At 47.1% G+C, this 143,616-nt stretch overlaps 4 protein-coding genes across 4 annotated transcripts in view; 2 read left to right on the forward strand and 2 right to left on the reverse strand.

Annotated features, from left to right (window-relative positions):
• Window positions 1-8,551: 8,551 nt before the first annotated feature.
• MARCHF9 (membrane associated ring-CH-type finger 9) lies at window positions 8,552-56,605 on the reverse strand. Its single transcript, XM_081898883.1, has 4 exons — window positions 55,807-56,605; window positions 23,685-23,840; window positions 21,916-22,108; window positions 8,552-9,535 (listed from the first exon to the last, which is right to left on the reverse strand). The coding sequence occupies exons 1-4, from the start codon at window positions 56,194-56,196 to the stop codon at window positions 9,207-9,209; spliced, it is 1,068 nt and encodes a 355-aa protein (XP_081755009.1). The 5' UTR covers window positions 56,197-56,605; the 3' UTR covers window positions 8,552-9,206.
• A 4-nt stretch (window positions 56,606-56,609) lies between these two features.
• Window positions 56,610-59,426, forward strand: LOC309362916 (uncharacterized protein). The gene is made up of 2 exons (XM_081898945.1): window positions 56,610-57,515; window positions 58,697-59,426. Exons 1-2 carry the CDS (start codon window positions 56,656-56,658, stop codon window positions 58,746-58,748), a joined length of 912 nt encoding a protein of 303 aa, XP_081755071.1. The 5' UTR covers window positions 56,610-56,655; the 3' UTR covers window positions 58,749-59,426.
• Window positions 59,427-100,258: 40,832 nt separating this feature from the next.
• Window positions 100,259-123,411, forward strand: CDK4 (cyclin dependent kinase 4; the record flags this gene model as incomplete). The annotated part of the gene is given in 9 exon segments (XM_081898877.1): window positions 100,259-100,333; window positions 100,335-100,411; window positions 104,248-104,487; window positions 110,154-110,289; window positions 110,783-110,950; window positions 112,121-112,230; window positions 117,752-117,802; window positions 120,230-120,365; window positions 122,476-123,411. Coding segments are annotated over 9 exon segments (1,086 nt in total). The 3' UTR covers window positions 122,569-123,411.
• A 2,267-nt stretch (window positions 123,412-125,678) lies between these two features.
• Window positions 125,679-143,616, reverse strand: part of TSPAN31 (tetraspanin 31) — a 26,125-nt gene continuing 8,187 nt past the window's right edge. Inside the window, exons 2-6 of the mRNA XM_081899019.1 lie at window positions 142,556-142,723; window positions 135,176-135,256; window positions 131,823-131,969; window positions 129,781-129,888; window positions 125,679-128,955 (exon numbers count right to left, since the gene is read on the reverse strand). Coding sequence (XP_081755145.1) covers window positions 128,881-128,955; window positions 129,781-129,888; window positions 131,823-131,969; window positions 135,176-135,256; window positions 142,556-142,723 — 579 coding nt within the window. The 3' untranslated portion in view covers window positions 125,679-128,880. The remainder of the gene's footprint in view (window positions 128,956-129,780; window positions 129,889-131,822; window positions 131,970-135,175; window positions 135,257-142,555; window positions 142,724-143,616) is intronic.

Raw genomic sequence — 143,616 nt, forward strand, 5'->3', positions numbered from 1 at the left:
ACTACATAGTCTAACCTCACGGTCATGAAGATGCTCAAATGTTTCTGAATTCAGCCTTGCAAATAACTCACAGGCATCCCCGTAATCCAGTTGCCCACATATGCCAAAGCTAGTGATCCATGGCTTAAAACAACTTTTGGAAAGATTCCATTACAGGGGATTTTTCCTACTCTTCACAAGCAACTAGGCAAATAGCTATTTATAAGTCGGCGCTACTGTGATGAAATGGATCACTCTTTCTTCGCGCATAGATAAAAGGCTAAATTTGTTTTACTTCCATGCTGCATGCCTGGAGAATAATTGCAGCTTGGGGCAGCACCCAGGAGTTGCACACTGAGAAATGGCCCCAATGTGTCACTCCCTCATATCTTTCTTCCGACAGCTCAAGCTCTCTCTCTTGATCCAGCAAAGCACCATGGCTCTCTGATGCCTCCATTCATCTGATGGGTTGTCAGTGGACACCGCTTTCCTATAGCAGGGATGGGGAAAGGGCAAAGGTTCTCTATCTCCATTGCATAGCACAGGAAAGTTCTGCTCAGCTCCATAGGCTCAACATTTACAAGTGCCCTCTGTGAGCATTTGGGAAAGGCCCGTCCTTCTGAGCATTCTCTCCTTCCTCGTAATACAGTGGTACCTCGGGTTACAGACGCTTCAGGTTACATACGCTACAGGTTACAGACTCCGCTAACCCAGAAATAGTACCTCGGGTTAAGAACTTTGCTTCAGGATGAGAACAGAAATCGTGCTCCAGCGGTGCGGCAGCAGCAGGAGGCCCCATTAGCTAAAGTGGTGCTTCAGGTTAAGAACAGTTTCAGGTTAAGAACAGACCACCAGAACAAATTAAGTTCTTAACCTGAGGTACCACTGTACTGGTGCATGTGTGCTGATGTTGATGTATATGTGCACATTTTGATACCCTCCTACTCTCCAGAGCTGTAGTCTGTCCTCCACCTGCTTCCTAACAACAGCCTCACCTGTCCTCCACCTGCTTCCTAACAACAGCCAGGACTGAGAACCACCTGGAAATTCCATCAGCTGTCTCTCAAAGCCACTTCCGACCTGGGGAGGAAGTGGTGTTGCGAGCTTCACGCACCGGGAGGCTGGCTTCCAGCCCCCGCGCGATCAGGGGAATCCTTGGGCCCTGTCATCCCCTGGCCAGCTAATCGGCTGTCTCAGGGGGTGTGGCTTGCCTCATTTAAGGAAAGCGCAGCCCGGGATCTCCCTTTTTGGTCGCTCAGCTACTTTGGTTACACTGGCCTCCTCCGAAGCCTATGGAGGTCAGGGCCTAAAGCACGCCCCCGAGTGGTGACCCCAGGGGAGTCCCTAGCTGATGTGCATCAGCAGGGCTGCCCCTGCTGGTGTTAACCCTTCCCGGTCTTCAAGCAAACAGGCTGAAGCCAGATAGTTGGATAGGACCAATGCCTAAGCCAATACCGCTCTTTACCTGTAACCAATAAAGTTGTGGCCAGTTTTAGCCCATTAACCTAATATAATTGTGTCACGTGTCTTTATTCCTACTGGTGGGAGGTGGGAACTCGCCACTCAACTAACCACATCCAGGAACAATAGAGGGCTTTAGCTCTGGATGGAAAACCACCACCACCACTACCTGAGATGTGGAACCTCCCAGATGTTGTTGGAATCCAACTCCTATCAGTCCCAGCCAGCATGGCCAGGGGTCAGGGATGATGGGAGTTGTAGCCCATAAGTATCTGGAAGACCACAGATTCCCCACCCTTGGCCCAAGAAACAAAAGAAGAAAAACTGATTGACCTGAGCACAGAAGGGTCCCATTTGGTGCAGAGTCAAGCCACAATCAGGGAAACCCAGGTTCAAATTCCCACTTGGTGGTGAGGTTCTCTGGGCCACACACACACATGCACACACATTCTTTCCCACCTTATCCTACCTCATATGGTCATTGTGAGAATAAGATGGAGGAACACAACCTTAAGCTCCCTGGAGGAAAGGTGACAAGTGAATGTAAATAAATGCTTGTAAACTGAAAGGTAGGTCAAGAGTGGGGAACCCATAGCAGATGGTTTTGACTGCTGACCACACCTGCTGAGAATCTTATGTTCTGAATTAGAGAAAAGCTTCTCCCGGAGATGCTGCTCGATTTGAAGCATGGCTGCGGATTACAGACAGATTCGTGTATCAATAGTTCTGGGCTCATGGCAACATCAGTACAGTAATAGAAAGTCCTGATCTGTGCATGATTGGGCAGATTCGCTCTGCTTTAATTGGAGCCAAATCCTATTGTAAAACTACCCCCCCCCAAGGTGCTGAGAACAAACAAGACCCACACGAGGGAGCTGGTGTGGAAAGCAAAAAAAGCACGGCTGCCTCCTTCATCCTCTGCTGGCCTTCTCCCGCTGGAGCTTCCCTCTGCTACAGAAATACTGCCTCAGCAATTTCAGCCGCTCTTGTGTAGTGGTTTGTGCCTAGTGGGAGTATTGACCATTTGCTTCTGTCTGAGAGCTGTGGCTGGTCTGCTCCTCCTTCCTCCCAGCCAATCCTTTGTGGGGGCCTCAGATCATCATAGGCAGTTTGCAGGGCTCCATTGACATTTCTTAAAAGGGAAACGTTCAACACAGGTCAGTCTTTTTAAAGTTCTCTCTCCCCCTCGCTCTCTTTCTCTGTCGATCACAGTGCAGGAATTGAAGCAACGAGAATACTCCGGCTCAAAGGATTCCAAATGGTTGTGTAACAAAGGCAGAGCAATAGGGGCACCTGCCCCACAAGCCCTTGAAAAGGGTACAAAGCAGGCAAAAAAACAAAAAAGCCCAAGCAAGGTAACAACAGCGATTAAAATTGTGTTCGCTCCATGCCATGCTTCCCTTCCAGTTTGGAACCACTTGGCCAGAGGAAAGGCGAGGTCTCCGCTCACTCAGAGGCACCACTGCCACTTCTCATTGGCTCTGTGCTGCCAGCCTGCCACCGTAAAAAAGGTAAAGGACCCCTGGGTAGTTAAGTCTGGTCAAAGGCGACTATGGGGTTGCGGCACTCATCTCGCTTTCAGGCCGAGGGAGCCGGCGTTTGTCCACAGACAGCTTTCCGGGTCATGTGGCCAGCATGACTAAACCGCTACTGGTGCATGGAGGACCGTGATGAGTGCCAGAGTGCACGGAAACGCCGTTTACCTTCCCGCTGGAGTGGTACCAATTTATCTACTTGCACTGGCATGCTTTCAAACTGCTAGGTTGGCAGGAGCTGGGACCGAGCAATGGGAGCTCACCCCATCACGGGGATTTGAACCGCCAACCTTCCGATTATCAAGCCTGAGAGGCTCAGTGTTTTAGACCACAGCGCCACCCGCATCCCTCTACCACAGTAGAGCACATTCAGCCACCAAGCCAAGATGACCCAAACGCTGCTGATTCAACAGCAGTGGCATTGTTGCCATTGTTTCAGACAACAGCTTCTGGGGATGGGAAATGGGGGCTATCCCTCTGAGCAGGAGGAGATTGGGATTTCAGCAGCAGTGGCCGTAAAAGCTGTCAGCTGTCCATAACTCAGTACTGGTCACTGAGAGCAATGAAGAGATTGATTTTTCCTGAACTCCCCTCGGATCTTACCTGCCCCACCCAAGGGGTGGCCACTTCATTTGAGTGAGGCGCTTAGCAAAATACCCTCGTACGTTTCCCCTTCCGATGTCAGCCCTGTAATCTTACTGGGTGGCACCACAGCAGAAAGCAGCCGTGCTGCAATGAAGCTGGCATTTTGATTTCCAGGGTCCTGGAGCGACAGTACGTCCAGGGCAATGGGAAAAGTTAAAATGGCAGCTCTCAGACCTAGCAGCCTGGCATTTAATCAGGGCGAAAGGACTAGTTAAGAAGGCCTCTGGCAAGTATGTCAGGTGGGTCAGTGCTGGAGCACTGGGAATATCGCATGCTGGCCCCAATCCTGAGTCCAGGGGTGACTGTTGTTTGCTACTGTTGATTTTTTTACCTACTGCTTGAATTCCCCCCCCCCCTTTTAAAAATGTGTATGCTATAAGGCAGGGGTCAGCAAGCTTTTACAGCAGGGGGCCGGTCCACTGCCCCTTGGACCTTGTGGGGGGCCAGACTATATTCTGGGGAGGGGGGGAATGAACAAACTCCCATGCCCCACAAATAACCCAGAGATGCATTTTAAATAAAAGCACACATTCTACTCATGTAAAAACAGGCAGATTCCCAGACCGTCCGCGGGCCGGATTGAGAAGGAGATTGGGCTGCATCCGGCCCCTGGGCCTTAAGTTTGCCTACCCATGCTATAAGGTCTCATGATGGGGAATGTTGGACCGGGTGCTTACCCCCACGCTTCATGAAGGGGGTTTCTCTCATCTGATTTCTCTCCTCACAACTTCCCAAGAGGATTAATTCTACCTAGACCATCCCTCACACGCAATGATCTAGTCAACATGTTTATGCATTCACTGATGGTGTTTCTGCAAGATCCCTTGCTGTTTGGTTCCACTGCCTGTCTCCCCCTCCTCATCACCCACATTGAGCGAGACTTTTCCCTGATATCCTTAAAACCGAAATCGATGCTTTGGAAACTGCTGCCTGGGGCTACATAGACTCAACTGTTCCATGAACAAACATTTGCATTTGTTTCTGCAGAAGAGTGTCAAAATTCCAGAGGTTCCTACGGATACAGACTTCCTGAAGAAACCTATTGATAGCTACACAATAGTCAGAGATTAGGATCAGCAGCCATCTCCAGCTGTAATCTCTGTGTTGGCCCAATAAAAGATAGAAATTCACCTATTTTGTATTTCAGACTAGAGGACGAGATGTGTAAACCGCAGAGACTGTCCTGGGACTAAGAAAATTCACATCACATACACCATCCATTCCTATACTGCAAGGACCTGTATTTTGGGTCATTTTGTGGCTGCTTTCTGGCAGGTTTCAGAAAGTAAGTAGGGTTGTGGCTCTGGGATTGTGTTTATAAAGCAGAATGCCCACTCCTACTCCATTCTTCCATCGCCTAGGTATTTCTGTTGCATTGAGAACCCCCAGCCTAATATTTTATTCAGAAAAGAAACTCCACATTCCATACAGCCAGTCTTAACAATGTCGCAAAAATTTGCATAATATGCTTAATTTGCATAAATGCATTCCGGTTGCAGAATCTTCCTCTTAGTGGCGAATATTCTTTCAGGCGTGCAGATCGGGCTGGATGTTTAGGCTGCCTTTAAAATACTGTATATGCATGATATGCCAATGCAACTCAGAATCACACTCAGAAGAATCAAGTATGCAAGGTTTGCACCCGGGCATGTATTCACTTTGTACAATGGCTCCTAGGTTTTCATATCGTCAAGGCAGCTGTGAGATTCAGACACGCATACAGTAGAGCTCTCTTGGGACCATACAACTTCAGAATGCAGGGTGTTTCTGCTCTTAAACTGTATGGATGTGTCGGCACTTTTTTTTAAAAAAAGGAAACCCTCCCTGAATGTAAAATTCTAAGATATCAAGGAGGTTAGCCTGGAACTCCTCACTAATTTATTATTTCCCCACAAATAGAGTTTTTGACATTGAATGCTCCTTATGCAACCCCTACGTTTTGAAGTAGTACTATTTCAGTAGCTGTTTTTACTGAATATGCATATTGCCCCATTTTGATAGACGCAGAAGTGAGAACCACACGGGAATGGATACAGGGAAAGGCAAGGATTCTGGAAGTATGTTACAGCGAAAGAATGGCAGAGGTGCTGAACTAAGCTAGATCAGTGTTCCCCAACCCCCGGGCCGCGGCCCGGTGCCAGTCCGTGGATCAATCGGCACCGGGCCGCCTGAGGAACTTCAAATTATTTCACTGTGGTGGGCGGCCGAGGCGCAGAGCATTGCGCCCTCTCAAGCCTGCCCATTGTGTGACAATAGCGAATGAAAATTTGCTATTGTTACACTGATGCTCCTCCTGGCCAATCAGGGAGTGGGTCCTCCTGCATCCTGATTGGCCGAAAGGCAAACCTCACGCCATTGGCCGAGGAGGAGGCGCCACGGGAGGACTGAGGACTCGAGGTCGGAGACGCGGGGACTGAAGAGAAGCTGCCGTGAGGTAAGTGCACGGAGGAGGGGGACTCAGCTCAAAACAAGTGAGCCACGGAAAAATATCAAACATTTACCAGTCCACGGCGATAAAAAGGTTGGGGAGCACTGAGCTAGATGGCTGCTATATCCATAGCATGCAGGAACACATCTAGGGTGTTTGTTTTCCTTACTTGTTTAAAAGTGGGGGGGAGTCCTTACTGGGAAGGCAAAAGGTGGAGAGGCTTATCTCATCCCTCTGCAGTGTGACTGAAATGCCATCTGTCCCCCAGCTCACAAATATATGAGGGGCTAAGAGTCTTATGAAAAAGTTCCCTTTGACATTAAATTGGACTCTCCACTAGCTCCAGGCCATGCATACAAGATTGGCTTTTACCACTTCCAATCCCTGACCATCAAGAGCAACATGGCAGATCACCATGCAATTCCAGTTGCACTGGGGAGGGAAGAGATACCCTCCACTTTCTCCATGTCTGTAATTGAGTAAACAAAGCTAGATGTGTAGCTGTATACTACAGTATTTTTCAGTCTATAGGACACACTTTTCCCCCTCCAAAAGTTAAGGGGAAATGTTTGTGCATCCTATGGAGCGAATGCAGGCTCCTTGGCTTCAGCGAAAGCAACGCGAAGCCTCCAAGGCGCAGAGGGAGCGCTCCCTCCGTGCTCCAGAGGCTATGAAGAGGTGCGCACCAACCCCTCTCGCTGCGCTCCAAAGGCTTTGGGTTCCTTTTGCTTTTAGGCCGCAGCGGGAACTCGTGCTGCACTCTGAAGACTTTGGGTACCTTTTGCTGAAGCCGGGAGAGCAAGACTCTCCTGGCTTCAGCAGAGAGGGAGAGCTGTGCAGTGCCCCTTCAACAAAGCGGGAGGAGAAATGGAAGGGGATCTGTTTCTCCTGCCACTTCGCTGAAGGGGCGCTGAGCAGAGAGGGGGAGAATTTTTTTTCTTGCTCTCCCCCTCTAAAACAAGGTGCGTCCTATGGTTGGGTGCATCCTATAGAGGGAAAAATATGGTATGTACCTAGCAAACATCTAGCCTGGCCCTGATCACAGCAGCTACAGTAAAAGGGACACTGGTCAAGGCACACAAAGTTTCACTCTTCTTAACACCTCCAGCTTCTTCCAAATCTCCATTGGGTTTCTCCATAAACAAGACAGCAAACTTTCCTTCTGTAACCGTATGAACTTAAACACACACCCTTTTCAAAAAGCACAGAGCTGAACATTCCTAAATGCAACAGATCCCATGTTTGCACAGTGACTTGAGGAAACAAAACAACCTGCGTGTACAGAGCGTAAATTCCAAAATGTGGACATGTGATTGAAAATTCACTGGGAATTCTTACAGTGGATCATTTCAAGTTTCTCTTGAACCCTGCCCTGATGCAGTACAGGCAAGAAAGAGGTGAGAGATACCGTATTTTTCGCCCTATAAGACGCACCAGACCACAAGACGCACCTAGTTTTTGGAGGAGGAAAACAAGAAAAAAAATATTCTGAATCTCAGAAGCCAGAACAGCAAGAGGGATTGCTGTGCAGTGAAAGCAGCAATCCCTCTTGCTGTTCTGGCTTCTGGGATAGCTGCGCAGCCTGCATTCGCTCCATAAGACGCACACACATTTCCCTTACTTATTAGGAGGGGAAAAGTGAGTCTTATAGAGCAAAAAATACGGTAGTTGCCTGGGGCTGCCAAGGCTGCAGTCCTAGGCACGGGTTAGGGTAGGTGTGGTGGGGCAGAACAACGGAAGCGCCCTCCTAACGCCAGCTTACCTGGATGGGGCTGAGGTGGAGTAGAGCAGTAGCGAGGTCAGGGCCACACCGATGTGCCAGCAGAGCCAAACCAGCACTCGCACTGGTGCATCTGTGCCACCCTGAGCTTGCCACTGCCCTGCCCCAGGCCATGCAATGAAGTTGAAGTGACGCCAGTCAGCTCTGCCTCAACACACCAGTTGCTATTGTTAAGCGTGATCAGGAGCGAGCCCCAATGAAGAGGTGTACTTCCAAGTCAGCAAGCATAGGATTGGGCCATAAATGTGTTTGGGTCCTTAAAACCAAGGCAGCAATGGTCGTTCTTAAGGCTTGAGTTTCTTTCTTGCCAGAACCTTCCGTAAAAATAGGCCCTGTGGGTCTGCCATCAGCCCCTGCCAGCATGGCGAACGGTCAAGAATAACAGGAGTTGCAGTTCAGCAACATTTGTAGGGCCACAGATTCCCCATCCCTGTCCTAAAAGTTAACACAAGGGATCCCTTCACTGTATAAACATCCCCATCATCTCCACATGCCCACTATACGGCACATCGCACATACCCGGACCTGACTGGAACAGACTTTTTAAACGGAAAGTGAACAATGCAACTGAAGGACACCTTCGTGTATATAAACAATTCTTTATCCTTCCATTGTCAAAGAGAAGGAGAAAAGAAGAGGGGCAGAGGGAGGAAGAGAAAGAGATTTCCATGCATCAAATTAAAGATGAAATGCACAGGTAATATATCTTATTGCAAGATGCCATTTTGCTTTAAGAAACATGTTTATTGCACCATTATTATTTTGGAGGGATGGGTAAAAGTTCAGAACCTCTCTGGTTGGTGTCTCCCAGTCAGAGAGACCAATGGGATGGGTTTGGAAAGGCAGGATGGGTCTTCTGGCAGGATTTCCTTTGAAAGATGAGGTAAAAATGTTTTCAAATATCTGGATTGGTTGGCGCCAAGACTCGTTCAGAAGGAACCAGGCAGGGGCTGGTTGTTTTTGTGTGTGTGTTGTTGTTTTGATTTTAAAAAAATTAAATAAATAAATAAAAACCCCACCACACTTCCAAGGAGTTTAGTCATAACAAAGGATGGTTTTGGGGTTTGGGGGGGGGTTGTCTCTCCTTTCACCACAAGCTGGATGGAGAGAGAAAGAAAAAAAAATTCACATTGATGGGAGGGCAGGAAGGTGCAACCAAGTTGAGGCACTCCCCACGCACAACAAGGAAGAGGCGGGTGGGGTCTGCGGCGGCAAGACCACGGAACCAGGCAACCTCCTGCGTCGGACAGTATACAGCGTGCGGCCCGCCCCGTAAGGGCTCGGAATGGAGCCTGTGCGGAAGATGAAGGCATCAGCTTCTTCCTTCCATGGGAACCGTGGAGCCTCTCCCTCTTGACAAAGGCCCCGTAGGCTGTTATTATACCGTCGTGACCCTCATGACAACCTCGCGGCTGGAACTGGAGCCCCCGCGATGTTCGTTAGGCCGCAGGTGGCTGAGAATGTGCAGAATTGTATAACCACAGTGATGGTTCAAAATAGTCCTAACCCGCTGGCCCCGCTGGGAGGTCCTCTCACTCCCCGAGGAGGGGTTCGTCCGTGAATTCCGCCCTCCGGGCTTTGTGCTCCCGCCAATTGGTTCCCCTAGGTCCTTGGCTTTGTCGTAGTTCAGCACCTTCCACTGCTGGTTCACCGCTTGCCAACGCTTGAATATTCGATACACCGAGGAGCCTTCGTGGATAATCAAGCCTGTCGAAAGAAGGAAGGAAATATAAGATGGTTGCCTGGGTTCAGGGCTGGGGGAACTCTGAAAATAGGGTCCAATAAGGCACCTCAGTTTCTTTTAGCCTCTCATCATGTTGGCTTGATCTTTGACTCCTCACTCTCCTTTGTTCCCCATATTCAAGCATATCAGGGGTAACTGTGCCCCTGAAGGACCAGGAGCACAGCCTGGGAGTCATTCTGGACTCACAGCTGTCCATGGAGGTGCAGGTTAATTCTGTGTCCAGGGCAGCTGTCTACCAGCTCCACCTGGTACGCAGGTTGAGACCCTACCTACCCGCAGACTGTCTCGCCAGAGTGGTGCCTGCTCTAGTTATCTCCCGCTTGGGCTACTGCAATGCGCTCTACGTGAGGCTACCTTTGAAGGTAACCCGGAAACTGCAATTAATCCAGAATGCAGCAGCTAGACTGGTGACTGGGCCTGGCCGCTGGGACCACATGACACCGGTCCTGAGAGATCTGCATTGGCTCCCAATGTTTCTGAGCGCAATTCAAAGTGTTGGTGCTGGCCTTTAAAGCCCTAAACGGCCTCGGTCCTGTATACCTGAAGGAGCATCTCCACCCCCATCGTTCAGCCCGGACCCTGAGATCCAGTGCCGAGGGCCTTCTGGCGGTTCCCTCATTGCGAGAAGTGAGGTTACAGGAAACCAGACAGAGGGCCTTATCGGTAGTGGCACCCGCCCTGTGGAACGCCCTCCCTTCAGATGTGAAGGAAATAAGTAGATATCTTATCTTTAAAAGACATCTGAAGGCAGCCCTGTTTAGGGAAGTTTTTAATATTTAATGCTGTATTGTTTTTAACATTTGATTGGAAGCCGCCCAGAGTGGCTGGGGAAACTCAGCCAGATGGGCGGGGTATAAATAATAAATTATTATATTATTATTATCACAAAAAACAGCCCTTCCTTGTCTCTTCTGCTCTTCAGCAAAGACTCAAGAAACTCTGGCCCACACCCTGCTTTTCATCTTCTCTTGCAACCTTCTCCTCTCCACCCTTCTGTGGTTTTACCTACGTCCCTTCACTTTTATCAGGCACTCTGACAAACGCATTCGCCTCACTCCTTGCTCTGACCCATATCTCCTGAAATTGCTACGTTGGCTTCCAGTCTGCTTTGTGGTCGATCTCCTTGTTCATATCATCCCAGCAACAAATCCCTGCCCAAGTCCAAAGCCCCTCCACCACCACCAGTCACCGCTCTTGCTCCTGCAAGCAATTCCAGTTGCCTTTCTCCCTTGGTGCCCCATAAGCTTGGAACTGCCTCCCAGCACACGCCTGTGTGACCCCTCGCTCTCATGTGTACCAAATCCTTTCTCAATCTATCCCTTGGAGCCTTTGGCACAACCCAAGTTCTCTTGTTACACTTTAGGGCACAGTCCTAAGCTTGTCTACCCAGAAGTACCATATTTTTTGCTCCATAAGACACACTTTTTTCCTCCTAAAAAGTAAGGGGAAATGTCTGTGCATCTTATGGAGCGAATGCGTCGCCCCTGGAGCCGAATTGCCCAGGGGCAAAAAGCAGATCGTGCTTTTGTTTGTTTGTTTAGAAAGAGGGAAAGGGGGTGTTGTTTTTGTGCTTTTTGTTTGTTTGTTTGTTTAGAAAGAGGGAAAGGGGGTGTTGAAACAAAGCCGCTGATCAGCTGATCAGCAAGCGATCGGGAGGGGAGATAAGGGACTCTAGCAATAAAGGAGGCTGCCTGGAAGGGGGGAGATAAAAGCACATGGATCCTCAGGATGTTTGTACTGGGTCACCCCAAATTCACCATCAGATCACATAGCATGTCCATGGCTACAGCCTGCACCAAAAAATCACGCATCCATTGTTTCGTGGGGCCGCAATGGCACAAAAACGTGGTTACAAAGCACGGATCCACATGGATTCTCAGGATTTTTGCATTGGGCTACACCAAACTCACCATCAAATCACATATCATGTCTGTGGCCACAGCATGAACCACAAAAATCATACATCCACTGTTTCATTCAGAATATATTTTTTTCTTGTTTTCCTCCTCTAAAAACTTATGGAGTGCCCTAAACTAAAACTTATGGAGTGCCCTATGGAGTGAAAAATACAGTATGTCAATGGGGCTTCCTCACTGGTTAAGCAGGGTTAGGACTGCAGCCTAAGCCTCTAACCAAGGCCAAGCACATGCAATTGGAGTGATGGCACATTATTTTCCCCACTTGCCACTCCCCCCCTTTCTTCTATCAAACTTCAGATTGGATGCTCCTCAGGGCCTTCTTGGATCACACAGGTTGAGGGTACTACATAAGCAAATGAACAAATGAATACAGTGGTACCTTGGATCTCAAATGCCTTGGTACTCAAACAATTTGGAACCCAAACACTGCAAACCCGGAAGTGTACTGGTTTGCCAACTTTTTTCGGAAGCTGAACGTGCTCTGTTTTGAGTGTTACGCTTCCGTTTTGAGTGCCACACTTCCGTTTTGAGTGTTACACTGAGGTCTGTCTGTTTTTGCTATTTATTTTGCATTTTGTTTTTGCGGCTCTTTTTTTTTGTTACTGTGTGGAACCCAGTTCAGCTACTGATTGATTGATTGTGTGACTGCAGTACATTGTTTATTGCTTTCATTTCATGGATCAATGGTCTCGCTAGATAGTTAAATTGCTGTTCTAGGGGTTGTTTTCAAAAGTCTGGAATGGATTAATGCATTTTGCTTTACTTTCTGTGGGAAAATGCACTTGGTTTTGGAACGCTTTGGTTTTGGAACGGACTCCTAGAACGGATTAAGTTTGAGAACCAAGGTACCACTGTATATGAATGTTAAGAGGTGAGGTCTGAGTCCATCTGGATTGCACCTCGATCCATTTCCACCTCCAGCTTAGCCTGAGTTCGTCACTTTGCTACAAAGCACCCGTGTCACTGGAATAATTTCTCTGTGCATGCTCATGCGATTTCCAACACATATGCATATGGACGGGGGAGATACAGGTTCAAGTCTCTGCTCAGGAACAAAGCTTTCAGGGTGGCTTTGGGCAAGGTACCATCACTCAACCCAAATCCATTTCACAGGGCTGCTATACAAGAATAGACTGTGCCTTGCACAACCATTTACATGGCGAAGTAATTCTCTTTATAGCTAGTCCTCATGATTTGTGAAGAGATATTGGAAAAGTATCCATAGGGCACAGATCCTCTGTCTTGCAACACTTGTCACCTAGCTGTTTCTCCTGGCCTCTAGTTATTAAAGGTAAAGGGACCCCTGACTATTAGGTCCAGTCGTGGCCGACTCTGGGGTTGCGGCACTCATCTGGCTTTATTGGCCAAGGGAGCCGGCATACAGCTTCCGGGTCATGTGGCCAGCATGACTTAGCTGCTTCTGGCAAACCAGAGCAGAGCACAGAAATGCCGTTTACCTTCCCACCGGAGCGGTACCTATTTATCTACTTGCACTTTGACGTGCTTTCGAACTGCTAGATTGGCAGGAGCAGGGACCGAGCAATGGGAGCTCACCCTGTCGCGAGGATTCGAACTGCCGAGCTTCTGATCAGAAAGTCCTAGGCTCTGTGGTTTAACCCACAGCGCCACCCGCGTCCCTCCTCTAGTTATTAGGCCGCATCTTTTCCTACGCCCCAACCACCTACCCAAAATAAAACCTGCATATCGAGCCGTGTAAGTTAAGCATATTTGCATGCATTATATGGTTCTGCATGAATGTATTTCTTGAGCGTGGGGTGTTGAGCTTTCCTGGCAGTTCCCTGGGTAGATTTTGGATTAAGTTGTGTGCCGTTTTGCTCCTATTCCCTACCCAGATTAAAAAACAAAACAAAACATCAGCTTTCATTTTCCATTTTCATGGAACCCAGGCCAAGAATCAGTTTTAGCCTGGCATTTATGAACTAAGGGCAACAAAAGCTCAAGAAGACATAACTGCTTTATGCTACATACTCTCCCCCTCTCACCTCCTTCCCTTCTCTTTCTTTCCCATGTGCTGAAATTTAAATGTTAAGGCCCTTGGGGCAGGGACTTGTCTTTTGCTTACCGTATTTTTTGCTCTATAAGACTCACTTTTTCCCTCCTGAAAAGTAAGGGGAAATGTGTGTGCGTCTTATGGAGCGAATGCAGGCTGTGCAGCTATCCCAGGAGCCAGAACAGCAAGAGGGATTGCTGCTTTCACTGCGCAGCGATCCCTCTTGCTCTTCTGGCTTCTGAGATTCAGAATTTTTTCTTTTCTTGTTTTCCTCCTCCAAAAATTAGGTGCGTCTTGTGGTCTGGTGCGTCTTATAGAGCGAAAAATACGGTATATCACTCTGTGGCATAACATGTAGCATAGTCAGAAGTGTACCCAGGCTCCCTTGCACCCTTGGCAAGGAGATGTATCTGTGCCCACGTCCCTTGTGCCCTTTGCAGATGAGCCTATGCACCTTGCCCAGCCACCCAGAGCAGTGGAGGACTCCCCAAGGAGTGTGCGGACAGGCAGGTGAGCTCCGAGCCACTCCAAGCCAGAGCAGAGAGGTGCAATTTTTGCACCTTCCTGGGCCCCCACTCTTGGCAGAGGCCAACCCCTAGGTATGCCACTGGGCATAGTGGTTAGAGTATCAAATTAGAACCTGGAAGAAAACAGGGTTCAAATCCCCAGCTGGCCATGAAACTAACTGGGTGGTTTTGGGCAAGTCACTACAAATGTACAAATGATGGTGGCAGAGACATAATATTACATGTAAAAAGGACCCTTTTCTACCTATGATAATGCACAGGCCAGATTCTTGGTAACAAAAGGGTTTAAATGTATTATTTCATGACATGGAGACTGCCTTTACGGATCATGCAGACTCAAGAGAGTGAATAAACAAACATCTGGGAAATGTTGGTTTTGTGATTAAGCAAATATGAAATATATTTGGCGGGAGTGTGAAATACCGTATTTTTCGCACCATAGGACGCACCGGACAATCGGACGCACCTATAGGGTCGCTGGGGGCTTCTTTAGCCCCCCGCACGCTCTCCCGGCTGGAGAGGAGACATGCGGCTATGGCAGGAGCCTCTATAGCTGCGCGCCACCTCTCCAGCTGGGAGAGGGTCGCTGGGGGCTTCTTTAGCCCTGCACGCACCCTCCCAGCTGGAGAGATGGCGCACGGCTAAAGAAGCTCCTGCCATAGCCGCGCGTCACCTCTCCAGCCAGCAGAGGGTTGCGGGGCTATGCTGTCTTCGCTCCATAGGACGCACACACATTCCCCCTTCATTTTTGAAGGGGAAAAAGTGTGTCCTATGGTGCGAGAAATACGGTAATATGAAACCTTTAGAAATAGGTAAATATCATTATTTCGGAGATAATCAAGTACGTTCCACCTGTCTCCTCTTCTTTGGGGCATGCCAAAATATTATGTTAACGTCATGCTTAGGGAATTGGCATATAAAATAATTCCGCAAGACTGAATGTTGCGGGGAAACTTTTCCAAAATATTGAAACCTGGCTAAATCAGCATCACGAGTCTTTGTGAACTATGCATATCAATAAATTAGCAATGTTGATACAATTACAGCGGAATTGGTGCCCTCGAGTGTTGACCCCCATTAGCAAGGCCCTTGTGTGCTACAACATGCAACAGTCTCAGCCAGTCAGGCCCTTTGGCTGGGGTTAATGACAGCTATAGTCCCAAACATCAGGAAGGCGCAGAGTTTGGGAAGATTTATTTACAGGAATTTCTGAGGGATGCAGGGTGCATTCATTCCGTGTTTTGGAATAAGGTTGCGACGGAGCTTTGATAGATACTGTATTTTTCGCTCTATAGGACGCACCAGACCATAGGAGGGGGAGAACAGCCCCCCCCCAAAAAACAAGGCGCGTTCTGTGTGTTCAAGGTGCATTCACCCAAAGCCTCCGGAGCCCAGTGGAAGTGCTGCTATCCCCCACCGCCAGCCCCAAAGACCAGGTCGGGGAGCAGTGGAAAGGCGCTGCGCCACCTTCCCGCTGCCCCCCGAGCATGTGGAGCTGGCGGTGGGGGAAGCGCTGCTTTCCCCCACTGCCAGCCCCAAAGACCAAGTCGGGGAGCAGCGCAGAGGCGGCGCCCACCCTTCCCGCTGCCCCCGGAGCTTGTGGGGCTGGCGGTGGGGGCAAGCGCTTTAGCCTTGCCCCCACCTTCGTACAGCCTTCGTAGCCTCCGCAGGGCAGCGAGGTGAAAGCACCCTGCTGCCCTGCGGAGGCTTTGCGCAGCCGTCTGCAAGCTAGAACAGCGAGGCGGAGCACTGCGCAGCCTGCATTCGCTCTATAGGACGCACACACATTTCCCCTTAATTTTTGGAAGGGAAAAAGTGCATCCTATAGAGCGAAAAATACTGTAATTACATGTGTATAGATGGTGATGTGCCTGTAACGCCTTTTTTTTGTTTCCTTATTTCTGTATGTGTTGAAAAATAATCCCTCCCCCCTCCCGCAACATATTCTGGAACTCCAAGAGCACCAGCGAGTTATAAATACCATCTCCCAACTGGATGCCACCCAGTGACAATCAATTGTGCTCCCGCCTTCCTCTAACGTGGGTCATTACCATGCGACACGTGTCCCTGTTGAATCAATGGGAAATGGAAAAGTCATTCATTCATTTCCCAATGACAGCGCACCGCTCGCTTCCCACAAGGGGCCTAGCTGTTATCATTCTGTCTCGCCAGAGCTCATCCATCAGTGCCACAAACGCGGCTCGGCCTCTTTAGTGAATGTCATTGGCTTCCAATTAAAAAAGGCTTTCTCTCCCTTTGACGGTGCGCGGTGCTGGAGGTAAAATCTCTAGCCATCTGCTGAGGAGCCCAAAGGCAAAGGCAGCCACAGGGCGTACCGAGCCCTAATTATGCCGCCCACGCCTTCAACCACGCACGAGGCCATCGACAAAGGCAGGTGACACAAAAGCTGCCGGCAATCTTCTCATCAGGACACACCTTTGGAGAAAAGGGTAACTGCTGCCCACTGAACAGATTAAACATGCATCTAAATAATATCACGGGTGCCCAGGAGCACAGCGCTTGAACTATGGACCTTGGCTATGAGAACCTAGTGGCTATTAAGCTCAGTGGCAGAGTGCAAGGCTTTGCATGTCTACCAACTCCACCTGGTACGCAGGCTGAGACCCTACCTACCCATGGACTGCCTCACCAGAGTGGTGCATGCTCTAGTTATCTCCTGCTTGGACTACTGCAATGTGCTCTACGTGGGGCTACCTTTGAAGGTGACCTGGAATCTGCAATTAATCCAGAATGCGGCAGATAGACTGGTGACTGGGAGTGGCCGCTGGGAGCACATAACACCGGTCCTGAGAGATCTGCATTGGCTCCCAGTATGTTTCAGAGCACAATTCAAAGTGCTGGTGCTGACCTTTAAAGCCCTAAATAGCCTTGGTCCAGTATATCTGAAGGAGCGTCTCCACTCCCATCGTTCTACCTGGACACTGAGGTCCAGCGCCGAGGGCCTTCTGGCGGTTTCCTCATTGCGGGAAGCAAAGCTACAGGGAACCAGGCAGAGGGCCTTCTTGGTAGTGGCGCCCACCCTGTGGAACACCCTCCCATCAGATGTCAAAGAGATAAACAACTACCTGACATTCAGAAGACATCTTAAGGCAGCCCTGGTCAGGGAAGTTTTTAATGTATGACATATTAGTGTATTTTTGGTTTTTGTGGAAGCCGCCCAGAGTAGCTGGGTACAAATAAATTATTATTATTATTATTATTATTATTATTATTATTATTATTACTTCTCTCATGTCTTGCTTCTGAGCTTCAGTGGAAGAATCTGGGTTGGCACTGTGACAAACAGAATGGCAGACTAAAGTGGACCTTTGGTCTAAATCGGGCAGGCATCCTTCAATTTCCTTAGCTGCTCACAGCTTTTACTGGGGACAGATTGTGCATGAAAACCTGTAAAATTGGCGTGCTCTGATCGAGGTAGGCAGATTTAGGGGTTTTATGGCACTATGGCAACTAGGCCATATTGAGCCCAACACGGACGTCTGCTGTAAGCAGTTGTCTCCCATCTCTCCCATGCTGTTGAAGCATAAACTTTATTCTGTCAGCAATCAGGCTTCATTCCCAAGGTATTTTATGAACTATTTCAAAACACAAACACGCAAAACAAACATAAATCTGGCACTTGGATTAATATCTTCGCTCAGAAAGGAAGTCAGGTCCAAACGTCCAGAGATCACGGGAAGACACAATTAAATGAATGTGTGTGCACAGCGCCACTGAATGGTCTGGGACCATCTGATGCTGCAGCCAGCGAGGCCCTGGCCCAACCCCTGAATGGGTGGCTACAGGCAGCCCCACAGAACACCATAGATATTGACCGTATTTTTCGCTCTATAGGGTGCACCAGACCATAGGATGCACCTTGTTTTAGAGGGGGAGAACAGGAAAAAAAAATTCTCCCCCTCTCTGCGCAGCGCCGCTTCAGTGAAGCGGGAGGAGAAACGGAGCCCCTTCCATTTCTCCTCCCGCTTCGCTGAAGGGGCGCTGTACAGAGAGGGAAAACTGTGCAGCGCCTCTTCAGCGAAGCAAAGCCTGGAGAGCGAGAGGGATCAGTGTGCACCGACCCCTCTCGCTCTCCAGGCTTCAGGCGGCTATCCGCAAGCCTTCGGAGCGCAGCGGGAACTCCAGCTGCGCTCTGAAGGCTTGTGGATAGCTGCCTGAAGTCCCCGAAGCGCAGCGAGAGTTCCCACTGCGCTCCGGGGGCTTCAGGCAGCTTCAGCGAAAGCAATGCAAAGCCTCCGGAGCGTGGGGGGAGCTCTCCCTCTGCGCTTCAGAGACTTCGCGTTGCTATCGCTGAAGCCAAGGAGCCTGCATTCGCTCCATAAGACGCACACACATTCCCCCTTAATTTTTGGAGGGGGAAATGTGCGTCTTATAGAGCGAGAAATACGGTAAATGGATGCATGCACCACAAAATGAATGTGACTGTGCCTCCAAGTCTCTGGTTCTGAAAAGCTGTTTGCTCTGCTATGCATAGCCTTCGACACATCATCATTACAATGGGTTCAACTGAGTTCCCAATGTCGCCCCACCCAGGGGTTATTGCAGCATTATTTCTCTGCCCCCCCATCATGTTGAATATTAAAAGTACTGGAATTGTGTTATGTAAATCACCCAGGGATTTAGAGGGGGGTGATTGGCTTATTACACTTGATGTCACAATAGACAGCTTGGCACGCAAGAGGGGAAACAGAAGTGAGGGGGCAGATGGATCCAGAAGGCTGTGTTGAGGTTGAGAGTGGGGAAGAGGATGAGGCCTGGAAGGTTAGTAAACTACACTATGACATGCCAGCCTAGATGACAGGCGGCTCCTCCTTCCTCTGAGGATATTAGCTCCAAGGGTCACTACAGAAACACTGCATGAGTTAGAGGCCTGGGACTAATTTGTGTATTACGGCATTGGGCAATTGATATAATTTGTGTTACCACTTTGTGTGGTGTGCGTCAAAGTACAATTTGTTGGCTTACACCTTAACATTTCTTTCCCCTTTAAATTAAATCCTGCTATTGGCCCTTGAGCTACTTAATGGGTCTGGGCTTCTGCTGCCTCACGGTTTCAGATCCTTCAGCAATTTTTACCATCCCATTTTCAAGACTCATCTCTGTAGCCATGAGGCCTAGAAACCTTAAGAGAGGAGAGCTGGGTTTCTAAAGCCTGTGGCCTCCTGATGAAGGAATGGTTTTCCCAAACCGCAAACTGACTGTGCAGGCAGTTTGAAACTGCACCAAAATCCCTATTTTTCCATTAACTTGAGCTCTGAGTCAATGTATAAACAAAAACCCGGCACCAGTAGAACAGAGAAAGACACATCTGTACCTTATCTTATGTGCTGATCACAAAAGATGCACAGAGTCTGGAACAAGGCCAAAGCGTGTTCTCGGAGATGGCGACCTCTTCCTCCAAGATAAGAGTAAGAAGAGGAAGATCCTTTTATGGTCAGAAGTATAGGAAGGAATCCCCTTTTATGGTTAAGAATACCAGAGCAAGAACATATGTGATGTCAACCTGCGTACATGGGCTGACGTGGTCGGATTTATATGGGAAGGAGGGAGAGAGTGCCTGGCTTTTGTTAACGTTTCATTGCTGGCTGGTTTGTGTCTGTTAAGCCTGCGCAAAGAGCCAATTCCGACATTTTACCCATACAGATCTGTGGAGACCTACGTCTTACAACTTGCTGTCGTTTCCCCCTGTGTTCAGAGTGTGGGTGTGTTTTCTCTTTCCTGCTTCCAAATGATTCTCAGAAAATTCTGATAATTCCAGGCACCTTGGGATGTTTGTGTGTGTGGATAGGTGAGACGTTGCAATGTGCTGTAATCATTCTACGCTTTGACTGACCCTGCCACTTATAGTGGAAAGATGCAGGTCACTGGTAGCATCTCCTCTGCATGTAGGAAGTCCCAGATGCAATCTTTGGCATTTCCAGGCAGGGCTGGGAATGTCTCCTGTGTGAATCCCTGGAGAGCGACCGGAAGGCTGGGGATACAATTGTAGATTGGCCAATGGGCAGACTCATTATAAAGCCAGCTTCCTATGTTCCTGTTCTAGGAAAACAAATGGTTCCCATAGAAGCAGTGGCTAATTTCTAAAATAAAAGGTGCTGAGGCTAACTTCAGCAGGGAAGCCATACTTCCCTCCTCTCAGGTTTTTATCCTTATTCTCAGGCAGGGTGCAACTGGCCATCAGTGGCGAAAGCAAGGTACTCTGCAGAGGCTCAGAAACCACTCTTCAAAATATCATTACCAGGCATGGGGCTGGTCCCAGGCTCTGAATAAAGGTTCTTGGGCTGAGTTTGAAAATTCTGTGTCTAGAATGTATGTATACATTCATTGCCGTATACAGTGGTACCTCAGGTTACATACGCTTCAGGTTGCATACGCTTCAGGTTATAGACTCCGCTAACCCAGAAATAGTACCTTGGGTTAAGAACTTTGCTTCAGGATGAGAACAGAAATCGTGCTTCCGGCAGTGCAGCGGCAGCAGGAGGCCCCATTAGCTAAAGTGGTGCTTCAGGTTAAGAACAGTTTCAGGTTAAGAACGGACCTCCGGAACGAATTAAGTACTTAACCCGAGGTACCACTGTATAAACTATGCAAATTAAGCACACCTATATAGTTAGTTTTGTATATTTCCCCCTAGGGTAAAGGGACCCCTGACCATTAGGTCCTGTTGCAAACGACTCTGGGGTTGTGGTGGTCATCTCGCTTTACTGGCTGAGGGAGCCAGTGTACAGTTACGGGTCATACACCGTTTACCTTCCCGCCGGAGTGGTACCTATTTATCTACTTGCACTTTGTGCTTTCGAACTGCTAGGTTGGCAGGAGCAGGGACCAAGCAACAGGAGCTCACCCTGTTGCGGGGATTCGAACCGCCAACCTTCTGATTGGCCAGCCCTAGGCCAGGGGTAGGCAACCTAAGGCCCCTGGGCCGGATGCGGCCCAATCACCTTCTTAATCCGGCCTGCGGATGGTCCAGGAATCAGCATGTTTTTACATGAGTAGAGTGTGTGCTTTTATTTAAAATGCATCTCTGGGTTATTTGTGGGGCATAGGAATTCATTTATTTATTTTTTCAAAATATAGTCCGGTCCACCAGATGGTGTAAGGGACGGTGGACCAGCCCACGGCTGAAAAAGGAAGCTGACCCCTGCCTTAGGCTCTGTGGTTTATCCTACAGCGCCACCTGCACCCCATATTTCCTCCTAGCGAGGGGGAAATAGCAAAGCAAAGAACTGGAGCCCGCATCCTTCCCAAAGGAAATCTCAGTCAGCCCCTCCCACCTCTGCACCTGGAACCCAATGAGATATTGGTAACTATTTACCATCTCCGCATCCTTAAACTCTCCCTCTCTGTATATATGATTTACTTAGATTTTTGGGTTGACATATTCTGAACGCGATAACAATAGGCTTGCATGGTGTCCAGGAATTCAAACAGCTCTGCAATTTAAAAACGCCAGAGGGGCTGGGGAAGGTGGGTGAAAGAGATTTTAACACACGGTGGCTAATCGTTACAATCTCAAGCAAAAGTAGGATGCAAGAAAACTTGTCTACAGAGAACTGCTTTCTGACCTCAATAGAAGCACACATTCTCCATCCTAATCTCATTTCCTGTGTTACTGTGCTGCCAAGACTATTGCCAGGAGGCACTACTTCAGAACTGGCCTTTCCTAATAGTTAGAAATCTCCTGAAATCTACCATCAAATTCCTTTGCATCGAGTTCCACAAGGGAATCACAGAGCGGACGAAGCATTGATTTTCCTTTTCCCTGCATCCAGCAAGCTGCAGGGATCATGCTAGCGGAGAGAGCAAAACAGGGGGAAGCCTCCTGCTTGTTTTTCTAAGCAGCTTGGCTGGCTGGACTCACTCACCTATGCAGACGATGTCCATAAAGCCGTACATCCCATAGCAGATCTGGAAGAGCAGGTCCTGCCGCTGCCACTTGGCCGAGGGGCTGAGCGACGACCAGATGAGCCACGAGATGCTGGCGATGAGGAAGAGGGACCCCAGGATGATGGCTGCGATCTGTACCTTTTCGATCACCGTCAGGGAAATCGCCTGCCACTGGGGGCGGGGAGGAAAAACAGCACATGGGAGCGAATGCCGGCAGGGTGCTTTTGCCAAACGATGGGCAGAACAAGCCAAGACGGGATTTCCCCATGAGGCCGAGGGGTGCAGAATCTTAGGGTGTCGATGCACAACAAATGCAATACAGAGAGCTTGGGCATTGGCAAAAATCATTCTGCTACAAATATACAAATGTTTAGGGGAGTTTTTAATGTTTGATGTTTTAGTCTGTTTTTAATGTGTTGGGAGATGCCCAGAGTGGCTGGGGGAACCCAGCCCGATGGGCAGGGTATAAAAAACACATCATCATCATCATCGTCATTATTTATGACCCGTTCCAAGGGCTGTAGCCAGTGCTAGCCCTGTTCAGAACAGAACCACTGAAACTGATAGGCATGACTAACTTAGACCCATCAGTTTTGATGGGTCTACTCTGAGTAGGACTACTCCCCATGCTGCTGCTTCCCATGGCTTCTTTTCCACACCCTACGACAAAACCAGATAATGGGAATAGAACGGGGGGTGGGGGGCGGGATGCCACAGGATAGTGGTTTTTGGAATGTGCTGCAGGATATATCCTCAGGTTCCTTGAGAACTTACTAATCTCCTTACTGAGGAAGGCTTGAGAACGGCAGACAGGGTTCTCCAATGTGCAATCACAGGGGGCGCACTGAGTACCGTATTTTTCGCTCTATAAGACGCACCAGACCATATGACACACCTAGTTTTTAGAGGAGAAAAACAAGGAAAAAAATATTCTAAATCTCAGAAGCCGGAACAACAAGAGGGATCGTTGCGCAGCGAAAGCAGCGATCCCTCTTGCTGTTCTGGCTCCTGGGATAGCTGCGCAGCCTGCATTTGCTCCATAAGACGCACACACATTTCCCCTTACTATTTAGGAGGGGAAAAGTGAGTCTTATAGAGCAAAAAATACGGTACTTCCAAAGTCATATCCTCAGTTGGTGGAGCAATGCTGAAGCGCAATAAAGGCTTCACTAGGTGAAATGTGCACAGCACAACACAATGGGTGAGGAATTTATGGCCATCAGAATCTTTGTTGAGGTAGTTAAGACGGCTTGGCAGGCCTGTAAGTGTATGTGTGCTCACACACATGGACTTCATCTGCCATGCTTTGCTGTTGACTCCCCTCCTCCCTGCAACATGTGGCCTGCTGGTAAAAAAGTAATTCACCAACCAGGGTTTTAACAGACCCTCCAAGTGTTCCTACATTCCAGGGACAGTCCCAGTTTTACAGAAGCCGTCCCCGTTTCCGATTTGACCCCAGAATGTCCCGCTTTTCCTTAGAACGTCCCTATTTTCATTGGAGATATGTTGGAGGGTATGGAATTATATGACCCCCGAGCCAAGCAGATAAGTAGCTTTACAAAACATCAGAAGGCAGCCCTGCATAGGGAAGTTTGTAAAAAAATGTTTAACGTTTTATTGTATTTTTTTTATGTTCGAAGCCACCCAGAATGGCTGGGGCAGCCCAGTCAGGTGGACAGGGTATAAATAGTAAACTTTTCATCAGAGAAATGTTGTAGGGTATGGCTTTGGCCGTTTCGGTGCTTACCTGCAAGGGATTCTTTGTGCTAATGGCTAAGACCTGGTATTTGAAGTAGCACAGCTCACAGCTCCAAGAACCTCTCTCGCTGATCCAGCGAATCAGGCAGGGCTGGTGGGTGCAGCGGACGGACCCGTCGCAGCGACATGGGCTTAACAGCTCCCCCTGCAAGGAAAAAAGCATAGGAGAGTCAGGGAGGTCTTCGCTTATTGGCTACAGGCTTCCTGGACCCCGCTGCTGAGACTTCACGGAAGCTACCCATGCCTGTAGGAGTACCAATCATGACAAACCATCACAACCACCAAGAGGATTCTGGGCAACACCAGACATCTCTAAGTCTAGAGTCCATTAGGGACCCCTGACCATTAGGTCCAGTCGTGGCCGACTCTGGGATTGCGGTGCTCATCTCGCTTTATTGGCCAAGGGAGCCGGCGTACAGCTTCTGGGTCATGTGGCCAGCAGGACTAAGCCGCTTCTGACAAACCAGAACAGTGCACGGAAACACCGTTTACCTTCCTGCTGGAGTGGTACCTATTTATCTACTAGCACTTTGACGTGTTTTCGAACTGCTAGGTTGGCAGGAGCAGGGACCCAGCAACGGGAGCTCACCCCCTCGTGGGGATTCGAACCGCCGACCTTCTGATCGGCAAGTCCTAGGCTCTGCCGATCCATTAGATCTCCTCTATTTAAGAAACCACCACCGCCACACCACAGAAGCGAGCCTGGTTCATTAGTGCTACCTGCTTAATGTGCTGGCAAGGAGAGCAATTAGCATCAATATTTCAAGCTCGCTTGCAGGAAGTATTAATGATAGGTTAGGGAGATATGCCTGGACAAGGAAATTGCTGTGGATTCCTGTCAGGTGGGGGGTGGGCAGAGCAAGAGGTCACTACTGGGTCTCTGGCCACGTATCCCAAACAGCAGCAGAATCCCGTTGCTAAGAACACAACAACAAAGGAGGAAAGGGGCAGGCTGCAGAGAGAAAGCAAGCAAGCAGGGTAGCCAATGACTGGATTAGTCAATTGGTAAAGGAAATTAGGAGCAAGCTCTCAGCTGGATGGAGTGGCCCGTTGGTGCTTGGCATTACCTTAAACATGCGGGCTTAAGTTGCTAACTTTGAGATTGAAAGGAGGTAGGGAGTCATGTAGGGACGTGGGTGGCGCTGTGGGTTAAACCACAGAGCCTAGGACTTGCCGATCAGAAGGTCGGCGGTTCGAATCCCCGCGACGGGGTGAGCTCCCGTTGCTCGGTCCCTGCTCCTGCCAACCTAGTAGTTCAAAACAACATCAAAGTGCAAGTAGATAAATAGGTACCACTCTGGCAGGAAGGTAAACGGCGTTTCCGTGCGCTGCTCTGGTTCACCAGAAGCAGCTTAGTCATGCTGGCCACATGACCCGGAAGCTGTACGCCAGCTCCCTCGGCCAATAAAGCGAGATGAGCGCCGCAACCCCAGAGTTGGCCACGACTGGACCTAATGGTCAGGGGTCCCATTACCTTAAGTAGGGAGTCATGTGGCTCAAGGCTGGTTTTCCACAGAGAATGACCTGCCCAGCCCAAAAATGGAAAATGAGCGAGGTCCCAACTAAGAAGAATGGCAACTTAAGCTGATGGAATATTCGCTGCTTGCGGAAACATAGAACAAGAAGAACATATGTTTAGAGAAGATTGGAAAGTGTTTATTGAATATAAGGGGGGAAATTGTGTACACTCAAAAACGTGGGCAGCATATTCAACAGTGTAAATACGTTTTGATGGATGTAATAATGGAATACTGAGTGGTTTAGTTTATGTAAAGCATGCAGGGATTTTGTGATATGCAAAATGAACCATGGAAAGAGAAGAAGATATTTTAAGGGTGTTTAAACGAGTATTCTAAATTGTGAAACAGAAAATGTAGTAAAAATTATATACAGTATATACAAAAGTGAATGACGTGCCCCCAATAGCTGTCGGAGGGTGGGGCTTGGCAAAAACCTGGCACTTGGCCCAAATAAAGAGCAAGACAAGGACCCACACCAGGGCCCCACACAGCTGCTTTCCCTTCCAATTTAAGTGGCAAGCTTAACAGAGGCCGAGCCACAGTGGGCCAGCCCAGTAGCCCATCTATTCCAGTATCCTGTTCTCCCGGTGGTTGACCAGAAGGCCACAAAGAGCAGAACATGAGCACAACAGCACCCTCCCTATATCTGTGTCGTTTGGCCCTAGCTCGGAGGGCCAGTGGGCAGAGGGTGAGCTTTGTATATGGGAGTTCTGCTTCCCCTGTAGAGGCACTCTCCCCCCCCCCCACATTAGCTAACAGAAGCGGTCCTCGAATTCTGATGTTGACTCTTGTTTGCATGGGTGGAGGATACAGAGGGGCGAACATGTATAAAAACTAGCCTACTGTAAGGTAAAGGTAAAGGGACCCCTGACCATTAGGTCCAGTCGTGGCCGACTCTGGGGTTGCGGCGCTCATCTCGCTTTATTGGCCGAGGGAGCTGGCGTACAGCTTCTGGGTCATGTGGCCAGCACGACTAAGCCGCTTCTGGTGAACCAGAGCAGCACATGGAAACGCCGTTTACCTTCCCGCTGGAGTGGTACCTATTTATCTACTTGCACTTTGACATGCTTTCGAACTGGGCAGAAGGAGGGACCAAGCAACTGGAGCTCACCCCGTCGCGAGGAATCAAACTGCCGACCTTCTGATCGGCAAGTCCTAGGCTCTGTGGTATAACCCACAGCATCACCCATGTCCCAGCCTACTGTACAAAAGGTAAAAATTACATTCGTGACTAGGGCTGGGCGATATTTGGTTTTCAACATTGTGATATATCACCAGCTAAACATTGTGATATGCTGATCTATCACAATGCCTGAAGTAAGGATGGAGCTATGTAGAGGCAACTGGTTGGCTTCGCAGTTTTTCTCAGATTGTGATTTTTGCATAACCCACCCACAATGATTTGTGATGTATTGCGTGGTCAAAAATGGTGAAACCGCTATCATGATGTGGACTTCAAACCAGTTTTGGAGGATAATCAGTATGTCACCTAGCCCTATTAAGTGACCCTCCCACCTACTTTTGCCCCTGCCCACCAGTGCCATGTGGCCCTCAAAAGGTTCCCTAGAAGGGAATGTGGCCCTTAGGCTGAGAAAAAGTTCCCCAACCCCTGATCTAGCACAGTAACAATAAGCAAGAGAATGAAACAGAAAGATAAGCAAAATTAGAAGAACGTTTCAAAGTTTACGTCAGACCTTTGAGTGGCACAAAACTATTGGGAAGGAAAGTGGCTTTGAATAATTCAATTATGTCCCTATTGTTACAGTCGTGGGCCTCTGCAGAATTATTAAAAATCCAGCCTTCTATTTTCAGTCATTTAAGCAGGAAGATGGGACAAGACAGGAGAAGATTTAAAAAGAGGTAAAGGAGATGGGGGTGAGTTTGTGCACAAGGAGTTAAGAGTGATGGTTCATGGCAGGTGCTGCTATGCTCAAAGCACACCAGAAAGTAACAGGTTAAAAAACACATTGAGTTTTCATGAAATCCTCATGAAACTATACATCATGGTAACATTGCAAAGCCTTTTTTCTTGTGTATAGATGCTAGGTAAAGGTGAAGGTAAAGGTAAAGGTACCCCTGACTGTTAGGTCCAGTTGCGGACGACTCTGGGGTTGCACGCTCATCTTGCTTTACAGGCTGAGGGAGCCAGCATCACTAAGCCACTTCTGGCAAACCAGATCAGCGCACGGAAACGCTGTTTACCTTCCCGCCAGAGCGGTACCTATTTATCTACTTGCACTTTGACGTGCTTTCGAACTGCTAAGTTGGCAGGAGCTGGGACCAAGCAATGGGAGCTCACCCCGTCACGGGGATTCGAACCACCGACCTTCTGATCGGCAAGCCCTAGGCTCTGTGGTTTAGACTGAGGCAAGGAAGAAGGGCTACCCCTATGTTATCCATATAATCAGTTATCAGTAACCAATATATTCATATATGCTCACACATAATCAGGGTTTGCAGTATTTTATAATCCATTTTGAATCAAAGGAAAGCTGTGCCTTAGCTAACTGCATACTACTTGAAACAACAAAATTAGGAGCCAACCTTTCCCCTACAAACATCCGTGTACCCTGGACAAGGGGAAGACGTGAATCAGAGATTCTGGTACAAAATCCCCTCAGATACAGGCTAAATTGATCCACAGAACAGGAAGAGCAAAACCACAAAATCTCCCAACTCCCTGTCCTGTCATAACTAGGGGAGAGGTTAGACAGAGCGTCACTGCAAGCATCGGAAAGCAGAACTAGAACTCTGAGCTTGACCAGTGCTTGACCAGGAGCTGGTAGCATGGCAAGAAGCTTGCTAATTGGCTAATTTTCGCTGACAATATCGTGACTGCCTCATGGTTGTCTCATGATCTATGATTTGCTGTGATCTGCTCAGGTATAAGACCTCTGGATTTCTGTCAATCGGGGTCCCAGTTCCTTTTGGAAGAGATTCCAAACTGGGTCCTTATTGCCTGGCAATAAACTTCACCTTCTTATTCTCCATTGCTGAGTCTGCCTGATCCTTATTTAACACCAAGCAAGTACTTGCTTGCGTTCATGTGCTTCAAGACCACAGTTGGCTATGGCTTCCCACCATGCCTACCACAATGCAACATGTAATATAATACAAATTCCCAGTCTGGATCCTGGGCACTGCTTGCACCTTAAGTTCAGCAAGTATCTGCCCCTGTTGTCTGAGGCTCAGAGGACAGTTCTGACATCCAGGGCTTTCTCCATAATGGTACCTTTCTCTTGGAAACTCCTTGCCAAAGGAAGCCCATCACAGAAGTTTGCTCCTAAATTTTAGCCACTGTATTAGGAAGGTTATTGGCAAGGATGAAGGGGTGAAGGATGAAGGGGTGGCACATCTGTCAATCTACATGCAAGTTTTGCACCGTTTCCCAGTGTTCTATGCAAAGAAAGCCTAACACATGGACCAGCTCAAAGCAGCCTTAGGAAAATCACCATTACTCAACAGAGCCTGCTTTCTACTGCTTTGTGCTCTACACAATACATTTGTCCTGGAGACTGATCCCTATTCTAAGTCTGCATTGCAACTTTGCTCAGGCCACATGGGCACTCATTTCTGATCTTCAAACCACCACCAAAAACATAGAGAGAGGCGGCACAGTCCTTTTCATGCAATCCTGTTGTACCCACATGATTTCTTCATTGTTTCCGGTGGGGAACCTTCAGCCCATGGGCCAGTCTTGGGCTACTAGGGTTCCAATCTGACCTGCTCAGCCATTTTTGTGAAAGTGCCCCAGCTGTCAATCAGGTGACACCAACCTGATGGCAGCTGATGGCTCGGTTCAATGGGTACAGCCAACCTCTGCTTGATTCAGCTGCTCATGCCAGTTTCCCAGAGGCAACTAGAGCGCACAGCCAATCCCTACAGAAAGCATGATGAACATGAACACACACACACCCCTCACACAACACCTGATATGTGAGATGGTTCAATCCTCAGTGTTTGCTAAACGCAAATAAAGCAAACATGCTGTGCAGGGGTTGCTAACACTGTGTCTTCCAGATGTTGCTGGACTCCAACTCCCATCAGCCCCGGTCAGCAAGGGATGATGGGAGCTGGGAAACCAACGGCAGAGGGCACCATGTTATAAATCAAAATCTTGTTCTGAGCAGTGGGAAAGGGGCAGCAGGGTAACTGAGTAGACATTCTCCATCGTTCTGCCCGGACACTGAGGTCCAGCGCCAAGGGCCTTCTGGCAGTTCTCTCGCTGCAAAGAGCCACGTTACAGGGAACCAGGCAGAGGGTCTTCTCGGTAGTGGCACCCGCCCTGTGGAACTCCCTCCCACCAGATGTCAAAGAGAAAAATAACTACCAAACTTTTAGAAGACATCTGAAGGCAGCCCTGTTTAGGGAAGCTTTTAATGTTTAATAGGTTATTGTATTTTAGTGTTCTGTTGGAAGCTGCCGAGAGTGGCTGGGGAAACCCAGCCAGATGGGCGGGGTATAAATAATAAAAAATATATTATTATTATTACCTTGATATCATGGGATGCTGCTCTCTTGGCTGCCAGAAAGTGATGCTGGTGATCTAGCAAAGAATATGGGCAACAAAGGACTCCTCTCACTAGGTGATTTTAACAGTGCACCCCCCCCCCGAGGGAGGGGGGGCTCCCTCTGTGCAGTTGCTTATTTCTACACCCTCCCAGGTTCTAGGGCTAGATTCTTTTTAAACAAAGGACTAGAAAAGAGAAAAATGGACCCTCCCCACGCCCAGGTGGTGCAGCTGCTATGTGCCACTGTGCTCACAGCCTGGGTTGACTGAAGCACAATGCAGAATCAAATTGGAGGATGGGGGGGGGACAGACAGAGTTCCTAAATTGGGTCACTGTATCCAACAAAGGGAAAACAGGAGGGGTGTCTGGCTTTCCTCCTTAATCCGCTGCACACTTAGCTTCTCTGCCCTCCTTGCAACCCAGCCACCCGCCCCCCTCTCCACAGAACCATGGCTGCAGTTTAGGGCATGCTTAAGCAAGGCCGGAAGCAGCAGGCTGGGGTGGCCATTTGGAGGATGTAATTAACTGAGATTGGGGGGGCGAGGAGAGAGAGAGAGAAGGGTAGCAAGGCTGCAGGAAGCCGTACACAAGGAGTGGGTTGTGGCTCTGAAGTCACAGGAGAGACACGTCTCCCATTGTTCTAGGAAGGGGGAGGAATATAGCTGTCAACTTTCAGATTTGAAAAGAAGGGATCAGCAGCCTCAATAATAATAATAATAATAATAATAATAATAATAATAATTTTTATTTATATCCCACCCTCCCCAGCCGAAGCCGGGCTCAGGGCGGCTAACAACAATAAAATAATACAACATTCTAAAATCATTTCATTATAAAATTAATTCAAATCAAATTGATGGCAACCATTGGGCTAGAGTTCTGTGAAGATTGCCAAAGGAGGGAGTCAGGCTGTGCCCTGGCCAAAGGCCTGGTGGAACAGCTCTGTCTTGCAGGCCCTGCGGAAAGATGTCAAGTCCTTCAGGGCCCTAGTCTCTTGGGACAGAGCGTTCCACCAGATCGGGGCCACAGCCGAAAAAGCCCTGGCTCTAGTTGAGGCCAGCGTAACCTCTCTGTGGCCTGGGACCCCCAAGATGTTTTTGTTTGAAGACCGTAAGGTCCTATGTGGGACATACCAGGAGAGACGGTCCCGTAGGTATGAGGGTCCTAGGCCATATAGGGCTTTAAAGGTTAAAACCAGCACCTTAATCCTGATCCTGTACTCCACCAGGAGCCAGTGCAGCTGGTATAGCACCGGGTGAATGTGATCTTACAGAGAGGACCCTGTAAGGAGTCTCGCCGCGGCATTCTGCACCCGCTGGAGTTTCTGGGTCAGTCTCAAGGGCAGCCCCACATAGAGCGAGTTAACAATAATCCAGTCTGGAGGTGCTCAGCAGCCTCACCTGTCCTAGGGAGCCTCAAAAATAAGGGATCAGCAGCCTCACCTATCCCGGGGACAGTCTATGGGATATCTAACAATCTGGGGTAGCAGTGGGAAACGGCGCTGGAATAAGGGAATTTCCCGCAAAAAAAGGGAAGGTTGACAGCTATGGGGAGGAAGCAGGCTCTACTAACAGAGGCATTTGATGTTGCCCACAGCCTCCCACCTCCCGACATTCCCTGGACTTTATTTGTGGATACCATGGATGGGAGCACCCATCACATTCCAGAGAAGCCTTCACTTCAAAAGACAAGAACAGGTTGCTAGTCCTTATGGATGAGATGACAAGCTTTGACAGGTGAAGGAAGTGTCGGTGATAGGCCAGAAGAGAGAATGTGGGAGGAGCCTCCAGTGAAAATAACAACAACCCTGTAGCAAGGGGACCAGTTTCAATGGGGGTGCTGTCACCAATTCTCTGTTCCCTGCACCCCCCGGGGCCAGAGGGTGGAAGATGAAACTGCAGGCAGGTTGACAAGAGGACTGCCCACAAATCCTCTTGGTTCTGGGATGCAAGTGATTCCAAGAGCCAGTTCCCTGGCATGAGCTGCTATAAAGCTTTCAGGTCCGTAGCATGCAGGCCTGACTTGTCACTAAGATGGTCAGGTTGTGTCTGAACTTCACAAGATGGAACACACACACACACACACACACACACACCTTCCATCACATACCTATACAGTGGCACCTCAGGTTAAGTATTTAATTCGTTCTTAACCTGAAACTGTTCTTAACCTGAAGCACCACTTTAGCTAATGGAGCCTCCTGCTGCTGCCGCACCGCCGGAGCCCGATTTCCATTCTTATCCTGAAGCAAAGTTCTTAACCCAAGGTACTATTTCTGGGTTAGCGGAGTGTGTAACCTGAAGCGTATGTAACCTGAAGCATATGTAACCTGAGGTACCACTGTAGTATCTCTGGGTAAGAGTTAGTCTTGACCCCTTTTCTCTAACCACATGTTTTCTACAGGCAGTGAATGTCTTCTTCCTGGAGATCTTGGTGCCTTCTGCTTCAAAAACATGTGTCCTGCTACAGAATTATGACCCTTTCCTTCATACGTTCAGCTTTAATGGTAATATGTTTTACAATGGCTTTTTAAAAGGGGGGGGGGAGAAATGATACGAGCCAACAATATTGAGCATTGCTATATTCTTGAGGCTCGGGGTGGTGGCGGAATGCAGATCTTCCTGACTATAACGCACTATGAAGATACAAAAGAAACTAAACATTAGGAAGAACTTCCTGACAGTAAGAGGTGTTCGACAGTGGAATTTGCTGCCAAGGAGTGTGGTGGAGTCTCCTTCTTTGGAGGTCTTTAAGCAGAGGCTTGACAACCATATGTCAGGAGTGCTCTGATGGTGTTTCCTGCTTGGCAGGGGGTTGGACTCGATGGCCCTTGTGGTCTCTTCCAACTCTATGATTCTAAAAGAAACTCACATTTCTCACAGCAAAGGCTGAGTTGTCTTGTTTTGCGCTTAACCTTCCCCCCCCCCACCAAGCAATGGAGAAAACTCAAGGCTGCCTTTGCGCCAAATGTTTCCTTTAGAGGAGGAGAGCAACTTATGGTGCCTCCATAGGTTGGGCAGTTATTCTAGGGGCACAGGCGCAAGCACACAGGCAGGCATTGATAAGGACACAAGGAGAGCCCAGCTGTATCACGCAAAAGTTCCCATCTCTTTTTTTTAGTTTTTATTGTTAAAATAATTCAGCATTAATACACACATATTGCAAATATACAAGCATACAAGCATACATTTTATACAATCCTTAAAAATATTCAAACATACTGCATTTTTCGCCCGATAGGACGCACTTTTCCCCCTCCAAAAATGAAGGGGAAATCTGTGTGCGTCCTATGGGGTGAATGCAGGCTTTTGCTGAAGCTTGGAGAACGAGAGGGGTCGGTGCGCACCGACCCCTCTCGCTCTCCAGGCTTCAGGAAGCTATCAGCAAGCCTTGGGAACTCCGCGGGAGTTCCCGCCGGGCTCCCTAGGCTGCGGATAGCAGTCTGCTGCACGGAGCGCAGGGCGCGCTGAAGCAGAGCGCCCCGCGCTTCGGGCAGACATCCGCGGCTGGGGGGGGAAATAATTTTTCCCCCTTTATTTCCCCCCCCAAAAAACCTAGGTGCGTCCTATGGGCCGGTGCGTCCTATAGGGCGAAAAATACGGTACCTGCACTCAATCCCACAGATAATTCCTTTTCCCACCACCCCTCACCCTTTGTGTTAGACTTCCAATCTACTGAATTGCAATTTCTTTCCACTTCTATTACTTTCTTTCACACACCTTTAACCTAATTTCATGCTCCTTTTTCTATTACACATTGTAATCCATCTTATTTAGTATTTCAGTATTTAAAAAACGGAACTTGTTTATTCTAACAGGAGTTCTGATTTTTCGATATGGTTTTGCAAGTATCCTTCCAGTCCCTGTCTATCTTCTCTTTTGATATCCTTCCAATTTCTCCCATTGTTTTAGATATATTTGGAGTATTGGAGCAAAAGTTCCCATCTAATTCCAGCATTCTGTTTACACACTGCCCACCCAGATTATTCCTGCAAGGCCCACCACAAGGATATGGGCGCAATAGCACATGGGAACTGGTATTCACATTGCTGCTGGTACTGGAAGTAGCAAACAGCCATCCTGACTAGCTGCCGATAGTCTTGTCCTTATTGCCTATTCCAGTAAACAGGGCTAGAAACTTGGGTGCAGAAAAAAAGGTGCCCAATAGCACCTTAAATCTAGGTTGTGGTTGCCACAACTGAATGTCTTTTCACCAGGGGCTTGTACTAAAAGACAAGGTCTCTTCCAATGCTACAAATCTATGATTCTGTTGCTTAACTCCTACAACAATTCCCTTGTCCCAGTACAAGAAAAAACCCCACAAACAGTGGAACTGGAAATGGTATTAACAATATGGAGGTTATTAACAGTAGACTAAGACAGAGGTTTTTGAACTGTGGTTGCCAACCTGGCTGGCGCTCAGAAATTTCCAGGTAGTTGCAGTTGCCAAATGCACCTGGCTAATTTCAAACAGGGCAGCGAAACATAAAAAGTAAAAGGTAAAGGGACCCCTGACCATTAGGTCCAGTTGTGGCCGACTCTGGGGTTGCGGCGCTCATCTCGCTTTATTGGCCGAGGGAGCCGGCATACAGCTTTCGGGTCATGTGGTCAGCATGACTAAGCCGCTTCTGGCGAACCAGAGCAGCGCACGGAAATGCCATTTACCTTCACACCGGAGCGGTACCTATTTATCTACTTGCACTTGGACGTGCTTTCGAACTGCTAGGTTGGCAGGAGCAGGGACCGAGCAACGGGAGCTCACCCCATCGCGGGGATTCGAACCACCGACCTTCTGATCGGCAAGTCCTAGGCTCTGTGGTTTAACCCACATATGTATGTATAATTTTTATTACGTTTTCCATTTCTACATCTGAAAATAAACAGTTTACATACTGTTAAATATCCAACGACATCCCACCTTCTCTTTCCTTGTTTCGTTTTCTTAATCTTTCATTCCTGCATATTTTGCTATAACTATATTAATCAGTTATCCACTTTTACATCACTCAGGCGTTAATTACACTGTTGACTTTATCTTAATGCTGCCAGCGTTTTCAGCTGTGTACAGCTATTTTCCATATACTCAATAAATATTTTCCAGTCTTCTTTGAATGTGTGTTCTTCTTGCTCTTTTATTCTATATGTTAAACCTGCAGGATCTTCATATTCTGCCATCTTAACTTGGCAGTCCTCTTTGCCTGGGACCTCCCTCACTTTCCATTTTTGGGCTAACAAAACTCGGGCTGCCGTTGTTGCATAAATAAATGAATTTTGTTGACACTTAAGAGATTTCAGTCGGGATTATTCCCAACAAAAAAGACTCCAGTCTTTTGGGGAAAGGTATTTGTTTTAAACATTCAACTCTTTATAGATCATTTCCCAATATTCTTTTACCTTTTTACAAGGCCAACAACATACGGAAAAACGTTCCCTTCATTTCTTTACATTTCCAACACGCATCTGATTCTGCTCTATACATCTTAGCCAACCTACTCGGAGTTAAATACCACCTATGTATCAATTTCATATAATTCTCCGGTCAGCTATTACTATCCACTGCCTGCTGTCAATGACCAGGCCAGGCCAAATGTTAGGAAAGGGCGGTTAACTTGACTCACAACAGCAAATTCAGATCTTCCGCGTGAGAAGTACTATTTCACAGAACACTCGCTTTTCAATTAGTTCTAACCAGGCCATAGGGAACAGGAAATAAAGATTTCTCCCTTTCCCCCAAACATATATGGATCTGAGCTTTAAAATAACAACAACAGCCATGTAATCAGCAGGCAGTGGCTGTCGATGGAGAAAATGTTAGTCTGTGATGCATTCATTACAATACGAAAGAGCCATCAATTGTTCATCTAAATCAATTCTCCGCTGTATGATTATTACCATGTGATAACCACATTGCTTGGCTTCTCTTGATTTTAGATGACGTAGGACCTTCTGGTATAATGGGGTCTGTTTCACACTACAGGAAAAATACTGGGTATTAGAAAAAGGAGAATGCAAAGAAGCTGAACGAATTCTCTACATCTGTCTCCACTGTGGAAGAAGTAGGGCAGATTCCGATGGCTGAACTAAGTTCCATAGGTAAGGAGTCAGAGGAACTGAGATAAACAGGGGTGACAAGAGACAAGTTTGAAGTCTTATTGACAAGTTTAAAAGGTAAAGGGACCCCTGACCATTAGGTCCAGTCGTGACCGACTCTGGGGTTGCGGCGCTCATCTCGCTTTATTGGCCGAGGGAGCCGGCATACAGCTTCCGGGTCATGTGTCCAGCATGACTAAGCCGCTTCTGGCAAACCAGAGCAGCGCACGGAAATGCTGTTGACCTTCCCGCCAGAGCGGTACCTATTTATCTACTTGCACTTTCACGTGCTTTCGAACTGCTAGGTTGGCAGGAGCAGGGACCGAGCAACAGGAGCTCACCCCGTCGCGGGGATTCAAACTGCCAACCTTCTGATCGGCAAGTCCTAGGCTCTGTGATTTAACCCACAGCACCACCCACGTCTCATTGACAAGTTTAAAAAGGACAAATCAATAGGACTGTATGGCATCCGTCTGAGAGTTCGTAAAAGAAGTGAAATTGCTGATCTTTTAACAGAAAGGTATAACTTGTCCCGAAGAACAATCTCCATAACAAAGGACAGGGAAATGATTAACATAACACCAATTGTGAAAAAGGGATGGAGGTGGGATCTGGGAAATTTCAGGTCAGTTCTAGGAAAACTGGTAGAAAGCATTATTAAAGGTAGAAGTGCCAAGTGTATAGAAGAACAAGTCTTGCTGAGCAGAAAACAGCATGGCTTCCGCAAGGGTAAGACTTTAAGGTGCTTCGTAAAGGTAAAGAGACCCCTGACCATTAGGTCCAGTCGTGACCAACTCTGGGGTTGCAGCGCTCATCTCGCTTTATTGGCCGAGGGAGCCGGCATACAGCTTCTGGGTCATGTGGCCAGCATGACTAAGCCGCTTCTGGCGAACCAGAGCAGCACACGGAAACGCCGTTTACCTTCCCACCGGAGCGGTACCTATTTATCTACTTGCATTTTGATGTGCTTTCGAACTGCTAGGTTGGCAGGAGCAGGGACCGAGCAATGGGAGCTCACCCCGTCGCGGGATTCAAACCGCCGACCTTCTGATCGGCAAGCCCTAGGCTCTGTGGTTTAACCCACAGCGCCACCCGCATCTTCTAGGCGCTTCTAGGTGGATATTTATTGTGGGATGAGTGTTCCTCATGCATGCCAAGTTCTTGCAGTAGCATCAAAATGACAGTCCCTATTCCTGTCCCTAACCCCCACCCTCCATTTAATCCAGATTCACTCTTTCTGGGGGAAATCCAGTAACTTTAAAAACAAACAAACAACTGGTGCCAACAACCTGTTTGTGATAGTTGAATGAACCAGTTATAATATTAAGCCCCCTCTGAAAACACCCCAACTAGCCTTTTAAAGCTCTTTCAAAGTGTCAAATGTGGGTGGGAGGGAGAAAGGTGTGTGAATACAGTAGCCCCTGTATACTCAAGACTTTCAGTAAGCTTTCAATAAAGTCATAGTATCATAGCATTGAGGGACAAGGGTGGAGCTGTGGGTTAAACCACAGAGCCTAGGACTTGCCGATCAGGTGGTCGGCGGTTTGAATCCCCAAGATGTGGTGAGCTCCCATTGCTCGGTCCCACCTAGGTCCAACCTAGCAGCTCAAAAGCACGTCAAAGTGCAAGTAGATAAATAGGAATCGCTCCAGCGGGAAGGTAAACGGCGTTTCTGTGTGCTGCTCTGGTTCGCCAGAAGCGGCTTATACACGCTGGCCACATGACCCGGAAGCTGTACACCGGCTCCCTCGGCCAATAAAGCGAGATGAGTGACGCAACCCCAGAGTCAGCCACGACTGGACCTAATGGTCAGGGGTCCCTTTACCTTTACCTTATCATAGCATTGTAAAGCTGGAAGGGACCAAAGGGTCATCTAGTCCAACCCCCTGCAAGGCAAGTCTCTTGCAAAGACTTCTGAGTACGCTTAGCAGTCATGATATAAGAGAGCAGGTCCTCTTTTGGATCAGTAACTGGGTAAAGAACAGGAAGCAACCCATAAAGAACCTGGGTAAAGAACAGGAAGCAACCCAGTATGTTTCCGAGCACAATTCAAAGTGTTGGTGCTGACCTTTAAAGCCCTAAATGGCCTCGGTCCAGTATACCTGAAGGAGCGTCTCCACCCGCATCATTCTGCCCGGACGCTGAGGTCCAGCGCCGAGGGCTTTCTGGCAGTTCCCTCATTGCGAGAAGCAAAGCTACAGGGAACCAGGCAGAGGGCCTTCTCGGTAGTGGCGCCCACCCTGTGGAACGCCCTTCCAGCAGATGTCAAAGCGATAAACAACTACCTGACATTCAGAAGACATCTTAAGGCAGCCCTGTTCAGGGAAGTTTTTAACGTGTGATTTTACTGTATTTTTGGTTTTTATGGAAGCCGCCCACAGTGGCTGGGGAGGCCCAGCCAGATGGGCGGGGTATAAATAATAAATTATTATTATTATTATTATTATTATTATTATTATTATTATTATTATTAGATTAAACTGACATTTCCTACAATGGAAGGAGGCAAGAAATGTGTGTCTATGTCCCTCTGCTAAGTGTTGAATGCTGGAAGGTTCAGGATGGACAAAAGGACCGCTTCGTTCAGCACACAGTTCAACTATGGAATTCAAAATGTACTCATGGCCACCAACCGAGACGGCTTAAAAAAGGATTTAGCTGAATTCATGGAGGATTTCTTTATTTAACAAAAGGTCTATGATCGCTTGATTGCAATAAAACCTCTAAGTGGCTGGCAAAAAGAGTAAGACATTAAAATTATCCATAAAAGACAGTTAAAAACAGGATTTTAAATTAAAGTAGTATAAGGGGTATCAAAGGCAGATTTCTATGATGGCCACGTGTCACCTCCAGCAGCAGATGGGAGGGCGTCTCTATATTCAGTTGTACCTTGGTTGTCGAACGGGTTAGTTGCTGAACAAATTGGCTCCCAAGCACCGCAAACCCAGAAGTGAGTGTTCCGGTTTGCGAACGTTTTTTGGAAGCTGGACATGCAACGCGGCTTCGATGGTTTCCGACCGAGTGCCTTTGTTTTTGAACTGTTCTGGGAGTCGAACGGACTCCCAGAACGGGTTAAGTTTAACAACCAAGGTACCACTGTACTAGTTTCTAGCTGTCGCAAGGGGACAGGAGGGCAGTTGCAGTCAGATCTTCCTTGTCCCTGTGAGAAAGCTACAGGGAACCAGGCAGAGGGCCTTCTTGGTAGTGGCGCCCGCCCTGTGGAACGCCCTCCCATCAGATGTCAAAGCGATAAACAACTACCTGACATTCAGAAGACATCTTAAGGCAGCCCTGTTCAGGGAAGTTTTTAACGTGTGATATTTTAGTGTATTTTTGGTTTCTGTGGAAGTCGCCCAGAGTGGCTTGGGAAACCCAGCCAGATGGGCGGGGTACAAATAAATTATGATGATGATGATGATGATGATGATGATGATGATGATGATGGGCTTTTGGTCTGATCCAGCACAGCTCTCACAGGTCATTTCCACCGCTCTTCTGCTTATTAGCTTTCTTTCTGAAGATCAGCATACCTGCGCATTCCCACACAACTCCCTCTCTCCATCGAGTGCCAAACGGCATTCATCCTCTTCCCCTCCGCAGGAAGCCCCGAAACCTCACAGCCCTCCTCTGAACCCATTGCTGCATGCAACAGTGTCTCTTCCCTGAAAAGGTGTGCTGGGGACTCATCTGCCAGCTCAGGCCAGGAATATACCATTGGCTCGGCCGGCTATTGTAATCGGCAATTTCACGGCTGGCTAATTCCCTTTGTTGCTGCCTTGCTTACACTCACTCGCGCACTCTCTCTCTCTCTCACACACACACACACACACACACACAAAACTCACCCGCAGAGCTGCAGGGCTGCCGATAGCACATGGGATGTGGGAGGCAACAGTGGAAACATTTCAGGGGCTCGCAGCATGGCGCATAGACCTGCTGGCTCTGTTCAGTTCCGCTCCTCACCTCAAACTACCTGCTGCTGTTGCCGCCACACATAGGGCGAAAGGGAGCTTGATCTAAGGCCTATCTAGACTGCTGATGTCGCTCTGGAGCAGCTAATTTGCATGGGGAAGGTACCAGTTTCCACCCCTGGCACCTCCAAGTTGGCCCAGGAAAGGCCCTCCTTTCTGCACCCACTTACTTGATACCACTCTCTCTCTCTCCCTGGGCAATAGGGTGGCTAGGATCAGGCCAAGAAAGAAAGTGTGGGACAGCAAGCAGGGGCTGCTCCCTGCCACTGTTATAAAATTTTAGGGTGCAAACACACGCTCCGCAGAAAAACAACCCTTCAGAATTTAGGAAATATGCCCTGAGAAAATCACACTTTATTTTAGCACACAGAACAATCCCAAATGCTATCTTGGCTCTCCAAATGACTCTTAAATATTCCCTCTGCAGAAGGAAATCTCTAGGGGAAACCTTTCCCAATCATTCTTCCGTTTACAAATCCTTCAATTCCTGTCTTCAAGGCATATTTTGTGTGTGAATCGGGTAGGTCTGTGACCTGGATTCAAGAACTAAGGCATTTACTATCTCAAAGGAACGTCCAGATTGGCCAGGTAATTTTCAGTCAGCAAGCATTATCTTGACAAACAGGAGACAAGCCGCACTCTCAAATTTCTGTTGTAGACCGCCTCTTTCTGTGAAATACATATGGTGCTTTTTGAGTGGTCTCGGCTAAGGGGCTGGGCAATATCAAAAGTTTTTGAAGGTTCTTGAACACCTTTGTTCTGGGTCCTCACCTCCTCACAAAGAGTGGGGGTGGGGACTCTGTTGCAACAGGAAAATTAATATATTCCTTGCTTTCCTTCTACTAGTTCCTGCCTCCAGCCATTGTCCTCTGACCAGTCATGGACTTAGGGGACCCAGAGTCCTTTGGGGAGCTGGGCTGCAAAAGTGAACCCCATTTTAATTTTTTTACAACTTCCAAAGAGCAGCTACAGAGAAGAGGGGCCCACCCACACAAGGGAGCCCAAACCCACCAATGGGTCCTCTTGCCAATTCTGGTGTTTGTGGTGTCTTGATGGCAGCTAGACATGGATTGGTATTAGTGCGCCCTTTTGAGGTGCTGGATCTCGACAGCTATGCAGTTTGCACCAACTAAATGCCAGCCCTGGGATGCGGGTGGCGCTGTGGGTTAAACCAAAGAGCCTAGGACTTGCCAATCAGATGGTCGGCGGTTCGAATCCCCGTGACGGGGTGAGCTCCCGTTGCTCGGTCCAAGCTCCTGCCAACCTATCAGCTTGAAAGCATGTCAAAGTGTAAGTAGATAAATAGGTACCGCTCCGGTGGGAAGGTAAACGGCATTTCCGTGCGGTGCTCTGGTTCGCCAGAAGCAGCTTAGTCATGCTGGCCACATGACCCGGAAGCTGTACGCCGGCTCCCTCGGCCAATAAAGCGAGATGAGTGCCGCAACACCAGAGTCGGTCACAACTGGACCTAATGGTCAGGGGTCCCTTTACCTTTACTTTTTTGAATGCCAGCCCTGTCTGGCCAACCAGGAGGGCTCATAACCTCTGCCAATCTCAGGCCTAAAAGTTGCATGCTTCCTGCATAACTGAAGAGGGCTCAGGAACCCGAGCCACATGCAAGATCTAAGGTAGCTTTGCTGTGCTCAGTCCCAGTTCAAAACTGCCATGATGGCTCATCAATACTATGAATTAACGCCCCCAACAAGACGCCATTTTCCCATGCTACTAAGCTCTCTCCAGATGTTACAACAACCACACTGCCAACAGCAGGAACTCCAGATCAGTTTGGGCACTGGGCAGGGTGTCAGTCATGACAGGAGGGGAAATTGCCATGTATGGATTCAGAGGCACAGGAATGCCCATTTTCCTCCCTTTCGTTTTGCTTCTCTTGCAGAGAAGAGGAGGATCAAAAAGTTATCTGTGGCCCACAAGCCCTGACTGCTTGAAATCCTGCCCGGTTCCTCTTCTGGCTTCTGAAATTTCACTTGGCGTTGCACAAACACACAAACACGTGCACACAGCACTGCCAAGGCCATTAATTAATTAAATGTAGAAACAATACAGTAAATAAAAAATCACTCTGCACCCAGACTTCTAAGGCACAGCTTTAAGATCCAGGGACATTTAAAAAATAAGTTCTCAGGATGCTGAATTCTGCGCCCAGCAAAATGACTCATTCCCTGCAATGAGTCTATTGTCTGCAAAACTTCTGTTGACTCTCGTCTATGCAAGCCAGTTTTCCACTTGAATGGCGTAACTGCAGAACAAATAAACACCGTTCTCCCTAGGATGGCACTGAGTTCTGTGGCATTCTTTAAGCGAGCAATGTGCTTTGGGTGTGTGGGGTGTGAGAAAGTTGATCAGGAACTACCAGTGATTTGCAGTAGGGTTCTATCTCTCAACAACAAGACAACCAATGCCACCTATATTAAAGGTAAAGGTAAAGGTACCCCTGCCCGTACGGGCCAGTCTTGTCAGACTCTGGGGTTGTGCGCCCATCTCACTTAAGAGGCCAGGGGCCAGCGCTGTCCGGAGACACTTCCGGGTCACGTGGCCAGCGTGACATCGCTGCTCTGGCGAGCCAGAGCCGCACACGGAAACGCCGTTTACCTTCCTGCTGGTAAGCGGTCCCTATTTATCTACTTGCACCCGGAGGTGCTTTCGAACTGCTAGGTTGGCAGGTGCTAGGACCGAGCAGTGGGAGCGCACCCCACCGCAGGGATTCGAACCGCCGACCTTTCGATCGGCAAGTCCTAGGCGCTGAGGCTTTAACCCACAGCGCCACCTGCGTCCCTGCCACCTATATTAGGCTGCTGAAATAGCTAGCCAGGAGTGGATTTCTGTGTGAAAAGCGAATTGCATTGGGTGTCCAAAGGCCAGCACCCTGTTCACGTGTCAATAGTGGTGGTGCATAAATGCCAGTGTGCTAGCACTGCACACAAATCACTGGTGGACTTGCATGCCCCATTAAATGTGGCCGGTGTCTGAAATTAGCCAGGCGCTAGCCGCATTTTGCACCGAGCTATTGACCACTTGTAACCAAGTGAATATGCTGGGCTCCAGTATGGGGATCATTGGATCTTGACTGTTTTCACACACTAATGCCCCACCTGGTAAAATTCTATCCGTTATGTTTTATCTGCACATTCAGAATTAATTTCTGGAACCAAAATAATTTTTCTGTGCAGCCTGAGCAGGAGCAGTGAGCAACGTTCTAGTTAATGGTCATAGCTTGTCTTCACTCACCCCACCCCACTGCCCTGCTCACAGTTGTGAAGAATATCCTGACGGTATGAATGGCTTGACTGTGTCACCATTAAGAAAAAGAGGTCGGAATAGGCCAATAGATATATGGACGGTCCCTGGATGAATTGACTTTTCTTCTTTAAGTTTTCAAAGTTCTTAACCTAGCTCAAAGGTTGTCATCTGAACCAGCCAGATGTTTAACTGATAATCGCATCCATCATTTGAAAAATAAGACCTTAGAGCTGTCTTGCCCCAAAATGGCAGCTAGACATTCCATTTGGGCAACTGTAACTTTGGTTTAAGGAGCCATTTGGTGCCTACCTTATATATCTGGAGTTTTTAACACTGCCCACTCCCCCATCATACTGATACAGGTTGGGCGACAACTGCAACACAGCAATAATGTGGGACTGTGGGGCAGGTTAGCCCCAGATGCGGAAGGTTCCCTCTCCCCCTGTTGTGTGCTTTTTCAACAGCAACTACACCATAGTGACAGTGCAGAATCAGACCACTGTTTTTGGACCACTCGACAGCAAGGCCTCACCAAGACTTTGAGTAGCAGTACGCATACAACTTTAAGGCTGTCAGTCCCTCAGGCAAAGAACTGTCACTTCAATGTTCTGTACAACTTCTGGCAAACTGTTGGCACTAAATACATGTTAAATGGTAGTAAAGCAAGCCCTCGCGCAGAGGTTGTAGTTATGTCCTCCAAGCAACAGTAGACGTTGTGGGTCGGCCATTTTGGTTCTCCAGACAGGAAAAGCCAAGAGGTTTTGGGAGCCCTGTTCTTAAGGCAATGCTGTCTTTTTGCCCACCAGGTCCACCCCCAATTGTCTATCGATCTGCAAACGGAATGACATACCCTCCAACATCTCTCTGATGAAAATAGGGACATCCCTTTCCACAATGATAATTTTACTATTTATACCCCAACCATCCTACTGGGCTGCCCCAGCCACTCTGGGCAGATTCCAACATATATAAAAACATAATAAAACATTGAAGAACTTCCCTATACAGGATTACTTTCAGACGGCTTGGGGGGCAGATACCTCCATACCCTCCAACATTTCTCCAATGGAAATAAGGACATCCTAAGGAAAAGTGGGACATTCCAGGATCAAATCAGAATCTGGGAAGGCTTCTCTAAATCAGGGGCACCCCTGGAAAATAGGGATACTTGGAGGGTCTGGAATTACCAGCCACCAGACTAAAAGAAAATAGAACAGAAGGTTTGGATTTAAGCTGCCAGAGTGCCACTTGACTAGGCAAGGTAAAGGGACCCCTGACCATTAGGTCCAGTCGCGGATGACTCTGGGGTTGCGGCGCTCATCTCGCTTTATTGGCGTACAGCTTCCGGGGCATGTGGCCAGCATGACTAAGCTGCTTCTGGCGAACCAGAGCAGTGCACGGAAACGCCATTTACCTTCCCGCCGGAGCGGTACCTATTTATCTACTTGCACTTTGACGTGTTTTTGAACTGCTAGGTGAGCAGAAGCAGGGACTGAGCAACGGGAGCTCACCCCGTCACGGGGATTCAAACCACCGACCTTCTGATCGGCAAACCCTAGGCTCTGTGGTTTAACCCACAGCGCCACCCGCGTCCCTGTCACTTGACTACTTGGCCTAAAATCCAAATATTCCACTGGCTTGTGGATCAACTGGGTTTCAACCCTCCCTGGGAATGGGTTTTTATTTTCCCTACTGCTGCCCCTTTGCGACGACTTATTTCTACGCCACCATCTGGCTATAAAAATCCACTTCCTGGCTGAAAAAGCCACCTCTCATCCCAAGATGGCTAGGGATATGGGAAGCTGCCATCCCGTTCAGTTCTGTCTACACTGATCGGCTGGGGCTCTCCAGGGTTTCAGACATGGGTAATTCTTCCCTGGGTCAGGGGAAACTTGGACCCAGAATCCTTTCCCCAAATACACAAATACCAAGTACACCAATGCAGAATTTGAGCTAATCATTTGCATATAATTAATATACAGGAAGAGGAAGGAGAATTAACATTGCAAATCTTCTCAGTATTTACCCTGAGACACTGGGGTACTCAGGTTCACAACGAAACTATGGAAATAGGAGCACTGGTCCATTGATCTTTTTGTAAGCACTTCTTGGGCTTGAATGCAGGAAAAATGATTTTGTATTTATTGTTGCACGATGTTTTATTGATTTATTTTTTTTGAAAAAAAAATATTGTGAGCCACTTCCTGATGAAAGGAATGTGGGACATGAATTATTAAAAATAAAAATAAAATTTAATACATTCAACTCCAGGTTGGGCAAAAGCCTTTGGAGTGGCAGTGGGACATTAATATGTATTCATTTCATCATTATTAATATTCCCTCAATTAACACTTGCCTCCAGGCGTTCCCTAACTCAGTTGCTCAACACTGCCAGCTTTCAGAACAAGTTCAGCCAGGACTGCTCCAGGAGGAAAAGGTGAATGCATAGGTCTTCCCCATAAGCAATGAAATTGTGGGCTCTGGCAATGCAAAGCAGGAAGTGACATCAGAACGATGGGACAGAGAGAACCCTTGTCTGGATTCTTCAAGAGCTAATCTTTCATCATCTTAAAAAGTAGAGACATCACCTTGCTGACAAAGGTCCGTATAGTCAAAGCTATGGTTTTCCCAGTAGTGATGTATGGAAGTGAGAGCTGGACTATAAAGAAGGCTGATCGCCAAAGAATTGATGCTTCTGAATTCTGGTGCTGGAGGAGACTCTTGAGAGTCCCATGGACTGCAAGAAGATCAAACCTATCCATTCTGGAGGAAATCAGCCCTGAGTGCTCACTGGAAGGACAGATCCTGAAGCTGAGGCTCCAATACTTTGGCTACCTCATGAGAAGAGAAGACTCCCTGGGAAAGACCCTGATGTTGGGAAAGATGGAGGGCACAAGGAGAAGGGGACAGAGGACGAGATGGTGGGACAGTGTTCTCGAAGCTACCAGCATGAGTTTGACCAAGCTGCGGGAGGCAGTGGAAGACAGGAGTGCCTGGCGTGCTCTGGTCCATGGGGTCACGAAGAGTCGGACTGAACAACTAAACAACAACAAAACAGTTTCTAATACCGCTCTACTCCACTGGCGGCATCCCAGAAACGCGGGTGCTGGTTACATGGCACTCTGCACCTGCTCAAAGGCATGGCCTCCTTTTTCCGAGGTGGAACCCAGGCAGCCAGAATGTACACTGATTCCGCTTTAGCCTTGCCTGCTGATTGGCTAGCCAAACCTCCCACAGGGACAGCTCTGCGTGGGATGGAAAACGTTTTGCCCGCTGCCCCGAAGCCGGGATGGTAAGTCAAGCCTACAATTAAAGTGACATCTCAGTGTGCATTGTGCCTCACCAATGACTCATTCCTCCGCTGGACGCCACTCCCTGCAAAGCTTCTGGGGACTGTAGCCTATGGAAGCCAGTGAACGGAGGAAAAGGTCTCCCTTTGGCCACGCAGCTGCTCTGCACATCACCGGCTGGGCCAAAATGCCTAGATCCAAGTCCTACCCTCCGCCAACAAGCCTCAACAGCAGAAAAAAGTTATTTGAATAGCCTGCATGAAATAATATTAATTTTAAAAACTGCAAAGCAATTGGGAGGATGGAATGCTGGGTGCACACTTGTTTGAGTTGGATAACGTAAACATTTAAATATTTCAACAGTGTTTGAAAAGGTAAGGAATGCATAGCAGCGTGTGAGCTTTTACATTTTTTATTTATTCGTTATAAAACAAATCCCCTAGGCGTTGTATATAGACCCCCCCAAAAAAAATCAGAATAAAAATGTAATCATAAAGCCATACTTCCATAAAAACACAAAAAACTTGAGAAGCAACCACATTAAAAAACCAACAGCAGCAGCAGCAGCAACACAACATATGATGAACAGCGCAAAACTAAAAAAAAGCCACCAGACACTAAAACCACCAACTACACCAGAGGGACTTAAAGGCAAATTGTAAAAGGCCTGGACAACATCAGACAAGTCTTAACTTGATGCTGCAAAGATAGCAATGCAGGCGCCAGGCGAGTTTCATTAGGGAGAGCATTCCAAAACTGGGATCCCACCTATTAAAGAGGCCCCGAATTACCAGCATAGTAGGTTACTTCCATTTCAGCCTTCAGTCTGCTGTGGAAGCACCTTAATATTCCTTATCAATAATTTGTGCGTCACAGTAAAGCAACAGGTCATGATTTAAGTCGGCAACCTGGGCAACTCTGCTCCATCCCTCAAGTGCACGGAGGAAACAAACCACAGCCCTTGACTAAGTGTCCTGTCCAAACCATAGCTGTCCATGTTTCCCTTTTTTTAAAGGGAAATTCCCTTACTGTATTACGAATAGGATTCCTCGCAAGAAAAGGGAAAAGTTGACAGCTATGTGTCCAAACTAGTGCTTGTGGTTTCTTTCACCGCAACAAGCCCCGGCTACAGATCATGGTTTGCTTGTCACGTGACAGTGAATTCCATACACTAATAACCACTATCGAGAAGTATCTGTAGGCATTAAGTTGCTCAGTGTCTAATTGGCTCTGCAAAATGGCAGCAGTAGAAAGCTTGCTGACATCTCCCACCTAACCGCTTGGGCACTCTGAAGATTCGATTCTGGCACCCAAACATCCAAAACATGGTTTCAACCCATCCCTACTTCCAAAAAGCAGAGCCCATGAGACTTGAAACTTGGCTTTTTGTTGCATTCCAGAGAGACTTTTCTCTTCTATACGCACTACAGAAGAAAACATCAGACACTAAATCCAGACTTCCAAGGCCCAGCTGGAATCTCTGTTTATATGTGAGGCTGATGAGTCAGGAGGAAAATGACAGTCGACTCTATGTTGGTAACGGGTAGCCCAGGTGTGGGAAATCTTTGTCCCTGAACTACAACACCCATCGTCCCCAGCAAGCATGACCAGCAACCACAGATTCCCCACACTTGGGGTAGCCACCACAACCAGGATGTGGTCTTGGTCTACATGCCTATATGTTTCCTAGACCTTTCTGCAAAAATGCAGAATATAAGTGCAATAAATAAATAAATGGATCCAATGATGTTCGTTGTTGCCATCATGGTTCTGATTTCTAGCCTAAACCCATAATCTAGTCAGGCATGCTTAGAGGGCCGGATTTATGATCTAAATCTATTTGCTATCCATTTTGGGGTGTGTTATATCTTGTACTCACAGCTTTCTTGCCCCCTTTTGATCTATCTGTAGAAAATGCTCTTACGCATCCTCTCTCAGACACAACATATTCACATTTAATCTTTCCTCACGAGGGAAATTGTTTGTTCCTCTAATCGTTCTTGTCGCTCTTCTCCGAAACTCTTCCGACTCAAAGCCTGAAGAAAACAACACTTCCCAATGCCAGGCTGGGAGACATGGGTTCAAATCATTCCGACCTACTGCAGGATAATGTCAAATAGCTCAGAGCTGCTCAGTCGGTTGAGCATGAGACTCTTAATCGCAGTGTTGTGGGTCTGAGCCCTACTTTGGTCAAAAGATTCCTGCATTGCAGGGAGCTGACCTAGATGACCCTTCTGGTCCCTTCCAGCTCTATGATTAAATGATTCTAAGGTGGCAGACATTAGATCTTGCAACTGGATAGGCACAGTGGAAACTACTGTCACTAAGGCCTGCCTGACCCAGAACATTTTATAGTCCTTTCAGGTGAAAGAACCAATGGCAAGTGAGAGTAGGCAGGTCACACCACGGCACAGAACTACTGTATTTTTCGCTCCAAAAGACGCACCCGACCATAAGAGGCACCCAGTTTTAAGAGGAGGAAAACAAGCTATTCTGAATCAAATGTTGTTGAAGAGGCTTTGTGCGGCTATCCCGGAAGCTAGAACAGCAAGAGGGATTGCTGCGCAGCTTGCATTCGCTCCATAAGATGCATACACATGCCCCCTTACTTTTTGGGAGGGGAAAGGTGCATCTTATAGAGCGAAAAATACAGTATTTCATTATCCAGAGAACCCTCTTACCTGCAGACTGAGAGTGGCTTGCTATGTGGGGTAGTTGTGGAAACCCCGAAGATTCCCTATCCGAGCCTTAGGACAGGAATGGAGAGCCTGTGGACTCCAGATCTTGTTGGATTCCAGATCCTATCAGCCCCAGGCGGCAGTTGCTAAACAGTCCCTAATTCATTCATAATATTCCTAAATAATCAGATGCTATACAAAACTTAAGGACGTGGGTGCCGCTGTGATCTAAAACACTGAGCCTAGGGCTTGCCGATTGGAAGATTGGCGGTTCAAATCCCTGCGACAGGGTGAGCTCCCGTTGCTCGGTCCCAACTCCTGCCAACCTAGCAGTTTGAAGTGCAAGTAGATAAATAGGTACCACTCCGGCAAAAAGGTAAACGCCGTTGCTCTGAAGCGGCTTAGTCATGCTGGCCACATGACCAGGAAAAACTGTCTGCGGACAAACGTCGGCTCCCTCGGCCAGTAAAGCAAGATGAGCGCCACAACCCCAGAGTTGTTCACGACTGGACTTAACTGTCAGGGGTCCTTTATACAAAACTTAAGCACTTTGTTTTGCAGGTCAGCCCAGCTAGCTAAGGTCCCAGCCTTCCCAGGTTGTATCCTCTGAACTTTGCAGCAAGGAATATTCATTTGTTCATTCGTAAGCATCAAGTTCCAATTAATTTTCCCACAATCCTGCCACTTGCTGTTCAGAATACATGCTCTCCTTCTGGCCCTCCCATGAAGCCAGGAACCCTTTCCTATTTCAGGCTGCTGTCCTGAGCCAATCACAGTCAATTCGATAGTTCAGGGCAGGCCTTTCAACCTTTAATTTATCCTCATTGTTAAGCGGAGTGCTTTTTCATACATTATGCAGAGGGAAACCTAGGTCGGTCACCGAGTGTGCACTCAGCAGGGAGCCCGCAGCCCATCGCAGGTCCGACTAGCATGCCTCCACAATATGCATGTTTGCAGAAGACCTGCTTGTTGCAGCTGCATGCATTCGTACACAAACATACATCTAAACAATGCAATATGCCATGGGTAGACAAACTAAGGCCCGGGGGCCGGATCTGGCCCAATCGCCTTCTAAATCCGCTCCACAGACGGTCTGGGAATCAGCGTATTTTTACATGAGTAGAATGTGTCCTTTTATTTAAAATGCATCTCTGGGGTATTTGTGGGGCCTGCCTGGTGTTTTACATGAGTAGAATGTGTGCTTTTATTTAAAATGCATCTCTGGGTTATTTGTGGGGCATAGGAATTCGCCCATTTTTTTTTCTTCCAAAATATAGTCTGGCCCCCGCAAGGTCTGAGGGACAGTGGACCGGCCCCCTGCTGAAAAAGTTTGCTGACCCCTGCAGTATGTGACACGGCCCCAGTAGGCACCACCCTAAGGCATAGAGAGGTAGACTGAATGCCATTAAGGGCCAAACCAACCTAGCAGTTCGAAAGCACGTCAAAGTGCAAGTAGATAAATAGGTACCGCTCCGGTGGGAAGGTAAACGGCGTTTCTGTGCGCTGCTCTGGTTCGCCAGAAGCGGCTTAGTCATGCTGGCCACATGACCCGGAAGCTGTTCACCGGCTCCCTCGGCCGATAAAGCGAGATGAGTGCCGCAACCCCAGACTCGACCACGACTGGACCTAACGGTCAGGGGTCCCTTTACTTTTAGATCTCACATGAGTTAGCTCTTGCATGGATGATGCACTTAAAATAAAGAGCTGGTACAGGGCTTGTGCGGAGGAGAAAAGCCAAACTGGAGGCTCCCACACCTGCTTTTTCGCAATGGGATGAAAGCCCCCAATAGTAACAAGTGTCAAGTCCAAAGCCTGTTACGCTATGCATGCTTACTGGGGTGGGAACCCAACTGAATACAGTGGGGCTTACTAGAGAGTAAAAAGAGACACAGGATAAGGCTGTAAGGGAGGCAGAGCAGATGCTAGTGTGTCACGTGCCAACAGGGAAGTTCTCCTGCACAAGCTCCACTGAAACAAAGGGGACCCCACAAGCGTGCTAACTGGGTTCCACCTCAAGTTAATTATTGGAGGGCGGGGTGCCACTTGGTTCTTGTCTACAGTCACCCAAATGTCTTCAGCTGACCATGTATTATTTCATTACTTTGAAAGGGCCGAGACTTGGCACTACTAACAGGTCCCAGGGGCTAAATGCCAGCAGATCCTGGCTCAAATTAAGCCGCAGAGACATCATCCAGGTCATGGCAGGCCAAGAGCAAAAGAAAACGGAACTCACATCATTTACAATAAGTGCACATTCATGCTAATAAATGGCCACATGGAGGTGTGATTATATGGATACAGAACAAAAGCCAATTGACTGTATATGTGCATATACTCATAGAAAATCTCCACATCTAGACTCTTCTTCCACCCCGAAATCAGGCCCATTTTTACAAATGCACTATGTGTGAAATATGCACACACATATATATTTGGAAATGTGAATTCAACTCTACACACACACACACACAGCTACCAATGCAGGAAGTGAGCACAGATAAACACAGGAGCTTCTTCACGAGCGCATACACAGATGTGGAAATCTTCAAGTATTTTCCAAATCTGAATGTACAGACAAAGGGAAATGTATAATTATTATTCCTGCCCTTCAAATTAGAACAGACGTGTGCAAAGCCACAGAAACATAAAACCAACCACGCCGGACACACACACACCAGCACAGCCACCTGGGTTTCCTTCGTTCACAATCATTCAGTATAATGATGGAAGCAAACAAAGTGTCCATCCTTTGCACAACAGATTCCTTTCTTCAAAGGTATGCAAGATGGGGGGTCTGAAAATAGATTTTCTGCATGGGCTACCGACACACCCAACTTATCCCTGTGCCTTCATCTCAGCTGAGAATTATAAACAACCCATCCACGGAAGGTTCAGCTGCCTCTCTCCAGCTCACACTCCCAAACTCTTCGCCTACAGGGCTTCATCTTCCTCTCTTGTACACACACACACACACACACACACACACACACACACCACTTAACACAGATGAGAAACTCCGTGGCACACTTCAACTTTCCTATTTTTGAGGGGGCTATACTAAGTGGATAGGGATGCAGGTGACGCTGTAGGTAAAAACTCAGCGCCTAGGACCTGCCGATCGCACAGTCGGTGGTTCGAATCCCCGCAGCGGGGTGCGCTCCCGTCGTTTGGTCCCAGCGCCTGCCAACCTAGCAAGTAGATAAATAGGGACCGCTTACTAGCAGGAAGGTAAACGGCGTTCCATGTGCTGCGCTGGCTTGCCAGATGCAGCTTGTCATGCTGGCCACGTGACCCAGAAGTGTCTACGGACAGCGCTCTTTCCCGGCCTATAGAGTAAGATGAGCGCACAACCCTAGAGTCTGGCAAGACTGGCCCGTAAGGGCAGGGGTACCTTTACCTTTTATACTAAGTGGATGAGCACAAACTTTGCTCCAGGTCATCGCCACTGAAAATGATCAGGGAGCAAGGCACAGGTAAGACTCCTACCTGAGATCGTGGGCAGCCACTGCCAGTCTGAGGAGACAGCACTGGGTGAAGAAGAACCAACAGCCTCATCTAGTTTTAAAGGTAAAGGTAAAGGGACCCCTGACCATTAGGTCCAGTCGTGACCGACTCTAGGGTTGCGACACTCATCTTGCTTTATTGGCCAAGGGAGCCGGGGTACAGCTTGCGGGTCATGTGGCCAGCATGCTTAAGCCGCTTCTGGTGAACCAGAGCAGTGCACGGAAACGCTGTTTACCTTCCCGCCGGAGGGGTACCTATTTATCTACTTGCACTTTGATGTGCTTTCGAACTGCTAGGTTGGCAGGAGCAGGGACCGAGCAATGGGAGCTCACCCCATCGTGGGGATTCGAACCGCCAACCTTCTGATTGGCAAGTCTTAGGCTCTGTGGTTTAACCCACAGCGCCACCCGCGTCCCACTAGTCTTACACGCACATAAATCAACTCTTTCAAAGTGATTCGGAGCTATAACAGCAATCACAAGCTTGGAAACAGAGTGCTGGTCATTCCAGGTTAACTTTTGAAAAGGTGCAATTCTATTGGGCTCCGCAACGTTTTTAAACCATTCCTAAAAGTGACCGACTTCCCCCAGTATAACCTTCAATGTTGCCATTGGTATGGTGTTTTCCTCGAGGGCCCTTCACAAACATGACACTTCCCCCAACGTGACTGTTCTCTCCTCACTGTGCGCAAAGCTGCTTGCCTCTGCCCCCCCACCTTGCCAAAAAGGGCTTTCACCTGCAAGCTCCGGCATCAAGAGCTTGAGACAATACTCCCCAGACCAAACTTCTCCAGTGCGAACACATTCTGAATACACCCTTCCTTGTCCTAGACAACCCACATGGGGGAATTGTCAATATTAAATACTGTGGCTGCCTGATCTCTGAGAACATGATTAATTACGGGTTCTACCACACACACACAAAATTAATCTTCACTCCAGTTTCTGTCTGTATTTAAATGAGTTCCCATGAGGGAAGGATGAAGCAGCCCAGAGTAAGGATAGGGCCCTGCCTCACACATCTTCCAGCATCCCCAATGATTTCAAAGGTAAACAATGGCCACCTTCCTTTTATCCTCCAGAAAATGCTACAAGCTTTGTCAACTTCCTACATTCTAGCTCCTCTTAACTAGGGCATTGAGACCCTTAGGAAGATGCTCCCATTGTCTACAGTACGGTTTCTCATGCACATCAGCGGGGGGGGGAGGGACACAGAGACGCACACACAGTCAGTCCCCCTTTGCAAACTGGTGCTCTCCTCCTCTGTGTGCGTTTCAAAAGCTTCAGCCCAGGCCGCTGGTGTGACCATTGCTGAAATGTCTGAAATAGAAAACACCTCTTTGCTGCAAGAGGTGGCAACAGAGATCAATCGGAGGCATGCCTCCGAGCCAACCAGACTATTCCTGGAGGTGTGGTCTTCTTCCCAGGTTCAGCTTTTAAACACCCCTGCCGCTTGCTGTCTGCCAGAATTCCAAAATTCTCCATCATACACTGTTCCAGCAGCTAATTACAGTCTTCTTGTCTTCTTGAAACAGCTCTCTCCCCCCGCCCCCACCCCAGTCACCCCTCCGCCTTTGCACTATTCAAAGAAGAAGCCTCTTTCTTTGTCTTACAGCTTGGAAAACCATCTCTCTGCACTCCTTAAGGCAGCTGTTTTGGGGGAGGAGGGAGGAGAAATTCCTGGAGATAAGAAAGCAGGGCGCATTCAAACGTCCATGCAAGCAAAAGGGATTCGTGTTGCGATCCATTGCATGTTTACTCCAAATCTCACTATGTATACTCAGTGGGCATTACTCCTTGGTAAGTGTGCTAAGGATGGAAGCTTCAAGCTCTGGTCCTCCCTGCTTAGTGAAATGCAGCCTTTCCAAGCATCCCAAACACCACACACCTTTTGGTCCATGCAAGGAGGGGCCTTGTTTATAGTTTCAAAGCACTCTCCAGTAACCAAATGCCAATGCAACCCATATCTACAGGTGACGCCCTCCCACAGACTGCTAGCTACCTATATGACCATGAGGACAGGCAGGCGATCATGTCTCAGCTCAAGCGAGCCCAGGTTCTGCATCCTATACATCAGGGTTTCCCAAAACTTTGGGTCTCCAGCTGTTCTTGGGACTACAATTCTCATCATCCTTGACCACTGGTCCTGCTAGCTGGGGATGGTGGGAGTTGTAGTACAACAACAGCTGGAGACAGCAGTTTGGGAAACCTTGCTCTACATTTATGCTGTTTCCCCATATACCCAGTTCCCAAGAGCCATAGTCACCTGGGCATACAACAAGCAAAGGGAAGCTGTGGTCCTCCAGATGTTGTTGCACTACAACTCAAATAATCTGGGGCTCATGGGAGCTGGACTTAACATCTGGTCCCCCTTCCTGATGTACAACATTTCCTAAAAGGGTGTACAGTGGTACCTCGGATTAAGAACTTAATTCGTTCTGGAGGTCCGTTCTTAACCTGAAACTGTTCTTAACCTGAGGTAGCACTTTAGCCAATGGGAGTGTCCCGCTGCCATGCAATTTCTGTCTCATCCTGAAGCAAAGTTCTTAATCTGAGGTACTATTTGTGGGTTAGCAGAGTCTGTAACCTGAAGCGTCTGTAACCCGATGTACCACTATAATGCCACGAACTTGGCCAACATTGCTGTAGCATCACTAAGTCTCTTCCATATGAACCCCACAACTCACACCCCAGTCTGTGCCCCTATATATCAAATCAGATGGCATCCTGGAAGCTAAGTCACAAGTCAATGGTCTGGCCCACCCACTGGCCAAAACCATCCTCCTCACTTGGGTCAGCGTCTCTCATACCCAGATCATCTGGAGCCTTGACAGCCACTTCCTAAGTGAAGAACCTGGTCCATACTTTGGGAACTTCCTTGATAAGGTGCCAACCGACACCCTTGGCCCATCTTGGCCTTGTATAAGTGTGCGCGTCTTTTTCATTTGAGCCCAGATCATCTGAAACCATGCCCCTGTATTTAAAGGCCAGGTAAGCAATACAGGCCACACCTGAGGTGGGGAACCTGTGGCCTCTCTGATGCTGTTGGACTCAAGGGATGATGGAGGTCCAGCAAAATCTGGCAGGCTCCCGGTCCCTGGGCTACACCTGGGTTTGCTCACCCTCCTCTCTGGTACCCAGATCCCCTGGCATTCCACCACCAGGTCAGTACCACTAGGCCATGGGGCCAGGGGCAGAGGGTCTTCCCCATATCCAGCTGCACCCCACACTCAGCCCGCTGCAACCCCCCACCACTAGCTCCCCCCCCCGCCGCACTTCTGCCCCACTGACCTGCTCTGGTCCCTGGAAGCAAATCCGGCACTGCGGGGTCCTCATGCCACTATCCAAGCTGCTGCTAAGCGACACCGAGTCCAAAGCTCCCCCCGCCCCGCCGGCCGCGGGCTGCTGGCCGGGCTGTTGCCCGGGGGGTTGGGGTCGGGGGTCCTTCTCCTCCAGGGCCAGGCTCCGCGGCCGGGTCTCGGCCCCTCCGCCGCCGTAGTATTCGGCCTCATCGTCCTGCCGGGCCGAGCAGTCGGCGAAGGGGGGCCAGCCGCAGCCGCTGCCGCCCAGCGCCCCGCGGCTTCCCCCGGCTCCCGGCTCGGGCTCCGGGCGGCCCCGCCGCATCAACACCAGCAGCTTCAGCTCGTTGAAGAACATGCGGATCCGGTACTTGAACATCATTTACCTCCCCCGGTGGCGGCGGCAGCAGCAGCAGCAACGACGACGGCGGCAGCGTTTGGCTTTCTTGGGGGGCGGCAGGCGGGGGGACGAGAAGGGTAAGGGTCCAAGGGCGCCTAGCTGTGCCCCTGCCCCGCAACGGGGGCCGGGGAAGAAGCGGAGGAGAGGAGCGGCAATGGGGAGCACCGGGGGCCGCAGAGGGGCGAGCGGGGGGGCAGCCTGGGGACCCACATCTCGGGCACAAAAGGCGCAGGGAGAAAGGAAGGCTGCGCGTTTACAGGTGTGCGCAGGGTACCCGGGATGACGGGGCGCAGGGAAGGAAGGAAGGGGCGCAGCCGGGGGCGAGGAGAAGAAAGGCCTTCCGGAGGGGGGATGGCGAGGGGGTTAATCTTGGGACGGGGGAATCTGTTGCTGGGGGGTGAGGAGGGGTACGACGGGTGGGCCTGGCCAGAGGCGCAGGGGATGCGCTGGGGCGAAGGCGCAAAGGCGGCCGCGGTGGGCGAGCGGCGCGCTCCGCTCCCTCCCGGGGCGGGTCTGCCTCCCCTAGGACGCGGCGCGCTCCGCAGGTCCCTCCCGGACCCCTCTCGGACAGCCCGCGTCCGGATTCCCGGGGGCCATGGCTGGCAGCGCGAGAGAATCGCTTTCCCGGCGTCCGGGGCCTGCGAGCGGCTCCGCGGAGGAGCGCGGAACGGGGGCCGGGTGGGTGGAGGCGGCCGAGGCTCCGGCAGCCAGCGCGCCGCGATCGCTCCTTCTCCTCTCCGCTCTTCCGCTGCTGCCGGGCGCGGACGAGGCGCCTCTTACACTCCGGGACGTGGAGCGCGCCTAGCCGCCGCCGCCAGGCCCTTGTCCGCCGCCGCCTCCTCCCCTCGGGGGGCCGGCTGGGCAGCTGCAATCGCAGGCGGCTCTTTTGTCTGCAGAGCTACGGGCATGTCCGCTCCCTCCTGCAGCCGCAGCCGCGCCAGCGGGCCTGGAGAAGCCGCATCCCGGCTCCGCTCGAGCCGATCTCCCGCAGGAAGGCAGGCGGGCGGCGTTCGACCCCAAGCTTGGCTCGCCTGGATCGGGCGTCGGCGCGGGGCGCGCGGCTCCGGTTCTGCGGCGGCCCCTGGCGAAGCCGCGGCTCTTTATACGGCCGCCCCCCGGCATGCAACAGGGCTTCGTCCCCGGGCGCCCCCCACCGCGCGGGGTTGCCAGCGGCCCCTACGCAGCCTCCTGCAGCCGCCCCCGAGGTCCGGGGGCTGGGGCGCGCGGCAGCCCGGATGGCAACGGTGGCAGCGGCGGTGGCGGCGGCGGCTCAAGGCTGGGGAATATGGCTTCTCCTTCCGGTACAGCATGTTAAATAAAACATTTCGGGAGGAGAGCGAGCGAGAGCGCGGAGCGGGTGGCTGGATGGATGGCTGTCTGCGCGGGGAGGGGACTCCGGGGCTCAGAGGCGGGCCGGCGGCGGCCCCAAACCGAGGGGCTGGTGCGTAACCGCTGCGCCACCGACCTCGACCACGTGGAGGGGGGAGAAAAATGAGTCCCCGGGAAATGTGAAAAGTGCCCGGGCAGACATCCTCCTCCCCTTTCCCCCCATCCAGACACATCTGAGAGATTCCTAGATAGAGGCAGGGGAGGGGTTTCGGGGTGGGGGAGAGAAAGAAGCCATTTTATTTTATGTTACATTTTTATTTTATTTTATTTTTTAAGAAAACCGGCTTGCCATATCCATCTGGCTGATAAAATCACATCTCGAAATTCGACCGTTTGGAGAGATGGTTGGAATCCGCACTAGAAACCAGCAACGTACCTTTCCCTTCCCCAGGAGGAAGGAGACTCGCAGTATTTGCGCCCTGACCCAGTTTGCACCTTGGCCAATCCTGTGTGTAGGATTCCAGTTCTACTGAACTATCGGAATAGGAATTCGCCTCCACCTGCTAAAGCTCCAATTATGCCTCACTATGCATATGGAGCTCAGGGTGTGGTGTTTAAGAACAAAGGGACTTGAGATATCCATAATGACACAGATTTATATTTGGGGTGGGGGTGCCAAAAGAGAGGCATATGGCATCCTGTCCTCAGCCTCACCTGTATTGCAATACACCTGCTTTAGAGCTGAAACATGAAGTTTGGCAAGCGTGTCAGATTCAAAATTTGACACGGATCCTTCCCAAAACAATGTCAGCATCCGTTACAAGGCTGAATTGCTCTCCCAATCACATGACAAAAAACGAATGACAGCTGTCTTCTCTGTTAGAGTAGAGGTTTCGGTAATCCAGAGAAACCTGCTTTAAGTCAGGGGTGCAATTTAACTCAATAATTCTGAGCGCCCACAGATGACACCTGGCATGTACAATTCTAGTTTCTCACAGGCCATCAAACACTTGACATTAAACACCCAGGCCCCCCCCAAATGTATTCTTTTAAAAAACGGAGGAATTATGGAGCCTGCTGTAAGTGGGGCTGGGTGTGTGTCTAAACCGATGGTTAATTTTCTAACTATTTCTATTGTTTTCTGTTTACCCAGGGGTAGCCAACATGTTGCCGTCCAGATGTTGCTGGCTTGCAGCTTCCTTTAGCTGCAGCCAACATGGCCAGTGCCCAGGGACGGGGGAAAATTACAGTCCAAAACATATGGAGAGTCCTGTAAAAGGTTAAGTATCAAGACCCCAATATAGAAATAACGAGGTAGTTTAAGCCCAGCTGAGGCCCTCTGCACCAAATTCCATGCCTAGTTTAAGTCCCATTGAAATTGTTCATTCTTATTTATCCAAAGCATTTGGGCAGCTGTCAATGAGGCACGTTATTTGCAGCTATGGTTGCAATCCTAAACACACTAGGGCAATATTCCACTGAACTCAGCAGGAATAGTTTTGGGTAAAGGAGTTTAGGATTGCAGTGTATGTCCCACCCATTTGAGTAGGACTTAACCAGAACAAACATTTCCTGCTATTTTTGAGATCGCAGAAATTTGCTATTTACAACCCTGTCCTCAATTCCACTGAGTTTCCCAGATATAGTAGGTGTGTATAAAATCGCTGCCTTAATTAAGTATTTTGGCTAAGCTTGAATCTCGTAATGCAAATCTCAACACAGGCACATGGATTTAGAGCTGAGTCCAGGGAGAGCTCAGTGAGGGACCTGGGATACAGATACCTGCTATGTATTTATTATTACATTTCTGTCCCAGCTTTCCTCCATTCATGGCACTCCCGCATTGCAGTCCTGGGACATGGATGCTCGCAAGCGGGGATGGGGAGACTGGATGAGAATGCAGCTTTACATGCATGTGTGCTTGTGTAAGCCTTTTAAAAATGTATTTTATTTATTACTGTACTAGCAGCCTTGTACCTGTCATTGCTTGGGAATTCTAAGAAACCAAAAAACCAGTGCAGTTTGATAGTTCATTCTGCCATCTTGATTCAAAATGGTGTCCAATTGTATCCAAACAGATGGAAACCTTCTCTTTTCTTTCTGGAACCATCCTGCCAAATTTGGTTATGGTATCTTAAGAGGTTGGGACGCGGGTGTCGCAGTGGGTTAAACCACAGAGCCTAGGACTTGCCGATCAGAAGGGTGGTGGTTCGAATCCCCGCGACGGGATGAGCTCCCATTGCTCGGTCCCTGCTCCTGCCAACCTAGCAGTTTGAAAGCACGTCAAAGTGCAAGTAGATCAATAGGTACCACTCTGGTGGGAAGGTAAACGGCGTTTCCCTGCGCTGCTCTGGTTTGCCAGAAGCGGCTTAGTCCTGCTGGCCACATGACCCGGAAGCTGTATGCTGGCTCCCTTGGCCAATAAAGCGAGATGAGTGCCGCAACTCCAGAGTCGGTCACGACTGGACCTAATGGTCAGGGGTCCCTTTACCTTTACTTTATCTTAAGAGGTGCCCCAAATGCATAGGCAGACAACTTTCCAAAATATACCCTAGATTACATTACAACATATTTGGACTCCTATCTCCACGGCGTCTACACTGCCTTGGTCATGTACACAGGAGGAAAGATGGCAGAATCTCCAAGGACGTGCTCTGTGGCAGCTGGTTTCAGGTACCAGGCCTGTTGGCAGACCAAGACTGCCTCACGAGTAAATATGTCTGCAAACATGACATGAAGACTGGCAACATGAATCCCACCGTGTGGGAATCCCTTGCCGATAACTGCAGCACCTGGAGACAGACAGGCTATGTATCCACAACAATGACCAGAGGAGGAATGATGGCTGGGAGGAGTGCGGAGGGAAGAGATACTATGGTGTACTTGTAGCAGCAAAACTGGACGCCATTATCTGCCCCACCTGCAATAAAACATGTCTCTCCCATATTGGTCTCTATAGCCACAGCAGCTGCTGTAATGCTCCTTTGGTTTGACTTCAGCCCTGAAGGCGCACTGACGGATGCCAGCAACAACATGTATTTTACACTTCCTTCAAGAAGCTCCAGGCGCTGCACATGGCTATGCTGCCTCATCTTATCTGCACAACACCCCTGCGGGGTATATTAGGCTGACGGGGGGGGGGGGAGAGAGATTGGTCATTCATGGCTAAGTGGAGATATGAATGAACCTTTGTCTCCCCAGTCCCAGTGTTAGAATGTTAAACACCACCCTGAGAATACAGAAGTCTCTGTTGTGTTAGATGGAAAAGACAGAAGTAGAGGGAGAGCTTAAGGCAGTGGTTTTTAACCAGTGTGCTGTGCCACCCTGGGATACCTTGAATGATGGCCAGGGAGGCCATGGGCAACACTGGCCTCTGTCCCTTTCCCCTTCCCTCCCTTCTCTGATGCCCTTTTGTGTCTCTGCCTCCCAAAAGCTTGCACAGCTGTTTGTTGCAGCAGCCCTGGCCTCATGCTCCCCAGGTGAATGGTGCCTCTGGGACTGGCCAGAGGGTGCTGGTTGCCAGGAGCTGAGGCGGCCTCTGAGAAAGCAAACAAGTGGGTGAGGGAGCCCAGCCAGCCGGTCCACCAGCCCTTGCTGTTGGGAATGGAGTATGGACAGACAAGACCACTGCAATGCGCTCTACGTGGGGTAACCTTTGAAGGTGACCCGGAAACTACAAGTAATCCAGAATGCGGCAGCTAGACTGGTGACTGGGAGTGGCCGCCAAGATCATATAACACTGGTCCTGAAAGACCTACATTGGCTTCCAGTACGTTTCCGAGCACAATTAAAAGTATTGGTGCTGACCTTTAAAGCCCTAAACGGCCTCGGCCCAGTATACCTGAATGAGCGTCTCTACCCCCATCGTTCTGCCTGGACGCTGAGGTCCAGTGCTGAGGGCTTTCTGGCGGTTCCCTCACTGTGAGAAGCAAAGCTACAGGGAACCAGGCAGAGGGCCTTCTTGGTAGTGGCACCTGCCCTGTGGAACGCCCTCCCATCAGATGTCCAAGAGATAAACAACTACCTGACATTTAGAAGACATCTGAAGGCAGTCCTGTTCAGGGAAATTTTTAATGTGTGACATTTTAATATATTTTTAATCTTTGTTGGAAGCCGCCCAGAGTGGCTGGGGAAACCCAGCCAGATGGGCAGGGTACAAATAATAAATTATTACAGGGGCGGCGGCAGTGGCTGCCCAGAGGACTCCCAAGGAGAGGGGAGAAGAGGCTGAGGGAACACTCCACAAGGGAGGGTGTTTGAGAAAGGGTGAGAGGCTGCCAGCTCTGCAGGCAAGGGGGGACCTGACTGGGCTCCCAAGCCCCACAGGGGAGCCTCAGAAAGAATGTAGTTGGTCAAGGGAGCCGTGAAGGGTTTGACTAGTAAATGGGAAAGGGCAGTGTGTGGCGGGAAGAGAGTGGAGAGTTAGGTAAAGTGGGCTAGGGAAAACTGCAGGTCTGGGGAGGGACTTGGAAGAAGGAGCAGGAGGTGGCAGATATAGAGGGGGCGTCTTTTCTAGGCATCATCACCAGCCTGGAGGGAGGCAGAGAGGTTGGAGTGGGAGGAGGCAGTTGATGGCAGATGAACCTGTTCAGCAACACCATGGAGCGAAGAAGGGAGTGATCCACAAATACAGACACGCATGACGAGGGTGGGTTGGGTGTGGAGGAGAATCATCACCGTTCTGGTTAGCATCTTCCTTGCCAGAGTGCTCTCAGTGTGCCTGCTTTATGGAGCAAGATGTTCCCAGGAAGGCTATGAAGAAGACAGTACTCTTCCCCCAAGGATCTTACAGTCAATAGTGCTGACAGCAGTGGAGAAGGGGAAAGGGAACAAGGAGAGCTGAGTGTGAGCAAATGCAACGGCCCACACTTGGGATTCCTTTGAGCCTGGGGTGGCAATTAAGGGGTTAAGGCAAAGGCCTCTGCTAAAGGCAGGTTTTCAGAGGGGTTAGAAGGAAGCGGAAGAGGGGGAGCCATGCAGGTGTTCTGGGAAAGGGCTGCAAGCATGGAGGGCAGCATGGGAGAAAGGGTGGAGTAAGCAGGACACTGACAAACCTAGACAGCATCTTAAAAAGTAGAGACATCACCTTGCTGACAAAGCTCCGTATAGTCAAAGCTATGGTTTTCCCAGTAGTGATGTATGGAAGTGAAAGCTGGACCATAAAGAAGGCTGATCGCCAAAGAATTGATGCTTTTGAATTATGGTGCTGGAGGAGACTCTTGAGAGTCCCATGGACTGCAAGAAGATCAAACCTCTCCATTCTTAAGGAAATCAGCCCTGAGTGCTCACTGGAAGGACAGATCCTGAAGCTGAGGCTCCAATGCTTTGGCCACCTCATGAGAAGAGAAGACTCCCTGGAAAAGACCCTGATGTTGGGAAAGATGGAGGGCACAAGGAGAAGGGGACAACAGAGGACGAGATGGTTGGACAGTGTTGTCGAAGCTACGAACATGAGTTTGACCAAACTGCGGGAGGCAGTGGAAGACAGGAGTGCCTGGCGTGCTCTGGTCTAGGGGGTCACAAAGAGTCGGACACGACTAAACGACTAAACAACAACAACAAGCAGGACACTTCTGGGTGACTTAAGGGTGAAACTAGACAGCATAAATAGGCAGCATAGGTTACAACCATCTGGTAACTTACAGGTGACATTAATGTGTCCAAAGGATAATTTATTCTCTTCAAACCTGATGCTCCATAATCATGCTCTAGTGCGCCCCAGTGGTTAAAATTATGTCGTCTGGACAATAGGAGCTATTGCGTTATAACCATTTAGGAGATCTTCAGGCGTTTAGTCTTTTACGGAAAGACCATAGCTCAGTGACAGAGCGTCTGCCCTCCATACAGAATGTCTCAGATTTAATCCCTCTTGTCTCCAGGTGCTGCCAGCAAAAAAATATTCAACTAGATTGACCCATGGGTATGATGGGATCTTGACGGCTTCCTGTGTTCCTGTGGATTTTAACTGGATTTAAGAAGAGTCTTTTTAACTTATCTTTTAAAAGAATTGTTTTAATTTATTTTGACTATGGCAGACCAACATGGCTACCTACTTACATCTGGATTTAACTGTTATCTTAAAGTGACGTTACTATTTATTTATATGCTGCCAACAAATGTCCCACAAGGCAGCTCGCAAAGAAACGACACGCAAGCGCCAATACCAACCAATGAAAATGAAAAAAGATCTGAATGCTTTCCTAAAGAGGGGGGGACAAAATGCATCTGTGTGCCAGAAAGGCAAAGGACATTCCCCGTGCAAGGATAAAATGTTCAGAGCAAGAGAAAATATGGTTCCTGTGGAGACTTCCAGCAGTTTCTCCTTTGCTAATAATAATAATAAATTTTTATTTATACCCCGCCCTTCCCGGTTCAAAAACCGGGTCAGGGTGGCTAACAACAAATTTAAAACACTTATAAAAGCAGCATAAAATACAGTATAAAAACAAATAAAATTCAAAAATCAATTTAGGGGAAATAAGCATTGGATAATCCCCAGGAGTAGCTGGCTGAATTGGTCCTACTTGGGCCAGAGAGGAGGCCAGGGGAGAATTAGCTGTGGGGTCTCAGAGCGGGTGATCTTCATAAAAGGGTAGGGGTAGGGAAAAGAAGGGAAATAAAAGATCAGGCTGAATTCAGATTAAAGGCCAGGTGGAATAGCTCTGTCTTACAGGCCCAACGGAAGGAGGTTAAATCCTGAAGGGCTCTAGTCTAGGCAGAAGCTCCTTCTTCTCAGGGTCCCAGGCAAGAGGATGGGGCAAGGCAGGTGCAAAAGGCTGCCCCTAATGGTTCCAGCAGCCTGAAATCTATCTTTCTATCTGTCTGTCTATCCTTATTTTGGGGGCAGAGGTGCTCATCTTCCCTGGGCCCAGCCTCTACAACAGTGCAGCTCCTGTTCACAGCCAATCCATTCACAGAGTTCCTGTCATGGTTTGGTCTATGGGCCATCGAAATACCGGCTGAGGACGTCGGGACCGGGGGCAAGATGGCGGGGTGGGAGCAGGAACGAGAGTCCAGCAGCCAGGGGTCTGAGGGTCAGGAAGCAGGGAGCCACAAAGTCAAGGGTCCAAGGGTCGAGAAGCAAGGAGTCACAAAGTCAAAGGTCCAAGGGTCGAGAAGCAAGGAGTCATGAAGTCAAGGGTTGAAAAGCAAGGAGTCACGAAGTCAAGGGTCCAAGGGTCAAGAAGCAAGGAGTCAAGAAGCCGAGGTCTGAGGACCAAGAAGCCAAACGCAGCAAGGCAGGAAACATATTGTTGTGGCAAAGAGCTGAAGGGAGATGCTGGCCTTATATCCCTTCCCGGCTCTTGCCACCAGGTGCAGTGAGTTACCAAGCGGCCTCACCTGTGCAGCCGTGCCTTGCCTCTCCAGAAGAAATTTAGGAAGGCCCCAGTCCTGCGAAGCCTTACTGGTCACAGAGCCTGGCTCCTGCATGCACTCCTGACAGTTCCTTCATCTCTCTCTTAATAAAAAACAAACCAAGGGATACATGTTGTAGTTTTCCTGAGTTGGTCCATCTTGCATTGCATTATAATCACTTGATAAATTCTGCAGCTTCCCTGGGATTTCACCACATTGAACATCCTTGACGATTGTGCTCCTTTACATACACATGTTAACTGGCCCTTGGATGGCTTATCCGTTGCCCTGTGTAAGTGTGTGTGCTCTGCTTTGCATTTGACAATGCTGGGGTCCGCTGCATTGTTGCTGTGCTGCGCTGCACTGCACTGCCTCACGCACGTTACGGTTGTTGTGCGAGGACCGTTCACCTTGGAAGTTGTGTTTCGATGCAACATGCAACAGACCTTGGGAGCGTGCACATTCTCATTTGTCCCACGTTGAAAGCTCGTTGGCTTTTGTTTGCCTTCCTTGCTAGGCGTTTGGAAATTTACATTCTGTCCGACAGCAGGAAGATCATGCAGGGCACGATTTGCATGGAGATCCAATAGACTAATTTGCCAGAGAAAACACCGTTGGCTCCTTTGACGTGGGGGGCTGTGTCTGGAATTTTTACACGGGCTACAAACAAAAGGAATTGTAAAGAGAGTTCAGGGAGACCCATGTCAACGTTTGCACTTATATGATAGAATTATAGAATAACAGAGTTAGAAGGGACCCCAGGAGTCTTCTAGTCCCTGGGTGGGCTGGAACCACCAGCCTTCTGATTTACAGCCAGATGCACTGAGCTATTGTGCCACAGAAGTCTTGACCAATAGCTCAATGAAAACATGAATCTAGTATGCAGAAGAAGAAGAAAGAGAAGTACACTTCTTGAGAGGAATGGGAAACAAATTAGAAAATGCAACTGCTGGCATCACAGAAGTTGTTCTCCATCTCTAGAACTTGGGATCATCCAAGCTAAAGGCTGGGAGATTCAGGGTAGAGAAGAGTACAGTGGTGCCTCACAAGACGAAATTAATTCGTTCCGCGAGTCTTTTCGTCTTGCGCGGTTTTTCGTCTTGCGAAGCACGGTCAGTCGCAACTGCACCTCTTCAAGCGGTTTTAAGAAAAAAGGAAACAAACTCGCAAGATGTTTTCGCCTTGCGAAGCAAGCCCATAGGGAAAATCGTCTTGCGAAGCAACTCAAAAAACGAAAAACCCTTTCGTCTTGCGCGTTTTTCGTCTTGCGAGGCATTCGTCTTGCAAGGTACCACTGTAAGCACTTTTTCACACATTGGATATAAAACTATGGAATTCGCTAGCACACGACACAGCGATGGCTGCCAACTCGGACCAGCTTTCAAAGAGGAGTAGGCTAATTTGTGGAGGAGAAAAGCCATCATTGGCTACTTGTCACAATAGCTATATATGCCACTATCAGAGGCTGTTGGTGGAGATCATGAGCAGGAAAAGTGCAATCTGTACCGCATTGTGTGAGGCAGTTCGGTACACACTGTCGTGCAATGATATGTTATAACATTATGATATCAATCCTGTGCACATTTATTTTATTTTGGGGTGGGGAGCCTGTGGTCAGGTGTTGCTGGCCTACAACTCCCATCATGCCTGGTCATGCTGAAAGGGGTTGATGGGAATTGTAGTCCAGTGACATCTGAAAGTCCACAAGTTCCCACCTCCGTTTTATATATTTATGCACCTTTTTTCTTCATGGCACATACATGGGGTTCCAAAGCAGTTTCCCATCCATGTACTGACCAGGCCCAGGCCTGCTTAGCTCCACATTGCGTGCCTTCAGCTCATATCCTTGGATTCCTTTCCAGGAATCCAAGTGCTATTGAATATACAGAGACATCTGTCCAAATAAACGTGTGTGGAATGGAACCATAAGATACAGCGCCCTGATAGTTTTGTGTTGTGCAGATTACGTTTCATTGGGTTTCACACTGTGCCGCTTGAATAGTGTACTGTGATAATAAAACAGATTTGTATGGCATGAATACATATAGGTTTCTTGGAGGTGTTCCATAACGTACAGATTTGTCTTGCTTGTCTTTGTCAGCAAAGCTGACATTCCAGTGAAGGTTCAAAATTTGATAAATAAAGACAGTCCGAGAATGTTGACAGCTCAATATGAATTTTTGCAAATGGCCCAAAACTCGAGAGATACACCAGTGAGCGTTGACAGTTGCCTAAATGTGATGTTCATTATTCACTGGTGGATGTCCAGCAAGTGGAAAGATGTATGTTTATTTTCAGGCATAAATAATTAGATATGAGATGATGTGTGTTCTGCACCATTAGACTCCTCCAGGCCACTGGCATCCTCTGAGGGATTATGAAGCATGCCTAACTATGTGCTGGATTGTGGCCAAAGTGTCCAGCTAAAACACTGTTATATTTGCAGGTCATTAATTCCACACTTCCTAGGTATTATGGCAAGATAATATCCATACTAGGTCACCTGTTATGACTTCATTGTAAACCTGGCCCACATTATTTCATTGCATTTATAGCAGGAAGCTGAAGTAGTGTCAACCTCTATAAAGGATAAGTTGACACTTGGAATCCCTTCCAACTCTGCAATTCGGTGACTCTAGGACAATATACTTGCTTGCTTTTCCTTTGATGAATGAGATTGCACAGTTTGAAGGCTCACTAGCTGAATTACTTTGAGATCTTTGGTCCATTTGGAGAAAAAACAAAACCATGAATAAACAAACAAACAAAATCAATGAGGCCAGTTTGCAATGTTATCATTCCCCAAGTCTCTGCTACTGTACTTATGTATTAAATATGGAATAAATTACTAGCTGAGCCCATATGCTTCAAAATCTTGGTTGGGTGGATGTTTACCTGGGGCTTCTTCCCTTTCTCATGTGCTTTGAAATTTTGTTTACTGGGCTGTATGTTCTTTGGTGGCAGCTATCCCATATTCTCTAGTCTGTTCCTGGCATTCAAAAAACCAGAAATAAATATTTTAAGATCCTGTAAAGCAAAACTCCTGCTGTGTCTTGGAGGAAGGAGCTGTGGCCACCAGACAAATTTTATTTGGAAGGAAGACATAAGGAAAGGGTGGGGGCGGGGGGACGACACACACAAGCAGAAGCCTTAGTGTGTAAGTGCAACAATTTCTCCTTATAAATGTCATAGTGTCAAGCCGATTGCTCTCTGCTAGAGTGAGCAAGGCCAGAGAATGCAAAGCTCTGTCCGTGGTGCTGAAATCTTGCCACAAGGGCAATTCCCTGAAATGCTGTGCCGAAGGCACAAAGCCAGTGGGAGGCACACGGCTTTGTACAGAGCAAAAGCAAAAATACAGAAATGAATACAAAGCCATGTCATCAACCGATGACACAGATATATTGCAACAAATTGTTCTGTCTGTCTGTCTGTCTTTCATTTTTTTCTGTCTTCCTTTTGCACCCCTAAACATCTTCAGGCTGATTTTCAGGTGAAACTCGGAAAATTAGAATATCGTGGAAAAGTTCATTTATTTCAGTAACGCAACTTAAAAGGTGAAACTAATATATGAGACAGACTCATGACATGCAAAGCGAGATATGTCAAGTCTTTATTTGTTATAATTGTGATATTATAGCGTACAGCTGGTGAAAACCCCAAATTAACAATCACAGAAAATTAGAATATTAAATGAAATCAGCAAAACAAGGATTGCAAATAGAGCAATATTGGACCTCTGAGAAGTAGAAGCATGCATATGTACTCAGTACTTGGTTTGGGCCCCTTTTGCATCAATTACTGCCTCAATGCGGCGTGGCACGGATGCTATCAGCCTGTGGCACTGCTGAGGTGTTATGGAAGACCAGGATGCTTCAATAGCAGCCTTCAGCTCTTTTGCATTGCTCGGTCTCATGTCTCTCATCTTTCTCTTGGCAATGGCCCACAGATTCTCTATGGGGTTCAGGTCAGGCGAGTTTGCTGGCCAATCAAGCACAGTAATCCCATGGGCATTGAACCAGGATTTGGTACTTTTGGCAGTGTGGGCAGGTGCCAAAGTCCTGCTGGAAAATGAAGTCAGCATCCCCATAAAGCTCATTTGCAGAAGGAAGCATGAAGTGCTCCAAAATCTCCTGGTAGATGGCTGCATTGACCCTGGACTTAATGAAGCACAGTGGACCAACACCAACTGGTGACATGGCCCCCCCAAATCTCTTTTCTGATGAGAGCAGTTTTTGCATCTCATTTGGAAACCAAGGACCCAGAGTCTGGAGGAAGAATGGGGAGGCACACAATGCCAGATGCTTGAAGTCCAGTGGGAAGTTTCCACAGTCTGTGTTGATTTGGGGAGCCATGGCATGAACTTTCCCACGATATTCTAATTTTCTGAGTTTCACCTGTAAGCATGTTGTATGGATGGGTTTTTCTCCATTCTTTCAATGAGCATTTGAAAGAAGAGATTGTCATAATCCCCTTTAATGATCATGCATCTCAGCTCCTTACAATGAAGTAAGGGTTCATCCATACTGTTGTTTAATGCGTTTCTTACTATCACTTCCTGTACCTCCATTAATTCTCAGTTGTCAGTATGGTGCTTTCCTCCAAATCACTGCCTTTTCAGAGTACAGTGGTACCTTGGTTCTCAAACTTAATCCGTTCTGTAAGTCTGTTCCAAAACCAAAGTGTTCCAAAACCAAGGCGTGCTTTCCCATAGAAAGTAATGCAAAATGGATTAATCAGTTCCAGACTTTTAAAAACAACCCCTAAAACAGCAATTTAACATGATTTTTACTATCTAACGAGACCATTAATCCATAAAATGAAAGAAATAATCAATGTACTGTACTATAAAATAAATAAGACAGTATTGTAGATGATAAAAATTATAATTATTTTTTTTTTCTTAGCTGCACTGATGATAGTCATTGTTTGAATGGGGGGCTTTCATCCATTTCTGCAGTCACACAATCAGTCAATCAATCAGTAGCTGAATTGGGTTCCACACTGTCACAAAAACAAATTAACCAAAAAAGCCTCAAAAACAGAAATGCAAAATAAATAGCAAAACCAAAAGCACCAAACTTAATCCATTCCGGAAGTCTGTTTGACTTCCTAAATGTTTGAAAACCAAGGCGCAGCTTCTGATTGGTGCAGGTGCCCCGGAAACAATAGCCTGACATTCAGCTTCCTAAAAACGTTAAAAAACCGGAACACTTATTTCTGGGTTTTCGATGTTTGGGAACCAAGGCATTTGAGTACCAAGGTACCACTGTATCCCTGGCATATTTACCTGAGACAGTGAGGCTTACTTCTGGGTAGACATTTAATTTGAGTGGCTATTTACATACCTGTTCTAACACAGAAAACTAGTTTCAGGTCATTTCATGCTGTCATCTTATAGCAGGACTAGACAAAAGGCATACTGCACTCTCCCAGTGATCCATTGGGTTAATTTCTAGTGGACTACTCAGCCCTTGCTGGGATTTTCTCAAAGACAAGCTGGACTAGGTGGATTTGAGCCAGCCTACAAGGTTCTGAGATTGTAAGAGTGCATAATCAGAATCATTTAAGGTAGACAAATTGTTAATTTAATTTTAGCTGATAAGTTATCCTAAATACACACTTGAGCTTTATACATTTAAAACATATTGGTGGATAATGAAGATTATAAAAAAGGTAGACCATACAAGGTGAACTTAGATCACCCCTGATCTACAAGATCAAAGGTTAGATGAAAATACTTTTTTAAATAATCCAGAGTCATACAAGATCAGCAACCCCTCAACCCAGCACTCTCTTATCCTGATAATGTATATTACAGTAGGGGATGAGTTCATAGTTCAATAAATAAGCAAAGTAACCTTCATCTGAAATTCCCTGGAGTTTCTGAACATAGGCAAAGAGAAGAGTTGGAGGATAATGTTATGCATCCGACCCGCTAAATGATGAATGGTATGTTATAAGAAGACTTGTAGCTGAACACTTGCTTAATTCTCAACCTGAATGGCATGCTGTAGGGATGTATAATGCTAAATTGGCCAGAAACCCAATTAAATTATGCACAAGGAAAATCCATATTTGGCACTTCAGAAAAAATTAGACAGAATAGTTTTATTTTATCCATTAAATTTCCAGTGAGGTTTTAAAACTGTCTTCTAAATTCAATGTATGGCTTTTTGTTTGCAAAAGGCAACAAAGCTCTGCCTCCTGAATGCGAGGACCATGAGGGCTTTAAACATGCTGAGATCTACTGAGCCCTGACTCAAGTTATATTGTTTATTGATGGCATCTAACATCCTGTTTCCCCCCCTTTTACAACGGAAAACCTTAAGGCGGCCAACAGTAATCTGCTTGCTTTTCTTTTGCTTTAGTCTCTATTTGTCTTCTGTGTCCTTTTTCCTTTCCATAAAGTGAGACTGTGGCACTAACTGTCCAACCTACTGTAGATCATTGAGTTCTATGATCCAAATTTTCCCAGTAGTGATGTATGGAAGTGAAAGCTGGACTATAAAGAAGGCTGATTGCCGAAGAATTGATGCTTTTGAATTATGGGGCTGGAGGAGACTCTTGAGAGTCCCATGGACTACAAGAAGATCAAACCTCTCCATTCTGAAGGAAATCAACCCTGAGTGCTCACTGGAAGGACAGATCCTGAAGCTGAGACTCCAAGACTTTGGCCACCTCATGAGAAGAGAAGATTCCCTGGAAAAGACCCTAATATTGGGAAAGATGGAGGGCACAAGGAGAAGGGGGTGACAGAGGACGAGATGGTTGGATAGTGTTTGTGAAGCTACCAGCATGAGTTTGACCAAACTGCGGGAGGCAGTGGAGCACAGAAGTGCCTGGCGTGCTCTGGTCCATGGGGTCACGAAGAGTCGGATTCGACTAAACGACTAAACAGCAACAAAAATGATCCCAATGTTCATATAGTCCAACCCTATGCAATGCTGCAATCACAGCTAAAGAATCCATGACAGATGGTCATCCAACATCTGTTTAGAAATCTCCAATAAAGGAGAGTCCACCGCTTTTTAAGGGAGACCATTCCACCATCAAATGGCTCTCACCCTCAGAACATCATTCATAATATCAGCATCTCCTTTCTTGTCCTCTGAATCCATTGGTTTGGGATCTGTCCTCAAGCAGCAGAAGACAAGCTTGCTCCATCTTCCATGTGACAGAGGGCCAGCATATCATTTCTCTGGTTTCTTCAGGCTAGACATACCCAACTCTCTCAACCATTCCTCATAAGGTCATTCATTCAATCACAACCCAGCTGTGGCTGTAAGCCTGTTAAAGACAAATGATATATCCCAAAGAGCAGAGCCTTTTCGATACTGGCATCAACTGGATGGCATCAAACCCTTCCTAGGAAAGCCCACCTGGCCCCCAAAGTCAACACTTTCACAGGGCAACCCTATACCTATCCACCTAGACATGAGCCCCATTTATTTCCAAGATAAGCAGGTATAGAACCCCCAATTCAGAATGTAAGTCTGACTTTAGAGAGAGACACTGGGTGTGAACTGAGCTGAAGTCTCCTTGGTTGTTTTGAATCAACTGTTGCCTTCATTTTTGATTGTATGGGTTTTGCTATTTCATGCTGCTGCTCACTTTAGGTAGAGGTAAAGGGACCCCTGACCATTAGGTCCAGTCATGGATGACTCTGGGGTTGCGGCGCTCATCTCGTTTTACTGGCTGAGGGAGCCGCCGTACAGCTTCCAGGTCATGTGGCCAGCATGACTAAGCTGCTTCTGGCGAATGAGAGCTGTGCACGGAAGCACCGTTCACCTTCCTGCCAGAGTGGTACCTATTTATCTACTTGCACTGTGTGCTTTCAAACTGCTAGGTTGGCAGAAGCAGGGACCGAGCAACAGGAGCTCACCCCATCGCGGGGATTCGAACTGCCAACCTTCTGATCGGAAAGCCCTAGGCTCTGTGGTTTAGACCACAGCGCCACCCGCGTCCTTGCTGCTCTCTTTACTGGTGTTTAAATAAATTTCAAATTATATTTTTATTGCTATAATATTACAGCTTTCTGGTGTCTTCTGAAGAGAGAAGAGCGTTATGTAGCCATTTGTTTTCACAATAAACAGAGGTGATGTTATCTCAAGGGTGCTCTTAATCTAGTATATTCTTGATTATAGTGGGCTACCCTTATGTTCGCTCTTTGAAGTGTTTTGAGAAGATCCATAGCTCAGTGGCAGGACACCTGCTCTGTATCCAGAAGGCCTCTGGTTCAATCCCCAGCATCTTCAGGTAGGGTTTGGATACAGGCTGGTCTGAAACTGTGGAGAGCTGCTGCCAGACAGTATGGAGTCTATGTGTGGAGGAATGAAGTTTTATTTTTATCCGCTGTTGTCCTTTGCTATATGTTACCATTTATTTCTATCCTATGGGGATGCGGGTGGCGCTGTGGGTTAAATCACAGAGCCTAGGGCTTGCTGATCAGAAGGTCAGTGGTTCGAATCCCCACGACGGGGTGAGCTCCCATCGCTCAGTCCCTGCTCCTGCCAACCTAGCAGTTCGAAAGCACGTCCAAGTGCAAGTAGATAAATAGGCACCGCTCCGGCGGGAAGGTAAACGACATTGCCGTGCGCTGCTCTGGTTTGCCAGAAGCGGCTTAGTCATGCTGGCCACATGACCCAGAAGCTGTATGCCGGCTCCCTCGGCCAATAAAGCGAGATGAGCACCGTAACCCCCGAGTCGGCCACAACTGGACCTAATGGTCAGAGGTCCCTATACCTTTACCTTATTCCTATCTTCCTTTTGACAAAAAAGGAGCCCCATCTCTCAAAAGAAGAAGCAATCCCGACCAAAGAAGAATGGCAAACCAAGTTGATGGACCTTGATAAAATGGCAAAATTAACTGGAAATCTCAGGTACCAAGAGGACAAGAACTTTATAAAAGAATGGGGGGAGGAATTATAATTTATTTAGAAGAGCATTGTAAGCAGATGCAAACATTAGCAGGATTTTTTATCACACTTGTAAAGCAGTAAAAGCTATGGACAATTTGGATGGATAAAAAAATCTGGATAATGCACGGATATGCAATTGTAAATATTGACATTAGGACCCATGGAGGGAATGGGAGGAAGTCTTGAGATTCAGAGTGATCTCTGAATTTTTAATTGACTTTGTTATAAGTTTATATTTTCTGAAATCAAATAAAAATTATTTTTTTAAAAAAGTAGCCCCATCTCTCCCAGCAGCCAGGAGCATATGTAGCTATTTTATATTGACCTAGACAACACTGAGCAAGATGCCGCAATGATGCCATGTGTCCCAGAAAAAAATGGGACATCCCCTTTTTTTATCGCAAGGGAATGGCAGCTGTTTTGGTTGTCGTGATCTCACGGAATTTTACAACAGAATCCCCTGGCCGTGATCTTGTGCGATGCCCTCAAATGCACATTTCGGGCATCGTGCAATAAATAAATAAATGCTCTTTCGTGGCGGATCGCGGAGCGAAATCACATGAGATCATGGCAACCAAAGCGGCTGCCATTCTCTCGTGATAATGGGGAGATAAATGGGGAGGAGGTGTCTGGGAAGATGGCAGACGGAAGATTAGGGCTTCAAAGTGTATGGTCTGACACGTTATCAGACAGCTTCCTATGTTCCTAAGTTCGGATGTGAGCACCAAAGGGCTGAGGAAGCCCAATGTGGGTCCCCAGCCCCCAAGTTCATACAGTCCAGAGGAAAAGGATGCTTTTCCTCTTCATGCATTCTAGGTGCCCAGATCAATTGCCCTGACATCACAAGACATATTTCAGACAACCCTTTCTGAAGTAGCCTGTCCGGTCCTATCCAAGAGATGTCTCGTTGACATGGTTGCCTAGAGAAAAAGCATTGGGCTAGAAAAACTGCGAGCTTTAACTAATGCTGCAAAGCCAGAGATACAGCTGAAGGGAAGATCTTGAAGGAGACAGCTGAGGCCTTATTGCCTGTCTTTCAAGGAGAGCCCCCGATTAGATTTTCTTTTCTTTTTTGGCCAAGGCCTTCGTAGTACTTGATATCTATCTAGCACATTCAGAAGACAATCGAGGTAATGGACAAGGAAGTTGTGTGGTCAGAGCTGCAATCAAAGTCATTTCCCCGGGGGTGGAAGAAGATCCTTGAGTCTTTAACCCTTTCCAGAAGAGGCAGGGAAAGTCTCTGCGCCAAAGAACGTTTAATTAGTTCCATCTGGGATTCTCTCTAGTCCTCGAAGCCTTTTAATATGTTCCTCTTAATCGCCTCCGAGCCTACGGGGAGATCGAACAGCGCTTTTTAATTTTAGCTTGATGGCACAGGGTGGGGACTGAGGTGCCGTGCTAAGTGCCTTGCTGCAGGTCGCTCAGGACATTGGTGAGCTAACCTGGGACTTGTGCACTAAATACAATGAAATCATTTTTGTTTGCTTACATGTATTACTGCGGTGGAGATATGACACAGATGGTCCTCTGTGTTAGTTTTCTGAGTTCTCGTGACCAAGGCACAGCCATTCTCAAAGTATTAGATGTGCTTGAAGGTTACCGGACCTCCTTATCTTATATTCAGTTTATACAGGTGTTGTGAATATATCCCAAATCATTCATTTATTCCCCAGTTCACATGTGCGGATGATTTCCTTTCTCCCCCAGGGGCTCTAGAACTGTTTTGGAGAAGGATGTTCCCTCTCCATCCCAACTTCTCCAGTTCAGTGTGCTCCCTTTGCAAATAGGCCATCTGATGAGTCAAAACAGGCCATTTCCTTGAAGCCTCCTTTCTCAACCACGTGGCTTCCCCATAACATTGTAAAGTGGATGCTCGTGTTGAGAACGTGATCTGTGCGGAAGGCACATTCACAACCTGCAGCATTCGCAACCCGCAGCGCTGCATCTGCACACACGTAAGTTGCAATTTGGCGCTTCTGCACATGCACAAAGCTCGATTTAGTGCTTCTGCGCATGTGTGACCGCCAAAACCCGGAAGTAACCCATTCCAGTACTTCCGGGTTTCGGCGGGTCCGTAACCCGAAAAAACGCAACCTGAAGCGTCTGTAACCCAAGGTATGACTGTATTTTAAGAACATAAGAAGAGTTCTGCTGGATCAGGCATCCTCTTGTCACTGTGGCCGACAACATGCCTACGGAAAGCCCACAAGGCAGGCAGGACCTGAGTGAATTCCAGCATCTGGTATTCAAAGGTTTCTTCTTCTTCTTCTCTGGCGATCACTTGTAGCCGAGTAGAGACAGGCAGAAAAGATTGGGGAAGGAAACTGGAGTGCAGAATGGCTTTGCAAAATTGGAGCACTTCTCCAGCTTTGCTATGGAACCGAGATTTCGGTTGCTGTGCAAAGGTCAGAGGCTGTGCAGGAGTGATAAAAAGGCAGCTTTCTGTTTTAAAACCGCCCTCCCTTGCCCCGGATTTGTCTAGTGGATAAGCTCGCAAAGATCTTCATGAGCTCGAGGCACCTGCAGCTAGAAAGCCGCTTCTGCAGGCCTGGAGATGTGTCTAGCTTCAGAAGCAGAGGGCAATTCTTGCTACCCAGAGTTCAAGCCTGTCTGGGGGCGCTGAGAAAGGCAGTCAAATGCAGACTTTCAGGAAATGGCAGTAGCAGCTGACAATATTTCCATATCAGATTTTTGTGTGTGAAGCCAGGCATTCTGACTCACCTCGACTCCTGCTGTTGGGTACTCATTCCACGAGTCCATTTGCAGTCCAATATCCACCTTCCAAGAAGGGACATGGGTGGCGCTGTGGGTTAAACCACGGAGTCTAGGACTTGCCGATCAGAAGGTCAGCGGTTCGAATCCCCGTGACGGGGTGAGCTCCCGTTGCTCGGTCCCTGCTCCTGCCAACCTAGCAGTTCGAAAGCACGTCAAAGTGCAAGTAGACAAATAGGTACTGCTCCTGCGGGAAGGTAAATGGCGTTTCTGTGCGCTGCTCTGGTTCGCCAGAAGCAGCTTAGTCATGCTGGCCACATGACCCAGAAGCTGTACACCGGCTCCCTCGGCCAATAAAGCGAGATGAGCGCCACAACCCCAGAGTTGGTCACGACTGGACCTAATGGTCAGGGGTCCCTTTACCTTTACTTTATCCATCTTCCAAAGATGTTTGCCTCTCATTGAAGGGGGAAAGGTGCTTTCTTGATTCAAATCATCAAAGGTATCGGGCTATATGGATGTCAGGTGAGATCTATGACTAGAGAGGTGAGGAATCTCTAATTTGGTCCTCCAAACCTCTCTCTTTCTCTCTCTCTGCTTCATTATCACCATGTGCCAACTGAGTTCGTACCCTGGAACATATTCAGGACTCCCATTGCATTACTTTTTTTAAAAAAATTAAAAAATTGAGTTTTACCATTTTTGTGTCATTACAATAACATTCTCTCAGAAAGAAGAAACAATACAATTCCCCAACTCTCCCACCCCACCCTCACGTCTTCCCTCAACTACCTCTTCCGGTTCCTTACTCAGTAACTTCTCCTGCTTGTTTTATTATACAGTACGCTGTGGGTTAAACCACAGAGTCTAGGACTTGCCAATCAGAAGGTCGGCGGTTCGAATCCCCGCGACGGGGTGAGCTCCTGTTGCTCAGTCCCTGCTCCTGCCAACCTAGCAGTTCAAAACCACGTCAAAGTGCAAGTAGATAAATAGGTCCCGCTCCGGCCGGACAGGAAATTTTTGTATTCTTATCATTTTTATACCATGTGTGGCAGTAAAAAATTATGGAGTATGCCAAAATGACAAAGCTAACTGGAAAACTTAGAGATAAAGACAATAGAGACTTTAAAAAAGACTGGGAACTATTCATGTTGTATCTACAGAAACATTGTAAAGAAGTGGACTCACTAGCAGGGTTTGAGTAAACACTTACAACTAACAAAATAAAGAGGATAAGACATAATAATCGAAAAACAACTAGGTATAAGAGGCAATTTGAAAACAATTATGGTATAAAAATGATAAGAATACAAAAATATTTAATTTAAAGAACATAATATTAAGGTAAAAGGTAAAGGGACCCCTGACCATTAGGTCCAGTCATGGCCGACTCTGGGGTTGCAGAGCTCATCTCACTTTATTGGCTGAGAGCAGCGCATGGAAACACCATTTCCTGTCCGGCCGGAGAGGGACCTATTTATCTACTTGCACTTTGACGTGCTTTCAAACTGCTAGGTTGGCAGGAGCAGGGACCGAGCAACGGGAGCTCACCCCGTCGCGGGGATTCGAATCGCCGACCTTCTGATCGGCAAGTCCTAGCTCTGTGGTTTAACCCACAGTGCCACTGCTGGCAAATCTGTTGGGAAAATGCCCGGGAATGGCTGCCAACTTCCCAAATCTTCAGAGAGTCTCTCCGGTGGTCCTCTTTGGCTATAAATCTCCCTCAGTCCAGAGAGATTGGTAATAGGCGACCCTCCTCTTCTGAAAAGAGCACACCAGTCTTCTGGCATATCATAGCAGAAGAAAGACTCAATTGTAGTTCTAAACTACTTTATTTACAGTCTATAGACAGAGACTCCATCAGTACGTCTGTGTTCTCTGAACACCAGAACAGAAAACCTGCTACACACACAGAAGTGAAACTAACTTCCAATAGTACTCAGGAAGGATGAGATAATACGGACGTCCTTTCTCACACTCTCTCAGACACTCACTTGATGTATACAGTCATAGTACCATAGTACCACTCACTGGAGCAGCTTGGATAGATAAAAATCCTAACAAAATCTGCCCAACTTGGATGGTGAAAAGAGGATAGCCAGCCTTGTGTTTACTCTCTCAATGTAGACAGCAATTTGGCACATAAAACATCGTGGGAATGCACATTTTATAAGAATATATAGCGCTTGTTACCTGACAAATTCCTAAGCAGATTCAGCTATATGATGTATTTCAGGATGCAAACATATGAAGTTGTCTTATGTTTGTATTGGTCTGTCTAGCAATACTGTCTATTGTGCCCTGTAATGATTCTCTGGGCGAGATCCCAGACAGAGAGAGGTCTCTGCAACCCTGCTAACAGGACCACTTTCTCATGTACTTCCTCCATTTTTAAAAGGTCCAAATATTAGAAGAAGTCTGGTGTATGTTCTCCCAAAAGGTAATAGCATTTTTAACTGGAGGCACTAAGGGTGCTTTCCAGCTAAAGCTTTACTCAGAGTGTTGTTGTTTAGTCGTTTAGTCGTGTCCGACTCTTCGTGACCACATGGACCAAAGCACGCAGGCACTCCTGTTTTCCACTGCCTCCCGCAGTTTGGTCAAACTCATGCTGGTAGCTTCGAGAACACTGTCCAACCATCCCGTCCTCTGTCGTCCCCTTCTCCTTGTGCCCTCCATCTTTCCCAACATCAGGGTCTTTTCAGGGGAGTCTTCTCTTCTCATGAGGTGGCCAAAGTACTGGAGTCTCAGCTTCAGGATCTGTCCTTCCAGTGAGCACTCAGGGCTGATTTCCTTCAGAATGGATACGTTTGATCTTCTTGCAGTCCATGGGACTCTCAAGAGTCTCCTCCAGCACCATAATTCAAAAGCATCAGTTCTTCGGCGATCTGCCTTCTTTATGGTCCAGCTCTCACTTCCATACATCACTACTGGGAAAACCATACCTTTTACTATACGGACCTTTGTTGGCAAGGTGATGTCTCTACTTTTTAAGATGCTGTCTAGGTTTGTCATTGCTTTTCTCCCAAGAAGCAGGCGTCTTTTAATTTTGTGGCTGCTGTCACCATCTGCAGTGATCATGGAGCCCCAAGAAAAAGTAGACCCAATCAATAGACCTAAATTTGTAATGTCTGTTAATTTTAATGAATCTACTGTGAACATGGGTAATGTTGGCCACAACCCCAGAGATGTAACTTCAGGTGTTCTGCATGCAGAGCAAATGCTTTAACCACCAAGTTATGAGCAATGGATGCCAGGATTCAAAAGTGACTTAACTGTGATGTCTGACCTGAATTCTGATCTGCTTTTTCAAAAAAAAGAACACCTAATAATTCAGCAGCAAATCTGTTGTGATTTGATCCCATCACTTCATGATTCATTTTTTTCTCTCCAGACTGTGGGGATTCACATCCTCCTCAAAATCTGTGTCCCCCTCACACCCACATTTTAAGTGACAAGTTGCAGACGTGACTTCTTCCCTTGAGGTCCTCCTTCTTCCATGAAGAACCCCAAAACTGAACCTTTGCTCTTCGTGGCAACAGGCTCAACAGCCCCACTGATCAATAGGGGGCAGTTCAGGTTCACAGAGTATTTAATTAAGGGTGAAGAATTCTCTAAGTTAAAGGTGCAGAACCACATACCGTCCAACATTTCTCTGATAAAAATAGAGACGTCCTAGTCAATAATAAAAAATAATAGTAATTATACCCCACCTATTTGACTGGGTTGCCCCAGCCACTCTATCAACCCCCGAGCCAAGGAGATAAATAACTATACAACCTTTATAATACATCTGAAGGCAGCCCTGTATAGGGAAGTTCTTTTAGTGTTTAATTTTTTTATTATTTTTATATACGTTGGAAGAAACATAGGGTGGCTGGGGAAACTCAGTCAGATGGGTGGGGTATAAATAATTAAATGATGATGATGATTGAATAAGATGTCCCTAGGCGCTGTGGGTTAAATCGACTTGCCGATCAGAAGGTCAGCGGTTCGAATCCCTGCGACAAGGTGAGCTCCCATTGCTCGGTCCCTGCTCCTGCCAACCTAGCAGTTCAAAAGCACGTCAAAGTGCTAGTAGATAAATAGGTACCACTCCGGCGGGAAGGTAAACGGCATTTCCGTGCGCTGCTCTGGTTCGCCTTAGTCATGCTGGCCACATGACCCGGAAGCTGTATGCCTGCTCCCTCGGCCAATAAAGCAAGATGAGTGCCGCAACCCCAGAGTCGGACACGACTGGACCTAATGGTCAGGGGTCCCTTTACCTTTAATTTCATTGGAGAAATGCTGGAGGGTATGCCAGGGGAGTTGGTGCTCCTGCCAAGTGGCAAAGAGGGTAGTTTGCCTTTAATATACAACCATACCTTGGATCCCGAATGCCTTGCGACTCAAACGTTTTGGCTCCCGAACGCCGCAAACCCGGAGGTGAGTGTTCTGGTTTGCGAACGTTCTTTGGAACCCGAACGTCCAACGTGGCTTCCACAGCTTCCGATTGAGCGCAGGAAGCTCCTGCAGCCAATCAGAAGCTGCGCCTTGGTTGTCAAATGTTTTTGGAAGTCGAACGGACTTCCGGAATGGATTCCGTTTGACAACCAAGGTATGACTGGAGAGAGAGAAAGAGAGAGAGAGAGACGTTCTTAGTGTAAAACGGCTAGTGATTAAGACACTTTAAAAAATAAGCTTAAACCCTAAAATCATTTCAATTTATTCAGTTTACTTATATTCCCCCTGCTGCTGCTGCTGCTGCTGCCGCCACCCCTAAGGATGACTGCCTTTCCTCAGAAATAGGTTAAGATCCTTGGCCTTGATCATTTCCTCTGGAGGTAAGTTTCACTGTCGAATTAGGCGCTCTGTGAAGAAGTATCCCTCCTTCGTGCCTGAGGCCTTTCAAGTTGCGCTGAGCATCTCCTTGCCCTTGGAGTGTGAATCAAGGAGAGCAGCAGCGTTCTGGGCTCGGTTCTCAATCCCCTCCATTCATCTGTGATTTGAACATCTGCCAAAAATAAGTCAGAAAGACTTTAAATTTGCTACGATAGTACAAGGGCAATGATTACATTCCCTAGTCCTCTGGCTCTCCTGGAGCACAACGTCCATCATTTCTGGTGACAGAATACTTTGGCGAGGTGGGTGGATTCATGCTTTTCTATAGTGCCTTCCTAGGACAAACACGGTGACAGCATCCTTCTGTTTCAACTGACAAGCCCCAAAATGGCCCCTAAATATCTGTGGCAGTTTACTAATACGACAAGCAGCAGGAATACGCAGGAGTTGCAGCCACTTCTGGGAGGGAACTCGATCACTGCTTAACAGCTCTATGGAAACACTACAAAAACAATTGTGCCTGGCTTGTGCTCATGAGGAATGATTGAGGGAGTTGGGTATGTTTCTCCTGAGAAAGAGGAGACTGACAGGAGATACGACAGCCATCTTCAAACATCTCAAGGGCTGTCACAAGGAAGATGGAACCAGCTTGTTTTCTCCTGCTCCAGAGGGTGGTGTGATGGCTTGGAACCGGAGGAGTCTCAGTCCGCACCTGTTATGTACTGAGTTGAATAGGATCCAGAATGCAGCAGTCTGATTGGCCCTAGAACAATAGGATGCAGAATGAGGCAGTCTGATTGGTCCACAGGAGCCACCCAATCCAGCTCCAGGTGGAAGTGAATCCGCAACCTGATTGGCCTACAGGAGAATCCCGGAATTAGCCAATCACGTGGGGCCCATTGTGTGAATAATGTATATAAAGCAGATATTCTGAGGGAACTTTCATTCCTCCTTACCACTATGAACTGAATACAGAGCATGAAATCCACTCTCGACTCCAAGTATATTTCAGCACCAGATCCTCTGCCTTAGGCGGCATCTGAACTGAGTCTGGGCCCTGATTCTGAAGATCCCCAGTCTGCACAGGTTCCCCTGCAACAAGCACCAGCTGGGCCGAGTCAGGGGGCCTGAGCCTGCCCTGGCTCCAGATGCCGGGATGACCTCGTTGCCTCCAGCTGGACAATCACTTACAGCTGACCAGTTGGGTCAGGAGAGGCTGAGGCAGCCTCTGGGTCTAGTAACCCATCGACATCTCCCGAGCTGCCGAGACTGAGGTCTGAGAGAAGGAGAGACCTGAGTACTCACAGGGGTTACTAGACTCTGAGGTTACGGCGCTCATCTCGCTTTATTGGCCGAGGGAGCTGGCGTACAGCTTCCGGGTCATGTGACCAGCATGACTAAGCCACTTCTGACGAACCAGAGCAGCGCACGGAAATACCATTTACCTTCCTGCCGGAGTGGTACCTATTTATCTACTTGCACTTTGACGTGCTTTCGAACTGCTAGGTTGGCAGGAGCAGGGACTGAGCAACGGGAGCTCACCCCGTTGTGGGGATTCGAACCGCTGACCTTCTGATCGGCAAGTCCTAGGCTCTGTGGTTTAACCCACAGCACCACCCATGTCCCTATTAGACACATTGTCAAATCACTCCCCACCCCAAATTACAAAAGTGGCAGTGGATTTGTGCAAAAGGTTCACATGCTCATTTTTATCAACAGATGCAAATTTAAAAATACTGACCATAATTGAAATAGAAATACCACGCAAGGGACATGGGTGGCGCTGTTGGATTTGGGGTTCCAAATGGATCAGAGCAGCAGCAGCAGGGTCAGGGAAAAGATGTGTTTCGTCATTCCAGCCCCGTGTCATTTCTCAAATAAAAACCCCGCCCCGGCTACTCTTCTTCCCATAAGGGAAGTATCCCCTTTCCCCAGGCCACAGACAAACAGCAGCTGGGGGATCAATTCTGAACAGGAAAAAGGCATGAAGGAAAACAGAGAGAAATAAAATTACCTCCTACTATGCTCCAATCAAACTTGCAGCCCCCCAACTGCTCAATTTCATTAAAAAAAAGAAAATGTGTGTGATCCAGTCATGTGCAGCTTAGCCTTTATTATCTACATAACTGACAGAAATCAACCTGTGAAGCTTTCCCTCTCATGGCAATGCTGTGATAAAACCTTTCTGGCTTTGTTTTCGTTTGTTGTTTTTTTTTTATAATAATGTTTTTATTTGCTTTTTTTCCAAGGTCAAATACATCGTCAGTTATTCAACAAAGGCAGTTTTACAGAAAGAAAAGAAAAAAGGTTATAAGCAAAAAAGAAATCGTACTTTGCAAAACAATTTTTCATGATCTACTGGACTTCCCCACATCTTCCATCCCCTGCATCTTTTTCAATAAAATAAAGTTACAGCAAATTAATACCTTGTTTCCTGTGTTTTTGTACTTTCCTCAATTGTATATTAAGTTTAGGGAAAATATTATTAGTTCACAATTCCAACAGTCCTCAATATAGAAACTTTACCCTAGACTTTAGTCATTTCACAATCAGAACTTAAATTCCAGCAATATCAAAAATTTGGAATCTGAAGCTTGTTGTCTAAAAACTTAACAAATTCTCAACATTCACATAACTTATAATGTTTTTGTAAATAGTCCTTAAATTTTTTCCAGTCCTCTTCCACTGCCTCTTCTCCCAGGTCTCGGATTCTGCCAGTCATTTCGGCCAGTTCCATATAGTCCATCAGCTGCGTATGCCACTCTTCCAGCGTGGGTAGCTCCTGTACCTTCCAATATTTAGCTAAAAGAATTCTTGCTGCTGTAGTTGCATATAAAAAGAAAGTTCTATCCTTCTTTGTCACTCTCTGGCCCACAATGCCCAGGAGGAAGGCCTCTGGTTTCTTAGTAAAGGTATACTTAAATACCTTTTTCAACTCGTTATAAACCATTTCCCAGAATGCCTTCACCTTCGGGCATGTCCACCAGAGGTGAAAGAACGTTCCTTCAGCTTCCTTACACTTCCAACACCTTTTATCAGACAAATGATAAATCTTTGCAAGTTTGACTGGGGTCATGTACCACCTATATATCATTTTCATAATGTTTTCTTTCAAGGCACTACATGCCGTGAATTTCATATCGGTGTTCCATAACCTTTCCCAGTCTTCAAACATGATGTTGTAACCAATGTCTTGAGCCCATTTAATCATAGCTGATTTAACTAACTCATCTTGTGTGTTCCATTTAAGCAGCAAGTTATACATTCTTGAGAGCACTTTCGTCTTAGGTTCAAGTAGTTCTGTCTCTAATTTTGATTTTTCCACCTGGAAACCAATCTTTTTATCTTTTTTAAACATCTCTTGAATTTGGGCATAGAGAAACCAGTCTCGCACCTTGTCCTTTATTTTTTCTAAACTCTGCAGCTTCCAATTATCTCCAACTTTTTCTATTATCTCACAATATTTAGCCCAACCACTCTCCATGTTAAGTCCTTTGGTGGTCTTCGCCTCCGTTGGTGACAACCACCTCGGCGTCTTATTTTCAAGTAAGTCCTTGTATTTAGTCCAGACATTAAACAAAGCTTTCCTGACAATATGGCTGTTTTCGTTTGTTTTTAACTTGTTGCACAGCTATTAAAGCACAGGACTAGAGTTGGTGAAAATCCTAAAACGGCTAATCTCGCCGTTCTCAGATAGGGACTGAGCTGCTCTGGGCGTTTTCGTACCCAAACATTAATTAAATAAGCTGTGCCTGGAGACAGGCAATGAATGGTTTTGAAGACAGTTGAATACAGTATGATGGAGCCATCTGCTCCTATGTTGGACACACCTTGCTTTTCTGGCACATTATCATGGTGGGGCAAAGAGGTTTCACAGGTTTATGTAAAAAATAAAATAAAATTGAAACATGTTTGCCCAAAGATGCAAGGGGTATAGAAATAAGGAATGTGAACACCACAGGTAGCCGTGACGGTATCACATCCCCTTCAACAATCTGACAAGGCAGTTTTCTGTCTCTAGCCTGAATCTCTCAGCTCCATGTGTGTGTGTGAGTGTGTGTGTGTGTGTATTTAGAGGGCTGACCTCTCTGACGCATCCCTAGTAAGGCCAGTTAAACCCACATTGGTTAAGCTTTTTACACCTTCAGATTGTGCACCGATGAAGTATGCCTTTGTCTATGTTATTCTAAGGCAGGAGGCTCTGGCCTTACAAAATTTAGGCTCTCCCCCTGGCTCACCACTCACTATTCCACCACGCAGCACAAAACCTTCAGGTAAAAACCTGGCAAGCCAAAGTCTAATACCGCCTAGCAGACTTCTACAAAAATAACAAACCCAGGTCGACACAAGAAATACAAGACGAACTAGAAGACACCCAATTGCAGTGGCTAACACACCACCAATTACACGCCTACTTAAACAATCCAGTACAGTGATACCTCGCAAGACGAAATTAATTCGTTCTGCGAGTCTTTTCATCTTGCGAGTCTTTTCGTCTTGCGAAGCACGGTCAAGTTGCAACTGCACCTCTTCAAGCGGTTTTAAGAAAAAGGAAACAAACTTGCAAGACATTTTCGTCTTGCGAAGCAAGCCCATAGGGAAATTCGTCTTGCGAAGCAACTCAAAAAACGAAAAACTCTTTCGTCTTGCGAGTTTTTCGTCTTCCGAGGCATTCGTCTTGTGAGGTACCACTGTAGTAAAATCAGCAGCATCTAGGCCCCTGACAACCTTTGGAAACCTCCTCCTAACAACAAAGGGACACGGCAAGGGTATGGTATCCACAATATACAAAATACTGCTCCAAAAATCCCACAAATCCCCTCGACGTAATAAAAACAAAAACAAAGGGAGGACAACATTGGCTACGAAATTAACCCCAGGCATGTCCAACAGGTAGATCATGATCTACTGGTAGATCGTGGAGTGTTCCTGGTAGATCCCGGTTGACCTCTGACCCCTCAGCGATCTCCTTACAAAGAAACCAAAAAAACCCAACTTTGGCTTCCTAAAAAAAGCTCCACAACTTTTGGTAGATCACTGCCAGTCTTTTTACGACAATGGGTAGATAACTGCCAGTTTTTTTATACTGTGAGTAGATCGCAGTCTATTGGGAGTTGGACATCCCTGAATGTGGTCTAAACCTCCCTTTAAATCCATCTCATCTAAAAGAAAAGAACTCATTCTGAAACTCACCTGCAGGTGATACCTAACACCACAGGAACTAGTGCTGATATGCCCAGGAGCCTCACCAAAATGCTGGAGAGGATGAACCTCCGCAGGCACGTACCTCCACATGTGGTGGGAATGTCCCAAAATCCAATTCTTCTGGACATCTGTCATACAAGAAATGGGCAAAATAACTAAGCAATTATTAGAAGTGACCCCAGAACTGGCCCTACTGAACATCTTCCAAGATAATAATGCCCACTCACATTAAAAAGAGCTCATAACCCACCTACTCTCAAAAGCCAGAAGCATCATAGCCAGACACTGGAGAGACCTGTTAGGAGTAAACATGGACCAATGGTATCAAATAGTATGGGAAACAGCCTTAGTAGAAAAGCTAACCAATAAACAGAAACAGACAAGAGGACAAATAGAAGAAGATGCCTTCAACCCGGAATGGTTCCCCTTTATCACTTACACAGCCCAACAAGACAACAAGACAAACAGCAGACAAATCAATATGGCTAACCTGACCCCACACCCGCTCCCCACAAAAACAAATCTCATCACAGCCAACCAAAGACAACCAACCACACCCTAGGCCACCACCCAACCTCTCTCACCACCAAGGAAATGCACCAAGCAAACAGAAAGAGAATCCACACAAGTGATGCTGACACAAACCCCACACATACATTAAGTAGAAGAAGAGAAGCATTGCTACCCCACCCCACTCACCATTCCCCCCCTCTCCCTCTTTTCTTCCCAACCTAATACAATGGTACCTCTGGTTACAAACTTAATTCGTTCCGGAGGTCCGTTCTTAATCTGAAACCATTCTTAACCTGAAGCACCACTTTAGCTAATGGGGCCTTCCGCTGCCGCCATGCCACCACTGCACGATTTCTGTTCTCATCCTGAGGTAAAGTTCTTAACCTGAGGTACTACTTCTGGGTTAGCGGAGTCTGTAACCCAAAGTGTATGTAACCTGAGGTGTTTGTAACCCGAGGTAGGACTGTACTGCATGTCTCACAACAAATAAAAGTGTTCTGTAGAATTTTTGGGCCAAAAATGGAAACAAGAGGAACTACCGACTCTGGAAGAGTGGAGAATGAAACTTATGGACTATGCAGAATTGGATAAAATGACTGGGAAAATTAGATACCAAAAAGATCACAAGTTCATCGAGGACTGGGGAAAGTTTACGAATTATCTGGAAAACATATGTGATGAACAGACAACGCTAGTCGGTTTTAAAGAGGCTTTGTGATGTCAAAGGGTATTGTAAAAAGAAAGAGAGATGAAAGGATATTATTAACTGGCAATATAATATATTGAAAATGCGTAACAAATAGAAAATATGGATGATTGATGGAGGAGCTGGTGGAAGTTCAAAAATTGGAAATTTGAGAATATGGTCGTGTTGTCTAATTTGTAAAAGAAAATGTAATAAAAAATTATTATTATAAAAAAGTGTTCTGTAGAAAACACAGCTTGAAAAAAAAGACAATGCATGTATTTTTGTAAAAAAAATAAATCTTTAATAAATATATATATATATATATATATATATATATATATATATATATATATATATGCTTTCGTAGATTTTCACGGGTACAGGAATGCAGGTTTTGGTGTCCTCGGGTGTCTTCCCGTGTAAAAGTTGGGGTGTCTAGGCGACGTTTCGACGAGGTCTCACTCGTCATCTTCAGGCTGGTGCTTTCGGCTTCTTGTTACTGGAACAGAGCAGGATCTCAGTGTTTGAGTTCCTATAAATACTGTTGAGGGGGTGTGGTGTATAGCCTCCAATGTTCTGGGCAGAGAGGAAGTTCCCAGGCTAGTGTGCCTTTTCTTCTTTTGTTCCTTAATTACTTGAGGGATATCTTGAGTGATTTCTTGAGTGATATCCTGAGTACCACTTAGGTGGGTCATTAGGTGTGGATTAGTTGCTAAAGTCTTTGTGTCTTGACCTCTTGAACTTTGTGAAGAGTTTTTCTGAGAAGATGGCTGTACTGCACTTAGTTGTGCTCTGGCTTGGCTTCGTGTATAGGGGCGAGCTGTGGTTTTGTGGCCTGTGTCAGCCAGATCTGTGTAGGGATTGCAGGGGGGTGCAGCATCCGGAGGTGCCACCATGGTTTGGCTACTGGATGGTGTCTGTAATTTATCTGTGGAGAGGGTCTGGGTTTGGGTCTGGTGTGGTTGATTGGTGATGGCGTTCTGTGTGCCTCTGGATCTGGTGTCAGTTTTTGTGGGGAGGGCTAATTTCCAGATGTCTGGCAAGCGGGATGTGTCGTCACGCTTGTTCATGTTGTGAGGGTGTTTCTCTATCTCGATGGCTTCCATGATTATTCTCTTGTGGTGATGTTCCATGTTAAAGAGCAATTTGGAATCTGCAAAATTAATTTCGTGTCCTGTTTCTTTCATGTGTTGGAAAAGAGAGGAAGTTTTTTCTTCTTTTTTGACGGCATTCTTGTGTTCTGCGATACGTGCATTTATTCGTCTGTTTGTTTGTCCAATGTACGTGGCTGGGCAGACTTTGCAGGGTATTTCATAGACCCCTTGGTTTTCCAACTGGATTTTATCCTTGGGGTTTCTGAGGATATTGGCTATTTTTTGGTTGGTGCAAAAGGCTGTTTTGATATTGTGTTTATGGAGGATTTTGCTAATTTTATCTGTAGTGCCCTTGATATAAGGAAGGAGGGCCATGCCATTGTTTTCTTCTGTGTCTTGGTTTTTGGGGGGTGTTTCTTTTTGGATTAGCTTCGTAACCCTGTTTTGCTGGTATCCATTGGCACACGGAAACGCCGTTTACCTTCCCGCTGGTAAGCGGTCCCTATTTATCTACTTGCACCCGGAGGTGCTTTCGAACTGCTAGGTTGGCAGGCGCTGGGACCGAGCAGCGGGAGCGCACCCCGCAGCAGGGATTCGAACCGCCGACCTTTCGATCAGCAAGTCCTAGGCGCTGAGGCTTTAACCCACAGCGCCACCTGCGTCCCGAAATCACAGGTACTGGAAATGTAATACAGTGGTACCTCGGGTTACATACACTTCAGGTTACAGACTCTGCTAACCCAGAAATAGTGCTTCAGGTTAAGAACTTTCTTCAGGGTGAAAACAGAAATCGTGCTACAGCGGCAGCGGGAGGCCCCATTAGCTAAAGTGGTGCTTCAGGTTAAGAAGTATTATGACTCATGCAACACATTGGCGACTAATATACACACAATTATTACCAAAATTGTTATGTACTGCAGTTCTCACCCTGGGCCAGCATGGGGTTACTGTAGATAGTTATGCAAATGAAGGATCAAAAGTGACGTTCAGTGACTGGATAGTTTTAGAAAGTTGCTACAGTAATGTTGTAGTGGAGCTCTATATAAGCAGGCTGACTGAGCCCTTCAGTTCAGTTCTGTTCTGGCCTCTGAATAAACAAGAGCTGTTTGAAGAATCGCTGTGTCGTCTGATATGTTCACCCACAACTTAACAAAAATGATAATGCATTCTTTATCAATCTTCTGAGAAAAAATACACAAACTTATGCAAAGCCACAGAGACTTGCGATCTACCCAACCTAAGATGAACTTATAATGTCTGATTTCAATGGATTTTTTCAAGCACTTAACTCAGTCTTTTGTTTTCTTTATCTTTTTAGGTAAGTTCATGAAGATACCAATAAAGGGTAAGTTCGGTGTTGTTTACAATACCGAGAGATTGTGAAGTTGTAGATGGATGTTAATGAAGCTGTAGAAAGGGTGCTGGCGTTTTGCACCTGTTTCGCCCTGGCAGTCCAAGTCATCAAGAGGCCGCTGTTCGCCCCTGATGGAGCCCTTTTACTAAGAATACTATTTCTTAGCTTAAGCTTAAGAGAATGATAGTATTCTCTATGAAACTCAATATCAATATATGTATCAAGGCTTTGAGATGTGCTACCTGCAAGCCCCAGTAAAAGGGCCCCATCTTAGGTTGGGTAGTTTGCAAGTCTCTGTGGCTTTTGTTATGTACTGAGTTGAATAGGATTCAGAATGCAGCAGTCTGATTGGTCCTAGAACAATAGGATCCAGAATGCAGCAGTCTGATTGGTCCTAGAACAATAGGATCCAGAATGCAGCAGTCTGATTGGTCCTAGAACAATAGGATCCAGAATGCAGCAGTCTGATTGGTCCTAGAACAATAGGATCCGGAATGCAGCAGTCTGATTGGTCCTAGAACAATAGGATCCAGAATGCAGCAGTCTGATTGGTCCTAGAACAATATAATTCAGAATGCAGCAGTCTGATTGCTCCTAGAACAATAGAATTCAGAATGCAGCAGTCTGATTGGTCCTAGAACAATAGGATTCAGAATGCAGCAGTCTGATTGGTTCACAGGAGCCACCCAATCCAGCTCCAGGTGGAAGTGAATCCGCAAACTGATTGGCCTACAGGAGAATCCCGGAATTAGCCAGTCACGTGGGGCCCATTGTGTAAATAATGTATATAAAGCAGACATTCTGGGGGAACTTCCATTCCTCCTCACCACTATGAGCTGAATAAAGAGCATGAAATCCACTCTTGACTCCGAGTATATTTCAGCTTTGTATAAGGTTTTGTATTTTTCTCAGAAGATTGGTAAAGAATGTATAATCATTTTGGTAATTATTGTGTGTATATTAGTCGCCAACATCTTGCATGAGTTGTACCACTTCCAAATGTGGCAAGCCAGCCCTGCTCAATAGGGGCTGCCTGCTCCTTCTGTTGACCTCCGCTGCACAGGCTGTTGACCCGCCCTGACATCACCACTGCATGTACAAAGTTTTGCAGCAATGCAAGGGCATTTGGGCTCAGACAAATTTCTCTCAGCCTTAACCTTCAATGTGGGGGATAACATTGCTGAGCTACAGTAAGGGGGTTCTGAAAGAAGAGTTTGGATTTGATATCCACTTTATCACTCCCCTTCAGGAGTCTCAAAGCGGCTAACATTCTCCTTTCCCTTCCTCCCCCACAATAAACACTCTGTGAGGTGAGTGGGGCTGAGAGACTTCAGAGAAGTGTGACTGGTCCAAGGTCACCCAGCAGCTGCATGTGGAGGAGCTTTGTATTTACTTCTCTTATGCTGGAAACACTGCTGTCACGAGGGCCACAGAGGTCAGGGAGAAGGTGAGGAGGGACAAGGAGGAGAGTAGAGAGTTGGAGGGGTCTGACTCTTGGGAAGGTCTTTGGAGGATGGGGAATAGGAATCTGGGGCATCAGGAGCAGTCTGACCCAAGAGAGGGCCCCAGTGGTTTGGGTGGTGGAGACTTGGATCTGGAAAAAGAAGAAGAAGGGTTTGGATTTGATATCCTGCTTTATCACTACCCTAAGGAGTCTCAAAGCGGCTCACATTCTCCTTTCCCTTCCTCCCCCACAACAAACACTCTGTGAGGTGAGTGAGGCTGAGAGACTTCAGAGAAGTGTGACTAGCCCAAGGTAACCCAGCAGCTGCATGTGGAGGAGCGGAGACGCGAACCCGGTTCATCAGATTACGAGTCTACTGCTCTTAACCACTACACCACACTGGACTGAAAGAAGGTATGCAAGGGACTTCCGGGTTGACGCAATCGGTTAATGGCGGGTTCCCTCCGAGCTCCGGAGGGAATCGGCTCCACTGAAGACCGGTCTTGCCGCGCCGGCGACGCGGGGACCCTCAGAAACCACAGGCGCGGATGCCTGTGGACTTGGTGACTCAGTGGGCACCTTAAGCGCCCTCCCCGACTCACGAAGAGCCTTTTTAAAGGCTACGGAGAGGGTACGGAGAGTGGTGTGGTGCTGGGAGTAGACCGCTACTTCAGCGGAGCGAAGCCGCAAGCCATGGCCGGAGAGCGTCAACTTTCTTCCTGAAATTCGGACTGGAAACAAATAACCCGTGAGTAGAAGGAAATTCGGACTTTAAAATTTATATCTTTAATCTGGAACGACCGGGGGGATGTGCTAAAGGGAAGTCCGCACCCCCCCTACATGCAGACAATCTAAAGCAAGGAACGGAGAGCTAAGGTCGAAAAAACTGTGTGTTTTCGGTGATTGATAAGAGATATTCCATGAATTTGACAGAATAAGTTTTTTGTGCTGGAGAGAAGAGAGGAACTTTGGAAACTTTTGTGTAACCCCCCCCCCCGGACCCGGGAGCGTCCTGCGTGCGAGTCTAGCGAAAAAGAACAAGGAGTTTGACAGCTGTCAAATGAGCTGTCAAACGGGTGGATAAAGTTAAGAATTGCATTACTTTATATCTCTCTGGACTAAAAGTGTTACATTTAACTAGAAGTGGTTGGAAACAAAGTAACAACAAATAATAAAGTAACGGACTGTTGGAAAAGAACTATTGAGTAACTGGAATCCCCCTAGGGGGGACTAGTGACATTACAATGACTGCAGAGGGAAAATTACTGGCAGAAATAGAAAGAGCTTTCTTTCTCGTGGGAATTTTGCAAGAGCAGAGTATGGCTATGAACAAAGAACTTACGACCTTGATTTCCAAAACAAGCAACCCTGCTGATGAAACAAAGGACTTGACTGGGAAAGAATCTGCAGCTGAATCAGAAGAGATATTTTTTGAATTGGTGGAAAAGGAAGAAGGAGGGGAGAAAGTACAGACAGAAAAAATCAAGCAGAAGCCTACGTTGTCAGGAAATGAAGAAGAAGATTTTTGGATTACAAATTTGGGGAAGATGAGAAAGATGAGAAAAGTAAAGAAGGAAGTCACTGGATTTTCTGGAATATTGGAACTTAAAAGAACAAAGAAATATGACTGGGACTTTCTCTTCTTTTCTGAGTTTGAGTATGGGGAACTTTGGCAGCAAGTATTTTCAACTATTTTGGGCGCAAGAGAAGGTGATGTGGCTGCGACAGATTTCCCTTGAGACCTGAGGACCAACAAAAAAGACTACCAACAAAACCGACAGAGAGAGACTGACAGAGATTTGAAGGCCTCGGATGTGAGGAATCCGGGCTAGGAACTGTATGGGTGGACGTTTATTTGGGAAGGGACGGAAACCGGGGTAGGGAGGGAGGGGGAGAGCAGAATTTGGAAAATTTATGACTCTTGTGTTTGGTTATTTTGACTTATATTTTAATATAAAAAAGGGGAAATTTGTGGAATGAGAATCCAGGTCAACCTTAGAAAAAGGATTTAATGTATATAAGAGAATGGGATAAGCAAAATTTGGCCTAACAAAAAGAATCAAGTTTAAACATAACAAGAATAGGTTAAAGGGAGGGATAAGAACTTGCTGAACTAATTATGGAAATTGGGATGTATGAGGGGGGGGAAGTCAGGGAAAGAGGGTTAAGAAAGTAAGGATACGAAATTATACATGTTTTGTCTTTGTTTTTTTCTGTGTGTGTGTGTCTTTAAAAAATGTGAAAATCCAATAAAAAATTTATAAAAAAAATAATGAAAGAAGGTATGCAAGGTATGCAAAGAAGCAGGAACACTTTAAATCAGGCGGAGGCAAACCCAGCCCTCCAGCTGTTTTGGGACTACAACTCCCATCATCCCTAGCTAACAGGACCAGTGGTCAGGGATGATGGGATGTGTAGTCTCAAAACATCTGGAGGGCCCAGTTTGCCTATGCCTGCTTTAGATTGTAACTGTAAACAAAGAATATTTTGTGCCGTAAATGCTTAAATGTCTGCAAAATAAGTGCAGTGACCGTTCACAACAGCAGTGATAGGTAATGGCACATTTTGGCTATGGTGAGTCAAATGCTGATTGTGTTATCACCTGTCACTGGTGTTGTGAAGGGTCGCTGTGTTTATTTGCAGACATCCAAGCTCTAAATGAATCATCTCTGTCTACTTTTTGCACTGCATTTCCCTCTAACTTAACTGCTTACAATCCCTACCCAATGTGCATATATACCTGCAACTAAGGAGGACACTTTGTGAGTATAAGTCTACTCCATGAACGTATCTGTCATGATAAATGTTTTAGGCTGCAGTTCTAGCCCCATTTATCTGGGATTAAGCTCCATGGACCATAAAGAAGGCTGATCGCTTTTGAATTGATGCTTTTGAATCATGGCGCTGGAGGAGACTCTTGAGAGTCCCATGGACTGCAAGAAGATCAAACCTATCCATTCTGAAGGAAATCAGCCCTGAGTGCTCACTGGAAGGACAGATCCTGAAGCTGAGGCTCCAATACTTAGGCCACCTCATGAGAAGAGAAGACTCCCTGGAAAAGACCCTGATGTTGGGAAAGATGGAGGGCACAAGGAGAAGGGGACGACAGAGGACGAAATGGTTGGAAAGTGTTCTCGAAGCTACCAGCATGAGTTTGACCAAACTGCGGGAGGCAGTGGAAGACAGGAGTGCCTGGCGTGCTCTGGTCCATGGGGTCACGAAGAGTCGGACACGACTAAACGACTAAACAACAACAAGCTCCATGGAGTTCATAGCTGCCTTATAGCAAGGCAAATCTTGCTCAGTATCATCCAAAATGACTGACAGCAGTTCTCCCAGGTTTCAGACAGAGGTTCTCCCAGCCCAGATACCAGGAAATTGCACCTACAACCTCTGCATCCACCACTGAGCTGCAGCCCATTCCCTATTGAGTAGGCCTTACTTCTGAGTAGATGCTAGCATTGCACTGCCAGTCTCTATGGTGACACAAGACTCTTGTATTCCCATCTGAAAGTCACTTCTTGTGTTTGTTATTTATATCTCTATGAAACTTTTGCATAATTTTTATCCTTTCTTTTATACGGAATAATGGAAGATACAAAATTCAGGCGTTTGGCCAGTTTGACGTTCTATGGCCTTTTAGATGCGTCTGTGGGAGGTGGGTTATTGGTCTGTTTTGCTTTTTGTTTTATTAGGTATTTGGTGTTTTCGTTTTGTATTCTTATCTTGTGAACCGCCCTGTGGTCTTCGGATGAAGGGTGGTATACAAATTTATTAAATAATAAATAAAAATTATTATTAATAATAATAAAAACCTAGCAATTCACAGGGATAATTTATTGTATTCCTTTATTTAACAAAATGTATAGGCTGCTTGATTGCAGTAAAGCCTGTAAACAAGAATTAACTACTGTAAATTAAAAAATTCAATTAAAATGTTAAAAATACTATCATCTACATTTAAAATATGCAAGCAATAACAGAAATGATGATAACTTGCCTGAGAAGCAGTTTATGTCACACCCCCCCACCCTCACTCTTAACAGACAGCAATAATTTATCATCTGGCCAGGAGGTAAAATTGAAGACAGTTTCAGAATAGGATCTTCTACAACTACAGCTGTGAAACAGCTGGATTATGGTTAATCAAGAAGTCCAATACCATCAGTCATGGTCAGTAGAGACAAAGCATTTTGTTAACACACTACTTAGATTAATCCACTTACCAATGCCAGGATATCTGTGCTATCTATGACTATTTTTGCATATAAATTCCTGCCCCGCCACAGATGTTAATTTAATCATCTCAACAATGATCACTGCAAAAGGCTAAAGGTTGAACATAGAATCAAGTTCTAATCACCACTGACTGTGATTTTTGCATCTCATTGCCATTCAGCTCCCAGCTTACAATTTTCTCCTTTATATACCTGCCTATCAGGATTTTCCTTTACGCTTCTGACAAAATGGGCTTGTGGCCAGGAAAGCTTATGCCCAATAGGCTATATTTGGCAGACTATAAGGTGCCCAAAGATTCTCTTATTGTTTTTGCTTTTTGTTGTTGTTGTTTAGTTGTTTAGTCATTTAGTCCTGTCCAACTCTTCATGACCCATGGACCAGAGCACGCCAGGCACTCCTGTCTTCCACTGCCTCCCGCAGCTTAGTCAAACTCATGCTGGTAGCTTCAAGAACACTGTCCCACCATCTCGACCTCTGTTGTCCCCTTCTCCTTGTGCCCTCAATCTTTGCCAACATCAGGGTTTTTTCCAGGGAGTCTTCTCTTCTCATGAGGTGGCCAAAGTATTGGAGCCTCAGCTTCAGGATCTGTCCTTCCAGTGAGCACTCAGGGCTGATTTCCTTCAAAATGGATACGTTTGATCTTCTTGCAGTCCATGGGACTCTCAAGAGTCTCCTCCAGCACCATAATTCAAAAGCATCAATTCTTTGGCGATCAGCCTTCTTTATGGTCCAGCTCTCACTTCCATACATCACTACTGGGAAAACTTAAGCTTTAACTATACGGACCTTTGTCATCAAGGTGATGTCTCTGCTTTTTAAGATGCTGTCTATGTTTGTCATTGTTTTTCCTACAAGACCCTTAACACAACCACTCCTCTGGAAATGCAGCCTTATCCATCAGGACTTTGGAAGTTGCTCTCATATGCCAATTTAAGCAGACACTTCTGAACACTCTCCCATTCTGAGCAAACAATTATTCTGTGGTTTGATGGTGTCCTCATTGGTGTTGTAACAGTAGGTATAATTTAATTATAGCAGTGCCAACTTTTATGATTGGCCCTGCTCCTCTGCCTTTAACTGGCAACCTAAAAGCAACACGGCAGGTTGCCAGATTTTTCTTGACTGCCTCTGCCTTTGTTGTTGTTGTTGTTTAGTCGTTTAGTCGTGTCCGACTCTTCGTGACCCCATGGACCAGAGAACGCCAGGCACCTCTGTCCTCTACTGCCTCCCGCAGTTTGGTCAAACTCATGCTGGTAGCCTCGAAAACACTATCCAACCATCTTGTCCTTTGTCGTCCCCTTCTCCTTGTGCCCTCCATCTTTCCCAACATCAGGGTCTTCTCCAGGGAGTCTTCTCTTCTCATGAGGTGGCCAAAGTATTGGAGCCTCAGCTTCAGGATCTGTCCTTCCAGTGAGCGCCTCTGCCTTTAACGACTGCCTAATCTCCATAAAGCAATCTCTAATTGTTTTTGGACTCCAACTTCCATGACCCTTCAGCATTGGCCATCCTGGGGCCAATGGAAGTTGGAACTCAACATCTAGAGGGCCGCGGGCTTCCATCCTGCCATAAATTTAGCAGGCAAAGCTACTCCTCACATGGAAATGAAGGGAAATTTTCCTTCCTTAACTTATGTTATCTGTTGTTGTTTTTTAAAAAAAGAACTTTTACTTATCAAAATATTTTAATGTTTCTAATGATTGAATTTTTCAAATATCAACTTTATGATAGCAGCTTTGAACCTCCAGATGAAAGGGGAAAGCAGCCCCTCCAAATTTTACAGGGACTGTCTCAGATTTATAGAAGCTGTCCTGGTTTCTGATTCGATTCCGGAATGTCCCGCTTTTCCTTAGGACATCCCTATTTTCACCAGTTGAATGTTGACAGTTTTTAAATGGCTAGTGTTTTATTACGGTATGTTTTTTTATATGTTGCAATAATTTTTATTAAGTTTTCTACAATTTTAACAAATACTGCAACAAGCGTTGCAAAACCGAAAAACAAACCAAACCAAAAACAAAAGAATACATCTATGAAAAACAACAACAAACAAATATTCAACAAAAACAAACTTAATTATTTTAAAATCCAACTTAATAAACATATTACTTGACTTCCTCTAGTCCCTCCCTTCTGAGTTTCCTTGTGTCTGAATGTAACAGCTTTCCAATATCGTTATTAAACAACAATATTCCAATTATAATCAAATTTAATCACTTTTCTTAGTGTTCTAGATCCCATTTATTTAAATAAATCCTAATTTAATCCTAGGCCTATTTGGTACTTTCAAGTAATTTCTAATTTTTCATATTACAATATTTATTCAAATAGTCCTTGAATTTCCTCCAATCTTCTTGGTATTCCTCTTCTTTCTGGTCACGGATTCATCCACTAAGGTCAGCGAGCTCCAAAAAGTCCATCATCTCAAACCAAAGAATTATAGGTCACACTTCCCAGTGCAGACCCTTAGCTATCATCCCAGAAACATAACCACAGCATCCTATGAGCATTGATGTGCAAGGTGAGAGAGCACAGGAGGAAACCCACAGCAGCCTCTTGTACATTCATCATCAGCCACTCATTTTTAACAGGAAACACTGAGCAAGGTCTGAAACTCCTGTAACATGGGCTCTGTTGAACCCCAGATCTTCCTGTGTGAACAGAAACTGAGCCTTCAGCAAAGTCGTTCCTCTAGACCGGCTCCCTTTGTAGTAATAGGAGAAGCATGCTTTTTGCAATCTGCACGTGCTCAGAGGCTCTCTCCCCTTCTATACACACACACACACACGTTCTGGGGCTCAGCGCATCTCCTGATTCCTCCCCCCCCATCACTTCCATGGGTCCTAATGAAATTATTTACAATTGCATATCAATACTTATCCTAATTTTTAATCCTTCGAAATTATCCATACTTTCCATTACTTTACAAGTGTGGTTAAAATCCTGCTAATGTTTTAAACTGCTTACAGTGGTCTCGTAAGTAAAGTATAAACTTTCCCTATTCCTCATTAAAGTTCTTGTCTTCTTGATTTCTGTGCTTCCCAGTTAATTTTGCCATTTCAGCATAGTCCATCAACTTGGTTTGCCATTCTTCTCTGATCTGGGTTATCTCTGGGCTAGTAGCATCTGTGCAGTGTACATAAACAATCTTTTCTGGTCTTTTGGTATCTCGCTACGTATGATTCCTAGTAAAAAAGCTTCTGTTTTTTTAAACAAAAGTTATTTTAAACATTTTTTTTCCTTTCGTTATATATCACCTCCCAGAAATTTTTAGTTACTTTACACGTCCACCACATATGTACTGTACCTTCTTTTTCTTTACATTTCCAGCAGATATTTGAACTTGTTCTGTACATTTTTGCTAACTTGACAGGTGTCAAATGCCACCGATACATCATTTTCATATAATTTTATTTCAGTGAACATGCTGTGAATTTCATTTCTGTTTACATAGCCTCTCCCAATCTGCCATTTGTATATTATGTCCTGAATCTTTTGCCCAATGTATCCTTACAAATTTTACCTGTTAATCTTTTGTAAACACTTGATGGTGTTTAATTTTAGTGTTTACTATTGGTTTCTAATGCATTGTTGCATACTGCTTTATTTGGTATAAGTTGTTTATTTTAAAGTTATTGTGCCTTTTCATATAGGATCTGATTGTTACTATTAATGTTTGATGTTTAATTATTATTTGTGTGTGTGTTGGAAGCTGCCCAGAGTGGCTTGGGCAACCCAGCCAGATGGATGGGGCACAACAATAATAATACTGCAGTAATAATAATAATAATAATAATAATAATAATAATAATAATAATAATTGTACAGGAGGGTGTTGCTTTAACCAGGGCAGGATTTAGGTTTGATGTGGCCCTAAGTTACTGAAGGTAATGGGGCCCTTTATGTCCAGCTGTCCTTTGTCAACAACAAATTGTCGCTGTTCTTTGTGTTGAATATATGTTATATGGTACCGTAATTTATGGACCTAACAGGTATCTAAAGCCATTTGCCCATAACAAAATATGTATTTTACCCAAGTAATTGTTGAACTGAAATACAATTAAGAAGTGATATTTTAGGGAGCAGGCTAGCAGGCCATTACTTACATCACACACAACACAAAACACTGTTGCTGTATGGAGGTTTTATTTTATTTATTTATCTTATATTTTGGAAATGTACATCCAAGTTTTTTTTCCCCTTTAATTTTTGGGGGTCCCCCAAGCCAGTGGGGTCCTAAGCTCTATCTGGTTTAGCTTATACGTAAATCCGGCCCTGGCTTTAACCACTGAGCCCTACTGCCTCTTTACCAAGGAGGGAGGGAGCTGAGCAAAGAGCAAGCGCCCGGCCCCGCCCACAACCCTCAGGCCGGTCACTATGGCGACCCACTTCCGCTCGGGCGGCCGCTCTGGCCGCGCCGCCTCGCTGGCTGGGCCAGGTCTTCCAGCCACGCCCCCTCCCTCCCTCCTCCCGCTTCCCTGCGCTCCACCGCGGCGGGGACGGAGCAGCCCCTTCGCCGCTTGCAGCTGGGTGAGTCCGGGCCCGGAGGATCGCTGGCAACGGGGGGGGGGGGCGCAGCAACGTGCTCGCTCCTCTGGAGACAAAGGCACCTGCTGCCCCTCCGTGCTTGGCAGAGGAAAGTGGGGGCTTTATTATTATGGGATGGCAGTGGGGGTGGGTGCATGCGGGGGGGGGGAGTATTGCACTGGGTTGCGATCTGGGGCAGAGGCTTTGGCCTGAGGATTCCGCCCCCCCCCCCCTTTTGCAAACTTGCTGTCAAGTTATTGCAAGTTGGGGTTTCTCGGCGGAGGCTGCAAGAAGCGCGGGGTGGCGGGGCTTTTGTTTCGCTGCCCATCTGGGCTAGGAAGGGAGCATGTGGCGGCGATCCCCGGGGAAGAGTTGCAAGCTTGGGAGCGCACAATGGGGCTTTGTTCGGGGAAGTGGGGCGGGGGCCCGCATGGTTAGGGGTCGGGGCCGAAGGGGGTGCGCGACCTGCGCGCGGGAAGCCGAGCGAGGAGTCGCAATGGGCAGAGGCTCTCCGGCTCCTGCTCAGCAAAATGGCCTGCTGCTGAGATCTTCAGCGCTCAAAAAGGAAGTTTGCATTGCAAAGCCCCGAGGCGAACAACGTCGTGCAGCTGAGAAAGGGGGACTCTGGCCTCCTGTGCGGTTGTTCTTCCAATGCCTGCAAAAGGCACGCTTTTGCAGACACTAACTCAACGTGGCGAAGCCCTCTTGAAAACATGGCATGGCCAAGTTGGAAGGGACCCTGAGGGACATCCAGCCCAACCCGCAGCAATGCAGGAATCTTTTGCCCAACCTTGGGCTCGAACCCATGATGAAGAGCCTAACGCTTTGTTGACTGAACTGTCCCAGGTGGTGGGGAGCAGCAGGGACGCATAAGTGTTGTTGCATTGTGGGGTAGGGTGTGTTCTTGTAGGCCAGTTGGTGCCTCAACTGGATCCTGAAGAAGATGCCGGCGGGATTTTTGCGTGGAGCAATTATTGTGGTGGGACAAAGTTAAGGTAAAGGGACCCCTGACCATAAGGTCCAGTCGTGACCGACTCTGGGGTTGTGGCGCTCATCTCGCTTTATTGGCCAAGGGAGCCAGCGTACAGCTTCCGAGTCATGTAGCCAGCATGACTAAGCCACTTCTGGGGAACCAGAGCAGCACACGGAAACGCCGTTTACCTTCCCGCCGGAGCGGTACCTATTTACCTACTTGCACTTTGACGTGCTTTCAAACTGCTAGGTTGGCAGGAGCAGGGACCGAGCAATGGGAGCTTACCCCGTCGCGGGGATTCGAACCACTGACCTTCTGATCGGCATGTCCTAGGCTCTGTGGTTTAACCCACAGCGCCACCCGCATCCCGGGAGAAAGGTGCCCCTGTAGTATTGCCCAGCAGGCTGGGCTCCTGAAGGACAGGGCCTCCCCACGTTGCTAACCTCCCAAATTCCATAATAACCAGCCAGCATAGCCGTTGGCCATGGATGATGGGAGTTGTGGAGCCTATCATCTACAGGGCCTCATGTTCCGCCATCCCTGTAGCAGTGGCATTGGTGCATTCACAGAGGCCAAGAAACAATCCGTTTAAGTTGACGGTGAATTGCGAGAAGCAAGGTGCAAATGAGTCAGTAAGTACATCGGATGACACACTTGTACCCTGTGTAAGTGATCACCCTGGGTTCTGTAATAACGTGAGTTGGAATTCCCATTTCGCCCGCATGCCTTGAGAGGGTGGGGAAAACACCCACTCTTCCTGGTTTGCGATTATGAGACAGGAGTCCTTTTTAGTCAGAGTGTGTGTGTGTGTGTGTACTCCATGAGTGAGCTTGGGGCAAGAGTGGGAACATGGCAGCAGGCTTTGGCCTACACATGTTCACTAAACTGTCTGCTGAGTACACACCCACACAGTTGTGTGTGATCGGGGATGCTGCTTTTGCAGGGTCCCTGATGGTGTGTTTATGTGGGGCCTAGTTTATACAGTATGTGCGCTTAGTGCAGGGGTCAGCAACCTTTTTCAGCCATGGGCCGGTCCACCGCCCCTCAGACCATGTGGGGGGCTGGACTATATTTGGGGGAAAATATATATGAATGAATTCCTATGCCCCACAAATAACCCAGAGATGCATTTTAAATAAAAGCACACACTCTACTCATGTAAAAACACGCTGATTCCCGGACCATCCGCAGGCTGGATTGAGAAGGCGATTGGGCCACATCCGGGCCCCGGGCCTTAAGTTGCCTACCCCTGGTTTAGTGTCTCTGCAGTTGCGGTCCTGCTCACCTCCACCCCCAATGCACATGGAGCAATTGCATTGTCTGAGAAAGGTGCTAGCAACTGATGGTGTTCAGTGGAACAAATGTATCTGCTAGCCCAAAATGGAGTGGCTGGGTGTGCATGTGTCGAGGGATCAGTTGGCGGGGGTGCTACTTAGAAAGGCTCGATTGAAAGCCTTTGAAGGCTGGATTTTTTTGTCACTTAATGCTGTAAATAATGGTGTACAAATTGGAAGGTGCAATTAGCTGTGCGCCTGCCGAAACTCCCTCTCCTGCTTAAGCATTCAAAGCATAGCTTCCCTGCTTGTCTCCTTTTATCTGGTTACTATAATCTGCCCATGCCCAGGAGCACTCTTCACACATTTCTTGATAATGGAAACTGGACTTTGGGGAGCTCTGGTCCAAGGCCAGTGTTAAGGCAGACTGTCTCTTCAACCTTAAAAGAAGGTGCTCCAAACTCATCTAACAAGGGAGCCAACTTTTCCCCTATGGTTTCCTCCTGTCTCAGGGATGGGAAAGTAAAGGTTAGAGGGATAACTAGAGAGGAGAGGGAATCCTGGAATCTGGAGGGAGGAGGGAGGGAATAAAGAGAGAGGCTGAGGTCACATCCACACCATACATTTAAAATACGTGGATCTTGGGAGCTATAGTTTTGTGAAGGGTGCTGGGAATTGCAGCTCCGTGAGATGTAAACCATAGTTCCAAGAATTCTTCGAAGTAAGCTGTGTTTCTTAAAATGCTATAAACACGCTTTAAACTTGTGGTGCGGTTATGACATCAGAAGAGAGTGTACCACCTGGTACGCAGGCTAAGACCCTCCCTGCCCACAGAATGTCTTGCAAGAGTGGTGCATGCTCTAGTTATCTCCCGCTTGGACTACTGCAATGTGCTCTTCGTGGGGCTACCTTTGAAGGTGACCCGGAAACTGCAGTTAATCCAGAATGCGGCAGCTAGACTGGTGACTGGGAGTGGCCACTGGGACCACATAATACCGGTCCTGAGAGATCTGCATTGGCTCCCAGTACGTTTCCGAGCACAATTCAAAGTGTTGGTGCTGACCTTTAAAGCCCTAAACGGCCTCGGTCCAGTATACCTGAAGGAGCGTCTCCACCCCCATCATTCAGCCTGGACACTGAGGTCCAGCACCGAGGGCCTTCTGGCGGTTCCCTCCCTGTGAGATGTGAGGTTACAGGGAACCAGACAGAGGGCCTTCTCGGTAGTGGCACCCACTCTGTGGAACACCCTCCCTTCAAATGTGAAGGAAATAAGCAGCTATCCTATCTTTTAAAGACATCTGAAGGCAGCCCTGTTTAGGGAAGCTTTTAATATTTAATGCTGTACTGTTTTTAATATTTGATTGGGAGCCGCCCAGAGTGGCTGGGGAGACTCAGCCAGATGGGTGGGGTATAAATAAAAAAAATATTGTTATTGTTATTATTATATTACATGGGAGGAACAGGTCGGCGTTTCACTGAAGAATGAAGGGAGAGGGAGCTGAGCGTTGGGACACCGGATGGAACCTGCTGTCCTACTGTAAGGGAAAGTCTAACTGTTGTTAACCACCTTCTTTCCCCTCGATCTCGTGAAGCCTCTTGGAACCGACTGCCAGGATGGCCATGGGAGTGCGGGATCAATACGAGCCCGTGGCCGAGATTGGCATCGGGGCTTATGGCACCGTCTTCAAGGCCCGCGACCTGCAGAGCGGCAAGTTTGTGGCCCTCAAGAACGTGCGGGTGCAGAACAGCGAGAACGGGTTGCCGCTGTCGACCGTCCGTGAGGTGGCCTTGCTGAAGCGGCTGGAGCACTTTGACCATCCCAACATTGTTCGGTGAGGGGCGTGACGGGGGTGTGTGTGTGTGACTGCAAGGATCCCAGGGTGGGGCTTGCGAGTGTGTGCTTTGTGGCATGTGCTGCAATCGATTTCTTTCAGGGGCGGGAGAGGAAGGAGGCCGGCATTCCAAGGCTACCTGAAACAATGGCCTCTGAATGTTAAGACACACCTATTAATTCCAAAGGTATAGGTTGGGGCGGAGAACCTGTGGCCCTTCAGATCTTTTATTTTTAAACACACTATTCATATTTAAATTTTTATCCATAGGAAACCTAGCTGAAGTTATAAAGACCAATGATGTGCATGGTTTTTGCTTCTGTAGTAAATTAGCTGTAGAATATCCATGATTATGTTATTTTTTATTGCATTCCAAGTATTTTAACAAGTTTACCATTTAATCATTGTCCTTATCCCAATAAGGCTCTCCAGAGAGTTCAGTGGGCAGTGGCAGGATTTTATTAGGGGTATCTTTTGTCCACCGAGCAAATCTATACCCTTGAACAGAAAAGTAATCTATCATGTCTCATTCCTTTTATTTGTAATGTCAGTTTTTCTAGTAGAGCATTGTGCCAAATTGTCCATTCCTGTATTGATCCTCTGGCCCTGTGGGTCAGCAAGACTAGTGGTCAGGGACATCTGAAGGGGTGCAAGCATGGTAGAGGGAGAGGCTGAGGCTAGAATGGGAGAGAGACGTGCTCTGTACATACTCAGATATAATCTTATCACAGTGTGATGTTCCAGAATTGATGGGACTATTGAATATGTGGTTATGACCAGAGGCCCAGCTCAAATTAAGGCCTTGGTCTTGACTCCTGTAAGCCCGGAGGAACTTGTGTTATTGCTTGGCCTAAGTCCCGCCATTTTTAATGTTCCAAAACCCTCTTTGAGAATTGCACTAGCATGAACACAAGCTAGGGATAGGGGGAAGGACGCTCACGGACGAAACCTATAGTGTTTGGGCCTGGATTGTTGAAATGGCTGGCTTATATCATGACCTATAGGAGTCATGGAGACCCTCCCGAAAGAGCCCATTTCAGAGTGAATGGCTCTCCTTTGACTGGAGCAGACATGTCTTTGTTCTTGGGCCAGTTGGAATTTTGCCTGGTTCCCCTTAAGGCTGGGATTTCTTAAGAACTAGGAAGGAAGCGGGCTCCTTGCAGACACCCACAGTGCGTTTGTCTGCCTCTGTTCCTGCCTCTGGTTCAAATTTGTCTGCTGCACCCTTTCCCAAAAAAGTTATGCAAACTGTAGGCCAGGCTCCTGTTCACTTAGTGAAGAGCAGAGCAAGGTAGCCAGCGGATGTCGCTGGACTCTGATTCCCATCATCTCTTACCATTAACCATGCTGACTGGGGCTGATGGGAATTGGAGTCCAGCAATACCTGATGGGCCACATGTTCTCCATGATTCCATGCCAGCTGGAGATGCAATTCAGCTTCACCTTTACTGTCCCCGGAGTCTTGCGATTGAAAACTGGCACCCAGGAAGGTGCTGGCTGACGGGAAAGATCCCCCTCATTGCTCCTACCTTTTAGGAAGTGTTAGAGACTCAGATCTATAAGCTAGGCGCCAAATGGCTCCTTAAACCAAGGTTAGGATGGCCCTAAAGTCTTTTCAAATGATGCACGATCAATTAAACATCTGGCTAGTTCAGATGACAACCTTGAGCTAGGTGAAGAGCTTTGAGAACTTAAAGAAGAAAAGTCCCTTGGTCCAGGGACAGTCCACATCTATATTGGCCTATTCCAACCTCTTTTTCTTAATGGCGACATGGACCATTCATAACATTATTTTTTCACAACTGTGAGCAGGGCAGCGGGGGGTGGTGTAAGTGACGACGAGCTGCAACAATTAACTATTGCGTTGTTCACTGCTCCTGGCTCAGGCTGCACAGAAAAAGCATTTCGGTTCCTCAAATTCATTATGATTGTTCAGATAAAATAAAACTGATAGAATTCCACAGGGTGGGGCATTAGCGAGTGAAAACAGCCCAGTTCCAGTGATCTCTAGGCATGCACCTCCAGTTGGTATCCTGGCGCCAAGGCATCTTCACTTGGTTGCAAGTAGTTGAAAGCCTGGCGTCTGGCTAATTTTGAACACTGCTTTCAGGGGTGGTAGCAATTTCTGTTGTTGGCCCATTGGTTTGGTGTGTTTTGTGGGGTTGTTGTTATTTTTTGCATAGGGGCAATAGTTAGGTTTGTTAGGGGAAAGGGTAGAGTCAACCTTGGAAGATGGGACTTCCTCTTTAATTAGGGCTGCAACCCTAAATACACTGAATGGGAAGCAATTCCGTAAGCAGTGACAGCTGGGGTGGGGAGCCTCAGGCCTAGAGACAGCCATGGCCCTCCAGGCCCCTCTGCTCCTTGACACATCTCTCACTGGCCCTGCTTTGCCTTCTCCTTGAGAGTTTTTGCCTGGCTGGAATGTGTCCTTGATCTCTGATTTTGGGTCTTGCTTCCCTGGATGGAGAGAGGGGTTGCGTTTGTGTGTGGAAACTAGCCTGCTCTGTCCAAAGCTCAGCTTGCATTTAATAATAATAATAATAATAATAATAATAATTTTTATTAATACCCTGCCCTCCCCAGCCAAGGCTAGACTCAGGGCGGCTAACAAGCAATAATAAAAACAAGTTGAATGAATACAACTTAAGAACATGATTAAAATACAACATTAAAATATAGAAACATTAAAATATTAAAATGCAGCCTCATCACAGGAGGAGAAAAAAAAAAGAAAGAGGGGGAGGGAATCAGATTGGCTCCAAGCCAAAGGCCAGGCGGAAGAACTCTGTCTTACAGGCCCTGCGGAAAGAAATCAGATCCTGCAGGGCCCTGGTCTCATGAGCCTGAGCGTTCCACCAAGCCGGAGCCAGAGTTGAAAAGGCCCTGGCTCTGGTTGAGGCTAATCTAACTTCCTTAGGGCCCGGGACCTCTAGGGTGTTGCTATTTTTGGACCTTAAGGCCCTCGGTGGGGCATACCGGGAGAGGCGGTCCCATAGGTACGAGGGTCCTAGGCCGTGAAAGGCTTTAAAGGTCAAAACCAGCACCTTAAATCTGACCGTGTACTCCACTGGGAGCCAGTGCGGCTGGAAAAGCACTGGGTGAATATGCTCCCATGGCAGAGACCCTGTGAGGAGCCTCGCTGCAGCATTCTGCACCCGCTGGAGTTTCTGGGACAGCTTCAAGGGCAGCCCCGCGTAGAGCGAATTACAGTAGTCAAGCCTGGAGGTGACCGTCGCATGGATCACTGTGGCCAGGTTGGGGCGGGAAAGGAAAAAAGAAGCTAAAGAGGACTTTGCCCTCTTGCCTTTAGCTACATCCACCACGGCATCCCAAAGAGGGCTAAAAATGGTTCCCTATCCCTGAACCAGCGTTTGAATGTACATTTTGAAAAAGGCAGCTGATGTCTGCACAAACTGCCTGTGGCCTTTACACAGCCCACTCTGCTGCCATTTTCCTTCGGGCCCAGACTGGGGTTTTCAGGTGGTGAAACCTGTTTAAGGCTCCCCCGTCGGTAATTCAGACAGCGCAAAGGCAGTGGAGTCAGCAGAGAACCCCTGCTCACGTCCCTGGCCTGGAAACCTAGAGAGGAAGGGAGCAGGACCAACTGGCCCCCGAGTGAAAAAGAGGGGATGTGATATACATTCCCTGATGGTCCTGTTCCTTGTATCCTGAACCTTTAAAAAAGCAGCTCACTTCCCACAATGCTTTGCTTCAGATTTCACTTATGGTCAGTGCTTTAAAAAAAATGTTTAGGGGTACTCTCATTTTCCTACTCATATTGAAACACTGCTCCTCAATTTAGATTCATAAAATGTTTAGGGGTATGCGTACCCCTGCGTCGGCCCGGGGGGGGAAAGCACTGCTTATGGTTATGCAGGCCTGCTCACATGGTACAGTGGTACCTCGGGTTAAGTACTTAATTCGTTCCGGAGGTCCGTACTTAACCTGAAACTGTTTTTAACCTGAAGCACCACTTTAGCTAATGGGGCCTCCTGCTGCTGCTGTGTCGCCGGAGCACGATTTCTGTTCTCACCCTGAAGCAAAGTTCTTAACCCAAGGTAATATTTCTGGGTTAGCGGAGTCTGTAACCTGAAGCGCATGTAACCTGAAGCGTATGTAACCTGAGGTACCACTGTATATGTCCATCTGCTTCCACTCTTCCTGCTGGCTGCAGGTGGGGTTGATCTCTCCTTCCTTTGGGGAGACTCAGAAAGGCCAAACCCAGAATCTGGGTCCTCCATTGAATCAGACTGGTTCCCCCACCCCCCAGCTCTCTGAGTTGTTTCCTGACTAAGGGAGAGCAGAGGTCTTGGTTAAGCAGACGGTTTACAACCCCGATAGTGTTTGCCTTGAGAGACAATTCTCAGCAGAAACTGCAGGGGGATTGTGGGGGAAATTGCAAGGCTGGAATGGGAGGAGGACTTCGGAGAGGAGCAAGCGAGGGTGGAGCAGGGGGGATATGGGAGGAGAGAAAGTGTGAGGGCTGTAGGATGCCACACCTGGGAGAGGTGGGTCTTGAGGCCGGAACGGAAGGGTTCTGGCAGATGAGCAGGCAGTGAAAATACCCTGTGCCTACAGCAATATGGGTCTGGAAGGTGCAGTTTGTTATGATCTGGGCCAGAATTAACAGTGGGCGGGGCGGCATAAGTTAGAGCAAGTGATGTTCTCGCAGTTTCAGTGCTGTGGCCATAGCCTGTTGGCAGTCTGCATCATTTCCAGCCTTATTAAAGCCATACCTCCGGATGAATACGCTTCAGGTTAAGCATTTTCAGGTTGTGCTCCGCAGCGACCTGGAAGTAATGGAACGCATTACTTCCGTGTTTCACCGCTCATGCATGCGCAGACGCTCAAAATGTCGTCACACGCATGCACGGAAGTGGTGAAACATGACTCACGCAGTCACGTGTTACGTTTGCTTTGGGATTTGAACGGGGCTCCGGAATGGATCCCGTTCGCATCCAGAGGTACCACTGTATTATTATTATTATTATTATTATTATTATTATTATTATTATTATTATTATTTTGTTATTAGAGTTTATATGCCAGCCTATACCCAGAGGTCTCAGCGTGGTTCACAGAAAAAACACACACTATATATAATCAGAATAAAAACAGCAACCCAATAAAAAAAACCCTCAGAAAAGAGCTCCATTTTAAAAGGGTATAGGATGTCAAACAGATCAACCAAAGGCCTGGTTAAAGAGCAACGTTTTTGCCTGGCTCCTAAACGTGTATAATGAAGGCAGCAGGCGAACTTCCCTGGGGAGAGCAGTCCACAGAATTCATTACATCAAGACAGGGGTGGGGAATCTTCATCCCCCTGGCCCCCAGGCCACACACCCCTCACTGACCCTTGCTTTTCACCCTCCTAGGGTGTTTTGTACCGTAGGGAATGTGCCTTCGGACTCTGGCTTATCTACGAAGGTCCGATTTATGTTTCTCCTTCTACTTTTTCCGTCAGCCTTGGGCTATGAAAGGTTCCTGATTTCTGCGTTTGGAGAAGTGCCTGGATCACACCAGCCCTATTTGAGGCTCTTATTTGGAGCTTCCTTTTTTTAAAAAAAAATAACTTCCCAATGTCACAAGCTCCATCCTTCCCTCCCCCCCCCCCCCCCGCGGTAGTTCTGGAGCACTTTATAAGCATCTTCCTCACCCTGTAGGCTAATGGATGTTTGCACGACAACACGGACGGAGCGCGAGACTAAAGTGACGCTGGTCTTTGAGCACGTGGATCAGGACCTGAAAGCGTATTTGGAAAAAACGCCACCTCCCGGCTTACCCGTGGAGGTAATAAAGGTAAACATCCCTGCAAGCATCCTGAATTGATGTTGGGATGGTACTTGGGAGGGGGCATCTGAATATGGGGTCCCTAAGGCATTTAAAGGGATGCGGGTGGGTTAAACCACAGAGCCTAGGGCTTGCCAATCAGAAGGCCGGCGGTTCAAATCCCCGTGATGGGGTGAGCTCCCGTTGCTCAGTCCCTGCTCCTGTCAACCTAGCAGTTCGAAAGCATGTCAAAGTGTAAGTAGATCAATAGGTACCACTCCAGCGGGAAGGTAAACGGCGTTTCCGTGCGCTGCTCTGGTTCGCCAGAAGCGGCTTAGTCATGCTGGCCACATGACCCAGAAGCTGTACGTCGGCTCCCTCGGCCAGTAAAGCGAGATGAGCGCCACAACCCCAGAGTTGTCCACGACTGGACCTAATGGTCAGGGGTCCCTTTACCTTTTTAAGGCATTTAGAGTGCGGCTGTTGATGCAACATGCTCTTCTTTCCCCTCTCCTCCTCCCAGGACATGATGCACCAGTTCCTGAGCGGCTTGGAATTCCTGCATTCAAACTGCATTGTCCATCGTGACCTCAAGCCGGAGAATATCCTGGTGACCAGCTCTGGTCAAGTCAAGCTGGCTGATTTTGGCCTGGCTCGCATCTACAGCTGCCAGATGGCTCTGACGCCACTGGTGAGTCTACTGGGTCCCGTGAAAGGTCCAAGGGCTTTTGCTCTGGCTTGCGTGACCAGCTTGGCACATTGACTAGGGAATTCTCACATCTTTAGATCTTTTCAGCCGATACAGGGTGGGCGGCTCTCTGTCTGGTTCTTCTTCTGTTGATTTAAGCACAGCATGAAAAGGAGACTGCCAGAGCACCCATGGGGCAGGTACGTTACACTGTATGGATGGAGAACAACCTGTGGCCTTCCAGGTGTTATGGGGACTCCAGCTCCTGCCGGCATGGCCAGTGGGAAGTGGTGGTGATGGGAGTTGCAGTCCCAGCAGTATCAGGAGGATACCAGGTTCTCCACCCATGTTACACAGAAGACCATTTTCAGGCCTGGGTGTCGGGGACTGGACTGAGGAGGAATGCTGGGGACTGCCCCGTCCCCCCACTCTTCTTGAACCTTCCCAAGAAGAGGAGGGCATTATAGATTTAGAACAGTGGTTTGCAGAAGGTTCAGAGGCTGCAGAGGGGAGAAGCTGGGAAATGTTGGGAGAGCAACAGGAAGAAGAAGCAACAGGGGAGAGACAGTTGACAGACTCAGTGTCTTTAGAAAACATTCCTGACCCCCCTCTCCCAGGACCAGGCATGCATTGAGAGTAGTAGAACAGAAAGCTCAGAGGCAGAAGGCACAGATCAGCCAGCACAGGGATGACGTAGAATAGGAGAGATGGGACTTTACTCAGAACAACGCCATTATCTGAAAGTTGACCTCATCCGTCTCTCTCTGTGAATATTGAGTGAAATACCATGGTAAGAACTTCTTGTTTTCCCATTTCTGGCTGCCAGCCGTGATCTGATTCCCTGGAGCCTGACTCTGGGACACAGAGCTGCAGATTGTAAGGCTGTGCTGAATCCCAGCCGAGGCTGGCTGACCAGCAACGCCCTGGGACGTAGAACGAGCTGGGTGTATCCCACTGCCAATCAAAGTAGCAGCCAGAAAGGCCATCATCCCATGTAGCTGAAGGGAATGGCATTTGGCTCCATGCCCAGCATGTCTCTTGAGAACTAGGTCCAAAGTGCACGGGCTGCTCAAGGGATTTTCGTGGTGGTGCATTGAGCGGAAGCGGGGGGGGGGCGCTTTATAAACAAGCCGCCTCCTTCACCTGTGAACCCTTGCTAAATCTCTGCCGCAGGTCGTCACCCTCTGGTACCGGGCTCCAGAAGTGCTGCTCCAGTCGGCCTACGCTACCCCTGTGGACCTGTGGAGTGTCGGCTGCATCTTTGCGGAAATGTTTCGGAGGAAGTGAGTGGCGTGGGAAGATCGTTCGCTTGTGGGGGCGGTGGCGGCAGGGTTGGCACATCTCACCAGGCGCAGGGAATGGGGTGGTATTTTGGCTGAGCAGATGTGGCCTTTGTCGTTAGAGGGGTTCCAACACAGCTGTCGGGGGCACCGCTGTTGGGTGGGAAGTTGATTTGCTGCAGCTCTAGTGCTGTGTGCCAAAGGCACCGTATGTTCAAAACAGCAGCATCCCACTTCAAACAGCTCTGGCTTCTCCCAAAGCATCCTGGGAACTGTAGTTTGTTATGGGTGCTGAGAGCTGTTTTGGAGAGTTCTCGGAGTGGTTTAACAATCAAGCACACTTCCCAGAATTCAATGGGGGACGCTATCGATTACTCAAAAGTGGTACAGTGCTCCTTTCAATGGGTAGTATGGATGGAGCCAATGTGCCTTCAGTAACTGGCACAGCAGGGCACATTCTGTGGCAAGGACACCCCTCCTTTGGGAAAGAGCAAGTACAGTGGTACCTCGGGTTACAGACGCTTCAGGTTACAGACTCCGCTAACCCAGAAATAGTACCTCGGGTTAAGAACTTTGCTTCAGGATGAGAACAGAAATCATGCTCCGGCGGCAGCGGGAGGCCCCATTAGCTAAAGTGGTACTTCAGGTTAAGAACGGACCTCCGGAACGAATTAAGTACTTAACCTGAGGTACCACTGTATTACACTTATTTTCCACTTCCGCCATGTAGCCCAAAGTGGAGGACATAATTCCCCCTTACCTCATTTTATCTCACAACAACTCTATGTCAGAGGCTAAGTGTCTGGCCCAAGTCATGCAGCGGGTTTCATGGGCTCACGGGTTATGTCAAATGTACCCCGCTCCAGCTTAATGGGAGCAGTGAGGCACAATGGGGTGGGTGGTTTAGACACAAGTAGCGTGTGAGATGTGAGTCCCAAGAATACGTTACGTCTCCTCACTCTTCTGAAGACCTGCCTGCTGCCCCTCCTTGCTTTCTGTGTGCTTCAACAATATAAACTCTGCCAAGGATTTGCAAACTGCAGTTGGGGGACTGAAATTGTGAATTTCTGGGGCACGTTCCACTTGCTAGATGTCCAAGCCCTCAGCACAGCTGGAAGACAATAGATTAGGGCTGGGCCTGCCCAAACCTCCTGTCTTGCTTATCTTTCGGGCTGAGGACTGCTAGGCAGGGAGGAGTTGGTGATCTGCTTTGCAGAAGATGGAGTGACAACAGATGCCGTTGGGGGCAGAAGCTTGCAAATGGTTTGGGGGCTTTCTTTTTTCCCTGCTACAATCACGCAGGCACTTCTGCTATGTTGTTCAGGCTTTGGGGGAAACGACTGTTTGGGAAGGAATTTGTAGCTGTAGTAGTAGTAGTAGTAGTAGTAGTAGTAGTAGTAGTAGTATATTATTGCCATATTTTTCCATGTATAAGACTAGGTTTCCCCCCTAAAAAATAATGTCAAAAATTAGGGGGCATCTTATACACGGATACATCTCCCTCCATTTTCTTAAATCTGTGTCCCCAAAAATAGGGGGCGTCTTATAGACAGGAAAATACAGCATTTATATGCCTCTCATCTGACAGGGTTGCCTCAGCCACTCTGGGCAGCTTCCAATAAATTAAAACATCAAACACAGTAAAACATCAAATATTGAAAACTTCCCTATTAAGAGCTGCCTTCATAATAATAATAATAATAATAATAATAATAATAATAATAATTTATTATTTATACCCCGCCCATCTGGCTGGGCCTCCCCAGCCACTCTGGGCGGCTTCCATAAAAACCAAAAATACAGTAAAATATCACACGTTAAAAACTTCCCTGAACAGGGCTGCCTTAAGATGTCTTCTGAATGTCAGGTAGTTGTTTATCACTTTGACATCTGCTGGAAGGGCGTTCCACAGGGTGGGCGCCACTACCGAGAAGGCCCTCTGCCTGGTTCCCTGTATCTTTGCTTCTCGCAATGAGGGAACCGCCAGAAGGCCCTCGGCGCTGGACCTCAGCGTCCAGGCAGAATGGTGGGGGTCGAGACGCTCCTTCAGGTATACTGGACCGAGGCCGTTTAGGGCTTTAAAGGTCAGCACCAACACTTTGAATTGTGCTCGGAAACATACTGGGAGCCAATGTAGGTCTTTCGAGACCGGTGTTATGTGGTCTCGGTGGCCGCCCCCAGTCACCAGTCTAGCTGCCGCATTCTGGATTAGTTGTAGTTTCCGAGTCACCTTCAAAGGTAGCCCCACGTAGAGTGCATTGCAGTAGTCCAAGCGGGAGATAACCAGAGCATGCACCACTCTGGCGAGACAGTCCGCAGGCAGATAGGGTCTCAGCCTACGTACCAGATGGAGCTGGTAAACAGCTGCCCTGGACACAGATTTGACCTGTGCCTCCATGGACAACTGTGAGTCCAAAATGACTCCCAGGCTGCACACCTGGTCCTTCAGGGGCACAGTTACCCCATTCAGGACCAGGGAATCCTCCACACCTGCCCGCCTCCTGTCCCCCAGAAACAGTACTTCTGTCTTGTCAGGATTCAACCTCAATCTGTTAGCCGCCATCCATCCTCCAACCGCCTCCAGGACCTTCACTGCCCTCACTGGTTCTGATTTAAAAGAGAGGTAGAGCTGGGTATCATCCGCATACTGATGAACACCCAGCCCAAACCTCCTGATGATCTCTCCCAGCGGCTGCATGTAAAGATGCCTCCTAAAAGTCAGTTAGTTGTTTATTTCCTTGACATCTGATGGGAGGGACTCAGGATCTGGCAAACTAACAAGACAGAAAAACACAATAGTTAAAAATAAATTAAGCAAAACTTCTAAAAAAATTAAGAGCATTCAAAAACGTTTTTAAATCGATCACATATCCTCATAGCTAATAATGTTAGGGTTGTCAGGAAGATTTCTAGGTGCCTTAATATTAGGGGAAAAAATCAAAACAGTGTACAATGCATAGTAAAATATAATATCATGATTAAAAAAAATATTCACATCGTAAAAACATAAAATAGAGCAGCATTCTCCTCCCAATGCTTCTTGGTGAATTAATATGATTCAGTATTTGGCTCAACGTTGGCTTGCAACTGTGTGCTCATTCGCCTTGTGTGTTTCTGAGATCACTGTCTTTGTTCAAGACGCCGCAGCGGTGAGGTGGCATCTAGATTGGTCTGTCAACTCAATCTGCGTATTATTTGGCATTTGAGAATGCTCATCAATCTCTCTGCAAACCCTCCTTGTCATGCACTGTCAGAGCAGTCAGACGCCTTCTTGACCACCCCCTCCAACCCTCTAAGAAAAAAAGCTGCTCAAAGAGACTTTTGTCAATTGGTTTTGTGTCTAATCCACTGCTTTTCAACTGGAGGCCACTGCTGCCTGGCGTAAGATGGGTAACAGCAACCATTTGTTGTTGTTTAGTTGTTTAGTCGTGTCTGACTCTTCATGACCCCCTGGACCAGAGCACGCCAGGCACTCCTGTCTTCCACTGCCTCCTGCAGTTTGGTCAAACTCATGCTGGTAGCTTCGAGAACACTGTCCAACCATCTCGCCCTCTTTCGTCCCCTTCTCCTTGTGCCCTCCATTTTTCCCAACATCAGGGTCTTTTCCAGGGAGTCTTCTCTTCTCATGAGGTGGCCAAAGTATTGGAGCCTCAGCTTCAGGATTTGTCCTTCCAGTGAGCACTCAGGGCTGATTTCCTTAAGAATGGAGAGGTTTGATCTTCTTGCAGTCCATGGGACTCTCAAGAGTCTCCTCCAGCACCATAATTCATAAGCATCGATTCTTCGGCGATCAGCCTTCTTTATGGTCCAGCTCTCACTTCCATACATCACTACTGGGAAAACCATAGCTTTTACTATACAGACCTTTGTTGACAAGGTGATGTCTCTGCTTTTTAAGATGTTGTCTAGGTTTGTCATTGCTTCCCTCCCAAGAAGCAGGTGTCTTTTAATTTCATGACTGCTGTCACCATCTGCAGTGATCATGGAGCCCAAGGAAGTAAAATCTCTCACTGCCTCCATTTCTTCCCCTTCTATTTGCCAGGAGGTGATGGGACCAGTGGCCATTATCTTAGTTTTTTTGATGTTGAGCTTCAGACAATATTTTGCGCTCTCCTCTTTCACCTTCACCTGCCATCAAGGTTGTATCATCTGCATATCTGAGGTTGTTGATATTTCTTCCGGCAATCTTAATTCTGGCTTGGGATTCATCCAGCCCAGCCTTTTGCAACCATAACACCATACAAATAAATAATGTTGATATATTAAGAAGTGGGTCCCCAGATGGTTATTTAGATTAAGGTAGGTTTCAGGTTTGAAATGGCTGAGGCATGGCACATCAGGTGTCCATTTCTGTTCAGATGTTCAGGTGCAGAATGGGGCGTGGCGCAACAGGGAGTAGCTGCCAAAAAGATGTCTGCCTCCTTCCAGAGCATTTTTACATGAGTGCTTCCTGCACTTTTGGCTCTCCACCTTGACATCGAAGTGCAGAAACTTGGCATGTAGACTTGGCTTCACAAAGTCCTGTTGAAGAGATCTTCTTGTGCAAATCCCTGGTTCCACCAAAAGATGGGGGGAAGCAGAGCCATTCATGAGCCGGTGTGGTGGTTAAACTCGGACCTGGCAGACCAGGGTTCAAATCCCCACCCAGCTGTGAAACTGCGAGACTTTGATGAGCCAGTCACTGCCTGACTTACCTCACAGAGTGATGGCTAGGGTCAAATGAGGGAGAAAGGGTCGGTCGTAAATGTAGCAGTGGTGGTGTTTCTATAAACCTTTTTAAATAAAAAGTTCTTAATTTTGAAAGTTGTCGTGCTCTCCTTGAAGACTTCCTTGGTTGTGTATGAGAGAGAGAGTGGTTCATGAAGTTGCTGTGTGTATGATGAAATCCTCTGTAATTGCTTGGTGACATTACAGTGGTACCTCGGGTTACATACGCTTCAGGTTACAGACTCCACTAACCCAGAAGTAGTACCTTGGGTTAAGAACTTTGCTTCAGGATGAGAACAGAAATCATGCTCCAGCGCCGCCGCAGCAGCAGGAGGCCCCGTTAGCTAAAGTGGTACTTCAGGTTAAGAATAGTTTCAGGTTAAGAACGGACCTCCGGAACGAATTAAGTACTTAAACCGAGGTACATGGACAACTGGGGAAGGGTTAGCCTTCCAGTTGACCAGTGGGATGAGTAACTGGACTATCCTGAGGTGCTACAACCTTATCAATAGATCTGTTCTTGGCCTCACCCCGTCTCTCATTGTTTGCTAGCCACCATTGTCTGGGGCACGGCTTGGGACAGGGAACCCTGTCTTTGCCTGGTGCAATTTTGAATGTAACGTTTCCTGGTTCTGTGGCTCAAGTCGCAACTGCCTTGTGACGGACTGCCTGTAATACAGTCCCAGTATTGCAGGGACACAATATATCACATGTCCTGCACGTGAACTCAAAAAAACTGATGACAGAGGTTTCTGGTAATTCATGTTTAGGGCTTGCAATGACAAGTAACCACAATTCCTTTTTGTCTTCTCTGCAGGCCCCTCTTCTGTGGCAACTCTGAAGCTGACCAGCTAGGCAAGATCTTTGAGTGAGTCTCGCCTTTTTGTTTGCTCCAAAGGGCTGGCGAAAGTCACTGGGGGAAAGGGAAATCTCTTTCGTTAGGTCATCTGCCTTACTCAGCATAATCGTGCATGACTCTGCTCGTTTTTATGAGCGTGCTAAGTCAAGGCATGTGTATGTGTAAGAGAAATTCCTCATTATTATTATTATTACTACTTAGTAAATTCTGGCCTGGGGTCCTGAGGGATTTCTCCCCACCTTTTCACATTGCCTCGTCTTAGTGACTAGTGTGTGTTCTCCACTGCAGAGCACAAACCTGCCTGGTGATGTCGCCTGGAGCTATCTGCTCTGACAGCCCCAGTTAATTGAAGGTTGCACTGGGTTTGATGATTGCTGGTTAGCAGGAAAAGATCCTGACTTGCAGCAAGGAGTTGAAATAGGTGGTCTCTGGATAATGAAATTTGTCCGTCTGCGTGCACAAGTAGACTTCCAAGTTTTCTAAATATGCTGCTAGCATAAAGGGTAAAGGGACCCCTGACCATTAGGTCCAGTCGTAGCCGACTCTGGGGTTGCGGCGCTCATCTTGCTTTATTGGCCGAGGGAGCTGGCGTACAACTTCCAGGTCATGTGGCCAGCATGATTAAGGTGCTTCTGGCGAAACTAGAGCAGCGCACGGAAACACCGTTTACCTTCCCGCCGGAGCGGTACCTATTTATCTACTTGCACTTTGACGTGCTTTCAAACTGCTAGGTTGGCAGGGGTCAGAATATGCTGCTAGCATAATGAATGCAAATGTTGGATTATTTAGTCTGTCAGATCTCTTAAACTCATTCCAACATTGTGAGAAGGTAAAGTAGTTCAAGGTGCATGTCTCACTCTTGAAGTGGGACAAACAGAAGAAAGGAAGGGAAAGAGGAGTGGCAAGAATGATCAATGAAACCCCCCACTTAGACAATCCTGTATGTGTCTACTCAGAAGTAAGCTTAATTGGGTTCACTGGTGATTACTCCTGGGCAAGTGGGCTCAGCCTCACAAAAATCAAAAGGATTGTTTCCTAAAGATTTCCTTGAAAAGCACAAGAATTTGAAATTTTAAGAAACCGAAAAGTTACGAAGGTTCCAGGGTGACTTAAACTGTAAAACGTTGGAAGAGGTAATTAAAAACAAAAATCGAAGCGGATAATTTTAGGGGATCTACTTCTGGCACAAGGGACGCGGGTGGCGCTGTGGGTTAAACCACAGAGCCTAGGACTCGCCGATCAGAAGGTCAGTGGTTCGAATCCCCGTGACGGGATGAGCTCCCGTTGCTCGGTCCCTGCTCCTGCCAACCTAGCAGTTTGAAAGCACGTCAAAGTGCAAGTAGATAAATAGGTGCCACTCCGGCGGGAAGGTAAACGGCGTTTCCGTGCGCTGCCCTGGTTCGCCAGAAGCGGCTTAGTCATGCTGGCCACATGACCTGGAAGCTGTACGCTGGCTCCTTCGGCCTATAGAGAGAGATGAGCGCCACAACCCCAGAGTCGGTCACGACTGGACCTAATGGTCAGGGGTCCCTTTACCTTTACTTCCGGCACAATCACAAGAGCAGTGTGATATGGGAATAGGTGAGGCAAGGGGACTGGGACACTGCAGTCCAAAGGCCCATCTAGTCCAGAACTCTATGCTCACCGTGGCCAACCCCATGGACAGGAGCTGAGCACAACAGCACTCCCACGTTGGCCAACGCTGTTGTAGTGGGCATGAACCAGACGTCCCGGGTTCAGGTCTCAGGTGACTTGACTAAAGACCAGTTTATTACAGATCTTAAGGCAGGGGTGGGGAACTGGATCCGCCTCGTGGGCCAGATCCTTATATCTCTACCCCACCCCACTCCTATGCTCCAGGTCTGATAAGTGGATATCTGCCATCATGGGCGATTGACCCATTCTTGCCAACATAGTTTGAAATTAAACTGGTTGGGCAAAGACACAGCCCACAGTGTTGGTGATAACTCATCAACAGGGCTCATGAAACCAGATGAAGAGAGCGTGTGTGGCCAGGGAAACCCAGCCAGTTGGGTGGGGTATAAATAATAAAAATTATTATTATTTATCAATTATTAATAGCAGCTGCTAATTGGTGGTTCTGGCACACTTGCTTATCACCCAGCACAGCGTAAGGCAGGTGAACATGGCCTGACCGAACTTGACACATGGGCCAAATGGGGGTGCCTGGTGAGCAGAATTTGGTCTGTGGGCCAGAGCTGTGCTCAGCATCAGTTAAGGCTGTGGAGACATTGAAATAGACCGGCAGTGGCAAAATCAGGAGAAACCAGTTTGCGTAGCTCAGGAACTGACATGCTGCTGGGGTGATGGTCTTGAACCCTGGTAACCTCCCGGGCCCCACACATCTTGGCAGAGGGCTGCCTTCTGGGGAAGCCACCGGGCGACTCTGGCTCACGATCTCTCCTTGACTTGCAGCCTGATCGGGCTCCCATCCGAGGAGGACTGGCCCCTGGACGTGTCTCTGCCACGCTGCGCCTTTGCTGCTCGCTCCCCGCAGCCCGTCGAGAAGTTTGTGCCGGAAATCGAACCCCTGGGAGCTCAGCTGCTGCTGGTACGTTCCATAGAAATGGGCAGGTCACCGTGTGAGGCAGGGAGAATAGATCAGGGGAGCGGGTGGATCTGAGATCTGGAGTTGGAATGATGGTTAAAAGCATGAACTATGCCTCCCTCCCCCACGGACCCAGATTTAATCCTGAATATGCTGGGTGGCCTTGGCCTTACTGTTTCTGCCACGGTGGCTTCAAGAGTGGATTAAATGCACTTAATATTTATGCAGCGCTCTTCTCCAGAAGTTGGGATCTACTCTTCTTGTGCACTGTGAGGGCAGATCTTAGTGTGGTTTGGGCAGCACTGCATGAGCGATGTGCATATGTTGAATGCCTTCTATCCATGCCCAAGGGATGTGGGTGGTGCTGTGGTCTAAACCATTGAGCCTCGGGCTTGCCGATCAAAAGGTTGGCGGTTCGAATCCCCGCAACGGGGTGAGCTCCGGTTGCTCTGACCCAGCTCCTGCCAACCTAGCAGTTCGAAAGCACGCCTGCGCAAGTAGATAAATAGGTACTGCTGCGGCGGGAAGGTAAACGGCGTTTCCGTGCGCTGCTCTGGTTTCGCCAGAAGCGCCTTAATCATGCTGGCCAACTCCCAACTCGTGTCCTCTTCCCTGACCATTGGCCTTGCTGGTTAGGGCTGACGGCATTTGGAAATCCGGCAGTATCTGGAGATTAAGGGAGGGTTTATCATTTCTGTTAAGCAAACTATCTGAAGAAGTTGTCACACGGCCAAGTCATTGGCTCTTAGTGACCTACCTTTGGGGAAAATTTGTCTGTGGAAGTAAACAGGCAACAAATGTCGGTGACTCAGATGTTTGGTAACTGGGAGGGACTGCTGGCTTTTCATCTGTTCAAGCTGTTGGCGATCACCGCCGTATGAATAATGTGCCGTGTGAACTCGCCCTTAGTCATAGGATGATGCGGGGCAATGTTTTCGAAATAGGATGCGAGAGACGTTCGAGAGCTGTAAGCTGTGTAGCAAGAAGAATCCTTGGAGTAAGGCACACTGTGTCCCAATTTCGGGTTTGCACACATTCAGGGTACCCTCCTGCAGATCTTGCGCAGAGGAGGTCTGGACCCTGTTCTGCTTGCGATGAAAAATGATGTGATATTCATTTTACATTTTGTATAATTTACTGTTGGAGTGGCACACAAAGGATGAACAAGTTAAATCTGTGATGATAGATTGGGCAAGAGTTGTTGGACATAACATAATGTTTGAGGATTGTGGAGGAAAGGGGTCAAGTTCGCTGCATGTATGGTGTTAAAGGAAAATGTTATGAAAATGATGTATAGGTGGTACTTAACCTCTGTAAAACTAGCAAAGATTTATCATAAGAGTGATATTCTATGTTGGAAATGTAAAGAAAGAGAAGGTACTTTTTACCATATGTGGTGGACTTGTCCCAAGGTGAAAGACTTCTGGGAAAAGATTTATAATGAATTGAAAAAAATGTTGAAATATACATTTATCAAGAAACCAGAGGCCTTTCTTCTTGGAATAATAGGTTTGGAATTGCCCAAGAAATATGTTAGATTGTTCTTGTATGCCACAACTGCTGTTAGAATTTTTCTGACCAAAAATTGGAATAAGTACCAACAGTGGAGGAATGGCAGATGAAGATGATGGACTTTTCGGAGCTAGCCAATCTGACCAGAAGAGTCCGCGACCAGGAGGAGGAGGAGGAGGAATGGAAGAAATTTAAAGACTATTTAGTTAAATATGTTAAGATAACTTAAATAGAATTACTTGCGAGTACCAAATTGGCCTAGGATTTAAATATGTGATGTTGTAGAATACTATGGATAAAAGTTAAAATGAAAAGAAAGATGTTAATTGGACTAAGTAAATTTTATGTAAAATTAGCTTTGGAAAACTGCTACAATGATTTATATGGAAACTCAGCCGGGGGAGTCGAGGAAGTCATCTAACAATGTTAACAAAAGTGGAACTTCTATAGTTAGGATATATGTTTGTTTGTTTGTTTTTTGATGTTGTCTTTTTTTGTTCGATGATATGTTTGTTTAAAATTTGGAAAATTTAATAAAAAAATTGGGGGGGGGGGAGAAAAATGTTGTGATATTCATGTTTCCCACTCTGTCTCCCTCTAGGAAATGCTGACATTCAACCCGTACAAACGGATCTCTGCCTTCAAAGCGCTGCACCACCAGTACTTCCGAGACCAGAGTGCAGGTGAAGGCTAGCGGCATCCCAGCAGGTCCCTGGCAAGGGGCGAAAAGACTGTACACAAAAAGACTTTGCGTGTGTATGAGGATAATTGGCCCCCCGCCTGGAGGCTGCAGTCAGACCGTCTCCCAAGCCCCCTGGCTGTGCTGGGACTTTGAGGGGCGGGGAGGGGGCTGGAGCCGTTGCCAACATGCGGAACAAAAACGAAAAGGTGCCTGTTGCAGGACGTGCAACGCCGAAATCCTTCCTGCCCTGGAAATAACTAGGATTCCTGTGGTATCTCTGTGCCAACAACACCCTCGCAGATGTACGCGCACACTCACTTTCTGTGTTCCTGGGTTGAGTCCCAGCACTGTTCTTGAAGGTCAGTTTGTGTTTTGAGACAGCCCAGTTAGAGGCTTCTCTCTCTTGCCATCCGAGTTCATAGCCAAAGGCGTCTCCAATAACTTTTTTTTAAAATGAATAAATTTTTTATAACAGTTTACACACAATAATGTTCCTGCCTTTTATCACATTCCTGTGGCTAAGAGTTTGACACTAAAGCCTTGCCTTAACTTGTTACACTGAGCGCCGTGAAAGCGGGAGCAAAGGATATTTTTGTATAAAGTATTCACAATTCATTTTAAATAATTTTTTTGAAATGACACGACACTGGTCAGGAGAGACCTACGTAATCGGGGATCTGGGCATGGGAGATCTGCTCAGATGGAGAGATCATCTGATTCCAGTCATTGATGTGAAGTTTTTCTTTTCTTTTTAATATAAAAAAAGCTTCCAAAAACGAAATTTCAATAAAGAATATGGATGGGCAGGGGGCCAGGCAAGTATAGCTTGGTCTTCCCCCGTTTCTGTCACTTGAAGATGTATCGTGTTTTTATTAGTATGATGAATGAACAAGTGTGTGTGTCTGGGAATGGGTTGCTTGAGTGCTGATCCACTGATATGTGGAGGCAATTTCTGCTAGGTCCTGAAATGGAAATCTCCCACCAACTCAATCTGGTGGTGAAAAATCTTTGCTTTTTTGAAATGGGAATCTTAAAAGTTGGTTCCAAGAATCTGATTTTAAGTTGTTGTTTAGTCGTGTCCCCTGGACCAGAGCATGCCAGGCACTCCTGTCTTCCACTGTCTCCTGCAGTTTGGTCAAACTCATGCTGGTAGCTTCAAGAACACTGTCCAACCATCTCGTCCTCTGTCGTCCCCTTCTCCTTGTGCCCTCCATCTTTCCTAACATCAGGGTCTTTTCCAGGGAGTCTTCTCTTCTCATGAGGTGGCCACAGTATTGGCACCTAAGCTTCAGGATTTGTCCTTCCAGTGAGCACTCAGGGCTGATTTCCTTAAGAATGGATAGGCTTGATCATCTTGCAGTCCATGGGACTCTCAAGAGTCTCCTCCAGCACCAGAATTCAAAAGCATCCATTCTTCAGCCACCAGCCTTCTTTATCGTCCAGCTCTCAGTTCCATACATCACTACTGGGAAAACCATAGTTTTAACTATACAGACCTCTCCATTCTTAAGGAAATCAGCCCTGAGTGCTCACTGGAAGGACAGATCCTGAAGCTGAGGCTCCAATACTTTGGCCACCTCATGAGAAGAGAAGACTCCCTGGAAAAGACCCTGATGTTGGGAAAGATGGAGGGCACAAGGAGAAGGGGACGACAGACGAGGAGATGGTTGGACAGTGTTCTTGAAGCTACCAGCCTGAGTTTGACCAAACTGCGGGAGGCAGTGGAAGACAGGAGGGCCTGGCGTGCTCTGGTCCATGGGGTCCCAAAGAGTCGGACACGACTAAATGACTAAACAACAAAAAATACAGGAGTAAGAATTTGCCCAGTGTCGGGCCACTCCTGCCAGGATGTGTGGGTGTCCCTTTGAAGATTGCCAGAGCGCCTTCCTGGGAAATCACCCTCTGCACTCCCCTGTCTAGTGAGCCAGCGCTCACCCATTGAAAATCTTCAATCTCTTCCCCCAAATCCCTTTGGAATATCTCAATTATGAACATATAACTGGAGAATTGTAGATGCAAATATACTCTTGGGCTTCCTTGTTGCCAAATTTGGAGGGTATTTCTTTATGTTTCAGCCCTGGGTGCAAGAGGCAATCTTCTCTCAAGTAAACTGCCTACTACTCTCAAATGAGAACCTTGTCAGAAGCAGTTTCCATTTCTGGTAAGCAGCAGCCACCTCTTGAAAGATAACTTCACAGAGCCTCTGCAGCCTGCAGTTGCCTTGCAGGCAAACCAGTCAACTTCCTTCATTAAATCACATTGCTTGGAGGAGAGGCAGCAAGCTGTCACACATACAAGTCTTCACTTGACAGCTTAGTTACTGGAAGAACTTTTAATAAGAAAGCTTATTACCTCTGTATAGTAGATGTTAGGGACAAACTCTAAAGGAAAGCCTGTTGTCTTCTTGCCTGCCTGGTTTGCTGGACTGTGGGGAGACCTGATCTGATCTTGCAAAGCAATTCTAGGTAGCGGACAACCCTCACTTAAAAGATGGCAAGAGCTCGCTGTCTTCCACTGCTATTCCTTTGATATAGACCTCTTGAGAAGTTAATTGACTAAGTAAATTTTATGAGAAAATAGTTTTGGAAAACTGTTACAATGATATACATTAAAACTCAGCCAGGGGGATTTGAGGAAGTCACCTAACAATGTTAATAATAGCGGAATAATTACAGTTAGGATTTATGTTTGTTTGTTTATAAATTTGGAAAATCAATTTTAAAAATTGAAAAAAATATATATAGGCCTCTTGAATTGGCTTAAATCCAATGGGGATTATGTTGCCCTCTGCTGGCAAGAATGTTGATATGCAAAAATTTTGAGAATGGCTTGGAAGATTTTCATTTTTCATACATTCTTTTAGTAGATGAAACACCATCCCTCCTCTGTAAAGATGGGTCCTTGTTAAGAGTTTGAGAATGAAGGAAGTATGACTTGAGCATCATTTCTCTTTGGGAAACATAAAACATGCAAATTATTATTTATTAATTAAATTTGCGTCTCAGGGCGGTCACAACATAAAATTGCATGACAAGCAGGATGGGTGGTGGGATTTTGCACTGGAGTACCATATTTTTGTGTGCTCTCTACGACCCTCCTCCCCGAGACTCACAAGGCCTGGGTTTGAGAGAAATGTACTTTATTCAAATAGTAACTCCGATCTACAACGGCAGCAGTCAAGAGTGTACATGATGGTAGAAGTATATTGATTTTAACAAAGCCATCTGGTGATGTGAACTTCTGAGCATTGCGTCTTTTTCCCTCACACATTAAGCCTGTGCCACTCTTATCCCCCCCCCCCACTGCCAAAAGTTCAGGGCAAGGATAGTCTCTAGCAACTAGGCAGTGCTGAATGAAGTCTCCTGGGGCCCTGGAAGCAGCCGGCAAAGCTACCTGCCCTGTGGTTGAGCAGGCATATTGTTTAGTCTTTCCTCTAAAGTAAATAGGATGACAGACCTGCTCGCAATACTAACCTGGCTAGGAGTCATAGCAACGTTGATGTGCTCTATACCCTAAATAAAGTGCATTTTAGCTTGTTCTGATCAGCCCCTGCTGCTGCAGTTCAGCTTTGCCTTGTGTCTCCCACCCCAGCAGTTTAGCTCAAAAGAGTGGTGCCAACAGCTTTGCTTAATAGAGTAAGTCTCGCTCTAGGGTAGTACAGAGCAGTATCATCTCTATCTTTTAAATATTGTTAGCCCTTGCTAGGCTAAGCTCAAGCCAGTAACTAGCTGTTTCACAGCTGATCAGTACACGCCTGGGCTCAACTGTTTCTGCAGAAGCTGCCACCTTATCCAACCTGCCTCAAACTTTGGTGCATGTTTGCAAAAAGGTGTCTCTCCCCCTACCCCAAATTAATAAATAGCATGGTGCCCATTAGAGCAGTCCTGTACAGCGGTGTAGTATAAAATCTGGTTTTTGTGTGTGTAATGATAAGTGTAACCATGGCTTAGTGTGAATGAGTGGGGGTCCTGGAGAAAAGATGTCGGTTGCATGCTCCCCAGGGCTATGCCATGGTTCGGCTCAGCATTCATTGTACACGAACCACAAGCTTTTAACCAAGATTTGTTTTGTTTAACATGTGTTTGTGGGAGGCAGAGAGAATGGGTTGGGTGGCGGCACTGTCAAACCATGGTTTAGCCTTGGCTAGCACCACAGGAGGGAGGAGCGCTGCAGCCAGTGTCTTCACTCTGAGATTCCTTGTTTGCTCATTCACATTGAGCCAGGGCTGAGGAACGTCTGTCTAGATCAGCGGTTCTTAACCTGTGGGTCCCCAGATGTTGTTGGACTACAACTCCCATCATCCCTGAGCTCTGGCCTTGCTAGCTAGGGGTGATGGGAGTTGTAGTTCAACAACATCTGGGGACCCACAGGTTGAGAAAGGCTGCTCTAGGTGGTGCTGAACTAGGACTCCTATCACCCCTGACACTGCTGACAGAGGCAGAGTGGAGATGGAGTCCAACAGCAGTTGGTGAGGCATGGGTACCATGGCCTTGAGCTGGCCCAGGCTTAATGCTCTCCATGCATGTTTTTCTGTACAACCCACCTCCCTCTTAACCTAGCTTTCCAACATCTCCATTTCTCCACTCTGCCAAGTGCCAGGGAAAGCGGGTGTGTGCCCATTTGTGCTGATGGTTAAGGGAACAGACCTTTGCTTCTCACCCTTTATGGGAGAGTCCTTGCTGTCCTAAGAGACCTGGTTTGTGGGGAAAGGGAACATTCTTGCTGCAGCAGTAACGTCCCCCTAATGCCTGGATGTCATTGTCTCCGCCGTTGTAACTCCCGCCCCCCCCCCCCACCTCCAGCCCCTTAAGGCAGTAGGTCACATCTACCCTTGTTGAGCCTGGGGAGATGCTGAACGGTCCAGCTGCCGGATCCTTTGTTCTGCCATCGTTGCTGCCCAGTCGCTACTCTGGAAGGAGTCCAATGTGGGTGTTTTCCAAGATTATAGGGGATAAGAAGGTGTAATGTTGGGTTTCAAAAGCAGTCCATTGTAGGCAGATAAGAGCTCCAGTAACGAATATGCATCATTCTTGGAGAAGAAATTGGTGACACCCTACTGAAGTCCAAGTAACCTCTTCTAAAACAGCCAAGGTGAGTTTTCAGGGAGATAGAAGAAGCACCCACAGCTTAGCAGTTTTTTCCCTTAGGCTGCCAGTTGAAAGCACCAGCACAGGAGCAGCTTAATACAAATTTACAGCATTTCGGTGCTCAGTGGAATTGTGATTCCAGCTTCTCCTTGCTGCCCATCTATAACTAAATGACAGTAGACCAAGACTGGAAGTATCTGCAGGGACATGAACTGGGCTAGGACTCAAAACATGCCCCTGGAGCTAGCTATGCATTCCCTTGTACATCCTTACTGGATCGATTTAGGGGAGAAGAGCCTGAACAGCGCTTAATATTCTAGGAGCAATAGAGCTTATCTATTCTGCGAGCAGCTTCAAGCCTATTTTCCCCAGTCAAGGAACGAAAGGGATAGAAGGACTGCAAAGGGACCAGGAATCTGAGACTCAGTAGACCGACAAGATTCTGGTCCTCTGTTCCCTTAGAACAAGTCATCAGAAAAACCACTTTCAAGCCAGCTTAAAAATGTGCACGCTAGATGCAAACTTCAGTTACATTATGGGTGATCCAGTTCTTTGAAAGGTTTACACAGGCCCCTACTTTCCCTTCGGAAGGAGGGAACCTGCACTTATGATTAAGTCCGGCAAAATTCAACTTATGGATTAAAAAAAAAACCCCACGACTTCTTAGTAATAATAAAAAGACCCACCCATGTGGTTCAGCTGAAATCGAAAAATTTCCCTTACAGAATCGCTGCATGTGGCTGTCATGTCTACTGCCTTCAGCCCAAGTGAGACCACAGCAAAACCAAGTGTGATGGAAAATGGAGTCCAGCAACATCTGGGGGGGGGGTCACAGGTTCCCCTCAACCCGTGCCTTAAAAACAAAGCCCCCCCACCAAAGACAATGACCCACAGTACAAGTTTTAAAAACACAGAAGTGATTGTAGCTATGAGCTGCAATTAGATAAGTGACTCTGCAAAGGGATGACTCCATATTTCCCCCCCCCAAAAGGCAGAGTCGTCTTTGCCACCTGCCAAAGGCTTCATGTCCAGGATGCAACCTTTTTGCTCTGCTATTTCATCCAATCAGCAGTTTGGCAGAATGGCAAAAAAACCCCAGCTCCCTCACAGCTGGATTGCTTTTCTTCTTGCGTGACGGAAAAGGATCTCTTGAATAAGGGACGTGCAACTAATTAAAAGGAAAACACATGGTTGGTTGGGGAAGGTGGTGGAGAGAAGATGGGGGGAATGTGATGGTCTATAAAAAGGCACTGGGGTTGGCTCTGGGGTCTTTCTGGTTTCTGTAGCGCATGGCAAGCCACACTCCAAGGATCTGGAAGAGAAAAAAAAGGGGGGGAAGGATCTAGTTATGGGACATCTTTGAAAAATCACACCCCAAATCACCTTGTTCAATATTTATGGAGTATTAATTAATGTGATGATGTGGGTCACATCAGAGCTGCAATCCAAACTGAATTCTCCAACTAGGGAAGATGCAGAATCTCCTTGATGGGATGTCAAGAGAAGGTGAAGCAACCATAAAAGATAAAGGAACCCCTGACCATTAGGTCCAGTCGTGGCCGGCTCTGGGGTTGCGGTGCTCATCTGGCTCAACTGGCCGAGGGAGCCGGTGTACAGGTTCCAAGTCATGTGGCCAGCAGGACTAAGCCACTTCTGGCAAACCAGAGCAGAGCATGGTTTACCTTCCCGCCGGAGTGGTACCTATTTATCTACTTGCACTTTGACGTGCTTTCGAACTGCTAGGTTGGCAGAAGCAGGGACCGAGCAACAGGAGCTCACCCTGTCGCGGGGATTCGAACCGCCAACCTTCTGATCGGCAAGTCCTAGGCTCTGTGGTTTAACCCACAGCACCACCCGCGTCCCGAAGCAACCATCCATCTAGCCTAATAGCTGCCCTCTTTCCCCAGTGCATCTAGTTTCCTTTATTAAATATCTGAATTATCAGGCAGAAATTCAAACTGGTATGATTTTTTTACAGCATTACCATTCATACCAGCACAGTCTGCAGCTGTTGAGATTCTGCTTCTCAGCTGTACAGGAAGAGCCCTTTAGCTTTGCGGGGGTGGCAAAGCTACCAATGATGTACAAAGAATATTCTCCTGTCCCTCCCCCATTCAGCCTAATAGACAAGAGTTACCTCTGTGAAACTGAAAAAGAGTCCAACTCCACCAAGGATTTTCAAGGCCTCGCCCGCATGTTCCATCATCACCTCACCGCAACTGATGCACCCGGTTTTTGTGCATGGCTGCAGGGTGGGAGGGTAAGAAAAAAAAAAGCACTGTGACTCTGGTTATCACTTGCAAGGAGACGCTCACAATTTCTACACTATGTAGGGGGGAAAGATCAGTAACGATGGACAAACATCTCTGAAAATACAGCTTGGCAGTCTTCTCCTGAAATGTCATGTTCTATCTAGGCAATTGTGAAACAGAAGAAGAAGAGGAGTTTGGATTTGATATCCCACTTTATCACTACCCAAAGGAGTCTCAAAGCAGCTAACAATCTCCTTTTCCCTTCCTCCCCCACAACAAACACTCTGAGGTGAGTGGGGCTGAGAGACTTCAGAGAAGTGTGACTGGCCCAAGGTCACCCAGCAGCTGCATGTGGAGGAGCAGGGAAGCGAACCCGGTTCCCCAGATTACGAGTCCGCCGCTCTTAACCACTACACCACACTGGCTCTCCCAGACAGAAGAAGTCTGGCTCATCCTGTATGAGACAGTAAGTATATTAGCAAAAATATTCTGTAAAGAGCTGAGCATCCCTAGGCAAAGCCCATTTTATAAGTTTGAAAAAGCCAAGAAGCAACCCTGCAATTGGAAAATAACAGAAAGGAGAAAGGGGCAGGACAGGGAAAATACCCCAAGGCATGTTGGACAAAAGGAACAGAAGGATGGCTAGTGTTAAAAAGAGGACTAATAGGCCAGTTTGGGGAAGAAGAGGCAAAGAACTGGATTTGATCCCTGTTCAGTCTTAAATGGCCAGCCATACTGGTCAAAAGGACAATGGGAGGAAATACACAGTTGGGGATGGTCTGGTAATTTAGGAACAGGTTAGGTGCCCTGAATGGAGGACAGTAGAAAGAACAGAAAAGGTTTCTAAAGGGAATGTAGGCCTCTGTAGACAACAGCAGCAGAAGAGGAAAAACGAGACTCCAGTAAAAAGAGATGTACTGTATAATTTATTTTTTTTAGCTGTTGGGATTTATACTGCTCTTTCGTTTATTTTAAAATGGCCTGTGTTTTAGCACAGTTCTCTACTGCTTCCGTACATTGGGAGAAATCCTACACAGCACTATGCAGATTGCTCCATCAGCGTAGGCATTAGGTATTGCCAACTATCAGTGCATACAAACCTCAATGGTTTTTTAGAACCCAATCTGGTCTGGTCTGCTAGGTCAAGTCACAAATCTGGTTGTATGATTGCCCATGACTTCCAACTTTAATTAAACAACTGCAATCACAGCAATATGTTTTCACTATTTAAGTATATTCATTATATATACTGTACTTTTCGCCCTATAGGACGCACTTTCCCCCCTCCAAAAATGAAGGGGAAATGTGTGTGCGTCCTATGGGGCGAATGCAGGCTTTTGCTGAAGCCTAGAGAGCGAGGGGGGTTGGTGCACACCGACCCCTCTCGCTCTCCAGGCTTCAGGAAGTTATCTGCAAGCCGTGGGAGACCGGTGGGAAGTCGCACTGGTCTCCCAAGGCTTCCAGAGAGCTGCCTGCATCCTGAAGCCCAGGGCCCGCTGAGTAGCGCTCCCTCGGCTTCGAGCAGATATCCGCAAGACTGGGGAGACTGGCGCGACTTCCCGCCAGGCTCCCTAGGCTTGCGGATAGCAGCCTGTTCTAGGGGCTGGGGTCAGGGGAAGCTCGGGCTTCCCCCGCCCCAGACCTGCGCCTGGGGGGGAAATATATTTTTTCCCTTTATTCCCCCCCCCATGGGCCGGTGCGCCCTATGGGGTGAAAAATACAGTACATTATATATTCAAGTATATACATTATTTAAGTATATTCACTGACAGCCTGTTTTTCACAGTGACAATCACCCAGCCACCTTCAAGCAGCAGACCTTTGACCAAGCCGTCTTAATTTCAGATCCATTATCCCCCGTAATTTAGTGATGGATGGAGATCTTTCTCTGTCACGCGAGACACAAAGGGTTCGAGGTGAAGTGAACACTTACCGCTTTGCACATTTCAACATCAGCCTTGAATTTCTTGCTAGCTTCGAGAGAGTTGTTGAATAGCCCGCAGCAGTTAAAGCTGTTTTCCAGCGACTTCTTGGTGTCGTTGCTAATCTCCCAGGCTCCATTCAGGAGACTTTCCTGAGAGGAAAGTAAAAAATAGCGAGGGCAGACATTCCGTGTTACTTTAAATACAATCCCCTCTCAATTCATAGCGAATAGCAGGAATGAGGACAGGGAATGTTTTTGCAGCAGTGGTGGCAAGTTTAATTCATGGTAAATGGTTAAATTAGAATAAAAGCACCCCCAAAATCAATTATTAAAGCAACCTTGCTATTTAAGTAGTAGCCTGGTATCCATGACCAAGAAGGAATTGCATGTGGGTGAGTGAGAAGTCTTGTGGAAGAGGCCTTCCCCTTTCCCAGCACAGAAACCAAATACAGTCGTACCTTGGAACCTAAACGCCCAAGAACTCAGATGTTTATTTTATTTAAAATAAAAGGCAATGTTAAATTTAGAATTGCGGATAGAAGATTAGAAAATGGAAGATTCGCGGATGAGCTGAAGGAAGTCAAAATTACGTATCTGTGATAATATTGAAAATGTATGTTTAAATCTTGTATTGCAAATTGAATATATATATATATATATATATATATATATATGCTTTCGTAGATTTTCACGGGTACAGGAATGCAGGTTTTGGTGTCCTCGGGTGTCTTCCCGTGTAAAAGTTGGGGTGTCTAGGCGACGTTTCGACGAGGTCTCACTCGTCATCTTCAGGCTGGTGCTTTCGGCTTCTTGTTACTGGAACAGAGCAGGATCTCAGTGTTTGAGTTCCTATAAATACTGTTGAGGGGGTGTGGTGTATAGCCTCCAATGTTCTGGGCAGAGAGGAAGTTCCCAGGCTAGTGTGCCTTTTCTTCTTTTGTTCCTTAATTACTTGAGGGATATCTTGAGTGATTTCTTGAGTGATATCCTGAGTACCACTTAGGTGGGTCATTAGGTGTGGATTAGTTGCTAAAGTCTTTGTGTCTTGACCTCTTGAACTTTGTGAAGAGTTTTTCTGAGAAGATGGCTGTACTGCACTTAGTTGTGCTCTGGCTTGGCTTCGTGTATAGGGGCGAGCTGTGGTTTTGTGGCCTGTGTCAGCCAGATCTGTGTAGGGATTGCAGGGGGGTGCAGCATCCGGAGGTGCCACCATGGTTTGGCTACTGGATGGTGTCTGTAATTTATCTGTGGAGAGGGTCTGGGTTTGGGTCTGGTGTGGTTGATTGGTGATGGCGTTCTGTGTGCCTCTGGATCTGGTGTCAGTTTTTGTGGGGAGGGCTAATTTCCAGATGTCTGGCAAGCGGGATGTGTCGTCACGCTTGTTCATGTTGTGAGGGTGTTTCTCTATCTCGATGGCTTCCATGATTATTCTCTTGTGGTGATGTTCCATGTTAAAGAGCAATTTGGAATGGATACCAATTGCCAATGGATACCAGCAAAACAGGGTTACGAAGCTAATCCAAAAAGAAACACCCCCCAAAAACCAAGACACAGAAGAAAACAATGGCATGGCCCTCCTTCCTTATATCAAGGGCACTACAGATAAAATTAGCAAAATCCTCCATAAACACAATATCAAAACAGCCTTTTGCACCAACCAAAAAATAGCCAATATCCTCAGAAACCCCAAGGATAAAATCCAGTTGGAAAACCAAGGGGTCTATGAAATACCCTGCAAAGTCTGCCCAGCCACGTACATTGGACAAACAAACAGACGAATAAATGCACGTATCGCAGAACACAAGAATGCCGTCAAAAAAGAAGAAAAAACTTCCTCTCTTTTCCAACACATGAAAGAAACAGGACACGAAATTAATTTTGCAGATTCCAAATTGCTCTTTAACATGGAACATCACCACAAGAGAATAATCATGGAAGCCATCGAGATAGAGAAACACCCTCACAACATGAACAAGCGTGACGACACATCCCGCTTGCCAGACATCTGGAAATTAGCCCTCCCCACAAAAACTGACACCAGATCCAGAGGCACACAGAACGCCATCACCAATCAACCACACCAGACCCAAACCCAGACCCTCTCCACAGATAAATTACAGACACCATCCAGTAGCCAAACCATGGTGGCACCTCCGGATGCTGCACCCCCCTGCAATCCCTACACAGATCTGGCTGACACAGGCCACAAAACCACAGCTCGCCCCTATACACGAAGCCAAGCCAGAGCACAACTAAGTGCAGTACAGCCATCTTCTCAGAAAAACTCTTCACAAAGTTCAAGAGGTCAAGACACAAAGACTTTAGCAACTAATCCACACCTAATGACCCACCTAAGTGGTACTCAGGATATCACTCAAGAAATCACTCAAGATATCCCTCAAGTAATTAAGGAACAAAAGAAGAAAAGGCACACTAGCCTGGGAACTTCCTCTCTGCCCAGAACATTGGAGGCTATACACCACACCCCCTCAACAGTATTTATAGGAACTCAAACACTGAGATCCTGCTCTGTTCCAGTAACAAGAAGCCGAAAGCACCAGCCTGAAGATGACGAGTGAGACCTCGTCGAAACGTCGCCTAGACACCCCAACTTTTACACGGGAAGACACCCGAGGACACCAAAACCTGCATTCCTGTACCCGTGAAAATCTACGAAAACATATATATATATATATATATATATATATATATATAACTCAGCTGTTTAGGCTCCCGAATGCTGCAAACCCGGAAGTGATTGTTCCGGTTTGCAAATGTTCTTTTGGAACCTGAACGTTCGATGGTGCTTCCGCGGCTTCCGATTGGCTGCAGGAGCTTCCTGCAGCCAATCAGAAGCTGTGATTTGGTTTCCGAACGTTTTAGAAGTCGGACGGACACTCAGAACAGATTCCGTTCGACTTCCAAGGTACGACTGTAGGCTGCCAGAGGAAGAACAGAGGAAGGGACTACAACAGGCTGCTGGGAAAGGGCAGGAGCAATCTGTCCCTCTTTCACCAGTCTCCAGCAGGCAGGCTACTACACATTGTCACTAGGCTGCAACTTTTGTGTGCTCAGAACTGTAAAGGTGCTATAGGGAGAGGAGGCTGAGCCTACTCTTCCGCCCGGCATCCCCAATTAATAAAAGAAACACGCTGATGTGCTTAAGATCTGGATGGGATGCGCTGGAGGGAAGGGTGTGCAATTGAGCTGGAAGTAGTGATGTGCAAATGAAGATTTACCTTTTCATTTTTCTCCCAAGCAATATTTCTCTCCCAACCTGAGCTGCAGGTTAAAAAACACACTCCCCGAGTTCCCTCCAAACCTGAATGAGCTTAAAGGCAGGAAGGTGCCCTTACCTGTTTACTTCTTGTGAGTGCCAGACACGAACAGGAGACTCCGAACTGGAAGAGAAACACTAGCCCTAAAATGATCATGTACTGATGAGAAAGTGACGTTAAGAAAAAGCTTGAGAAAGTAGAGAGGTTCTAAAAGGAAACACCAATGAATAGCTAACGGCAGATAAAACACCTCCGACTTCTTCCAGTTTTCAACTTGAAATGTATTCAGTCATGTGTCTTTTTAGACCAGGGTGGTCCAGCATGCAGTCCCTGGTGCCTATTTTTTTGGCGGCCCTTGGTAACATTCGAGAAAAAACTCCTTAAAGCCTTAAAAAATATTATTTGTGTAATGCATTGTTGATGAGAGCACATCTATTACTTTTGTTTAATTATATTAAATCAATTAACTGTGTATTTAATTATATTTATTGATTGTGTATATTAAATAACATTAAAACACTTTATTCACGGTATCGAAACTTAATTCAGTGTGTGTGTGGCCTGCAGATTCCGTATACTCATGAAGCCCACTTGGTCTGGAAAGTTGGATCACCGTGTTTTAGACTCTTATCATTTCATGGTATACCAAGCAGTTTTCTCAGAGAGGGTTTTTTCCACCTCTGGCAGACATCTTGGACACACAGGAAATAAATGCCTTATTTTTTCTTCAAGTTGTAAACTTAATTCCAGGTTTAAAAGTTTACTGCTGGTTCCCAATATACCATCCTTTATTTGTGAAGGGTGTTCTGCATTCTCTTTCAGCGACTTCAAAACCAAATTTACTTCTAAGACTTTCATTACCCAAATCTCCTTGGTCCCTTAATACTCCCCACCTCCAGCATTGACACCCTTGGAAGATCAGATCTGCCATACATTTGCAAGAAGGGGAGATTTTGAGGCAACACAGTTCTGGTGCAGAAGGAAGCAGCAGCAGCTTCTGAAAGCCACCCTTCTTTAGAGGTTTTTAAGAGGGGTCTTACATTGAACTCCCGTTGCTCGGTCCCTGCTCCTGCCAACCTAGCAGTTCGAAAGCACAAAATGCAAGTAGATAAATAGGTACCACTCCGGCGGGAAGGTAAACGGTGTTTCTGTGCGCTGCTCTGGTTTGCCAGAAGCGGCTTAGTCATGCTGGCCACATGACCCAGAAGCTATACGCCGGCTCCCTCAGCAAATAAAGAGAGATGAGCGCCGCAACCCCAGAGTCGGCCACGACTGGACCTAATGGTCAGGGGTCCCTTTACTTTTACCTTTAACATTGAATTCTGCAATCCCATTGTCTTCACACAAACAGAGGATCACCCTTTGTAAAAGGATGCAAGCAAGTGCATTAACGTCTGGGCAACTTATCTATTACAGCCAATATTATGGCACCTATTCTGACTACATGCTAAACTGCTTAGAGGTTCTCTTACAGCCAGATATTTAACTAGTATTGGTTAAATAAAAACAAAATGCTAGAAGAGCGGTGGTGGGACTTCCCTTAGCCAGAGTAGAATCTCAGCAATTAACATGGATGTCAAAGCCTGGACTAGTACTGACTGAGGCGCCTCCACATTCATCACATGGCGAGGCAGAGAAGTTATCCTCTGGAATGCTCCTTAATGCAGAACTCTGTTTTAGGGAACCACAGGTGTTAAGCTCCTGGCTGGGTTTATTCTTACAGCCTTCCCTAATGAGGTCACACATCCTCCCTAAAAACTAGCCGGAAGGAGTCCTCTGGATGGAAGTGCTTGACGTTGCAAAGTAGCAGCAGATAGGAGAGTGTGTGGACGTGATAAATAACCCAATAGGAATCCACTGGGAACTCCATGCAAGAATGGGAAATTTTATACATCTGTAAGAGATATGTTTCCTGACATCTCGGAACACACAGACAGAAGGACCCTTTGCAGTTCTCTCCTGCTGCTTAATGGAAACTACTAGGAGAAGTTACAGTGGTACCTCGGGTTACATATGCTTCAGGTTACAGACTCCGCTAACCCAGAAATAGTGCTTCAGATTAAGAACTTTGCTTCAGGATGAGAACAGAAATCGTGCTCCAGCGGTGCGGCGGCAGTGGGAGGCCCCATTAGCTAAAGTGGTGCTTCAGGTTAAGAACAGTTTCAGGTTAAGAATGGACCTCCAGAACCAATTAAGTTCTTAACCCAAGGTACCACTGTATACCAGAAGTTCCCTAACAGTAAAGTAAAGGTAAAGGGACCCCTGACCATTAGGTCCAGTCGTGGCTGACTCTGGGGTTGCGGAGCTCATCTCCCTTTATTGGCCGAGGGAGCCGGCGTACAGCTTCTGGGTCATGTGGCCAGCATGACTAAGCCGCTTCTGGCGAACCAGAGCAGCACACGGAAATGCCGTTTACCTTCCCGCTGGAGCGGTACCTATTTATCTACTTGCACTTTGACGTGCTTTTGAACTGCTAAGTTGGCAGAAGCAGGGACCGAGCAATGGGAGCTCACCCCGTCGCAGGGATTCAAACTGCTGACCTTCTGATCGGCAAGCCCCAGGCTCTGTGGCTTAGACCACAGCACCAACCACGTCCCTTTCCCTAACAGTAATTACTAGGAAATCTTACATCAGCACTTCCCAGGCGTCTGGGGAAACAAAGTGGTGATCTGATCACTCCTGTACGTACATCCTGTCATTCATGAACTCTGCTGTTCCATTCAGAAATCCACAAGAACAGAAATGACCTCAGTTTGGAGGCTGGGTGTGGGGAGAGATGTATTCTACAGTACTACCGTAAAAGTAAATGAATGGTGTCCCTCCAGACCCCTGATTTGCCACACTCTTCTTAGTCCTCTCTCAGATGTTGTGGTCTTGAAACAGCAGCCAGCAGCCTCAAGACAAACAGCACCTGAAACTTTGAGGTGCTCTGTGGTTTCATTTTGAGCATCATTTGCCTTTCCCCTCAACCACCCTGTCCCTCTAAAAACCCCAAAGCTCATTTCTGGGAAATTTAACTGTGTCAGCAGAAAACTAGGTGAAGCTTAGTCTTCCTTTGGTTACAGAAAAAAAGGGCTTTTCCAGTACAACTTAGCAAACTACATTTCTTTCTTTCCTTTCCCCCCACATGCCAGATTTTTTTATTTAATCACCCATACACCAGCCATGTGTGTTGTAACAATCCCACAAAACCTGGGTTACCATAGCAATGTACTATGGGTTATCAATGACAGTCCGGAAATCAGCATGTTTCTACATGAGTAGAATGTGTCCTTTTATTTAAAATGCATCTCTGGGTTATTTGTGGGGCATAGGAATTTGTTCACCCCCCCCCCCAAAAAAAATATAGTCCAGCCTCCCACAAGGTCTGAGGGATAGTGGACCGGCCCCCTGCTGAAAAAGTTTGCTGACCCCTGTCTTAGTGGATTCCAGCAAGCTCCGGAACAATCCAATGGGATGCCAAAAGTCCTCCTTAACTAAGCTTTACTCAGGTCTTAACTTACTCGTGTTTGTTAATTTCAGTGGGTTTACACTGCGTAAAACGTAGCCGAGTACCAACTTAAGAGTGCAGCAACCCTCCGAACACAGGCAATACTGACATGAAACCATGCTGTCTGGTATTAACAGGTGGAAGGCGGCAGTAAGATTTATCACATGTAAGCCTCTCTAGCTAAATGGTATCCATTTTTTTTGTACAGCAGAAGTTAAGACAACAAGTTTGCCACACCTGATATGAAAGAAAGCCACGCTGCTTCCAGAGTTTTGCAAAAGGCAGAATGCCATTCATCGCCAACTATTGTGTGCATCATTTCTGACACGCCCTTGGATGGTTTTGGCCAGACCTGGGACCAGTGTCGGCAGGGGAAGCTAAACTTTAAATACAGAAAGGCAGCCCAAGCCCCACAAAATGCCACCCTATGAAAATAACGAACAGCTTCCTTAAGCTATTGTTTTTCTTTAAGAACTACATAGGCCTTTTGTCCACTGATACATTGTTATTTTACTTTTAGCATCCTAAAAGTTTATTATTTTGTAATTTTAGTGCTTAACTCTTTTTAAGTGCTTTCCTATTAATTAAAAGGGTTCCCCCCCATCCACATTTGAATCAACCATCGCCACTTCAAGGAAGGCTATTTTTCACAAACCATCCGTGCCAAACCAAATTTTACTAGAAGCCACTGGAACCAGTGGATATTTGGGACATCTCCCCATATCGTTCCATGCCACTGAAAAGCAGAGGCAAACAATGCCCAGACAATCTCATTGTCCCTTGTAGGGAGGAGTGGGATTTCATACTAAGCTGTCTCTTCAAAAACACACATCGCTGGCAAATACATCCACCTGATAAATCTGTGTCGCTCACTGGGCCACTCTGCATACAGTGGTGCCCCACAAGAAGAATGCCTCGCAAGACGGAAAACTCGCTAGACGAAAGGGTTTTCCGTTTTATGAGCTGCTTCACAAGATGAATTTCCATATGAGCTTGCTTCGCAAGACGAAAACGTCTTGCAAGTTTGTTTCCTTTTTCTTAACACCGTTAATACAGTTGCGACTTGACTTCGAGGAGCAACTCATAGAACGCAGTGTACATAGTAGCCTTTTTTGAGGTTTTTAAAGACTTTGGTGATTTTTGAAGCTTTTCCAAAACTTCTTTTGCAACCATTTGCTAAGTTAAGTTTTTAAAACTTTTTTGGGGGGTTTTGGATTTTGGGTTGGGGTGTTTGGAATTCAAGGACTTGGTGTTGGGGAGGGGTTTGCAAGAATTTGGAAGTTTGTGTGTTTTTTTCTGCATTTTTATGATTTTCTGTGACCATTGGGGAACTCTGCTGTTTTTTTTTAAAAAATCTGGATTTGAATTTCTATGTGCTGGGTGGGTGGGGGAACAGTTGGGGAGGGGTTTGCAAGAGTCTGGAAGCTTGTGGTTTTTTTCTGCATTTTTATGATTTTCTGTGACCATTGGGCCACTCTGCTGTTTTTTAAAAAAAATTCTGGATTTGAATTTCTGTGTGCTGGGTGGCTGGGGGAACAGTTGGGGAGGGAGTTTCAAGAATCTGGAAGCTTGTGGGTTTTTTCCTGCATTTTTATGATTTTCTGTGACCATTGGGCCACTCTGCTGTTTTTTTTAAAAAAATTCTGGGTATGAATTTTGAAATGCTCTTTACAGTATGTGTGACTTTAAAGAGCACTTAATAAACTCTTGTTGTACCAAATTTGGCTTTGTTTGGACTTTTTTTGACCATAGGAACACATTAATTGATTTTCAATGCATTCCTATGGGATTTCGTGCTTCGCAAGATGAAAAATTCGCTAGATGTAAAAATTCGCAGAACGAATTAATTTTGTCTTGCGAGGCACCACTGTATCTGAAACACGCTGGAGTAAGTTTTTGGAAAAAAATATTGGTGGAGGGGGAATCAAAAGAGCTGGGCCCCTTAGAGTTGGCGGCTATGATGCCATATATGGTAAAGTAATAAAATAATTGTTTTTGTTTGTTTGTTTGTTTACAAAGAACACTATGACTGACTGAAGCTTCCTGTGGCAGATACCTGTATTCCTGCAACTCGGGAAATTGTGCTGTATTGCAGGAAAACAGTAGGGTTGCCATATTTCAGGAGGTGGAAATCCGGACACAAAAGTTGCTGACCTTTCTCTTTTTGCCCAAGTTGTTGAGGTTTTTTTTTGAGAAACTTGGGCAAAAAACACACTTCCACAATGGGCTGCCATACTTCTGGGTTTCCCCGGACATTTAAACCAGCTGACCAAAGTTCCGCCTGGATGTGATTTTCAGCAGCCAAATCCTGGCATTTTCCAGGAAATTCCAGACGTATGGCAGCCCTAGGAAAAAACAGCCCTCAGGCCATTATTTTCCCCACTTCCATTTTTGTACGCTTTGAACTTATTGGCAGGAGTAACTGCAGAAGATGAGGATGCCTGGGTTGACCCTCTGGCAAAATTACCGTATTTTTCCGCCTATAAGATGCCCCCATGTATAAGACGCCCCCTATTTTTGGGCAATCAATCGTCAGTCCACCCTCAGTACTATCCATGTATAAGACGCCCACTGATTTTTGACATTATTTCTTTGGGGGGGAAACAGTCTTATACACTGAAAAATACGGTAGGTAATATGGCAGATAAGAAGCTGCCCACCTTTCCCAAAGTCTTTATTTATTTGGACTTACTCCCTGCCCTTCGCTACATGATCCCAGGGTGCGGTGTATATGTGCAATTCTCCACATGCTCTGTGATGTCATCACGCTCCAAGTTTACTCAACTATAGGATACAATGACATGGATTAGGGTGAGGAAACCTGCCACATGATGGTATCACACCCTGCTTCAGTTTCATTCAGAGAGGAGAACAAGGCCCAGGGATGTTAACTTTTGTCAGCCTTCCATTATGTCCAACTCTCCAGGCAGACAACATACACCAGTGACTTTCACATCCAAGTCACATGAACCTTAAGACGACAGCATACACCTTTGTGTCGTATAAACCCTGCTTGGTTCTGAATCTCACTGGGTTGGAAAAGTCACATCTTTCCACTTAAGCTACCTGGAAGGACTGTTGTGAGATGCAAAACGGAGGAAGGGGCAAGGTGCAAATTTAAGAAGAAAGAAAGAGTCTGTCACAACTCAGGCCACAATACTTTGCACACTTACACTTAATATGCAGGGGTAGAATTAATTGAGTCAGAGGGATGGATTAGGTGGTAATCAAATTCGAGCCCACTTGCCTTAAGAGAGGAGGAGGAAGAAGAAGAGTTTGGATTTGATATCCCACTTTATCACTACCCTAAGGAGTCTCAAAGCGGCTAACAATCTCCTTTCCCTTCCTCCCCCACAGCAAACACTCTGTGAGGTGAGTGAGGCTGAGAGGCTTCAGAGAAGTGTGACTGGGCCAAGGTCACCCAGCAGCTGCATGTGGAGGAGCCGGGAAGCGAACCCAGTTCACCAGATTACGAGTCTACGGCTCTTAACCACTACACCACACTGGCTCTCTACTATCCTCCACTACTATCCTCCACTAAGTTGCTTTTCTCCTTTTATCAATGCATTACATTGCAAGGCTCTCCACACAACACCACAGACAGAACAAGAATCTGCAGAGCAGATCCTCAATGCGAACTCAAATGCCAGCTGCAAAAAGGTGTGTGTGTCCCCTTTTTGGCAATCCCGATATTCCAAAGACTAAAGAAAAAGAAAGAGGAAAAACCTATAAACATTTTAGGCGAAGTATGCGTGCTTCCATTTCCTTCCCGCACCCCATAAAAGCCCACAAGTGAAGACCAGAATAAAACCACTAACCCACTCTTGACCGGCAGAGCTCTTTGCTTCTACAAATGGTGCAATTTAGCTGGGCATGTCCAGTTTCGTGTCTGCACGGCAAGAAAATAAAGTACCGGTTTCTGGAAGGCAGGGCGGACGCCCCCGCTTGGCAACAGCACGGAAGGATACAAAGAACAGCATGACTTGGTGATGGTTGATGGCACCGATGAGCCCCACGATGGCGATCAGAAGCAGGAAGAAACCCACAGCGATGACCCCTCCGATGATGTGGAGACTGTAAACAATGCCGTAGGCTTTGCCCCAGGCAGCCACGCCAATCAGCAGCAGCCCAACCAGCTGGAGAGAAAGAAGAATTCAGGGGAGTCAGAATGGTGGAATTGGAAGCATAGAACAAAAGGCAGGTGGGAATGGCAGCGCTAGCACTTCTTTCCTTTGAGGCTTAATTCATTCATACGTACAGTGGTACCTCGGGTTACATAAGCTTCAGGTTACAGACGCTTCAGGTTACAGACTCTGCTAACCCAGAAATAGTACTTTGGGTTAAGAACTTTGCTTCAGGATGAGAACAGAAATTGCACAGTGGCGGCACAGCAGCAGGAGGCCCCATTAGCTAAAGTGGTGCTTCAGGTTAAGAACAGTTTCAGGTTAAGAACGGACCTCCAGAACGAATTAAGCAATGTATCTTCAACTCTTTCTGGTTGCCCTCTTCATTTCAGCCACATGCATGCTTCAGATTTAAAGAGGTTTAATCCTACAGAAGTCAACAGGCACAAATACTTGTTTAAAATCAAAGTCCTCTAAATTGGCAGGTTGCTGGATCAGGCTTCCCATCATCTGTGACTTGATTTCATTTTGGCTTATCTAAGGCTTTCCTTGAAAAACATGAGAAATTTATCGGAGAGCAACATGAAAATCGCTGCTCACACCATATGTTTCTTTGCTTTTAATGGCCATTTTAAAGCATTTCCAACAAAAGGAAGCCAACTTGACTCACTTAAATTTGGAAGGTGTTTTGTGAACTCTGCAAGATTCTCCTGCAAATAAGAACGTCTTCTTCCTTCTTCTTTCTCTCCCCTCACCAGCAAGAAAAAGTCTAACCTCTTCTCTACATGTTTGGGGCTATTTGAAAAATGGATCATCCATTCACTAGCAGGATCAGAACTCTTGACTACTGCACCTGTCTTATTCGCCGTTTGTTGTTTAGTCCCTAGGTACTTTCCTTCATACAA

Source organism: Podarcis melisellensis (assembly GCF_964234715.1).
Source record: "Podarcis melisellensis genome assembly, chromosome: 2".
In the NCBI taxonomy this organism is placed as follows: domain Eukaryota; kingdom Metazoa; phylum Chordata; class Lepidosauria; order Squamata; family Lacertidae; genus Podarcis; species Podarcis melisellensis.

What these genes read in the sequence shown, in the direction of transcription:
- LOC309362916 (XM_081898945.1), top strand. Translation starts at nt 56,656, where the DNA reads ATGCGCTGGGGCGAAGGCGCAAAGGCGGCCGCGGTGGGCGAGCGGCGC. An exon ending in GAATATGGCTTCTCCTTCCG is followed by an intron (nt 57,516 to 58,696) that starts GTACAGCATGTT and finishes CTGTTTACCCAG; the next exon opens with GGGTAGCCAACATGTTGCCG.
- MARCHF9 (XM_081898883.1), bottom strand. Translation starts at nt 56,196, where the DNA reads ATGATGTTCAAGTACCGGATCCGCATGTTCTTCAACGAGCTGAAGCTG. An exon ending in GCTTCCAGGGACCAGAGCAG is followed by an intron (nt 23,841 to 55,806) that starts GTCAGTGGGGCA and finishes TTTTCCTTGCAG; the next exon opens with GGGGAGCTGTTAAGCCCATG. An exon ending in GCACAAAGAATCCCTTGCAG is followed by an intron (nt 22,109 to 23,684) that starts GTAAGCACCGAA and finishes CCCCGCCCCCAG; the next exon opens with TGGCAGGCGATTTCCCTGAC.